This window comes from Lepidothrix coronata, unplaced genomic scaffold, assembly GCF_001604755.1.
Source record: "Lepidothrix coronata isolate B3197 unplaced genomic scaffold, Lepidothrix_coronata-1.0 Scaffold136, whole genome shotgun sequence".
In the NCBI taxonomy this organism is placed as follows: Eukaryota; Metazoa; Chordata; class Aves; order Passeriformes; family Pipridae; genus Lepidothrix; species Lepidothrix coronata.
The window spans coordinates 1,994,158-2,138,336 of record NW_016690316.1 but is presented as its reverse complement, the minus strand read 5'-3'; the positions used below and the strand labels follow the sequence as shown (position 1 = coordinate 2,138,336).

General features: G+C 38.6%; 1 protein-coding gene across 6 annotated transcripts; it reads left to right on the top strand.

Moving 5' to 3' along the window:
- Positions 1-71,057: 71,057 nt before the first annotated feature.
- PTBP2 (polypyrimidine tract binding protein 2) lies at positions 71,058-120,699 on the top strand. Of its 6 annotated transcripts, none has more exons than XM_017827242.1 (14): positions 71,058-71,208; positions 72,779-72,809; positions 85,300-85,375; positions 96,401-96,573; positions 96,990-97,133; positions 100,706-100,870; positions 100,947-101,057; positions 109,906-110,101; positions 116,049-116,188; positions 117,640-117,673; positions 118,117-118,209; positions 118,584-118,800; positions 118,903-118,980; positions 119,120-120,699. In XM_017827242.1, the coding sequence occupies exons 1-14, from the start codon at positions 71,201-71,203 to the stop codon at positions 119,247-119,249; spliced, it is 1,596 nt and encodes a 531-aa protein (XP_017682731.1). In that variant the 5' UTR covers positions 71,058-71,200; the 3' UTR covers positions 119,250-120,699. The 6 variants fall into 6 exon arrangements, with proteins under 6 accessions (XP_017682731.1, XP_017682729.1, XP_017682728.1 ...); XM_017827240.1 differs by having other exon boundaries at positions 119,117-120,699; XM_017827239.1 differs by having other exon boundaries at positions 116,034-116,188.
- The last annotated feature ends 23,480 nt before the right edge of the window (positions 120,700-144,179 follow it).

The window sequence follows — 144,179 nt, the reverse complement described above, 5'->3', positions numbered from 1 at the left end:
AAGACTTATTTGTTCCCACTGATAACTAAAAGTAATCATGTCAGTTTGGCTGTACACATAGGGAAGGGAAGTTTTGCAAAATCAGTAGAAATAAGTATGCATCCAGATTTTTAAAATATGGCTTTTCTAACGTGTGTTTTACGATGGTCAGTCTGGGGTGACTCCTTGGGCAGCCACATGTGAATTCTGGCACATCAGGAGCTTCCTTAACTCCTGTGAGTTTCCTTAACCAGAAACTGAGAGCTTAAAACTACTGCCTGCCTATGGCCATGCTGAGTCCTGTTCAGGGAAATAACCAAAATCAGCTATTGCTGGTACAACTGGGGTGAAAAAGCTGCAACTTGACAAAGATCTGGAGCTCCTAACCAGCAAGGCCACTGGTGGTGGCCGCAGAGCTGTAGCCCCATGGATGGGGCTGGTTCTCCAGGAGGTGTGCCCCACACCAGTGGCCATGCCGTACACTGCCATCAGCACCACACACCCAGAGCCAGCAGACACAGCGCTCTCTGTGGAGCTATAACAGGGAGCACATGTTGGTTGGTAGCTCTAGAAACCTGCCCTGATTTCTTAAGTTTAGCAAGATCTCACTAAGTGATTATTTGAGAGAAGCTGGGAAAGACATAATGCTGGAAACAAGGTAGACAGTTTTTATTTGCAGTTTATCTCTACTCCTTTTGTCCTCCCTTTTGATGCTGGTTTAGGGCACAGCTTTAGAAAGCTGGAGGAATGCTGCAGGGGTGCCATACATAGCCATTCTTACTCTGGAGTACACCCATCCCTCTGATGGAAAGTTGTAGCAGATTTCAATGTATGGACTCCTTGGAAAGAGGTGTTTGCTACAACACTGCCTCTGATTTCAAAGAATGAGTATCTGCTTTACTCTGGGAAAATAGTAGTCATGTTACAATCCAAGGTTGTTTGGAATTCATTATAAAGCTGCATGAAAGAGCATGTGGGTTAAACAGGTTCACTGCTAATTAATACCTTTACTCCTGACGAAGTAGCTCCTTGCTCCTGGGGTTAGGCAGAATGTGAGAAGAAAAACAAACAGAAAGTTGTCTGTAGGCTCTTTCAGGACTGAAACAGCATGTGAGTATGTGTAAAGTTTAGGGAGACAAGCACCAGCACCAGATGTAACTCACTGCCACCCAATAGCAGTCGAGCACCCGACTCACAACAGCACCAAGGCAGTGGGACTGAACTTGTATGATGAAAATAAGACCTCGTTTCTAAAACTCCAAAGTTCAGAAAACCAACAAGGGTTTTCTTTATGTAGTTTTCTGTGAGATTTGTTTAATGTGAGTAGTCATCCCCCGAGAGATTTTGGACAGCGCTATGTTGGGTTCAGGCTAGAAAACGCAGAATGAAAGTTATGAGAATTACGCATCTGTCTCTACTCTCTCTTCCTGGCAAAGATTCCTTTAATCTGCTCATTTATAAGGAACCTGGTGAATTTGGCTCATTGCTTTTGGATCACCCTTTTGCCAACAGTGCATCAAAGTCCATAAGCAGTAGAACCCTTCCAGAGTGTGGAGAGGAGGGTAGAAAGAGAGAGTAGAAAGCATGGTGTTCTGTGGTGCCCTGGCAAACATTCCCCTTCACATCCTGTTCATGAATCAACTGATCCATTACCTATGCATTTTATGTTACTAACTAATGTCTAATTATTTTTTTCACTGTTGAATTCCTTGCAGCTCTCTTTAAAGTTTAGTAGGTAAGAAGATTAAAACATAAATACCATTAAATATGCTTTAAATATCAGTCCTATTGAAATATTTCCAGGTTCTGTATCCTCTTAAAAAGTAATCCCCATTCAAAACAGAGAGGAAATGTCATCTGCATGAGCATCTTTTGAGTTTAAGATTGGATTATACAGGGAATTATGTAGAGTAGCTGTGGAAATCTGATAATTAAAAAAACTTTGGACTCTTTTATTTATGACATTTTAAACCCCTGTAACATCTGGGGAAGTTTTCTGTGTTGTACATGTGCTGTTAACCTCACGTGTAAAATTTGCTTGTGTAACTTCATATGAATCAGTGGCTGTAGCGCCTGAATTCAGATTCAGTCAAACTGGATTTGCTGGGATTTGAAGGTGATTCCTGGGCCTAAAGCTGGGGTGTGGGCAGATCAGGACGTTGCTCTCAGCCACCTCATGGGATGCACTCTGTCTTCGTAGGGCAGCCAGAGGTTAATGTTAGTTCTTATGAATGTCCTCCCACAATACCCCAAACAGAGATCCTCAACATTTCAGAGCCCATTTATTAACGAGCACAGTGAGTCTTGTGAGTCCCTCTGAAAAGGGCCAAGTAAAGTCCCATTCCAGTTCACACATTTGAGTGTTGCAGAAAAAGGCTTGCAAAGGGTCAGGATGGGATTTCTTGGCTGCCCCAAGCCTTGTAGCTTGTGTCCAGCACGGAATGCCAAAGAATCTGCAGGATGCTTTCCACAGGTGTGCTACCAGAGCAGGGTAATATTGGGGTCCTTGCATCAGTGTGATGTGCCAGGGAACAGTGTTCATTTCCAGGAAGAGCAGACAGGATTTCTCTCCAAGGTCAGTAGAAATTCTGCTTTGTGGGGCAGAGAGAGAAACCTTCACACTTTTTGCATCAATGCATACACAGCACAGGCTTTGGCAAAATGTCACAAGACACAGAGGAGAGTACTGAGATTGACCCTGGAGCCTGGGTGTAGGCTTACCATATAGCCCTTCCCAGCACAGACCAGACCTGGACCACAAAATGCATGATGACTCTTTCTCTGTGGTCACCTCCGTGGCTGATGTTCATCGGGGCTTGCTGAGGTGTGACTCCCCATGCCTTTCCCCTCACAGCAGCTGAGCTGGAAGACGTCTGCTTATGTAGAAATGCTCCTGAAAAATATTGACCAGAGAATTTAGCATAAATATGCAATGAATCTATGAGCTAGTGAGAAATGTTAAAGCAAACATGTTAAAGACACAGGCTTTCAAAACAGGCCAGGAAAATTCTTATTCCAGCAAGAGAGGACATGTGCCTATTCTTTCTTCAGCTGGCTAAGCAACAGCGGGAGTGTTTCCTACTAAACAGCCTCATTAGCATAAGAATAACTACAGGGTAAATTTTCAAGCTCATTCCAAGTGAATTCAAAGGGAGGGGGAAAATATTCTTTTAATATGTGCAACTCATGCAAACAATGATATGAAACTAATTCATTTCATCATATTATCACCATATCATATTAACTTAAAAGAAATAATAATGCAACATGGAAATGTTTGCATATTAGAGAGAACTCTCATTGTACCCTATTAGCACCATATCGTATTAGTATTAGTATTGCATTAGGCTATTATGCTTCAGTGCTAAAATGATGAAATCCCACTGTGAAAACTGATATTGAATTCTTGTAATGTTTCGGAACCATTTTTAGCACTGCATATAAATAATTCATGGGAGCAGATCTAATGAATTGATGAAAACCCCCCATCCCTTGACATTGTGAGAGTATTTATGAATGTAAAGTCATGAACAGCAATTTTTTTTTTTTTTTAACACAGAGGTGGGCTGGGACTGAAATATCGGGCTTATCACTAGACCCAGCTTGCCCATGTCACACAGAGCATGAGGTTGGGTAGCTACATTTCTCTGTTAACATGGCAAAGGTGGTGTCTAAGAAGTGGCCTGTTCCAGGATCAGAGGTGCACAGGAACTTTTGAAATGTGCTGTCTCAGGGAGCCCTCCATGATGTACTGAGACACCTGAGCAGTGAGACCCTGCCCAACACAGGGTCACTACACTAGTACCACTCTGGTCTGCCTGCATTGGCTTCCTGAGTTGGTAAGATCTAAGACTAATGACTAATTGCTAATGAGAAAATATGTATTTAACTTGAAGGCTTTTATGGAACTAGCCTTTCACTTACCCAGCATTTGGTGCTATGGTGTGATTGTAATGGTAGTTATTAACACAGGCTGTGCTGAACTTTGTTTTATATAGAGGTATTACTGGCAAACTGGATCCCTTGACTCTTTAGGAAAGCAGAGAGCTGTATGTTGAACTAGTGAGAATTAACTCAGCCTGTAAGGGCCCCATGACAAACAGCTGGAGCAGGCGGCATTGCCCATCCCTGTGCCTGGGAAAAGAGGGAGATGTGCTGGCACAGGGAGCAGGTGAATTGTTACCTGAGCTAGTCACTGATTTACGGTCTAAATTACCATCACCTCATTCCTTTCTTGCTGCTCTCCAGCATCTTTTGGCTTATACTGCAGGTATCTCCTGTCTCTCCTCTGTCAGCCTGCTTTTGTGTCTGTTCCCATGCAGCAACTAGGGACTCTTGATCCAAACCATGGTACTGCACAAGCTATAGGAGAAATGGTAACACAGGACCCCTTCACAAATCAGTTAGCTTCCTTCTCACTGAAATGTAAATTGAGAGTAGGAGATGCAGGGAAAGCAAAGTTGGATTATTGTTTCCTTTGCCTTCCAAAAGGACATGAGGATGCTGGCATGCGGCATACCCCGCCCGCCAGGCTCAGAGAGAGGAGCCCTTCTGAGCCTGTGTATGCCATGTCTTGGAATTTTATTGTGCTCTTCAGGCTTGTCCTTTCTTCATCAGTCTGGGATACATCTGCTATGCTTGCAGCAGGAAACATAAATTAGGTGGGGGGAATGACTCTGGTTTCAGTGCAAGAGGCAGTGATGTGGGGGAAGTTTCTCTAAAGGTCATCAGGAGTCATGCACTCTCAATACTTTCCCCTGCTCTGGGATTTCAAGGAAAAAAATACAACAGCAAGTTAGGGGATGGTTTTGGTTTGCAGGATACAAGGTCAGTATTATGACCTTGTCCAGAGCAGAGAAGGAGCTGATAGGGAGTGACATCCTAGGAACAGCATTATGCGGAGCAAGAGTAGGTGAAGAAATATGAACTGTATCTTATAACTCTTGAAAGACATGCTATACATACGGTTGTTTGCTTTACAATTGGGCTGAGAAATGGATCCATTCAAGAGAAGGTTGATAGTAGGGTAGTGGGGGAGTGTTTGTTTTCTCTCTGCTCATTTTTTTTCCCCATGCGCTGTTTTAGTTTTCCATCCTTTCCTCCAGAAAATACTACTGTGATCATTGCAGAGATGCTGAAAGAGTTTTGCTTAGCTCCCATTTTTTGTGTTCAAAACTTGAAAAATTACAAGTGCTTGGAGTTTATCCCAACCAGTTGAGCTGCTTCTATTTTCACTGGTGATATTAAATTACACATACGTTCCTAGTGAAAATTATTTCAGTTCTTCCTGTAGTCAGTATATAAAGTGGATAAATAACATGTTAGAGGGCTGCTTTTTTTTTTATGCTGTATTTTTCTGCTAAGTTGAATACCAGACTTCACATTTATTTGTAAGATAGGTAAAAGAAGGTAGGTAAAAGAGAATTTTCCTCTGGAAGCTGCAGAGTTGCAGAGATGGTTGTATATTCACCTAATTCATACTAAAAGTAATGGATTTTTTCATGTTGCTGTATGAACCACAGTAGCAGCACATGCCATCTCTACACCAGCAAATAAAAATATGTGCTTGTTTCAACAGAATATTTTTTAGACATATATAGATAAATAGATAGATAGGAAATGGATCCTAAGTTAACTAACCAGTCAGTATTTTTTTTCTGTGCTGCCAAAGTAGTATTTTAAATAGATTCAAGCAGCTTGTTGTGGCTTATGGAATTTGTTTATATGGGTCAATATGGTCTAATTTTTCCTGCGGGAGTTCTTCTCCAATTATAATCAAGAATCTTTTAGGTGAATGTGACAATTCATGAATTTTTCCATAGCTATAAATATCAGATATTTAGAAAATACACCTTAATCTCCAAACATTTACTGCTATAACTACCACCAAATGTTGTGGTAAGCTGGGAACAACTGTTGCTAGTGAAGAATGCCATATTTTATTGGAAAAGTGAGTCAGAATGTGGCGGAGATGCTCCCTGTGCCCTAGGAGGACCTTGGAAGAGATGAGATGAGGAAATGTAAATCTGTGCTTCTACACACACAGGAGAGGGACAGGGTTGTGCTCAGTGCTGGCAGCTCCTGGGCTTGGTGAACAAACAACCCCCAGGGATGGAGCCCAGGAGGTGGTTTGCAGTCACTGTCACTAGGGCTTGCTCTGAGCACTGCAGAGGCTACACCCCCAGCTTCTCTCCCACCTGTCCTTGATGGTGGCAGCTACCAGGCTGCAAAGGGGTGAGCTCCAGTTCTGGAAAAATGTGATGTCCTCTGCCCACGAGGTAAGCTGCCTCTTGTGAGCTGTTTGCCAGTCAGCAGTTATGGCGTATCCTAACTTTAAGAAATGCTTTTTACATTAGTAAATAAAAATTGCCATATGTTTTATTAAAATTCTGGATGTTGCAGTGAGATATCTAACAGGAAATACTATTGCAGATTGGACTGTTTCAGTGCTGGAATTATTTTTGACATGAACAGCTCTTTCAGTGGCATATTAGATTTCCCACAGAGAGACTGGTATTCGAGCAGCCTACTGTTTTCTGGGCACCAGTGTTTATGTCTATTTGCCACTCTAAAAACCTTCTTTAATCATGAGTTTGGAGCTTAGATTTTGTGTCTGCTCCTTGTGAATGAATAAGACTGGTGCGATTCTACTTTTGCACTTCCTTGGATTTGGCTGCTGTGGGGATGGTAATGGTTGCCGTGTAAGTTAGCAGCTCCAAGATGTGTTTGCTATTTCAGTATCTCCACAGCTCTATGCTTCCCATCATCCCCCATAAATGAGGACTGCAGAACTCCTCCCTGCTGCTGCAAGTTTTGGTCCCAATGCAGGTGAGGGATACACATCTGCATGGCACATTGCAGTACGGTATCAAGAATAGCCCAGTGAGGCTCTGAAAGAGCCATCAGATTTACAGATTCCCCTGCTTTTTGGGTAGCCTGAGTCTCTGTACATTTCCCTGAAGTGCAGACACACTCCAGTGATAACTGTGTTGTATTGCTCTAGGAAAAATTCTTCTTGTGTGTGCTGTACTCCTTCATCTTGCCAGGAATCACTGAGAGACCAGGGCAGGGGGCAGTGTCCCAGACTGTTCCCCTAGATATCTGTCCAACCTTTTTTCTTCCTTATCTCTGATACATCTCTCCCATACATCTCCTACAGTCTTTGTTTCCCTGCTCATTCATGTTTCTGATGCCAAAAATCTAAAGCCGGACCCCCAGTAGTATTGACCTCCTTGTGCCTGTCTCTGTTTCTAAATAGCAGGGGGGAGAATTTCTATCAGAATCAGAAAGTACACAGGTTGAAGACATCCGTAGCTGTGTGTGAGCTGGATTGAAAACAGCTCAGCTCCTTAAAAATTCAGTTGGGTTTATCATGGAGAACAGAGCAAACTTGTCTTGTTTTCCAGAGCATTTCTCAAACAAGTGTGCACTCAGCCATGAAGACAGGCCTCAATCTGCACTCTCAAGCTGGGCCTGTGAGCTGAGGTCCCCAGGAGCTGGGGAAGCCTGAATCCAGTGTGGCATTGGTGCTTCTGTCTGTCTGTCCAAGGCGCAGCAGGAGGGAGGTGGTGTAGCAGTGAGGTGGGAGACAACCTCTCTTCTCAGCACCTGGCAGGACCGTGGCAGTGAGCCCCGCCACCATGCACAGACAAATGTAAAAGTGCCATCGCTGTGTTCTGAGGGGTAAAAACAATGAGTCTGCACAAGCTGCCTTTGGTTTTCGGGAAACAAAAGGCACGATTTTAAGAGGCTCCAGGAATCTGAGCAGTTCTTCAGAGCATTTGCTTTAAAAGAGGAGGAGTCATCAGCATCATCTGTTTTTTGTTTTAAGTTTTACAAGTGCTTATCTGAAGAAATGCTAAATGAGCTATGCCATGTCAGTGCTGGAAAGATTTCATTACATGGAAGAATTTTAGGTGCTCATTTACTGCACATGAAAATGAAAAATTTCTCAGAACAGTGACTCTCTTCAGCATCTTTCTTATTTGAAAGAAACACCAAGAGTGGTGCTGTGATAGGGACAAGCATAAATTTGTCAACTGGTGGTGAATGTCAAGGCTATCCTGGGGAAGGGTAAGGAAAAGGGTGGCAATGAATTGAGTACAAGAGATGCTAGGAAGTGCTGTTTGTGAGGGTGGAAGCAGAAATGCCCTTTATCTGTGGCGTGTATTACGGGTTTCTCTTCCTTTAGGCGAGCAACAGTAATGGAAGTGATTGCGAGGGGACAAAATTGTGCATGTGAAATGGGTCTTAGGCAGGTGTTGAGGTGGATCTGAAAACAGAGTCGATAAGCTGAAAGGTTAGACTTTTAGAGGGATGGTATGATTATGTTGGTGCCCAGTTCATTAAGAGAAGAGCAAGGAGGAAGCTGCATCCATGGATCAGTGTGTGTATGGGTGGACTCCGTATTACTGCTGGATCTACATTCAATTGGGCCTGGACAGAATTTTCTGGCTCTGTGGAAGGAGGCTGATATGTGGAAAGAAAGCAATGGCTTGGGAAAGCAGACCCAAAATTGTCATTGGGAGCATAGCCCAAATCATGGCCTGGCCCTGCTTTTGGTGAATTCCCAGGAAAGGCTTACGCTGATTTGAGAGCAGGACTCACCTGGCAATGCAGAGGGACAGCCCAAGCCATAGAAGGATCCTGGCAAGCAGAAGATGCTCTACACCTTCTCCAGCACAAGCCTCTGCCAAGTAACACAGCAAAGCCAATGGTAGTACACCTATGGATTTCATATGGATTTCATGCAGCTTTAACAGGCTTCTGCACAGAGGAAACATCTTGCATTTGGCAGAACAATAGCTGAATTGCTCAAAGTCCAATTACAATCAAATCTTGCTAATTTGTGCCCATAACTGGAGATTCAGTGAGAATGACAAAACTTTTGCAATTTACGGAGTAATTGGTACACACCCTTTAAGAAGTGTGGCTAATGCATTACAGAATTCATTATCACTTTACAAACTTCTTCACACTCTGGAAAAGAATGAATGCTCTTAATTCATTTATTTTGACAAGGTTTGTTTCTTAAACATCTTTTGTTATAGCTGACAAGTTTGTACTGTTAAAAAAAAGAAGTAATGAATCGTAATGAAGGAGACATTATAATAGATCTTTTTAGCAAGCCTGTGCCATTTTTTCGGCTACAGCTTGTGGCAGGCATGGATAGAAGTGATCATGTGGCACTTCACCCTGCTCACAAAAGCTGCTGAGGTAGCTGGTGCCTGGGAAGTCCTTTCTGCAAAACAGCAATAGCAGTGACTCCATTTGTCTTTCTATTGGGGAACTGCTGCTTTAAAAAAAACAAAAACTCCACACCAACAGACAACAAAGTAGACAAACAAAATAGCTCTCATTTGGCATAATATCTTTGGGAGGAAAAAGAATAAGTTAAAAAGGGATCATTTCTATAATGAGGAGGGTATCTCTGCTGCTCTGAGAATGTGCACATGGAAGAAGTTATGTTACTACTCTTAAAATCCTAACATTTTGTTCACTGCTAACGTATCTCATTGAATAAGAAATAGAGTTTGGAGGAAAATAGATCAAATTTGCAGGTCAGAGGCTCTGCAAAAATGGGATTTGAACCTAAGCGCAGCAACCTTGAGGCAAGGCTGCCCTTCCTTGAATGCCAGATGTGCAGTGAGGGTAATTACCATGGCCCGCGCCAGCGCTCTGATTCGGGTGGTGAGCGAGGCAAAGGTCAGCTCCTGGCATGAATCTTCATGCGGATACCTGGGCTGCCCCGGGCTGCAGACTGGCGTCTGTCTTTCTTGCCAGCAGCACTGTGGTCTCAGGTACCTGTATCTGCCTGTGTACTGCTTGTAAATCTATAATTAATTACCGTAGGTTAAACAGACTGAGGAAATAACCAGAGCCTTTTTGAGGAAATGTAATTGTCAATATAGCAAGACCCCTGAATTACGGATTCAGCAATGATTGCTATTACAGAGATGGCATTAGATGAGTATCATTTTGTCAATTAACCTTTTACAATTCATAGTTTATTATAGCCTAGAACAATCCATTTTTAAATACTTTTTTTTTAAACATGACTCTTGCTGCTTTAAACACTTACTACCTGCTCTTTAGCCTTTGAACATAGACTGCTATACTTGCTCAGCATAATGTATAACCCTAGGTCACAAAGCTAAAGCAAACCCTTTTAATTTATAGAGGATTTCATTTTAGAAGAATATTTTTAAGAATTTCCTAACCTTCTGATGGCACATCAGGCTGGCCAAGGATACAAATGTATCTGTGTTCCTCAGTCTAAACACTTTACCCTACTATAATTTAAGCTTTTAATTTCATAACCTGCAGTGCCATGGCTACTTAGCAAAAGAAAAAAGCATTCTTAGTCTAGACTGTGTGTGTAATAGAGAATTCTGCTACAGCTGATAAAATGACAATGACAAAGTAATTATCATAAAAATTATTCTTTTCTAAAAATACTCTACTTTTAAAATAAAATTTTTATTGTAGGAAAGGGAACAGACAGTAGTTTTGATGAAAAACACTTGAAAAAATGGTGATATGGTTTCTTTGCTACATAAATACAATTATTTTTCTGATAGAAATAGTGCTGCTGTAGCTGCAATGGTAAAAGGATAGGAGAGAGGAAAGGTTTGCAGAGAGAGGTAATATTTTTTATTAGAACAATTGATATAGTTGAAAAAAAAAGCAGAAACGCTTTCAGAGAGCTTGTGTGTCTGAGAGCTTGTCTGTTGTTTTTTTTCCCCAGCTATATCAGCTGGTCTAATAAAAGATATTCTCTCTGCCTGCAAACCTTGCTATTTTTGTATATTGCTGTTTCTGTGCATGTGATTTGTCCACTCAGAGGACAAAGAATTCTACAGTTCTTAAAACTGGTATAATTCAGTAAAAATGGATTATGAAATACTAAAAAAATTAAAATGCTTCCTTCAAATGCGGAGAACTTGGGATTGGCTTTGTGTTTGAAAGAGAATAATTGCAACCCATGAAGGAACTACACACATACGATAAAATGTGGTCAACTCTTCCTTTCAGCAGCTTTGAAGCAGCAGTAATCTAACAAAGCACCTTGCTCTTGCTGTGCTGACAATGAGTCCAGTGTACAAAAAAAAGAAATTAAACAAAAAAAGACATTTTAATTTCAAGGTTCACTGGAAAAAACATGAAAAAAAATCAATGTTTGCCAAAGAGAAAGACAAACTCTGAAGGGAAATGAAAAAATGTATTTACAAGATTCAAAGAGAACTTTATAAATAATGGGACAATAAAAAAAAGGAAATAAAATATTTGTTCCTCTTAACTCTAAATATGCAGGTAATATTCTCAATAAATCTAGCACACAAAATGGATTTAAGGAATCATCCAATTATATTGTTATAAAGAAATTATTATGAAAAGCAAAATAACCTTCAAATCAAAGGAGTGTTTGGAGCAGTTACATCCCCACTGCATGGCTGTATCACCTCAGGTCTTGGAGGAGGCTTGGAAACGTCCTCAGGTTGCCTTCAGGACAGGCAGGGCTCCTGCACAGCTCCATGCCCCGGTTGCAGTGGCCCTGGACTCATGGAGCACGTGTGCACAGGTATGTGCTTCTGACTTTGGGACATGCTCAAGCTATTCTGCTTGGGGCTCCCAGGGCTTGTGCTGTGCCCTTGGCCATGTCTGAGCTCTGTGGTACCTCAAGTCTGGCTGTGGGGGCTGCAGCCGCCCCCGTTGCAGCAAGAATGAGGTCCTCCACAGTGGGCAGCCCCATGCATGCTCACCCACCTGCCCCCAGGTCCTGGCGTGGTGCCTGTGCACACCCAGCCATGGCACAGAGTGCTGCCTGATGGGTGCCTGCCCAGGGCAGGCTGTGCTGTCAGGCCGGGCTGGCTGCCACTACACAGCTACTGTACACGGAGCCTGTAGAGAGAGCTACAGCTTCGGCTATGCAGCAGCACAGCCCCACTGCTCCTCGGCTTCCAACTAACAACAGCTGGTAGAACTGAACGTTTTAGCATTTAATGTTTTATCTAAATTAACACCCTTGTTGCCATCGCGTGTTCCTGGAGCTGGGATGAGAGTCGTGAGAGGGCTGCAGCCGATGGAGAGGAGCAGAGGTGGGGCAGCAGCATCTCCTCACCACTATGGATGGAGGCATTTGGGGCTGGCTGTGAAACACCTGCATCCCTGATGCCGTACTGTGCCCCAACAATGCCTGTGAAAACAGGCCAGGCCTGCACGCTACACAGGACTGGCTGATTAACTGTAAATGGGTTTTGATTAGATCCCCCCAACATATGGCCTTCTCCAGTGGGTAATTCAGGAATGAGCAGGGTCAGCCTTGGGACTGTGGCAAGGGGCATCAGGGTAACACCTTCCCTGCCTGCATCTCCCAAGGCTGCTTTCCTCTGAGATTAAATTGATTTTCCACAAGCACTAGCAACCAGGATCAGACCCAATCTCTTTACCAGGTCTGTAATGTCTTTCTCCCTATTAGTTTTCTGATACTCAGCTATCAGAGCTCTCAGTAAGAATGTTTGTGTCTTATATATACTTTGTCTGATATACAAAATATTTTATAAACTTTATCCATTTAATTCTCCTGTGGTGTACAGTGTGCTGCAGTGGCATTATCTTCACTTCACTGATAAGAAGATTTACATTCACACAAAGTCAGACTGGAAGTGAGGTAAGGACTGATCTCAAAGCTCCAGATGTGATGATAACCAGCTGTCTGCTTATCGTGGTAGGTTGAACAGATCTGTGTTGCCCCAGAGTGACACTGCAGGTCAGGCTGTGGATTTCCTTCTTACAGGCACTTTTTTCTTTCAGCTTTGGCTAAACCTCACTGAATGTGTGGGGTTTTACTTACTCAATCACAGAATTTTCTGAGTTGCAAGGGACCCACAAGGATCATCAAAGTCCAGCTCTTAAATGAATGGCTCATAGAGGGATTGAAACCACAACCTTGGTGTTATTAGCACCAGGCTCAAGTATGGGCCCTTGCTAAAGGCTACCCTTCACTTCAGAAATTAGAGCAGGTAATCTTCTTCAGGAAACCAAAGGGGCTCCAAACTCAAAAGGAGGCACATATCACCAGCGGAAACAACTGCATCTGTAAAATTATTAAGAAATTAACTGCCAGGTACATGTACATAGTGATGCATCTGTATGTGAGACAGAGAAAGGACAGAGAAGGGGGAAGCACAAGGGCTCAGGGAGGGAACAGTGCAAAGTGCTGTCCAATAAATGTTCCCGTGGCTATGGCCCTGAGGAACGTGACAGGGACAGGATTTTTTGGCTAACTTCTGATTTGTGGTAAAGACCTGTAGGAAAGACCTCATCTTGGATGCTTAGGGACTGCCTGATCAGCATCAAAACAATTTACAAACTGGGGGTTCACCTAAGCACATCAACTATGCTGTGCTATCCTCAGCCCTCCAGAGCATGCATTGATGGTCTTGGGTTTGGAAATGGTGCCAGTGCTGCTTGGCTGGTTTGTGTCTTACTCCAAGAAGGTTTTAAAGAACTCAGCTTCTGAGATAGACAGAAGTTTAATGATTTAAATGAAGCAATGTCTTGTCAGCTGAAGAGCTGGTTCAGGGTCTGTAAATATGAATGCACTGAATACAGTTAAGGCTGGATTCACAACTCTGGGAGGAGAAATCTGCTCTTACTGGACAAGGGGATTTTATACCAAATAATTAGGCTAAATGAAGCTGTTACACAGAATGGTGGCAAAGAGCCTCATTTTGTTGGCATGATAGAATATCACATAATACATGAACGTGTAGCGATAGGTGCTGCTTTCTCCTTCCAAAATTTTTATTGCAGCTCTAACTACTGACACTTTATTCCCTGCCAATTCCTCTGCTCCCTTCTCTCATGCTGGCAAAAATATAGCAGGAGACCTAAAGCTGTAGGCCTTGGCAGGATCATGTGAATCTGCTGAACGCTACATGCTGATTAATTCACTGCCTTAGCAACTGGAAAGTCTCAGATTATTCTCCCTTGTTTATTGGCCCTTTCAGAGCTAATGTGAGCACTAAAGATCATGCATGGGTGAAATACAGCATCCACTAACTGACAGCACCTGCAAGGGCCAAAAAACTCCTTTAATCTCTAAAGGAGATTTACCTGTTTCACACAAGACAGACAGGTGTTCTTTGAAATGCCAGCCCAGCAGCCACACCTACACATACCAACTATTCATACCACCCAGCTAAATTTTCCATGGAGCACCAGTGTCAATGTACAACAGTTTGCCTTTGATTTGTGGGCACACAGATGACTGCTCAATGTGCAAGGGAGGAGGGAATCTGGCTTTTGGAAACCAGTGTGCAGATGAAGCCCTTGATCGTGCAATGTTACCTTGTTTTCTTCTCAGAAAGCTCATAGATCTATAGAAAAAGAGATGTTCAGGGTGTTACTGTAAGCAGGGTGCTTAGGTGCTTCTCTGGGTTTATTCAACATTAGCAGCAGCCTCACAAATCCCATACCATTTGTAACAGGGCAGCTGGAGCTCGGTGATGCACAGCTCTGTACAGCGTGAGCCCCGTGGCCGGCCAGCACATGGCACCTGTGCAGTCTTGGCTGGAGTGCTGCTGAGAGAAGGCTGTGCTGAGCAGCACTGTGCTCACGTGGAAGTGGCTACTGAGGAAGTGCAAATGGGCTCGCTGGGTATTGAGCAAAGAGCCCAAAAGGAGCTGGTTCAATGAATGGGGATGTTTTCTTCAAGAGAAAACATTGTGTTCATGTTTCATTCTTTTGATTTAGCTTTTGTAGTTCTTAAAAAAAAAATCCCTTGTTGGCTGAATCCTTGCTGCCCAGTGACTGTGTTCCTTGACTCAAAGTTTAAGAATTACAATCTCTCCAGCTCTGCCGTAATGGACCATGGCAGCTATAGACCACTTTTCGTAGTCTTTTGGAACTTCTGCATGATTTTCACTCTAGAATGACCCACTGTCCCTCATTCAGGTCCTTTTGTTCCCTGAGGGCGTCTAGGAGAAGAAACAGGACTGCCTGCTTCTCCAGTCTGTCCTCCATCTTGATCCAAAGGTTGTCACGCAAGCATCTACACATGCGTCAGTCCTAACAAAAGCCCTGTCTGTTTCTTCTGGAAGACTTTCCAGAAGGTCTCCTTTTCTCTTACAATCCACAGTCATGGGCTCCCCATGCAGCTGTCCTCGGACATTGCATAGTGCCTTAAGATCCTGAAAATGCACAGGAAAAAAAGCACCCCTTGCTTTTTGCTCCAGCATCTTTCAAAGTCTGCCAGCCCTGTTGAAAGTCCTGCAACCTTTTTAGGGGAGCCCACACGAACAAAGGGTCCTGTCTCTCCCAGAAAGGACAGGAAGGTCCCAGTGGTTATGTTGCTTTCTCTATGAGACCTATAACAATTTCATCACCTCTAAAGTAGCTGCTTTTCTATTTTTCTATTTCTGTGCAAACACAAGCTGCCCACTGGTAAACTCTGAGCTTAAACATCTTAGTGCTGTCAGGAGGAATCTACATTTGCTTGGAGGCAATTAGGTGACTCATCCATGTGTCCCTTTGGCTACATGGAGCAAAGTCAAATTCCCCCCATGGCTAGGATGAAGCCAATTCCCAGCCACCCTTCTATGAATAAGCCCTTCTGTGAATACAAACACCAATAGTTGTTTCACAGACTGAACTCAGAAATGTTCTCCTTGACACAGAGCCACTGTATTAAAGGTGTTGAAGTGCAAGTTGTGTAAGCCTGAGGGAATGTACAGAATTAATGAAAGGAATGCTGCATATTCCAGGCTTTTTAGACCACAACATGAAATAACATCTGGATTTCTTTACAGACATTTTTTTTTTCATGTCTGTGAAAACCCTGATTCCATGTATACTAATAAATAACTAAGGAACAGCCTTCTGACTCTGGTGAGACAATTCCATACTGGAAGATTTTCTTTAGATTTGCAGCTGTTGGCTATTAGAAATGGTTTGAGGGTATCAGCTTTGAAAGCAGGTATTTTTCCCTACATACTACTTCTACTTCCCTTCTAAAAAAACACACTGTTTCATGTGAGTTTTTGGGAAAAAAAAAAAAAGGAGAAAAAAAGAAAAAAACAAAGAATATTTGAGTTTTGAGCTATGGCTTTTTATGAAAAGACTGTAACGCAGCCTAAAGCTCAGGGACCACTGGGGTTGTATTAATTGATATCCAGAGATGAGCAAGTCTTAAATCAGTCCTTCTTCTGCAAGAAGCATGGAATTATAAGAGGAGCTGTCAGCAGAGTACCCGGTAAATGTTGCCATGGGCCAAAGCTGTCTCCCTTTCCCTAGAGCTCTTTTTGGAAACAAGCAAGTGACTATCAAATAAAAACATATTTACTTGATGCAAGCAGTAATGAAAAGACTGATATTTGTAAATGCCACAGTACGAACAACAAATTTTGCCTCCAATAGACTGGTTTCCACCAAATATATTTTAACCTTTTTCAATGGTTAGCTTATGGGGAGGGAAGAAAGCCAATGTTTTAGAAACTCTCCTCATCCAGAAAAAGGTGAAGAATTTACGCTACTTCAAGTCAATGCTCTTTAAATAGAACTCTGATAACAGTAGTTAGTTAATCTTTTTGTATCTGCATGTTTGTGGGAGGTCATGTTGGTTTTGTCTTTGGCCTGGTTTGCTTGAACAGTACAGAAAATCCAGCTGAAATACTTATTTTGGTCAAGCAGTACTTCAGAAAATTACCGATGCTGCCTTTAAAAGCCCTGCCTGTCTTACAAAAGGGGAAGAGGGTGGGTACTTAAAACTCAATGATATGAAACTAACTAGATATATTTGAAATATTGATTACATATATCTTCTGAAATAGGGTAATGGGATATTCCTGGATGCTATATGCATGTTTATACGTCTCTGAAATGTTTGATTAATGTACACCTAATCTTTCTTTCTGTTAATAGACCATCGTATTTCTTACTAAGAAATGAATTATTCGACCACTGGTACAAGTGGCTGAGAGAAGACCATTTATAATGCTGCATCTTCAGCTAGTGTTTCTTCAGCAAGTAATCCTTGACCTGGAAAGCTGTTTCACTGAAAATGACTAATTTTGCCAATTTTACTTTTTGCTTTGAATATGTTTTTCTGGTGGCAGTCTAATCTATCCTAAAAGACTTATTTTATACTTTGCAATATTGGTAAAACATAAGTAGAAAATAGACGAAGGAAAATCTTCATGAAGCAAAACTTCAATTCCATTTGTAGAGATGTTATTCCAGAACTTTGAATTTGGAAGTGCAAAGTGATGTATTGGTACGCAGAAAGGTAAAAAACCCCAAACAAACAAAAACAGCAATGAAACAAACAAACAAAAAACCCCAACAACCCAGAACTGACTAACCTGTGTGTTGCTCTGTTCATAAAATATATTGTCATTCTATGCTGTTTTTGAGTTTGCTTTCCATTTTTATTTTAAGATTATCTCACATTTGAGTACTTTCATCATTTTCTATACCACTTGTTACAAGCAACACCACTTTTCACATCTCTCAAAATTGCTTAGTTAAGAGATTCAACAAATCACAGGTACTGATAACAACAGTTTCTCTCTGCTAGCCTTGTCTATGTCAGCCTGTCTTGCCATTAAGACACTATAAGCAGCACTTCTATATATGCAGTAGTTTTCAAAATTACAGTGCTAAACTTTAGGAAACAGGGATGTTCATCACTTTTGCACACTCGGTCACAGGCTCAGCTGGGAAAACTGAGCATTACACAGGCAAACAAACCATGACAACCTACAGCTGGGGGACTTGGTGAATTTTGTGGAAAAGCTGCTGAAGGTTAGTTTGCTCCTTGACAACTTCTCTAAGAGGAACTGAGCATTTGCATTTGTATTTTTGTGAGCTAAATAAAGACCAATGGATAATGTAATCCTACATCACTAATGCAAAGGTCCAAGCACTGTGAGTGGTATTGTGAGGAGTAATAGACATCTTCCCACAGAGGCAAGTTTTATCTCCCTGGCAATAAATTTGCCACCATTTTTCTCTTCTACAGATTCTTGTTCTCTTGCATCCATATTGATCTGTTCCACTTGGTTTGGTTTTAGAAATACCTTCTTTATGCATGCAGCTTATCAGGTCCCTTATTGTCACTCCTCAACAGCCAAGGAAGGGCATGCCAGGGCAGCATCCTGGCCTGTTTGGTTACAAAGGCACCTCTTGCACTGATGCTGTTGGGAACACTCTACAGAGAGCAAACAAATAAAGCTTGTAAGGGGATAGTTATGTTTAGAATAGTGAATATCAGCTATTCCACAGGGACATTTAACCAGGTACTCAGGTACCTAGTCAGATATTTAAATGATCTTAATTTTCCTTAACTTCTGATACCTCCCCTTTTTCTCCAGTGGGCCTACTAGCAGAAAAGAGATGAGACCCTGTAAAGAACCCTACAGAAAGCCTCCTGTAAGGCCTTCACATGTCACAAATCAAGTTTTTTGTCCCACGCTCCCTCACGTAGAAGCTGTTTCAAATGACAGTGAAATATTAGAAACAGGGAAGGATAGGGTTTTTTTTCCTTCCTTACTGGTTTCTAAAAAGCGTGATTTCTAAGTGTCAGTCATTTCCAATGATCTCAGTCCACTGTTTATTCAAAAATCACGTTTGGTGTAGCTGAAATTGTTGTTACTAACTGATGAGCAAGTCTGAATGCTGAGAATGAGAAATGATTGACATTCTTTAAAGTAAAGGGGGAGACTCTTCATCCAGCAGAAGCTGCCACTGCAACAGATGCTGTTATAGCTTCTGACACTGATCGTGATGAGTGGTGTGTAATGTCAGTAAAAGATGAGAGGCTACAACAACAAAGTGAAAAAGAAGCCTCTGAACACGAATCCCATGGCACCCTAGTAGCAGTTAATAGCCATGACTTTCCTGGCTAGAAATATGAATTAAAAAGGTCAGACATATATTGGTTAACTTATCACCTATTCAGTAAATAAGCACAAGGGGTTGCTAATTAATGATCTATTATTATTTGACTCTACATTAATTTTTTTTTTTGTAATTTTTGTTCCATTTTCCCTATGGCTTTTGGCAAATATGTTGCCTGGTTCCTTTTTTTATTTCAGGTTCTCCTTTTGGTTAAATATAGCAGATATTTACAGAGAATAATTCATAGCAGAGCTGCACATGGTCCTGAATACTGTGATGTACTCAGGGGTAACGCTTCATTTTGGGCATCTTGCTAGCAATATCAAACAGCAAGTTTCTACATGCAGTTATAAACTTTCTCCCTAATCAGAAACAGTTTTAGGTTTCATACCCCCTACTCATTTACTCCAGAGAGTTCCTTGCCAGGTGTACTGGAGCAGCACGAGCCTGATAAATGCTCCCAGGGAGCAGTTTGGGAGCTGCGTGGAGTCAGACCATGACTCTGAGTATCAAGGAAATCTCTCTTGAGCAAGGGACTTGAGTTAACAAGGATGAGGGTCCTTTTGAGGAGCAGCCTTTCATTAAACCCCAAAATTATTGATAGAGTTCACTTAAGATGGGTGTGTTTTTTATTCTCTCTCTTCCTGGAGGGATGTTCAGCTTTAAGCCACAATCTAACTCTTGTCCTCCCAGTTTTATTCTTACAAGTGGAATTAAAGTCCTTAAATTGTTCTGTAAGTTGTACAAATATTTACACTGCTGCAATGTGTAAATCAGTCTCTTGTATGCATTACTAGTAAAATTGGATCTGGTTATATTCAGGTCTCTTGACATGTTTGCATGTGATAAGAGTGAAGCAAGTGGAGATCCAGGACGGAGAAGTGAAACCTCTTGACAGCCTACAATGCTGTGACCACATGTCTGTCCCTCAGTGGAGATGTGGTCCTGGCTCCTGTGACAGGGGATGTGTTGCTCTGTTTGCTATCTCCAGTGAGCTACCCCCATGGGTCCCCATCCTGTCTGCCTCAGAGGGACAGAGCTCACTGCCTCCAGTGCAACAGATGCTGGACTGGTGGCCGGGCACCCTGAGACAATTCCTGCACTTACCTCCGCTCCCAGCAGGGAAATGCTACAAGGCAGAACAGGGTCACCTCCACTTCTGCCCTTCATTTCTCATCTTCCCTATTTTGTTTCTTTGTGATTTAACTTCTTTAATTGCTGAACTCGCTGTTGGACTCTGGGGTATGATAATTCTGTTTTCTTTAAATGCAAGAACTATCCATGTTGCCCATTTGGGGATAGTGTGTTCAACAATGCAAATTTTCATCATAAAAGTGCTTTCTCTCATATGAAGAATTTCACATGTTTCTCCAGAAGCAACAGCAAATCCACTTTGAGGGTACACGTTTTCATATGTTCAGTTTTAAAAAACTTACTATCTTCTTCCTTATTTTCCTCTTTCCCCATTTTACTTGCTTTGGGCCTCTGTGAGATTTGTGCCTGTATCTATCTACACCCCAGGGGTGCTGGAGATCCAGACACCTTCTGAAGAGCTGTATTACTTATTCCCACTGTTATAGTGCCACGTGAAAATAGCTATGGAGCTGAGTGCTAGGATCTGGGTATGTTTTAAGTGCTTAATACCTATAATCAACAACACAATTTTCTTCTTCCAGTAGTGTGAAGGTTTGTTGCAGGGAGGATTTTTGAGAGGCTATATGTTGGCACAGACTCCTTGGATGCCCAGGAGTGAGCCAGGCAACCTAATTTATTTGCTTGCCCATCCATTTTGGGGTGTTTGCCTTATGGGGTAGGTAAGCTCAGCATTCTGCTCCCCAAGGACCATGCTGTGATTTGTAAAGCACCTTCACCTGGATGGTAAGAATTGGTGCAAAGAGGCTTTCACAAAGATGCCAGTCTGCTGGGGATGTGTTGGTCACCCTCATGTTTCACATGCCATTAGCTTTGAAAGCTGCCTGCTGCACAGTGCCTGGAGTTTACAGTTATTTTAGCCCATAAAAGCCAGAGTCCTTCCAGCCTTCTGCACTGAGGCTGATGTTCTACCTCCTCCTTCTCAGCAGGAGACAGGGAGGACTATGTTTTAGTTATTTGTTTGTGAAACACAGACAGATAAAATATTTTGGAAGGCCTCTTGCAACAGCCTGGTAAGGCATCGTTGCTCTCCTCGTACATGTGATCACTGCAAGGTGCTGTGTCTTTCTGGAGTTTCTGTTGCTCTCTGCACACCAAACAAGGCTTCCCTTCCTACTCCAGCCTTCCTCTCGGGAACTGTGCCTAGTTCAAAGACTTCTCTGTAGGACCATGGGCCTTCAAAGGAGACCTTTCCTTTGTATGGTGGCTTTGATACAAATGAACCTCGAAGTTTAACTGCTAGATAAAAGTGGAGTGCATTAACCCCCACAATTGCTCTAATGAAGCCAGGGTGAAGTTGTGAAGTCTGGGTCACAACTAATGGATGAGCCATTAACACCTCCCAGGCATAACAGCACTTAAAAATATCAAACAGAAATGCATTTAGTGACTTTCAGGTGCAGAGTTGGTCACGGTGTTTTGAGAGCAAGTTGTGATGAAAAGATTGCAATTTCATTGCCTCTCCCCTTCTTTGCTTCCTGCCCTCTGCGTATTTACATTTCAGGTCAGCTCTACTCAGGAAGGTTTTTGCCGTTATGAAGCTGCCAGATGGCAGGTAACTTTTTCTGTTTAAGTGTTTAACACTTCAAGAACTTGTGTTGATCCAGAAACTTTATTTCAAAACTTCAGCTCTGATCGGCAGTTCTGTAGAGGCAAGTATTTTTGCTGGTTTATTCACTGAAGTTATATCAGAAAGGTTTGAGGTCCTATTCTTTATCAGAAAGGATTTCCTGGTAGATAAAGTAATTTTTTCCTCTGACACCAACAGTCTGGATTAAGATAACTTGCTTTCTGACATGATGTTGAGTGCCTGGGTAAATGGGCATGGGGATCTTGTCCCAGCAGAGAGTAAGATTTGTAGCTGTTTTGCTGCAAAAGTTCTTGCTTGCCCTCAGTCTTCTTTCAGAGACACAGGAGCCTGTTTAAATAACATATGCTGTTGTTGAACAATGGAGAGTGTTTCAGAGGGCAGCAGGCTCTTGCTGGCAGGGGTTTGTTGCCTCGGACTGGGATGCAAGCACCAAACATGGTTTTGTGGAGGTGAAAACCTGAAAAAAAAGGCTCTTCAAAATTACTTGAGTCTGCTTCTTCTGACAGAAACTTTTACAGAAAGCTGAGTTATGTCATAGGCCTTGTCCTGGGCCTTTGGCACTGACTGCAGCCTGGATTATGTTCTCCATAAAACAAAGTGGTTTCACGGTTTGTTTTTTTTTTTTTTCTTTTCTGGCAAAAAGTTACTTGAGCTGCAGCTAGCCTGTATGCTGACCCTCTATGTTCCATGGCTGAGCCTCTCGGTGCTTGCACACCCCATGTGTGGGGAGAGGCTTGGCCGCACATGCGTGGGATCTCCTGACATCTCCTGAGCAGCTGCTGCTCGGTACACTGCTGAGGGGGTCCTCCGTGTAATCCTACACTCAACCCTTAAGGCTGCTGTTCCCTTGCTAGCTTCTGGGATGATTTTGTCCCAGGCACCCCTGAAAGGCATTTCTATTGCATTTGGCAAACACTTTCTACCTGAGGTTGAGTGCATGTCTTACACCCGTGGCCTTGTTGCAGCTCTGAGTTAATTTTACCCACCTGGGAGAGGATGTGGTTCATTGGGAAAGCTGAGGGGAGCAGAAAACTAAATGAGAGAAGTCTGGGAAACTGCATCCATCCATGCCAAATGCATCAGCCCCTGCCCCAAGAGCTGGATGATTGCATAACGCTGTAAATGAGGAGTTCCCTTCCAGCTCAGCATTGCTGTGTCACAAGTGGGTTTAAGCTTTCACCTGCATGTGAAGAACCTCCCTTCCCCAGCTGTGCATCTTTTGCTTCTGCCTGACAGCCTGATGCAAAGCCCTGTGAAACCTGGCTTTGCTGTGCTGGTGTCTCCTGGAGCTGCAGACAAAGGTATGTTTGCATAAAATTCTCACTGCTGCTCGCTCATAGTACTGGAGCGAACAGGTGGGATTATGGAGTTGTAAAGGAAGATGTATGTCTTAATTTCCTGCCAGCAGTTTGTTAGTCTATAAAATTGAAATACGGAATTGTTATTTAAGCCTTCTTTGTATGACTGTTTTTGTACTGAGCAAATACTGCGTACTAGAAGAACGAGGTGGGATAAGAACAGAGTCACTCACTAGCATTCCTGACAAAACCTCCCCCTGCCCACTGAGAAGGTGTATCTCCTGTGTAATTCTTCACTTGTATGTCAAACTTGTACCACTATCCACAAGCAGAAGGAACTGCTTCTGTAAAACTACAAAGCCTTTAGACTTCCTGATGAATCCTTAGGGCATAATTTAAGGAAACAGGGTCATGTGTTGGACACTGTGTCTTGCACGATGGTGTCATTATCTCTTATGTATTAGCAGGCTACTAATGCTGACATCTAATTAGCACCAAGAAACTGATTAACTCTCAATAGGGTCAAGAGAAAGAAGAAAAATAGATCTCAGGCAAGCAATTAGGTCATTTATTTAATAAATTAAAATACTTGTGGTTATAAGCTCACTTTGTCATTTTTTTTTTCTGTACTGCACAGCTGATGGCAGAAACCATGATAAAATAGAAATGTAACACCATGTTAATGGCAGCTTATTCAAAACACAGAATGAAAAAAAAACCACTTGATTTTTCTCTAATGGACAATTTATCATCCAAAACAGATGCATTTATTAGGGGAAAAGTTGCATTCAAATACCAGTAAAATAAATGGGGTCTGTTCAGATTTCTTATTCTTGTGATTGGGCTGTTCCATGCTGTGGAGGCCAAGTACACAAACGATGCTTTAATACACGCTTGTTACATGGCAGACATTTATGTTTATTGTATACATTTTACAAACCAATTTGAATGCTCAGAAATGCAAGTCAAATAAATATTGTGCAGGCAGCAGTCACCATCTTTTTATATGACACCCTTGCCAATTAATCTTAATTTTTTTAAATGAGGCAAGATTATTTTTTGTTTATTTGTTTGTTTCTGCGACAAGGAAGTAAAATGCATCTATCTGTGCTACCAGGCAGTGCATTCCTCCCACAGAATCTGCTGTTTACTGCCCTGGCTATAGTGTCCCAAAAGGGCTTGGCTTTTCATGCTGGAGTAGCACTAGAGAGCTTTCTAATAGACAAGTTGCCCATACTCCCTTCTTGCATACTCAGTTGAAAGCATTTCTTAATTGGGTTCATTTAAATGCTAATTTTATTGAATTCAGAGTCCTCTAAATCACTGAGGTGAGTTCTTGTCAGATTCCTCCAGTAATAATAATATTTCAAAAGGTTTGAAGTTCAGATTAAGTTTGGACAAGTGTTTGCATGTCCAATGTTGACTGCAAACCATGAGGTTTCTTGTGCCTTGGTTCCTGTGCAAGATTTCTTCTTGCCTGCTGCAGGTTCAGCTCCTTCATCTTCTGCTTTGAAACTCTGTTGCTTGCATTTAAGGACCACTTTGGGGTTTTTTTTAAATAAAATAAAATCTATATATCTGCCTGTATATAGTATAAGGAAACACATGAATTCTTGTTAATTGAGAACTTTGCAGCCCTTTTACAGTTTGATGACAAAAAGTTTTGTCATGAGAACTGCATTTTAGTGCACAGCTCATGGCACCATGCAGTTACCCAGTGCGTGTCACACAGCATTTAGCACGCTTGTGCAGATATTTGTGGAGGCTTTAGACTGTGCTGGAGACTTACAGAAATGTGGTTTTCTGTTCAACTTAGATAGTAAAGGCTGTGACGCCTGCAGTAAAAGTGTCCGCTGGAGGGAGCAGCTGATGGCACACTTTCTCCCCTTGCCTTTCCTTCCTGGGCTCTAGCCATGTGAAGTGCAGGTTCTGCTCTTGCTGGAAATGAGAGGTCCCCTACCTTGCTTTCAAAGGTACCTTTAGAGGGTCAAAAGGACAGTCAGACCTTTACCAAGGCTCAAGATCAAATTGGAGCTGATAGTGACAGGCTTGGAGAGAGCTTGCTGCTTCTTCCCAGCTTGCTTCAGTTGCAGTGGGGACAGTGGCTGGGGAGGATCCCTGTGGGGTCCTGCTCATGCCCTCATGCCCAGCCTCCAGCAGCTGCCCTCTTCCCACTACTGCCCCTGGATGAGCTCACCCGACTACCAGTGTCACTGCAGGCACAGCGGTGTTCTGGTGCTCAGAGGCAGGGGAAATGCCTGGGGTGAGTGAAGCTGAGTTACTGCTGTGCTCCCAGTAGTGTTGATCCTCCAAGAAATGAGTCCCTGGAAGGAGCAGCATGCTCTGAATGCCTCTGGCAGGTCCAGAGTTAATTCAGGGCTTACACAACTCATTCTAAATGTAAAAATCAACACAACAAAAGTCATTTAAGAGAAAGGAAAATAACCTCTCATAATGTTTTTCTTACCTTAATGTTTTTCTCTTGTTATTAAAACAAATACATGGAGCATGAAGTATAGTATGTAGCATCAAGCAGTGAGAAATTCATCAGTGGTACCTAGTCTTAAACAGTTGTGGGTTTTGAGGGTTTTTTGAGAATGTCTTGAAAAAGTTGTCATAAACACCAACGAATGCAAAACAGCTTTCAAGATGACTTTTTGTTATAGGCATATTCCTGAACTATTCATCTGTGTTAAATGCATTTTGCCTTGAATCATATGTCATGTTGCCAGAAAAGAGTTGTTTCCATGCCAACTCATTTGCAACATGGGGGAAAAAAAATCAAAGCTACTAACATCTGCAAGATGTCAGTACTGATATAAGCCACTTGCAATGAAAAATACAGAACTGCAGGAGGGTTTGCCAAATAGGCACTATATATAGGGTAGAATGTCATAAACTAATCGCCTAACAGTGCATTTCCATTCCTTTTTTGGCTGTATTCTTGATCTAATCCCTTCACCAGAGAAGGCTTGCAGCAAAAGGAGCATCAGTGTCTTCCACATGCATTTCTCTTGTAAAGAAGTAATTACTTGAATTTGTTTTTTTGACTCAAACCTCCACAAAAGCCACTTAATTTAAAACATATAAGAACTTGTACAAGAAACTACTGCTTCACTTTCCATACTATTTCCTTTCAATTCTCTCGGCTGCAGGGTCTCCTTTTATAAAGGTCCTATTCATCAGCAAGATTAATGAGACCTAGTGTCTGAAACTGTGGATTCCATTTCACAGCTACTATTTCCTCTGCATTCTTCCCCCCCAACACCCTTATTTTTTTTTTATAAAAGAAGATTGTTCATTTATTATCTAAGTATTATGAAATGCCAGAGGCTGAAGCTCTGAAGCCTGAGCAGTTCAAATATCAAGGTATATTTAATTTTGAGATGATCCAGGCATTGCTGTATTTGGAGAGACATTGGAGGTGGCATTGTCTTTTTTTTTTTCTTCCCCCCTTTCTGAAGGTATTAAAACAGTTCTAATTTTCAAAAATCATCTTTAATATGTTGCAAATCCATTCTTTTTGTATCTGGAGGGTATAGCAGGTGCCTAAGTCACCTGTTGCTCGTGTTACCGTGTCCATTGTCTACCTCTTCTGTGTCAGGGCATTTGCTTGTTGCAATCCCTGTGGTTTGGTTGGCAGGGCGGTGCATGTTGGGACAGGACTGAAGGCAGCCCACACCCACAGAAGGACCTCCCCAAACAGGTGGCCTGGGGGACACACTGAGTTGGGGTGCCCCATGCATCCTTGCTCCCGTTCTGTGCCCAACCTCCCTGTTAGTCTTGTGCATGAGCAAATGTGAAGATGGTTTCCTGACTGGACAGGCTGCTCGCTGGCACCCTCCGTGTGCGGGGAGGCCAGGCTGGAGCAGTGTGGCACGGCACGGCACGGTGCTTCCTAATGGCTGCTCGCAAAGCCCGTCCCCGTGGTGCGGTGCTGGTGATCGTATTCCACAAGCTTTCCAGTTACGTGTAATTGCTAAATTTCACAAAGGAATATTCATGCTTTCTGAGTATTGCTTACCCCATGAAAGCAATTACCGGAGTTGTCACGGCGCCGGTGAACAGAAAGGAGTTAATTTCATGGGAGTCATCTTTGCATAAGAGAGATTTGAAATATCAAATTGAAACATTTATGGCAAAACCTTTTGTAAAGAGAAGGTCCTGACTAGCTGTGCTTGCTAGTAAGGTAGAGGAGGATGAGAAATAACTTTCTGTATTTCAGATATTTCCATAATTTCACTTCTACTATTTTTAGAATGATAAAATTGTCATAGAGATAATTTTTATACTTCATAAAGGTCTCAGTCCAAATTAATACAACTTTACTTTATTAAAATGCTTCTGCTGAGGCTTTTTAATAGAAGATTATCACAGGCAAGCAAAATTGAGAGCAAATGTAGGAATTGATTCCTATAGAACATCATTTATTTTGCTGAGTTTTGAAAGTTAAACTTCAAGTAAAAGTACTTAAGGATATAAAAAATTTTTTACAATTTTTTTTAATGCAAATTAAATGCTGTGAGCTTTGCTATCAGCGAGCAGAAATTCAGGTTGTATCACCAAGAGCATGCAGCACACACCTCATAATGTTGTTTTTCTATGTAACTTTAGTGTTTGTGCATATTGATATGTATATATGTATCTTGCATATATGTTAATATGCATATTCATATATGTAATACGCTGCATAAACAATATGAAATTGGCTTCCTTCTGAAATACATTGTAGTTAAATTTCTAGGACAACTGTAATTGAAAAAGATTAGAAGGTATTAACTTCTGCTTCTTAAAATGTATGTGCTTTGTACAGTGACAATAGCATCCTTTTAACTAAGCATTTTCTTTTTTTGTGTGTGTGTGTACTAACTCAGCAGAGCAGGAAAACATCTTTAGAAGAGGAAAATGTGACTGTAAAATGATTTTTAAGAGTTCATTTGAAGTCAGTCAGGCACAACACCTAGAAATACTTTAAAATGGATTTTTTCTTAAATCGGATTTTCTCTTAAATCAGATTTGAGGTTGACAATGTCCTATACTGTTATGCCTAGAATTATAACCTGAAATTCTGTTGCACTTTGCCTATCACCACTCTCAAACAAGTGCTGCATCTCCTTCCCTTAGCACAAACATTAATGCAACAAGAATAGCTCAGTTTGAGTACACTGAGCCTTGAAGAATATTGAGTATATTTTTAAAAGGGTTTCAGCTTCTAGAAAATTACATGATGAGACAATCTTTATAAAGAAGGGCTGTGCAGTGTCTTGGTTCAAATGGAGGACTGGCTCAGGGGGTCTGTTGGAAGAGCCTGCAAACCCCTGCCTTGCTAGTTACCCCCCGAGCAGGAGGAAACCAGCCCTTCATCTTCTCACCTTTTTGCCCCCACTAATGATGGTGTGGGCGAGGTAAGGTCATGGTGCTACAAGAACAGCATTGGCCTTCCCGTGGCAGGGCTCAAAGTGCTCTTTGTGGGATAATTGATGCAGTTCTGTAATTATGGACACTTAGCATGAGGTTGGATGTGCTCTTGACCAAAGGGGTTGATCGTGTCATGCTGTACTCAAAATAAATATTCAGTACTGCTTAGCTTCACTTTTGAGAGGAAATGGCCAGCTATAGGAACCTGAAAACATATGTTTCCAGATTAGAGTCCTGTCTGGGCACAAAATATAGAAAAACACATGGTCCTGAGAGACCCCAGTCTGTGCTGTAGCTTATGATGCTTGCTACCATTCCTGCAGCACCCTCCATTCTTGTTCCAGGTTGGGCTACAAATGAACTTGACCCAAAACATAAATTACAGTATTAAGGCAAGTCATGCCCTAACAGACTATTCTGGTAGTTAAGATTTCTTAAGGTGAAACTCTTTATTTTTCAGAGAGATGAATAACGGCAGACGAAGCAAATCTGCTGCTGCCTGTCTCTAGCCTTTTGCTTCATCTGAACTCCTGTGGCTTCCCCTTTCTGAATGTCAGGCAGTGCCATTGCCCAGGTCCTGCTCTTACTTCGTGCTGAGCCTTTACCGACTATCTGATTCATCACAGTGATTTTTCATCTGAATTTGATGTGTGAGCTGCTGGCTCCACTGCTGTGTCACGGCTGTCGCTAATTTGGCGTGACTCGTATTGTGGTAGGTTATTCAGTCTCTATTTTTTCCTTTTAAGAGTTTTGAACCTGTGTCTGTCTCCTAGGCAGGGCATTGTCCTCACTTAACACAAGCACTTCACTGATTTTGCTGTGTTTTGATCACAGAGTTAGTTTTAAAATAACATTTGTGTCTACTACCTGCATTTTCTAAGGCAGTGGTTACTTGATGAAATCAAGGATTACTGCTAGGCTCTTCTACTGTAACTGCCTTCCTTGCTCTTGTCTCTAGCAGGGGAAAACTAAAAGGGCTCACTTCACTTCAAAAAAATAAATCCAAGATAACCTTGATAAAAATCAAGCTTTGTTTCTATGAATCAGTTGTTCTAAAGGTCTATCAGTAAGAGATGTTACTGAGTGTTTGAAGTTTCCTGTGTGATGAGAGCATGACAAGGGGGTCAGCAGGTGATGTATGCTGGTGGTCTTTTCTGTGAAGACCGGTTTGTTTTTCAGGACAGATCAAATACAAAACTATCCTGTTCTTAGGTGTAGTCCTTAAGCATTTTTTTTTTAACACATTACCGTGGTTAAATTTATCTTTGTTTCTGTAATCTTTTCTGGCTCCTCTTTGCAATAAGCAAGTTTAATTATGCTTTCACCTGATAATTCGATATTTTTTTTCAATTTTGGAAATCACCTTTGAAGTCTGAGCTTTTGGGCATGTTTTTTTGACTTGGATGAGCCTTCAGACATAGCCTTTGAGAAAATAATTTTTAGAGGGTTTCAAGGCAATCATATAATTGAGATCTTTACCAAATTGCTAACTCATCACTTGTTTGAAACTGGACTGGCTTTTACACCAGACCAACCATTTCAACACAACTGAGCCTGGGCTGAACATCTTATAATCGACCTCTTTAGTCTCCCAATTGACTGCACACTGTAGGTTTTTTGAGCTTATATTTCTGTATACACTTCCTATGATTCTGCTTCTTCTTTTTATCTTGCTTTGAGTGAAGATGTTACTCCTTTTCATTTAGAAAACATGCATCTTCCTCAATTTTCCATGTTGTGCTTCTTACTTTCTTTGCTAAACATACCAGCTACTGCTATCAGTACTGAACCTAAACTTCTTTACCATTTGAGGACCCAGGAAGTGAGGTATTATCCCAGGATGTCTTTACTCCTCCTGTCAGTACTTTTGGCTAGAAATTTTTCTGAGTAATTCTTAAAAAGAAAAAAAACCCCACAACCCCAAAAATGCATTCCAATCTTAGCCCTTTCTTCTTTATTCCTAGTAAATCCTGTTTCTTTAAGTCTTGCTTTGCTCCTGGTGGGCTTCAGTGGGAGAAGATTCCTGCTGAAGACTTTAGTGGGTTGCATAGGGCACTTGCTTAGGAAGCCATTAAGACCCTCTCTTCCTTATGTTCCAGTACTGATGTTAGCATTTAAAAAAAAGGCAGTAAGTCAGGTTGTCATTAGCAGTATACATTTCCAAAGAGACTGCAGTGAGGTTTCTGTACATGTAATTTTTCAATTAAAATTTATTTTAAGGATAAAATAATCAAGAAACCCGTTTTCTTGCAACTCTTTCTCACTGTCCTGGTAGTTTCGAATTTTGAATGAGCTCACCTACTATTTTGGTCTTTATATATATATATAACTTTGTAGAATAAGAGCCTTACAACTGTTTTTTGGACCAGCTTTTTTTCAAGTGCTCAGTTACATTTAAGCTACATGAGGTTCATGAGGAGATATGTAGTTTCAAAGAGAAAGTGAGCTTTGAAGCATTTCTTGTCTTTAGAAAGATTTGTATGTATGAATTTTGAACTCAATCTAGCCACTTTTGTTAGGGATAACAAAAAGTGCTTCTACAAATACATCAGTAGCAAAAGGAGGGGCAAGGACAACTTCCATTCTTTGTAGGACATGGAGGGGAAACATAGTCACCAAAGATGAGGAAAAGGCTCAGGTACTTAACACCTTCTTTGCCTCAGTTTTCAACAGTAAGACAGGCTGGACAGGCTGGAGAGATGGGCTGATTCCAGCGAGATGAGGTTCAACAAGGCCAAGTGCCAAATCCTCCACTTTGGCCACAACAACCCCCTGCAGCGCTACAGGCTGGGGACAGAGTGGCTGTAGAGCAGCCAGGCAGAAAGGGACCTGGGAGTTTGGATTGACAAGAAGCTGAACATGAGCCAGCAGTGTGCCCAGGTGGCCAAGAAGGTCAGTGGCATCCTGGCCTAGCTCAGGAACAGTGTGGCCAATGGGACCAGGGAAGTGATTCTTCCCCTGTACTCAGCACTGGTGAGGCCACCCCTGGAGTGCTGTGTCCAGCTCTGGGCCCCTCAGTTCAGTAAGGATATTGAGGTGCTAGAGCAGGTCCAGAGAAGAACAACGAGGCTGGTGAAGGGACTGGAGCACAAGGAGAAGCTGAGGGAGCTGGGGTTGTTTAGCCTAGAGAGGAGGAGGCTCAGGGGAGACGTCACCACTCTCTGCAACTACCTGACAGGAGGTTGTAGCCAAGTGGAAGTTGGTCTCTTCTCCCAGGCAACCAGCAGTAGGACAAGAGGGCATGATCTTAAGCTGTGCCAGGGGAGGTTTAGGTTGGATATTAGGAAGAAATTTTTTATAGGGAAAATAATTGGACATTGGAATGGGCTGCCCAGGGAAGTAGTGGATTCTCCGTCCCTGGAGGTTTTTAAGATGAGACTGGATGTGGCACTTAGTGCCATGGCAGTGTTGGATGAAGGGTTGGACTCGATAATCTCGGAATCTTTTCCAACCCATTTGATTCTATGATTCTAACTCTTTTTCTCCCTTATTATTATACTTACAATAATTCTCATTGCTACAGTAGCATTTAGACACTTATAACTTGTTTCAGTTCTAGCAGTGCTCACAATGGGGGTATAAGTATTTCCAAACACATAAGTGCAGACCTGAGGAGTTTATTATCATCCGTTTCCAGAAATCAACATCTGATGCTTGTTTTAAATGTCTTGCTGTCCACTGAGGGAAACATCCGTGTTGGAGAACCATGCAAGCTCTAAGGGTACCTGTCATCTCTAGTATCTCTCATGTGTCTGCTTAGGTGGGTTTACTTTATAAGAAAATATGGTTTGATCAAACTATATTTGCTTTCAGTTTTAGTCGGGTTCTTTGCCTGGTTAAACGGCAAAGTACAACACCTGCATTTCAAGCATTACTTTTGTATGGATTGCCCCTCAAAGACTTTTCTGAGATGCTAAGCCTCCAAGTACTCTGAGTTGAATAAGTGTTTGCTTTGTGCCTTGATGAAATCAGTCTCGCTTCCTGATGGAACTCTTTGTCACAACATAAACAGTGTTGCTCTGCAGAGATGCTAAAAGCACAGCTTTGCTTCCCGCAGGCAAAACCAGCCTATCTACTGCATGTAGGAGAACCTACATCATCAACAATAAATGTTATGCCACTTGCTGCTCACAAATAGAAATGCACTTGCTTTGATTTCTCTCTGTAAATGCTTTGTTCTGTATTTCAGCATATTTTAAGCTTTCTATCCTGTGTTAGCACTGGAGCACAGATATTACAGAGGAGGGCCAGAATTAATTCTGTGCTAAAAGAGCTGTTCTAAAGAGAAATAGTGCTGATGCACTTTCCTTTTCACCTTACAAGGGTAGAGTATATATTCATTACCTTGAATTTACTGTAGTCTGTGCAAATATCCCTCTTGCAACAACTTGAGGCTGTGTATGCCATATTTTAATACTACAAATATGCAGTTGTTACGAGCATGCTTTACTGACGTCAACTGCCTTCATCAAATGTTCGCTAGATATTGTGATTGAGCAGCACAGGAACACACAAAGCATTAGTTGATATTGCTAGTGAAAAACAAAACCAAACAAAGCCAATGTTATGTAGTACAGTCTAATCTGAAGATAGCATTCCTATTAAGAGTGTGGTTATTACATTTAAAAAGACCAAATACATATACTTCTTTTTAAAGTTTAATCTGGTCCTTGAGAACCTTATATGAGGCCATTAGCACTAAGAAGAAATCTACTGTCAAGAAATTGCAGTAAGGGACTAAATTGAAAGCAGAATGGGAGAGTCTCATTGTTCCACTGTGCCAATTATGTTGCCACTTTTGTTTCTGCACTGCAAGACTGATAGGGATCTACAAATGCTTAGATCCCAAGGGATTTGGGCATGTCTAGTGAAAATTGGAAATCTATAGGAGTCTATAATCGCAAGCAAAGTGCATCATTTTCATTGGGGTGAATGATGGCAGCCATCCAGAGATGCTATGGACGTGGATCCATCAAGCGTATTTGTTGGAGCCTTCTGCTCAACATGAGAAGTACAAGGTCTTGGTTTCTTGGCAAATTAAGCATATGACTTGCCTCTCAATTAGCAAGGGTAGAGGAAAATGTTCACTGACCTTTCCATTCAGATGAATATTTTGTAGCTAAAGAGAAGGATTCATTTTCTGGATGTGAATTTTAAATGTATTGGCAGTCCTGCTGAGGAGGCAAACATTTGGTTTTCATCCTGTCAGTAGACTGCAAATTCATCTCAGGTCTGGCTTGAAGCAAGCTTCATCTCCAAAGTTGTGAGATAATTTAGAGTCCAGTGTTATTCTGTCCTGGCTTTTGCTTAAGCAAAGGCTACCAATTTGATGTGACAATGAGAAGTGCTATCCACTAGGAGCCAAACTATGCCCACCAAAGGCTTGATTTCCTTTCTCAAGCACATTTCTTCCCCAGGAGTTGAAATTGCATGGGTTTTTTCTTGATTTTTTTTTTTTTTTAGCCCACTACTTGATGTATTTAATTCCAGACTGTCCTTGAGCTCTCCAAGTCTCAGTCTGAATCCACAAGATACAGTTCACCTGTTCAAGAGAAATGTGCAGCAATTATGAATATTATGACTGTATTTGTCTATAGGGCAGGCAGGCAAGATATAAAAGTCAGTCTATTGATGGAAAACATAAAAGAGATGTCAGTTTTCAGAGATGGGGGAAATTATGTCTATTGAAGGCTCAAATCCAATTTTTTCAATGTATGTAATAGCTGAAATGATCCTGCTCCCTGTGTTGAAGAAGGGATTGTGAAAGGGCTCAATGGGAGATGGCTCAGTAAAGGTTTGATTCAAAGCTCAGTGAAGCCACTGGGCAGTCCTTCAAGCTCGACATGCTCCTAGACCCCTTGTACACCTCTGTTCTTCCTTCAGTGTTTGAGAAAACTGACAAATGGAGGAAAGCACTACCGAGACAATCCAAAGCATATGTCTGTTTAAATGCTGATGTTCTTTGTGGTCATTGGCAAACAAAATCTAATGCTGCAGGCTGTTAACAGGAATTTGGCATAACCAGCATCCTGTATCTCTCCACAGACTCCAAAACCAAGAATTCTGAGGTTGTTCTTGAGCTTTTCTTTCTCCCACAAGGTACAAACAAATGAGCTATTGGATTAGTTACAGCTTTCATTAAAATGTAATTAAAAGATGTCATACTTTTATAGTCGGACTCAGCTGTAGCCAAACATATGGGCATAGTAAAACATTTCACAGAACTGAAAGATTTTGTGGTCCTGCTGAGAAAATGATAGCCTTACAGCTTCTCACTTAATTATTTTAAAATTAATAATAGCAATTGTTTAAGTTCCCCTCACTCTAACAGAGTAGCTTTTAATATTCCTGACTGAAATGCTCAGTGGTGAAGGTAGTTACTCTGCTGTGGATACAGAGAGCAGCTTGGGGTCCTCAGTCCTGCTTGGTAATTTACAAGAGACATTTTGCTACTTTGAGCACATGCATGAAACATTGCAGGTGCTCAGAGGAAGGGACCTGAACCCCTGCCACTCCTGTCTTGAGAGGACATCCTGGCTGCCAGGTCTGTTGTGCTTTGCTGCATTCTCTGTTGCTGGAGGTATGCTGTTGGTAAATTACTCTTGAGATGGAAACAGACTGGGATGTTACATATTTTGGTCACTTCCTTAGAATGGGAAAGTATGTCTGTGGCTTTATTCCAATAATTTGAAGTTAGTTGCACAAAGTCAATTAGCTGAAAGAGGAGGGAGATGTCTGCTAATAGCCTGGCCCCAGTGGAGTCAGGGCACAGGAGCTGCAGTTCAAGTCATTACTCAAGAGCAGGGATTTCAGCAGGGCTCCCCCATGCCATGTCAGTGGACACAATGCTGTAGGTCTGTACAGTTTTCCATGCTGGCTCTGTGCCTTGACTGTGGAGGCATGAGCACCATTGTCTGAGTGTTAGGAGGATGTTTCTGTGTTGGGAAGCATTACTCTGGGCACTTGCTGGCCACAGCTCAGCGTGGCTGCGTGGTCCAGCCCTACCCAACAGCTGACACACAGGGACCCATGGAGGCAGGCAGCAGCTTTGTGAGTCTTTGAAGGGGCTTAGCAAGCCCTGAACCCTAAGCAGTGGGGCCCACACATGTATAAGAAGTGGATAAGCACTGCTGCCCATCCAGCCTGCTCCTCTCCATGGAGCTGGCTGTAGGCATAAACAAATGGTGGAAAATTGCTAGGGGAAACCAAGGATCTGTGAGCCATGGGCCATAGAGGTGGTGAGACACTGGGCTCCCCTGCCTGGACAGCTGGAGATACGGAGCCAGGCTGTCCCTGTCCCAGGACAGGACTGCCAAGAGGGTGATGGCAGCAGCAGGGGGTGCTCTAGCTGCTCCCATCTTGGCTCCCCACAGCACCCCTGCTGTGCCCTCTCTTCCAAATCACCCTGAATACCAGCCTAGAAGGGACACCTGGGAGGGACATCTTGGGGATGCAGGCTTTGATCCCTTCATTTTTCAGAAGAAAATAATATTTCATCTCCTCTGAAGATGTTATCTATATGCAATGTCCTCTGTACCCCACTCTTGGATCCAGCTAAGGTGTTTTGAATTATAAATGCAGAGTTCATTCTCTGAAAGTAATCGGGGGTATGCTCATTTATTCTAAAAGCTTCACAAATTTTAACATGGATTCAAAAATTTAATTTAAATATGCATTACTTATTGTTATTCACTTTTTCCACTTGCTTGTAGAACTTGTTCAAAAATGAGAAATCACATTCTGTATCCATTTCAGGTGGGGAAAAAAAACCAAAACAACCTTACTGCAATCTTTTTGGATGGATTACCTGAACATTTATGAGTAACTAATCTGTTCGGAGGAATCAGAATCAGCCTGCATACATGAAAAATGCAGAAGTTGCAAAATATAATTTGAGAAAGAATTAACAACTCTCCAGTAGCATTACATATTGCTAATCCAAGGAAAAAAAGACTGTCACCTTGTAAGTAATATTGGGATATTGAAAGTACTTGCTCAGTGTGGGCACTGCAGTTGGTATGCATGCAGCACAGCAAGCCCTACTCTTATTGGTGTTAATATTAATTAATTATCATTAATATATGGGTCACAAAGCAATGGCAACAAGGTAGAAAGGGTTTCTCGGTGTCAGCAGTCCTGCACACATGCGTGTGCCCACACCAAAGTTCTGGGCCTCAGGTTGTCAGCTCAGCCAGATGTGAGCAGCTGGGTGCTCCCAGCCTGCACTCAGCTGCATCATGCAAGAGCGAGACTGTCACCATTGGGGGCCAAGATAAAGATTTCGGTGGGAGAGTAAAGATCAGTAACATTGCCAGGATTTGAAATAGTAAGAGAAAGAAGTACATTTCTGCACTCTTGTGACTGGTACATGGAAAATATTTCCACTTCACAAGAGCCACTTTCTCCCGGAGAAAGCTATCAAAGTATTACTTTAAACAAACTATCTCGTTCAAAGGACTGTACCAAACCTATTTCATCACATGTGTAGTTTCTGAAAGGCTGAACATGAGCCTGAGCCCTCCAAATGCTGTGAATCAGGGAATGCTAGAATGTAAAACTGGCTAAAATATGCAGAAGTTAGAAATGAAACAGGCTGTAGTAAAGTCAGTTTTATTTGGGGTACAAATTCCAAATAAATGATAGCGTGGTACTGACTACTCAGATATCATGGACATCTGTCTGGAGATTATTCCCTAACAAAAGAGTCTTAGAAATCATTCATATAGTTTGTATTCATGTCAGGTTTCGGTCACAGACAAATTCACACATTCAGCAATGTAGTTAATCTCCTAGATACCCACCACGGAAGAATAGGGATTAATACATTTATCTTGTAAAACAATGCAGTCCTCCTCTGAATTACAACCAGAAATTAGACTGTAGTTATCAAATATGCTCAGAGAGGTTATGACTCAAGTCACTGCATTGTTAAAATTCCCATCTCTTATTGCCTCCCATTTTGAAGGTTGAAGCATCAGCTGCCACCTGGGTTTGCTGGAGTCAGGGAAGTGCCTTCTCCAGCAGCAAATTTCTGCATGAGGGCAGAGAGAGGGCTTTGCCTTGCAAATGTTATCCACAAGTCCAGAAAAGGTATCAGGAGATGCCCCTGGACTCAGTGATCCATAAAACCTTCATGAAAGTCAATGCGTGTTCCGTCAGGAATTGAAGCCATCGTTTACATGGCATGCCAACAGTGATAAATCTGTCCCACAGATGTGTGCAGGACTAGTGAGTGTCATGCTGTTTGCCAGCTGAAGTCTCTGTTAAGCTCAGAAAAACTTATACTAATCTTAACTTCAGGAAAAAAAACCACAGAAAACCACCAACCCAAAACAGAAGTCAAAAAGCCGCTTCTATCTGTAAGGGAAGAAAATTTCCTACCTTGTAGTGTTGGCGAGGGGAGAGAGGAAAGGGTCTTTCATTTCCTATTTCTTCTGAATGTATGTGGCACATATATTTATAGGTTAATGGTACCTTTGAGAAAGTATAACTCTCACAGTGATTAACAGAATTTTTATTTTCTACAAGTCATGTTATAAAATCCACATAGTTCCTGCCTCCTAAATGATAATTAATCTGCTGGTGTGTGTTGCCCATCTCAAGACTTCCACAGTGCTACACTGGTGTTTCTCATTAAAATGAATCCTGGAGGCACTTTGTTATTGTTTAGACTGTGAAAACCACTGGCGGGGGATTTTTCCCCCTCTGTATGTTTTGTAAGTGCTAAACGCAGGAGGAATTTAGCACATTCTTTAAAGGACTGCACATTAATAATACATTCTCGACCACAAAAAGAAAGTCAAACTGCTAAATGGTAGTTGTATAAGTCAACAGCATTCAGGAAAAGGCACTCTCCCTTTAATCTTTGCTACAAAGGGATGCCCTTGTAGTCGAGACAGTATCATCTAGAAGTCGACCATTTCTTGCTTGATGCGTTGCTCTTGTGCTTTTCAACAGTGCTTTAGGGGGTTATTTCAACAGCATTGTAGATGACAAGGCTAGGATTATTGAAACTTTTCAATTCCATCTTTGTTTTTTAAAAGGCTGCCTGCTGTATAAGAGCACTTGTAAGGCCTTTTTATACATCTCTGTCTCTTGCCATAGGTAATTATTTATTAATGAAAACCCTGCAAGAAAGATTGACTGTGTCTAGAAGAGAGCAAGGAAATAATAATCTAATAAAATTCTACCCTGATGCCCTTGTCTGATCCCAGTATGAGAGTCAGTAGTTCTGGGTTTTTACCACATCACATCAGCTAATTCCCAAATTCAAAAGCAGTTTTGTTCAGTAGTGCTAAGACTGTACCAAAATATGTCCGCTACTAGGATCCTGTTCCTGCCAGCTGATCAGTGTTGATAACGATAGCGCTGCCTTGCATTGGCATGTGGCAATGCTGCAGTATTTACACAATACAGAGGATTAGGGTTAGTGGTAGTCTGAAATCAGCTGTCACATGCATAAAATGAACAGGGGAATACATGCTAGGAAAGTGGGTTTACTTTGGGTTTAGGTTTTGTTTTCTCTCCTAACCCCAACAACGCTGTACAATTCTCTCACAAGTTGCTTTGATTTCAACACTTTCTGCTCTGTGCTTGGACAGGCATCGCTGCCACTGCTGCGTGCTGGGGCCCTGGGCCATGCATACAGGTGCGTGAGCAACACCTTGATATAGTAAACCTTGGGGCTCAAAGGACAAGGTTGGAATGCTCATCACTCTATTTGGCAGTTAAGTTTCTGGTTATCTATATTCCCTGTGAGCTGCGATCTTCTGTCTTGGTTCTGACACAGCTGTTTATGGACCTTGTTGTCCATGAATTTGTTTGAACATTTTTTGCATTTGCTGACATCATTCTTCTCCAGCTTCCTGTGGCTGCAGTTCACTGAAGTTTTCTGCTTCTTGTGTAAGGAAGTGCTTGCTTTCACCTCTTGTGAATGAATCTGCTCCATGTTCCACCAGGTACCTCCTCATTCTCACGCCACAGGGATAAATTCTGACTAAAACCAAGATGCTGCTTTGCACCAGTTCCACCCACAAGCAGTTGAAAGGCTTTATTAAAAACTAAATTTAAATCTTAAAGCTCTGTGGAGAGTGCAGGTAGAGTGAGGTTTGCACAGGCTCCTGGCAGATGGGGAGATTTTGAGCTGTCAGGTTTTGAACTGTCAGAAGTTTTGCAAAGGCTCTTAAATTACATGTAAATGTTCAGTTTCAAATGGCTCTGAATATAGCTTATTTGGTCATTTTAGGGAGGGTTAGTCAGATCACACAAAGCATATGCTTCCTAGTTTTACTTTGTCTTAAAATAACTGTCAAGTCCACTATCTCCTCAGTTATGCTGTATGGCAGAGGGACAGTGTGGTTTCATCAGGTAAAGTTTCCCCTATACAGAAAAACTTTGGGTTAGTTACAAAGCAAAACTTCATGAATTCCTTCTTAGGCTTCTGATTTATTTTTTATTTTTTTCCCCAATGGCAAAATGCCCAGTGCAAATCAAATCTTTCAAATCAGTTTCCAAAAAAGAAGAAGCTATCCTATATGCCTGAAATATTAATTAAAAAGAAGCAAAAAGAGAAAGATTTGGACAGATCCCAAACCAGCTACTCAAATATAAATGTCTGCAACTGTCATATGAACTTCTCAGTAAATGAGACTATAATCCTTCCTTCTTAATGTGGAAATACTACCTGATTAGCCCAATTAAAAGTGGATTTCTGACAGAATAATACTTTGGGGTGTAGTTTCCTAAAGGATGAAAAGATGCCAATTTAGAAATAACTGTATGTTACTCACATTATTAAAAAATTGAAACAAGGAATGACATAGTAAATTAACCATTGGAATTACACATTGGCTTGAGTTGCCCTTCAAAGCAATATAAAACATGTAGAGGAATTAGGCAATTTTTACACAGAGTGAATTGGTAAATCAATATCTTCCATTAAAATTTTAATTTGCACAAGAAGAGCATGATTACTGATGTATTTTGGTTTGTTTGGTGGTGGATTGATTGGTTGGGTTGGTTTTTACTTTTTCATTTTAAGAGCTTCTCTTAGCACATTCTGCTTAGAGAGTGGATAAGTGACCCTTTCCTCCTGACACATCCTTCCCCAGCAGACTCTGGCATTCAGAGACCCCTTTTCCTCTGGTGGAATTTTTCAGGATGGTACAGAACAGCTCAAACCCACAGCCCTTTTCCCAGCACAGTAAAGAAACACACGATTTCTGATAGTAAGTTATCAGGCCAAGGGAAAACAGCTCACTCGAACAAAACCCCTAATTTGACCCTGGTAACCTCTATATTTTTTGGGAGGTTGCTATCATAGTGGTCTGTTTGTTGACAAGAGTTGTTTTAAGAGGTCTGTCTGTGTTTAATTTTGACAACCATGCATGTAAACATTTCTGAGCTGTCCATTTACGTAGTTATAACTGCATATGAAAGGCTGGGACCTTCACTGCTAGGAGCTGCCTGTGTTTTGATTTATTTTAAACACTCTACTTTGCTGCGCCATTACCAAGTTAGCCTGGAGTCTCTGTGAAAGAATTTGTGAATGCTGTGTACAGCACAGAGAAAACCTATGTGCAGGCCATGCCCATTTGAAATGCAGCGTACCAGCCCTGGGCAGTGCCACAGGGCTGTGAGGGCTCCCTTTGGGATGACACAGGAGGATGTGCCAGGTGGTGCCAGCAGCCCGGGAGCTGTGCTGGCGGGAGGCACCCTGCTCTGGGCATGGTGAAGTAAAATACTCCCCTTGGCATCTGCGATGCAGGGAGCCAATTTCAAAACCTTTATTGTTTTGTGCAGTATAGTGCAAATATTTAACAGGGTTGCTTAAAGTTCTTTGTGTTTGCTTAACTGCATCAAGGCAAGGAACATCAATTTTCTGGGAAGATTTCTGCTCTGCACGATCCATAGAATTTCATATTGAAAGATTGTCTATCCATGCAGTCACGCTTATTTTCCTGTTGCCCAAATTAAGACAATCTATAAAGAAATGTTCATTTATTAGCAACTGGTGTTTGACAGTTTATTTCATGTAAGCCTCCAGCTTTCCTTGGCAAGCTTATTTGCATAATGTGTTATTATGTCTAAATGGAAAACTAAATGCCTCCATGTGGTCTTTAAATGACAAGTGCTTGTCAGCTTCATGCAATATTCAGAAGTAATAGATCCAAATCACAACAGCACTCACTGTGATGTATAAGGAGAAAAAGAAAGCCCCGAAAACTTGTTGCGCATCCTTCCCTGACAAATTTACACTTTGGTACAGACTTGTCAATTAGAGTTTTCATTTGTTAAATAGTTGAGTTCAACTGTGAAGGAATTTACTCTGTAGCTTTATTCTGCATTGCTTTTGATTAATTACAATTCATGCTGCCTTTTTTTCCCCCCTGTGTTTTTTTCCCCCTCTCAAACAATGCATCTCAGGGAATAAGGTTCAGAGAACCTTGGCAAGGTTTTTGCTTTAATTACTTCTTAATTATTTCTGTAAACATGAATGCTCCCTGACAATAGTTACAATAGCTTTGGAAGATCCGTTGTGAAGTTCACATTTGAGATAGTCCTTGGGTCTAAAATTTGTACAGTTATGTATTGAATTCATGATTTTTTTCAAACAGAAAAGTGGTGTGTTTGTGTGTGGTTCCAGGTTATTAGAGGCTTCAGGGACAAAAGGTCTCTGAGACAATGCTCATGTAAACACCGTCTTTATGCACTTTTCTTGCATGTGTGCTGCTCTGTCCTTCATAGACTGTCCACCCAGAGCACAACCTGAAACATCAAAGTGGCTTCCACAAAAGAAGGAAAAGTCTAAACTCTGCTTTTACAGCAGGGTGGAATGTGACGTGCTGGCTCAACGAAGGGCTGGAATTCAGCCCAGGAGAAAACCTGCTAACAATTAATGCTTCAACATCATACAGTTAAGGGCAGTTTTGACCTTTAGCAATGCCACATCTCTTTTTTGATAAATGCTATTATTTCCATCCCATGTTAAAGGTTAGTAAAAGTACACACTATTTTACATATAAGATTAATTTTTACCTTTTAAAATAACTGGATATCTTGTTTCCTATTCATTGAGCTCCATAGAGTGTTTTCAGTTGGATTCAACATAAGCAAGTGCTTTTCAGGATGATATTAACTGAATGAAATGGTTTGGAGCAGAGATTTGGGGGGTTTTTTGTCATGTACAACATAAGTCCAGAATGAAGATAGGAAGAAAACAGAAAATATTAGAAGGAATATGCTGTCTCTCGCATAAATCTGGTGCAGGGATAGAAACAAAAAAGGCACACAATTTTAGCACTAGTCTAAACCACAGAAAAATTGTATTAGTGTTGGACTGTTGAGTTTCTTGCTTCTAACTGTCTTTCTGGTTGCTCAGTGTCACAGGGCAAGGAGACAAGGAGATGTAGCTATAAAGGACAGAAGGAAAAGAGAGGAGATCTGACAGAAGGAAAATATCATGAGGTGCAGGGCAAGTAGTAAGGATTCATGTCACATCTCCTAGGCTGACTTAGGGTCAGCCCAGTTTTGGGTACCATCAGTCACCAACATCTGGTCATTTTGCCCCTTAGTAGCTGAACAATGAAGGCTCAAAGAAATGCCTGATGGTGCATTTTTTAGGTTTTGGGAAACGATGGAGGTAGTAAGCAGGCAAGGAAAGAATAAAACTTGTGCTTCTCATGTGCTTCTCATCCCTTCTAGTCACCATTAAGCACTGTGGCCAAAGACGTTGTCATCAGCCACGCACCATTAACATTAGCTACTAAAAAGTTTTGAGGGTATTGTGCCTTACCTCTCTACACGTGTTAGGTTACCCTTGTGCATTGTGTTCAAGAAAAAGGGACCAAGTTCTGGTTTCAAAAGCCAAGAGAGCTGGAAACACTGTAGGTTCCTGCCTGATCTTGGATGTTTGGCGGTAGTGAGCTGCCAGGGGCTGGCAGGCTCCTGAGCAAGCCCTCATTAGGGGAGCAGCAAGAGGAGCTGCAGTTAATGAGGAGGTGGGAGCTCCTGGCTTGGCAGTGCATCCGCTGTGAAAGAAGGTGGTGTGCTGGTAATTCCCTTTGGGAAGTCAGGGTCAGACACAAAGTAAGGGAACAGTTCATCAGTGTTATTAAAAGATGTTTCAGTCCCAGGCCATGGCTCCCCTTGGTGATTTCACCAGCAGCTCTGATTGATGCAATTGGTGTAATTAAAGTGGTCTTATCACTCATAGCAGGCATGGTGTCAGAGGGACAAGAGGAGTTTCTAGCACTGGTGACCTGTGCCTTGTGCTGCCTTTGGCTGCCTGAGCTGAAGTGAGAGCAGGTGGAGAGCTGACGCAGCGCTGTACGACGGGTTTCAGTCATGAAGCCAGTTAACAGGCAGCATGTTGTGTTCCAGTGACCCACCTTGATGAGAACGCTCTATTTCCACTTCCTCGGGTTAAAACCTTCACTCACCCAGTGAAGGAAAAGCTCAAACCCCAGTTGCAAACAGCAGGAATGTTAAATGGGCTTTGACCTGTCCTCCACTTGGTTCTCTCATTAACCCCTGTCAGTACCTCCCCAGGACAGGTCCCAGAGGAGATGGAAGGCTCCTGGGACAGGCTTCCTGTGGGCTGGGGTTCCCCTAGCTGTGGCAGAGCTGGGCTGCCCCAAATGTGTCCCCTGTGGTGGGCAGGGAAAGCAGGCAGACAATCAGCTTTAACCAACAGGAACCATTAGGGGAATGCTCTGATATTCTGAACAGCACATGCATTAAATAGGAATGTCCAAAGACTTGCTCACACATAAGTAAAATAAAAGGTAGCCCAAAAGGTATTAAAAATTAATAATTTCACTTGCTGCATGACCATGCAAATAGCACTATTTGCTATAAAAATTAGAAATGGGTTGTACAGACTTTGACAGCAGGTGAGTTGCATGCTTGATCTCCAGTCGCCCTTTTAGATCTTTGACTCAAAATGCTCTGCAGCATCATGTCTTCTGCCACTTATAGCCCTGGGTACTTTCAAGAGTTCTTTTAAAAAGTAACATGAGAGTTATCATCTCATCTCAGAGTAAATGATATTCATAGGTGCATAAAAATGAGGATAAACTGCTACATCAGTATTTACTTTTTCCCTGCCAAAACAACAGGTAAAGGTATCTGAAGGAAATGGCAATCAAACTGGATCTCAGAGTAAAGTGTCCAACAGGGTGAACTTTTCAAAGTGCCACCTCTGATTTTACAGCTATTAAAACCCAAGGGCATTTCTTTAAAAATCCTCATCTTTTTTATGGTACTCTTATTTGAGATTAATTATGTATGTAAAATTCTCAATGAAGAATGAAGCATTCGAAGAAGTCATGTTGAGTTTCAGTAGTTAGTCCAGTGATATTAAAATGAAACAGGACCAACTTTGTAGGGGGCAATTATAACACATTACGGTGTGAATTGCACACTGTGATTAAACTCATAGGAGGTACTCAGCAGCAGCAGTTGCTTTGAAAGGGGCACTGATTACCATTTGTACTATGCATTTTGGTAATCAGAAATCATTATGGAAAATATTACATCAACTAAACAAATACCCCCTTAGCAGCAGGAAATATACAGACTTTTATTTTTTTTTAAGTAGCCTTATGCATGTAAATAAATACTTTTTTTCTGCATGGGACTGGCACTTGATCTGCACATCAAATCAATATGCTGTCAGGATACAGCAAGACAATGCACTGCAGAATGAATGGTTTAAAGTCAAAATACCTCCTGGGGTTGGATTTGTCTTCATGTCTTAACTTCAGGCTGGTTGCAATGACAGTTTAAACCATCATTTATTTGTGATTTATAAAAATCATCTTGTGAAAGAATTAAACTAGCAAGAGGTGTTAACATTTACTTTGGAAGTCCTGAGTTATTTCTATTAAATGGCTTTCCCTAGGATTTAAGATAGGGGAGTCTTAAGGTTCTTACTGCCTACAAAATACTAATGGGCCTGTGTTGCAAAGGTACTATATTTTTCTGGCATGTTTTGACACCTAATATTTTAAGGGATTTGAAGAGAGCTCTTGTATCGTGGCATTAATCAGTTTTATTAAGGCATTTTTGCCACCGCTTTCTGGGGGTGCTTCAAACATACCCACATAGTGGTACCGGGCTTTTGCATCACCATGTGACCCTCCTGACCCTGGGCCATGTCTTCCCAAATGTGGTGGGTTTCATTGCACAGCAGCAGAGAGGAGTCAGGCTGATAACAGGTCCCACTTGCGATGCCACAAAGCAAAAATTTGTCCCAAGCTAATAAGCCAAATATCTGCTTGCTCAGGGATTTCCTTCTTTCTTCTTTTCTTTGATAGGATGTCATATAGATAAAGAGTGATGCTAATCCTATAAAATTTCTGGCAGTTGGGGACTATATGACTGTTTTAAAGATGCAAACTCATCTTCACTGGATCTTCCTAATTTTTCCTACTTCTCATCCTGCCATACCATTTTGATTGCTTAACATAAGGTCTAATGTCAAGTAATAATAAAGCAATTACAAGAAATACAATTCATTCTAAAGTGCATTAAGCAAGAACTAAATTAAGGCACATAATTAACAACAACCAAAAAAAAAAAAAAAAGATACATTCAGGACAAAATGTTTTAACCTCTATATTTCTTCCAGCATTAACTACCTTGGCATTAACTCAAAACCGGCAAAACCGGTAGGGGAAAAAATATAGATTATATTCACAGACACAGTAGGGCTTTTACTGATTTATGTAGGGAGATTCACAGATCTGTCAGGCACGATCCTTTCTGTACAGTAATAGACTCAGTTTAAACTGGGATGCTAATAATTTTTTTTCCTTGTCCATCTGGTGCAATTATTAGAAAATTGTACTCAAGAAGGCTCCAATAACAAACATGAAACAGCTCAATATTTCAAGTTGCCAGTATTTTTCTCATATTTGTTCTTTTTAATTAGAGAGCATGCCAACTTCCAACTGCAGGACCCAGGCATTTATTAAGTGATAGAGAAGCAGCAATATTTTATTGACTAATTCCCCAGGCTTTTATTATGTTTCCTAGCAAAATGTGATTTATAGGAAAGTTAATAAAGGTATCCTCACCTACTGCACCTGGAGACAGGACATGTACAAGGGGCAGACATTCAGACTAATAAGTGAAATCACAAATCTGGAAGCTGAAGTTGGATTTTATTTCTGTCAGTGCAGCAAAGAACTGATGCAGTTTTGGGCATTAAACATCTCTATTCTTAACTGGCTTTATCTACTTTTTTTCTGGATTTTCAGGAACATTATGCTAACTAATTATAGCAGTTAATTTTTTTAAAGTTTTAATGCTGAAAAGCATCATTAAAGTTTTTTTCTTCTATAACACCTTCCATTTCTTCCCCACAAATGTCTGAGACTTTTTTTATTGACTTCATTCCTAAATTGAAAGTAACTACTTGAAAAGTGTGTTATTTCCAATTTCTTATCACACTTCGACTGATTTTTCTCCTTTGTATAGCATTTCCTTTATCATTTGTGCATGAAGGCAGCATTGTGCCATGGGGGCATTCTGTGGGCTCCACTGATGCCTGAAGGGTGGCACCAGGACAGAGGCACACTGGGAAGCTTGTCACCAGTAAATACATCAGTTCCAAACCCAGCTATAAAAAAAAAAATTCCTAGTACAACACAATTGGACAAAGGCGATTTAAAATAAATGCATTGATTCTTACTCTTAATAAGGTTAGGCATGCAATTGTGTGATGACTAATTTGTGTGCCTAATTACCATGATTGTATGTGCAAATCAAGTAATTATGGAAGTAAATAACCATAATCATTTATTTTCATGGGTAATTATTCAATTTTATGCACAATGGCAATAATTGGGTGTGCAAATTAAGCATGCAATTGTGCATGCATATTCAACACACACTTGTGTGTTGAATCTTTTCATAAGTCATTCTTTTTTTCTGAATATTTTTCTCATTTCCTATCCTTGACTCTGGTGTATCGTTACTACTGGGACATTATTGCTCAAGGTAAGGATTTGAAAACTCTTCTATTCCAAACCTACCTGACTTTTTAGTAGTTAATAATTTTTCATTGCAAATGGACTGCTTTCCTGAAAGATGGCTTTTCATTCTTGGTGTGCTTTTTTCTTAACTGGGCACGGAATTTCTAAACAGGAAACTGAAATAGATATGTTCCATAACTTCTTAAAATTTAAAATATGTAATTCTGTAACCCATTAAGGTAATTTCAAAAAAATTTCTTTTGCATACGTATACACAATTACCTTGGAGTTTTAGACATAATAGTGCCTTTGTCATGAAGAGGAACTTCATGCTGCACTGCACTGGAGGACATGTCCCTAAGCTGCCATTAAAGGCAAGGAAAACACTGTACCTCTGCTTACCACACAGGTCTGATTTACAAAAGCACTTTGGCACTGACCTAATTCAGTTCCCACTTAAGACACGTAGAAAGAAATCCCATTGACCTCAATACAAATGAAGTTTATCACTGCCGAGCGCTTCTAAAAATGTCACACCACTTTTCTGTCTTAAGACCTGAATTTGTGGCACATAATTATCTTTAAGCATATATGCTCAGATTCTTCCAGCTTCAGGAACCTGAGCAACATCGTTCTCTGCAATGTGCTAATCCCCAGACGCTGGATCAGTTATTCCCGTGTCGCTCCAGTGAAGCCTGTCCCAGGAGAAGCTGCTGGGCTGTTCCCAAGTCACACCTATGGTCAAGGTACAACTCATGCAGCTCAGCCCAGTCTCACCGGCTATTAAGGGGTCCTGTCTGTGAAATACCCCATGCCAAAGGGGCTGCAATTTGTCACTCTCTTTCCTCTGAGCTCTGCTCGAGCCAGGGAGGCAGAGGAAGCACCCTGGTTTCAGTCTGCCTCAGGAGGAGTGGCTCACTGCTCTGTTTAACCAAGGGATTTAATTTCCATTGTTTGTCTTTTGTGTCCCTTTTCATTCGATAGATTTCCCCAGCCTCATTGATGTTAATCTCATTGTCCAGGAATCAGCAAAGGGTAATTAGCCACAGTAATAATGATCTATCTGTCACAAGATCATGGCCTTTCATCACACACCATCTCAGATGTTTTCTAACTAAGCACAGGAATCGTTGTGGGAAAGGATCAGAACTGTTTCACGGTGTTCAGTGTCAGCTGCAGAGGTCCTGCATGGCCCATGGGAGCAGTTCCCACCACTGAGACTGGGGCATCCAGCCAGCACAGCCTTCTAGTCCCAGTCCCACTTGTCCTCAAAGCAGAAAGGATTTCCTAGTGGTCAGAACCTGACCTTCTTGGTGGGTAAAAAAAATTGACAACAAGAATAAAAAAATCCCCTCAACCTGTTTTGATATTTCAAAGGAAAAAAAATTTAATTTTATTTTTTGCTATGAAGTTACTTTTCTCAGTGTGGTATGATTTCCTATGGTAAGAGGCTAAAAAGGTCAAAACCAGAAGACATCTTGTTTTCATTGAAATGAAATGTCTTGTTCATATGCAAAGCATTCCTACCAGCTGTTGCATTTCATAGGGAATTTTTAAATTTTAGATTCTAAAGCATTCTGAAATGAAAAAATTGAAGACTGAAAAGCAGAGCTTTGTATAGAATAAAACTGGTTTGCTGAGTATTCTCCTGGCAGCAGTGTCACACCTTTGTCAGAACTGGGCTTCCCAGCTTGGGATGGAACCTCTGCCTTGCGCGGAGGTGTCGCGTGTTGCCCTCCTGTCTCTGAGGCTGAACCATCTCAGCTCTGCATGGTGTAACACTCTACCATGCTGATTTTTCCTGTCAACCACGAGCACTTTCTGAGCTCTTTCTCTCTGCAAAAGAGGCCCAGATGTTTCTTCGTGTGTCATCCTTAGTTGCCAGACAAACCTGGCCTTCTACTTGATGCGCCCATCAGAAGGTTGCATGCTTGGTTTTGCATTTCACACCATTGAGAAGCTATGTAATCTATTCTTTTAAAATATAAAGAACAAGAAACTTTCATTCCAGAAAATGTTTAGTTACACCTTTAGAGAAGGGATGTTATTTTTAAATTGTATGTGTCCTACCAATATTATTACCACCTTTAAATATACACATGCATACTCAAAACCATTTTGAATTATAATGTCTAGGAGAAGATAGTTTTCAAAATATCCATAAATGAGGATAATTGAGCTGGGTTTCTGCATAGTAACATGACCACTGAAGTTGAAGTGGAGAGATAAGTCACTAATTATAAACAATAAACACTGGATGTTGTAATTTTACAGTTCTGCTGACTTCACAGGGATGCAGCTGCCTTATGGCAAGTCTCACTAAATGTTCCTTTGTGTCAGAACAATTCTGCTTATGTACTCTATATTTTCTGTATTTCCTTATCCTTATTCTGAGTTACTGGAAGCATTTGCATTAAAAAAGTATCTTTGTTTCTTAAGAGTTCATCTGCTTTCTTGCTTATCATGCACATGCCAAGAAAATGAGCTCAGCAGCAACAGGAAATGTGTGTTTCCCCAGGTCAGGAAGCCTTCTGCCATAATGTCAGGAGTGACCTGGAGACCATACCTGACCTGGTGCCCTTCCTCCTGCTTTTTCAGACATAGTCAGAGATACTGCTTCAGCCTAACAGTATGTGACCTTTGAGAGCTCTGGAGAATACAGGACAAACTGGAATTCCAAGTTATTCATTTGGAGTTAAAATATTACTGGGTCCATTCATAGAAATATTCCTTCTGATGAGGTATTGATGTCCCATAATGGCAGAATAAGCAGTTGAACAAGAATCCTGGAAACCCAGTTGGTACTTGGTAGGGTCAGAACAGCAAAGAGCTTAAGGAGCATCTACACCTGAAAAGAGGATCAAAATAATGTGATTGCATGAGTTATTTCCCTGTTAAAGAACAAATACCTGAGCAGATGATTTTGTCGTGAGCAGAACAACAAAGGCAGGTGATTTCTCCTGGTGAGATTGGGACCTTTTTTTTCTCCATAGCTTAACCGAAAGAAAACAAGTGCTTGCTGGAAAAGCAAGGATGTTGCCCTGCAGAAATACAAACCAGAACATTCACTAGGAAACAAAACCGATATTAGTTTAGTAAAAATGTTTTAAATGCCTTTTTATGAGAGGCAGCTAAAACCACTGACAGTCATGTGTGTTGAAAATTACTACTAATCAAATCATGCCCTTCTTTTTCCAAGTAAAATGCTTTGTATCCTGCTGTTTGTCACACTTGACTTGTTACTCTTGATTATACCTGTTTGAGAATTATGCTTTGACTTAAACAGAACAATGCTGTTGTCTCAGTGAAGCTGTTACTTGGTTTTTAAGACCACTTAATGCCATCCTGTGGTGCAAGATCATTCTTTTGTTTGTACATTGCTCATCTTGGTTTATGTGGTACTGCAATTGAATAATAAGTGATGACTTGGGCATCCTGTTTCATTTACAGCCTTGTCCTGTCCTCCTGATAATGACAAGAGTATTCATGAAGTGGAAGTAGGGCTTGTTTGATAACAATGTCTTGGGCAGCAGAGAGGAGGGTGACCACTGAGAGAACCTGGCTGAGACCAGTTGTTACCAACAGTGGGTTTCTACTTCATGTGCTTTTGAAAACATCACCCCTGCCAGTAGCTAATTGTGCTACCTATTTCTTATTTTATGTAAATGCCCTCTTCATTTGCAGTGGCTGTATTTCACCTGAGTGTCTACTGCACATGTAGAATGACAGAGGGCTGTGGAGTAGGGGTCTGCAGGTCACCAGGAGATGCCACAAAGTGGGAACAAGTACAACAACACACAATCTAAGCAAGAAGTTAACCTAGAAAAGTGGAAACCCATGGACTGGTAGTTTGCCTGTGTTTATGGCACAAAATCTGAAACTGCTTAAGATATGAAACGGGAAGCTATGTAAAAGAAAAGTTGTAATCTTTGGCTTACCCCAGAAATCTTAATTTCAAGACAGTAGACTTAGCTTCCATGTATATACCTTATTTCACTTTTGTTGGAGAGAACTTTAAAAATATGGAAATGGGAAATTTTAAGTTACTTAAGACCAGAGATGCACTTGTAGCCACTAACATGGTGTCTGGTAATGCACACGGGGGGGGAAATCCTATGCTTCAGACTGTGGAGTTGCTGAGACAGGCCCCAACCTGTGTGCTGCCTGCTGGCGGTGCAGTAGAGGTTGCAGCTGCAGAACCTCTGCTTCCTGCTTTACTACACTCCTGTTTGCTTCTTCTGGGTGCCTCGGAGAAGATCCCAGCTCTTTAGTATTGAAAGCTAGAGCATCTTCCTCTTGTTCCTTATCTATAAAATAAATTCAGAGTACTGCTTGCATAGTAGTATTATGTTGGTAAGGCAATAAGGAGACTCTATGGCCATTTGCTTGTGGGTAAGATTTGTCTCTGTATTTGTCTTGCTATCATTTAGTTTTAAACACGGGAATAATCTTTTCCTATGTCATAGGCATGATATACGCAGCTCAATTAAAGTTTATGAAGCATGATCTGAGATTGCTGGAGTCAGAGCATTACAGATATGCAAAGAAAGACTTTAAGTTAATCATTACTGTTCATGATATTTTGCATCTTTTTTTTTTTTTCAAGCAGAACAGTACCTTAATCAGGAAATAGGCCTGATTTCAGGTGGAGAGAAATATGGTAATTAGTAATTACATATTGTGGCTTCCCTAGCACAGAATTTCGTCCAAATACATGGAATACACTATGTGGACTGGATGGTAGGACTCTATGCTAAGATTTCTGTTTCAAAAAATATGATGTTCATGTATGCTACTCTGTGGAAATATGCTTGAAAATATTTTGAGATGTAACATCTGATTTTTCTGTTGACAGTGATCTGCTTGTGGTCACATAAAATACCTCCTAGCTTAGATCTGACAGTGAACACTGAGGATTTGTTTGCAAATGGTTTAGAAAAGAAGATTTACTTTGCTTTGAGGGCAGCTGGGAAGACTCATTTTATTGGATTACAGAAAGTGAGAGTAGTAAATAAAACCTGATCCCCAATATTTAATATATGAGTGTCATAAAAGAAGTAAAGATTAACTGTCATGTCAAGATGCAGTAACTGTAAGTCCACTGGTTGGCTATTTAACTGATAGAATTAAAGGAGGAGCAAACAGAACCCATCTGCTCACCCTTTGCTTTTCAGAAAACCCAGAAACGGAAGCTTTGAATTTTGACAGGCAAAATATTTTCTGATTATTTGCCAGTTCTTTCTCATTTCACTGATTTGAGTGATCCTGCCAAGTTACATGAAAACAGTACCCTTAAACTGTCTCTAGGCACTGCTCTAGATCATTGTAGCTCCATTATTTCAAGAGAGGTATGTAATTTTGCATCATCAGAGCACTCTTCCTCTTTATTTATGCTCACCATCAAACAAGGAAATCCTTATGTAACTTATTTGCTTGCATAGCACTCATGACATTATTAGAAGCAGGTGAAGCATCTCCAGCCTAACTCATCCCCTGTATTGAATCTGAGTTTTCTGGTTCGTACTTTGTACAGATTTTAATTCTAATGCTCTTTTTCTAACTTCATTTGAGTCTCTGTCTATCAGTTGTGGAGTCCCTGTAGCAATGAATGAGGTAAATTATGTACATGAACTCAAAATAACAGGGTGATACACTATGACCTGCCCCAGATTCTTTCCGCATTTATATGAACCAAAATGCATTAGCAGTGAATAACATCCTGTTATGGAACTCTAAGAAGTGATATAAAACCAGGAGTTTTGGCACATCACAATAAGAACTGGGATCATGACAGCCTATTTGATAGCACAGCAGATACAGTGAAAAAGTTCAGCATTCTGCCTCAGAACCTGCTGTTGTTTTCCTGAGATAACCTAACATCTGTGGCTTGAAAAAAACCCAACATTTCAATCTGCCTTTGGCTTATATTAGTAAGTCCTGGTAATGAATGAATATTTGTTATTTTGCTTAAATATCAGGCATTTACAAAAAGCATGGGAGCATGGTCATAGTTACATCACAACTACATTTTTCTGTCATCTTTTCTTGGACTCTGTGTCAACAGTCTCCATAAAAAAGAACTGTTAAAGGCACTTTGGCTGTAGACTTAGTGCTGCCACTTCAGATTTCTGGCTTTTGAGCTAAGATTTAACCACAAAGCCTTGGCTGAACTTTGTGGCTATGTACTTAAAAGATGATCTGGCACCTTTAAATCAGTTCAGCCCATGGGCCCAGAAGAGAGAAAAGTCAGCTCCGGAGTGCACACAGATGCGCTGATGCTTTTTCATCCACATGTGGGCAAACTTTTATGCTGAAGCTATATTAAATTGCTAAAGGCAAACAAACCTACTTTGCTAGGTAGTCTTAAAGTTTATTTTTACCTGATGATGACATTTGCATTGGGAGTGAGGTACAGCAGCAGAAAGCCCACAAGGGCAGCATCAATGGAACGGATATTGAAAAGAACAAAAAAAACCTGTTTCTTTTTAAGTCCTCCATACTTGTAAATGTGAGACCTATTGCTGTGATAAATGAAAGGGTCATGAACAAATGCACTAGAGGATGATAAAATAGCACAGGTGTATGAAATGCAATACTGACTTTCCAAAGTTTGTTTAAAATCAGGGCAGTCTGTCCAGCCCAGTCTGCCTTTGCCCAGGGTTTACCAAGGGAAAGGGTGCACATCTCACTGCCCTGGGCACCTTTGCAGGTCTTGATGTCTGGGAGTATATTTTCATAATCAGCAGTGTATCACTAACTATATATCTTACAGCCTGCCCTACCCTGGGGCCTGAAGCCCTGGGTCCCCACCTCTCCCCATCCTTTCCCACCCTGTCCTGCTGCCATGGAAGATGGAGCAGGTATTCCTGCCCTCTCTCAGGCCACATGGCCTGTTTACAACTCAGTGTAAAACACCAAGGTGATTCCTGCTGCCCGGGGGCTGCCTGTGGCACCACTGCTCTCACAGGGGCACTGCTGGAGAGGAGTGCTTGAAAAAACAGGGAGCAGCAATGGAGGATTAGCTGCACCTACAGGTCTGCTGCCAAAGTATTTGAGAAGCTTGTTTTAAAAAACAATCTGATTGCATGTAGGAGTAATTTCAGTGGCCTGCACTTCTTAGCTCTTATTTTGTGTATTGCAGTATGTGTCAGTGAGCAGAACTTAATAATACTTCACCCGTATGAACCTTGGTGATTGCATGCAGCTTCAGCAGAATAACAAAATTAATTCTCTGATGACTTCACAGCAGATTTTGAGCATAATAAGCTGACCTTTTGCATTTATTTTGTACATAGAAAACACTACAAATTCATTAAAACAGGGATCTGCAGATTAATGTTTTAAGTGTTATTGAACGCAACAAATTTAGTTATTTATAAAGATTTAAAATTCTACCTACTTGAACCTGTTAGTGCACAAAATTTAAAACACAAGTATAAAAATGTCATATAAGATTCAAATATTATAGGCTTCTAAAATGCACATGCTAGGAATAGCAACTACAAATAATGTTAGTGAAGAATACAGGTGATGTAAACCTTTATTGGTTTCTATTCTGATGACAAATCATATATTAATCACTGTTACTCTATTGCCTCATTTAAAAATCAGTTATGTAGTTGAAACATGCTCACTTTTAGGTCATTCTTTTAATGAGTAATTTCACTGGTATATTACCACACAATGTCACAGTATGGTAATCAATTAAAATAATTAACCTCTAGATTATCTAGTAGCTAAACATAACAAATACTGTTCTACGTAGATCAAACCACCATTTCCACCAGAACTATAGTAGAGCCTTGTTTTAAGAGCCAATATAGTTACTCAGTTTCACTATTAAAAATTTTTATAGCTTGAGAGAGAAATTTATACAGATGTGAGTTCCCTCACTTGCTATAATCAACTGCACGTGCTTGTGATTGCCTGCTCTGGGATGTTTTGGTCCTCAGAGGGGGCATTATGGCCAATGCTTGCACTATTATCTCAAGTGCTTGAATTCTCTGGCCCACTCTTTCTATTAGAAAAAGGTCCAAATACACAAAAACATAGTCAATTTATAATTCAGACAAAGAAACTAGTCGGGAGGTTTGCTGACAGCAAATTTCATTTAGCTAGTTTTACTACAAGCAATTTACTCTACAGGTGCATTTTGCATTCAAATTGTTCTTTACCAAGATCTTTTCCTAATAATATGAAAATATGCTTATAAAGCCTGTAAGTGGTTTCTATAATAAGATTTTTAATGAGTTGGAATATTAAATTAAGTTTTGTAGAAGTGCTTGAGGTGTTGATATAACTAACTTACACACCATACACCATTAACTTTATCATAAAGAGAAATTTTAGCTTCTCTTCATGCAACAATATACAGCTCTGCAGCACTATCAGCTACTTTGCTCTGCAAATTGTGTTTTGTTGACTGTTTAGCAGTATTGTCTGTGGCTGTGATACCTGAGCCCTGGTGCCAGTCATCCAGCTGTCCAGTCAGCCCGGTGTGGTCACATTTTGCTTTACTTCATATACTCTTCATTTGCCTTCTCACATTTTCTTCTTCTGTCTGAGGTTTGTCATACCTCAAAGTGGCAGGCCACTGAAAAATCTCCCAGTGAATTGGAAGTATAACATGTTTTGTCTTGATTTTGATTTTGGCTCCAAGAAGCTTGAGATGGTATGAGAAAAGCTCTGTTTCTTCAGATCCCTTTGCTGGGCCAGTCACAGTAGCTTACCCTGTCTTAACTCCTTGAGCTATCAAATGATGTTAATGATATGTACCTCTCACAAGTGCTAGGAGAACAATAACATTATAAATAAAAACAAAGCTTTGCAATGATCTATTATGTAGATTTAGCACCTGGCATTAGTTGAAGGGAAGTTAGGAGCTGTTGGCTATGCAGGTTTGGAAGTGTAACACTATATCTACATCCTAACCAGAGAATACAATAGCTAGAAAGGATGCTTTGTGCCATAGGAATGGTAATGGTATTCTCACTTCAAACAAAAAAAGAAAATAAAAGAGTATTTTATTTACAACATTTGGTTAAGGTTATCTCCACTCACTCTTAATTAAAAGATATTAAATGCTGTCAGTGAACTGATAGTACTGAGAAACACAGAGCCGCTGCTCAGTATTCAGCAAGGTTAACTGCTGCTATTGAGCCATGCACCATTGTAGCAAATGGGCTGCAATATCAGATTTTAATATATAGGGGCAATGCTCTCAAACTGTGGTTTAGCTCAGCCGTACTGCTTCCCTTCGTGAGATTGATGGGGATTCTGCTGTGCTTGCCACACTCCACTGCAGAGCACTGGAGGGCATTCAGCATGTTGAGAAAGGTCAAAACAAGACTACATCATCTTCTGAACCTAAAAACTCTGAACTCTTTGCTACCTATTAGGATGAACGAACAAAAGCTGTGTTTTGATGTGTGACATCCCAAAGAATTGCTTGAGGCAGATGAGAAAGTTACTGCTACTTAAAGGAAAGGAGCAGTTGTCTGCAAGCTCCATCTCTAAAAGCAAGCACCACGGCACGGCTCCAGCAAGCTGCTGTTTCAAACAAAACTATGTCCTCAGTGTAGGCTGTAGGTTTGGTAATGAAGTGCTCATCTCAACATTCATTAAAATTTTGCCATCCTTTAATTTGGTTAAAGGGAAAAACCTCATTGTTTATTTTTATGTACTTAGGAAACTAGAATAAACAATATTTAAAGAAATACACCATGGCCTGGCATATGCTATTAATAAATCACACTTTCTGCACTTTCAAAGCTTGTAATACACACTGTTCCAGCCTGATGAGAGATACGAGAATCTCTCTTGCCAGAACATCAAAATAAACCTAAAATAAAGATGGCTCAGTATACAAAACCTCTCTCGCAGAGCAGGGGCAGCAGCCAGAGGGAAGGCAGTGTCTCCCACGCCTGGGTTGGGTCACACACCTGCTGCCTGGAGGTTCTCCACTGTTTGGGAGCATTCAGATACTAATTAAGTAGCTTGTTTACTCCTAGCCAGGGAACCTCTCTTCTCCTCAGAGCTGAGTGTCACCACAGCTGGCCTCCAGTCTCATCTGTGTTACCACTTGCTGGATGAGTCACTTTAACTCTCCAACCCTGACTGGTTCTTTCACATGCCAAGGACTCTGGAAGGAACCCCTCCTTGAACAAGAGCCTGGACTGGCCAGTACTGACACTGCAGTTTCAATTTCTATCTCTATGCAAAGATGAGTAATATACACTCTTGACCTACACTTATTTGTAAATATTTTAATTTTTTTGCACGTCACTAAATACCCTGTTTGACTTGGAAATAATATTTTTCTTTTATTTCTTTCTCACATAAAAATGATATTCTAGACTCTGGTTTCTAATATTCTGGCTATTAGGTTATCAGCACTAGTGGGTTTAAAAAGACATATTAAAAAACCAAAAAAAATGTTTATCTATTTGCTTATATCCTCATTCATGCACACTCATTCTCATAACTCTGATACAGTGTTTATACAAGCTATTTTCTTCTATTTATATCACATTAAATGAACGTTGCTCAGAGAAAAAGAAAGTCCTGTGCTGGTCTGGGAGGAATGTGATGCACAACGAGCAAGGGACTGACCCTCTTAATGTCATGCTGCTATTGATGATGTGCTTAAGTACTGCTTCTTTCTTTATAAGGATGTAGGCTGAGGCATGGCAGCCAGACTGCCATGGAGTGTGACTCAGGAAACAAGTATGTAACTAAAAGCTTGCTGCCTCACAGCTATGGTCAGCATTACACCCGCCAGGAATTTCTTCTGGCAGCTCTAGCAGGTTGTGAAAGAAATATTGTGGAAAGTTTCTGTTCCTCAGCTTTCCCTCTCATTGGATCAGAAATTCCATTGCATAAATATAACAGTTTCACAGTGGGGCTTCTGTAGTCACTTTATTTCTTGCTCTTTTCAGGAGTGCAGTTTTCTAGTTTTTGTTAGAATTTTAGTGAAGGGTAAATTAATACAGTGTATAATGTTTTTCAGTTACAAGGCATGTTAGAATTTCTCTTAATTCAATTACATTGACATTAAGTAAAAACCTGGACATAGGAGCAGCTCTCCCCACCTTCAAACTACATTCACTCTTGTGACATTTAATAATGAATATATATCCAGAATTAAGAACAACTTAAATTCTGCAGCCAGATCTGTGGAGTCAGTGCTGCTTTACTGGAACTTCTACACCACTTTCAGCTTAATTAAAATCTGCCTGCTTTTATTAATTGACAATTGCAAATGTAGAGACTAGACCAGAATGTAGTTATTTTCTGGCACTCTTCTCTCTTCTTTCTGCATGTTCTGCTGCCTGCATGGCTCATGCAGGTCATCCAAGGAACTTCTTGCCTCACCATTGCCTAAATTGTGCAGTTAATACAATACCAGATGCTTAATGCTTTCAATACTTAGAGAAATGGAGACTGGGCACTCCAAAAGGGTTCCAGTAAGCTGGATTTATGGATCATTACAGCTACAGAGATGGAGTGGTGTGAATTTATCCATTAACCTTGAAATCTTGTTCTTAATAGAAACTGTGTTAAAGTGAAGCATTTCTTTTCAAAATCCAAAACAGACTAAGTTACGATGGCAAATACAGAAAGAGAAGTACACCTATCTGAAAATAAAATTTAATAGCTTGTCCTTCTTACCCTCTCTTCTCTGTATGCAGCTGACGGGCTGTGGGTGGCTAACAATTCCATGTGGAATTCATGCACATGCCTTCCCTCAGATCCTGGGCTGCAGAGAGCCACCAGCTGATGCCTGCCAGCCAGCTTCCTTTTCTTCCCTCTCCCCTGTCTTGTGGACTGCACAGTGGATCTTTCAAAATAACATCTTCTCTCCCTCTGCTTTGCTCCATGTGTTATTGATTCTTAGCTAATTTAGGAGGCAATTTCAAAGTTGTTCTGGGTGATTAAGGGCCCCCACTTTTCCGCAGATGCTTATTTCCCTTTGGAAGACTGGGCACCAAAATCTCCTGTACTTAATGAGACCACTTAAAAATCATTGGCCATTGAGAAGTGATATACTTTCTTGGTAAGATAATGTCCAAATCTGCACTGAATCTGTAGATGTGTCATACTTTATAAAAACCTATGGAGATTAATGCTCTTGGCTTATTACTGGATCTTTATAGACCCCATGCATGATATGTTGATTTTAGGATCATTTTAGGATGATAATAGATTTGAGGTGTTTGACTACATGTCCTATGTTTTAGACATACTCTGATAGTCTCTAAACCAGTTAAAAATATTCATACTCGTATTGCAAAGTTGAAGTTTCAGCTTGGTTTAGAAAGGCAGCTCACACGCCTCAGCCAGCTTAATATGTCAGACTGGCTGTACCTCCAGAAGCGAAATGGTTTTAAAACTATCTTTCTAACTATGACCATTGGAATAATTATATTTTTCACTGAAAGCTGAGCATATAGAGTGTAATACCACCACAGAGGAGGGAGCCAGTAGCCAATCAGAATCTTCTTGAATCCTTGGGCATTCTTGATACTTGGGGAGTTCAAAATACAATTTTTGTATGTCCCATAAAATGTACATTTCAATTTGTTTCTTGAATGAAGTATTTTATTGTTGCAGATATGAAATTCAAAGGCATGACTGTCCTGTTACCAAAGAATCCATCTGTATGTATTACAGTTTTGAAGGTACCATTGCAATGAGAGTCTTGGACTCAACCCTAAAGCTCCTTTTCTTCTTCTGCTACTATGCTGCTGCTCTTGTGACTTGAAATGAATCAGTTCGTCCAACAATGAAAATATATAATAATAATAATAATTATATGTCTTACAGAGGACTTGTGAGACTTAATTTATACTGGTATAGCATTTGTGATCTTTGGATGAAAGGTGCTTATGTGTTATTAAAACTTAACATCTTATTGCAAACCTCTCCAGAACAGTGCTTCAGTCAAGCCTGCTTTGTTTTGCTTATGTTGTTAAGGAAAAAAATAAAGCAAAGCCAACTGAAAGTGAAGACAGAAGACTGTGGAAATTAGTCATGAAGTTTTGTTGGCTTTGCATTTTTGTTTCTCTCAACCTGCACAATGAATGCTTTGTCCGGATGAGTATGGTTTCAAGAGGGCACTGGACAGGCCATCGCATCTAATTCCAAAAGTGACAGACTGAGGAAGCATGCTGCAGGTAAGAAGCAAGCTGAGGAGCAGACATACCTTGGATACTATAATGATAGCCTGGTATTTTACTATACTCTTTACTGGTAATAAAAATATGTGGTGTCTGAATAAGAACATGTTTTGTACTAAAACTTTCTTTTTCAAAGGAGCGTGTAGGCCTGCTGTTTCTCTACCATTAAGAACATACCTTTAGCACTGATAGACAATCAAAATCCACAGTTTTGAAGGTTTAGGCCCTTAAGCTTAAGGTGGTCCTTAAGATGGTCCCTAAGCTTTAAGTGTGGGATGATCTCAGCAACATTTTGAAGGCAACGAAGAATGAAAATCAGTGCAGGGCAATTTCTGTCTGAACTAAAATAATAAGACTGAGCTGAAAAAAGGAGTCTAGAGATATGTAAACAGTCTCTACAGTTTTTAGGACAGTGTTTGTGCAGAGCCATATTTTGTTCAGCAGTGCATGCCTTTAATCGGAGCAAGCTGCATTGCCTCAGGTTGGGTTGGAGCCGGGAGATCTTTTGTGCCTCCAAATACCCCATTCACCCTGACAAGCACTTGGATGTGTCAGTGGCCTTGATCCTTTCTCACTTAGCCAGTGAGCTCCTGTGCCCCGAGGCCAAGGCTTAACTCTGCCTGCCCTTGTGCAGAAAACAGGAGGGATGTGACTACCCTGACTCCAATTCCTTTGAAAACCTGCGCTAGGACTGCAGCAATACAGTATTTTGATTACTTATTGCAAGATGATGACTTCTACTTTACATGCTCTGTGACTACAGTGGTTGTGAATTGTCAATTTTGCCCTTTTAAAATCATATTTTTCTTCTGCTAAGTACCACATTAGACAACAAGCACAATATTGGACTGATAGCTGAACTAAGAAATTAGTAAAGAAATACAGATATGTAAATTTGACATAAAGATGATTGCTATGGTCTAAGCCTTGAAGAGACAACATAGCACTGGACTGCATCTGATACTGCTGATGATATTTCTTAAAAGTTGCTGCTGTTCATAGGAGGAGTTGAGATGATAGCTGCTATTTATTCTGAAAATGCAGATATCTTTGTTGGATTCAGATATTGCAAAAGGTTAATAAGATATTATGTCACACATGGCCAGAAATTCTCTAAAGTTTGCAAACAGACAGTAATGCAGTGTGACAAGCTGCTCTTGTTCTCCAGCTACATCAGCACTGCTAAAGGACAGCAGACTACACAGAAGATTACTCTCAAAATTATAAAGTTAATTAATTTGGGGGATGGCAAACTGAAATTTAAAAAAGAATAACATCCATTCTAGATACATAATGAATTTAAGAACAGGGTTATTTCTGATTTCCATATCTAATCTTTAACTCTTCTACTCGGCACCCATTTTCAGATTTCCAGTGAGTTGATGTGCCTTTTACCACTTAATTCTTGTGAAACCGTTTATGCTACATAAGAATGGAAACTGTATCTGCTTTGTATGGTCGATAGAGCAAATTACAATTTTCAAATGGAAAATATCATTTAGTCTAGAGAGGAATATTTGCGACCTCAGAAACATTTGAATTGTTTTCTATCATTTCCAAATTAAAAAGACAAGAAGAGTTAGGTTTGACAAGGAAGATTACTGAGATGGCTCAATCTGTTGCCTGTACTTCACCATAAGTGATGTTTTTGTTTGCTGTAGCAGGTCAACTTTAAATTACAGCTAACATACCACGAAATTCCTGTGGAGCATGAAAAATAGAAAAAACCCACAAAACATTAGTTTATGGATTGCTTTCTGATGCTTTTTTAGCCTTGTAACCTAAGGCACAGCAGAAGTCACTAATTCTACTTGTGACAGTGAAGTCTCATTTTATTCAGGCATTCGTGCTGTGACACCACAGCTCCATGCTCACCAGAGTAGCTGTGCCATACCACAGCTGCAGGGGTACACACCCCTCCAAAAATATTGTTTAGAGGGTGGGAGTAAATTTACCAGTCTGGGCTTGAGCAAGAGCCTGGGAAAGGGGCTTTTTTATTTTCTCGTGGATTGATATGAGGCACTGGCTACAATGCTGAGAGTGTTTTAGATGCAGAAAAGCTCAATAGTGCCTGCAGTTAAGGTCCCAGCCTAAGGCAGCTCTGAGAGCTGCATGTTAGCTGCAGAGAGGTGGAGAATGTGTCCAGTGTCCACATTGTGGGCTGCTCTCTGCTTCAGTGGCCAGGAGGGCAGGGAAGGGAAGCCTGCAGCCAAGTTGGGGAGTTTTGGTGCTTTGAGAGGCAGCCCTACAGAAAGGTTTTTATGTGCAGTTATTTGGGCAGATTGTCTTCGAAGAGTCTCACAAGGTATTTGTAGCTTTTACTTTAATTCTCCAAGCGTTGCCAGCTGCACTGACTGCCTGCATTCAGTAACTGAAAAGACTGTACTAGCAACTGAGCACTGAAATTGGTCTTTGCAGTCTGGATTATTTTCCTGCTATTAGCAAAACCAGTATTCACAGTACCTTTTAGCATGCAAACAACTTCTACTGTTTGTAGTTGTCTTTTTTTTTTCTAAAATTCAAACCCACATCCCAGTTATAAGCTGTTATTAAAGAACTCTGTCATATAGGCTATGCCGATTGGGTCAAATTTGCCTCGTATGTATACGTATTGAACCTCCCAGTACTGCACACTACAGAAATCACAGTTCTGTGAAATTGATATGCTAAAAAGTATTTCAGCTGAGTAGATCTGAAAGAATAATTTTATCTGGAATATTTAATATAGAAAGATGCCTAAGTGATCCCAGTTAAATTTGCTGCTAGACAAACAGACCAGTGGGAAAAGTACGTACAGTAAAGCAATTAAAAACCAGAATGCCACAATGCATCACCTTAGCTACATTTTCCTAAGGGTCTTTATGATACCCAAATCCTGAAATGAGGAGTGTGTGAGGACAGCATGAAAAGATAACAAGGGAGAGTGGAGGAGACACTGTGTTGTTGAATATTTCTGAGTGTAGGAAGTGTGAGAGGGTGGTTGGTACCATTGTAGGTCCACACAGCCAGGAGTAGAAGACAAATAGAATGTTGCTTCCATGAGTCTTGTGAGTGAGAGAGAAAGTGGCTGCTCAGGCAAGCAAAAATGTATTTTATTTGTTAATTTCTGAATTTCTTAATTCAAAAAAGATTGTGTCTCTCCAGGATGCTTTAAACTCCAATGTCTTATCCTGCAAATAATTCTGGCTTACCCTTAGCTTTGGGTCAAATGCAGTTCACTCACAGTCCAATAGCTTGTCTAGTGCCACAGCAGTCAGCCTCTTTAAATAATACTATAGATCCATCTCCTTCCATTGCTCAAAGTAGTGCTTCAACTGCAGTCATCTTAAAGGCCATGATGTTTCAATATGGCAAAATGAACAAATTGCCTTTTCATTGTTTCCTTTCTAAGTTATATATATAGGCTATTTACTTTACTTTGTTGTCACATCCACGCTCCTACATCACTTCCCTGTAAAGCTTCCCCAGAAAGCACTCCATGGACTGTACCAACTGGAAAACACTGGGAAATGGATTTCAATCCTGGAAAAATAGTCCAGATTTCAAAAATTATACTATTCTGAACTAGAAAATTATACTGCAAAGCTGCCATTTTCTGTCTTACTTGAAAAAAAAAAAAAAGGTATTACTCCATAGCAATATAATTCACAGAAGTATTTCCAACAAGCTCCACTCCATGGACTTTCTTACTTATACCTTTAAAAATGAAGAAGCTATTTTTAAGTCAGCAACTGCCTGCCCAGTGATGAGAGTATGCTGCCACCAATACTTTTTATTGTTAAAAATGTTGTAAAAATTTATTTTAATAACTTTGTGATGATGTTAAGGATTTTAAATAATACTTATTCCTTCTTGTAGGAGAAGTAGGCATTGATTACTTCTATAGTTAATGATGGTGCAGTTCTCTTTAACAACACTCTATACTCTGCCAAAGAAAATATTGCTTTTGGGTTTAGGAATGGTTTATTGCTTTCAAAGTTTTCAGATCAATTAAGAGATTTCATTTTCAAAGATTCTCACTTTGGAGGAATGCCTCTTTGAGGATTTCCTCACAGAAAGAGGTGTCTGCTTTGAAGATTTTCATGTCCTAAAAAACAGTCACATTTCTGGGGTGTCCTCTTTGAAGACATTTTTCTGTAACACTTAAAAGGTTTCCATTTTAAATATCTTTTGCCACCATGGACAGCATCTGCTTGGAAATATTTTTTCCTCTATGATATTCTTTTTGATAATTTACACAGTCTTGTAGGAGCCCATAAAATAATCCCTATCAAAAAAGCCAAGGAACATAATGTGTTCTTACACAAGGTACAAAAGCATTTGGAAGAACTTCTGTAGGATGGGATATAGCAAGAGCCCAGTTTTGGAAAAACTGTAGAAAAAAAATTCCATTTTATAACATCAAAGAGTAAAGTGGAAAGGTGAGCTCATCTGTCACTTATATGGCCTTTTAAAAATTACTGTGAGACACTTTTTACTCCTTTTAAATCATTTGAGTTCAGAGTTCAAGTTCTGGTATTCCTGAAATCAATAGCAAAAGTCCCATTTCAGTCCAGCTGTGCAAAGAACATTCTTTGAAATTGCTATAAGTTTTCTTTATTTGTTTGAGAATGTATTGCTTTAATTTACTACTATGTTATTGGGGATTTGGAATCTTTTCCTTGCTGGTGTTGAGTTTTTTCAGAAGAGTTGTGTTGTCCATTACATTTTTTGTCACCTTTTTACTAATCATAATTATGTTTGTAAAACTAGACAACCTCAGATTTTGTTCAAGACTGGGCTCACTGTGTACGTTAAAAAGTATTCTGTCTGATGCTGGTCTGTGAGTTAGATAGAGAGCGGGTCACAATACACCTTAGTACACCCTTCAGTTTGCATGTAAGCCCATTTTTGGGATATTGACTTGGGCTGTGGCTGAAACCTCTGGCCTGTGCTTGCTCCTGTCTGCAGGGCATAGAGCAGGAAAGGCTGTCAGACTGCAAATGAGCAGCTGGAGGCAGGAGGGCTGGGGGGTTGAGATCGTTTTCCTGATAAAAATGACTGTCTAGATTGCTTCAGTGCAAAGTCAAACCAGATGAGTTCAGATCACCTGCAGCAGTGGATCTACATTGATTTTGCACTGGAACAGAAGAAAAGTCCCCCCTTCAAAAGCAGGCATATTGGATGAGCGGTTAATGTTTGCCACCTCTCAGCTACTAGTCACCACCTACTTGCTGAGACATCATGCCAGACTGGGCACCAATTTGCACAAACAGCTTGCCAGGGCATTGCTAGACTAAATGCTTGAGCTCGGTTAAGTTAGCCATGCCCTTACATGAGTATCATTAGCCAAAATTTAGGTAGCATCACTTCAGCTTAAAAATAGAAATCATCTTGAAGTCCCTAAATCTATACCTTGTCTGATCCTCAAGTGGAGAACCTTTGTTACCTGCAATACTGGTTGGTAAAAGCTATTGTAGTAAGGAAGGAGTCTCTAAGAATTAAACCTTTTCTGATTGTGGGTCTTTCATGTAACCCATACATGATTTTAAAAGTACAGTGCTTGGGGTTTTTTTTCAGTGGGTTTTGTGACAGCCTGGTAGGCAGGAAAGCTATGTCGTCTACAATGTAAAGATCCAGGCTGGTAAAAGCACCATCATTAGGGAGCAGCCCTCATCAGTACTGGTCAACCATACTGTGGCCAGGGGACAACTAGGTTCTCACTACCCATTAAATTACTTTACTAGGTACTTGGAGAGCAATCATGGCTTTGGTGTTGGAATATTTCACCTGTGTCTTGTAGAGCGCCAGGCCAGCACTTAGACATCTGTTTGTGACAACAGAAAGATCTTTACATTTTTTTAGGTCAAGAAGAAGAGAACTTCCACCTTTTGTTTTATAACCTCAACAAACACCTTTACATTCAGAAAAAAACCCCCAACAATTCATTTCACTTCTTTTCCCTAATGGAAAACAGCACTCTTCCCAGAGCTGCAGCCATGGCTGTACACGACCCACAACATGATCTTCAATCCACCACCAATCAGCTAAGACAAAAAACAAGAAAACCCTACGGAATGAAAGATGTTTGCAATCACCAGTGGCATATAATATTTGTAATAAAAAGTAAAACTGTTCTCCAGTCCTGAAGAAAGTAAATGTACATGTATTTAATCACAGTGATAGAAAAAGGTGAATTTGCTATGGAAAATAAATTTCCAGGTGGATATGGTACAAGCAAGAGAGGGAAAGTAGGCAGACAGATAATAATCTCGGAGTCAAATATAGGCCTCTGAACCTATACGAACATTCACTGACGTACAGTATGAGCTGTGTCACATGTTTCAGTGTTTGATACAGTAGAGAGCAGTTACACTCCCAGCCCGCCCAAGATAAGCTGTCTTTCTAGCAAGGACGCTAGAAATAAAATGCTGTAGAGCAGCCTGTGGGATTCAGACCAGCAGGATGAGTTCTGACTTGAACTTGAAAAAGAGACATTTATTGAGGGCACTGTGCTTGTAAGAACTACACAATAGCTTCAAAACCTTGATTAAGAAAACAAAGTAAATCAATGTAGACTGCTGAGAAGAAATGTTGATTAAGGACATTGTTTACAGGACCACAAAAAGATGAATAGCTGCTAATAAATGTTGGGACTTTGCTCAAAGGCATCTGGGGAATTTATGAAGATGATAAGGACTGGCTTAAGATAGATTAACGTGGCTTAATGTAACAAAGACTGGTACACCAAATGATCAACCTTTCCCATAATATCCAGAGGATCTGTTGTTCTAAGCAACACCATTTAATGACACTACTGTTAACAATATGGAGAAACTAAATAGACAGGGCTATTTAGTTTGGAGATAGGGAAAAATGGTTACTGTGCAAGTGCATCTAATAGTAAGAAGTATCATGTTCATCGAAGGAGTCACTAAGTTCGAGTTTTCACATAGTCTGATTGAAACAGTATGATATAATTTAAAAAAAAAGAGTTTGTTGAAATTCTCTGCCCAAGGTTCTCAAGAGAAACTAAGGTGATACAGTATTAACAGGTATATTATTTGATACATTAATAAATTTTTAATTATTAGTTATTAATACTACATTATTAAAAGATATTAAATGAAGGACAAGAAAAATGGTCTATTTTTTTCACAGTAGAGGGAGGTCAGTGGTAGAGTACCACAGGGACCTGTGCTGTTCAGCATATTCTTAAATGATCTGGAAAAAAGAGTGATTATTGAGGCGACCAAGTTTGCTGATGATGCTGAATTATTCATGGTAATAAAAACAAAAGCTGACCGTGAAGAATTGTGGAAAGCTCTCATGATACTGTGTGACTGAATGATGAAATGGCAAGTTGAATTCTGTGCTGAAAAATGGAAGTAATATTCAAGGGAGAAAAAAAGCCAAAATATATATGCAAAGTCCTGGAATCTAAATGAATGGCTTCCACACAGCAAAGAGTGCTTGAGTTGTGGGGGGTGTGAAAACAGCAGCTCATGGCTGTGTAGCATTCAAACATGCAAATGTGATTGGTATTATCAGAAAAGAAAAAGAATATAAAACCAGAAAGCACTCATTATGCACCTATATAAAGCCATTGGATTTGTAACTTGAATAATGATGACCATTATGTTCTTATAGAACAGAATTAGGAAAGGTGTATAAAAAGGCAAAACAAATTATTCAAAACATGGAATGACTTCTAATAGGGAAGACATTAAATTTACTAGGACATTAAATTTCCTAGGACTCTGGAAATAGAACTGAAGACAATATGACGAAGCTATATGCATTCATGAATGGCACGTTTAGGTGAATGGGGAAACTTATCTATTTTTTAAAAGAAAAGAACTAGTGGACATCAAAGGAAATTATTAGGCAGTGGGCCTGACACAAACGAAAGAAAATATTTTTCACACAGAGATTTCCAAAATTGCAGAATTTGTTGCCCTAGAATGCTGCAGGTGTCAAAAAGTACTCAGGCACGTTCTTGGACAAGATATTCTCTGAGAATGTGGATGCTGGGTTTTTTCCCCAGTAGCTCCAGAGATTCAGTTTGAGACAACATACAGCAGAAAATATCTTTGTGTGCTTTCTAGTTCCTAAAATCTTTCACTAAGCATTAACTACTCATAATGCTATTGAACTACACAGCTATTAGCTGTTCTTGAAATAAAAAGGCAACAACCAATCAAAGTGAAACATCTAAGTGTATCAGTCAAAGGAAACTATTTTGGAAAACAAAATATTATTACAGCAGTAGGATTACTAGGATTTCAAAAGAAAACTTTTGGAACTTTTGTACAGCCTATAGAAGTATCTACACTTAAACTTTTGTTAGAATAAAATGGATTGAGGATTTAAGCCCTCGTGTTTTGTAATGTAACAACTGAATGTGGAGGGTTTTGCTTGAGGTGTTTTACTGAATGATTGTCCCACTGGACATTTCAGCTGCCTTCTGAAATATCTGATGCAGGACTTCAGCAGAAAGTTGACAGGTCATAAGGACAAGGGGGTGGTTTTTTGCAGCAATCTTTTTCTGACCTTCTAAAACATTAGAAAAACAAAGCAAAGACATACTCTAGCAACAGAGAAAACAGATGACCAAGTCATTATTTGTGCTATCACAATGTCCCAAATATGGCAGACATTTCATCAGGCACTCAAAAGCATACTAAAAATGATCTAATAGTATAAAAAGGCAAAGCTACTTGAAGAGGAAAGTGGAATACCACATTGCACAAACACCTGAGCAAGAGAGTGTCATGGTATTTTATTAGTAACACACTGAATGTTGGTATCTTTTTTTCCCTTCTAAAATTAAATGCTCTAGGTTAGGGTTATGGTTAAGGTAAAATCCTGATTGATTAATTATCACTTTATTGATGGTTTGGGTGGGGAGGGGCAGATTTTTTCTCTATAAAGTCACATCCATTGTTTCAAACTCAAATTTGCAAACTCAGTTCCAGTGCCTTTTCTGCTATAAACACTCAACAGGAGCTCCTCAGTATCCCTTATAGGGAAGAGCATCTAACTCAGAGGATAAACTGAATGAGAATTAGCTCACTTAATTAGATAGATTCTGCTAGGTGTCATGAAAGAAGAAGAAAACAGGAATGTTACAGAAGAGAATATAAGGTTTGAAGATGGCATTACTATAAAGGCAAAGGAGGTAAGCAAGTCAGGCAGTGAGACAGAGAAGTCAAATGGAAAGACACCTTTTCTATTAATAACTAAGAAGTAGAAGGATTAGTACTTTTACAAATATAAAACTGAGCTATTTTCCACCTAGTAAACTGGTTGCTGCAGAGAACCAGAGTGACTTTTCCAGAACAGAACAACAAAAAGTCACAGAGTAGAATGAGGATTTGTATGTACTCCTACATACAAATGTTAAGTCAGTTATTAAGCTATTCATGAGGTCACTGTAGAGAAGAAGGATACAGGGGTATTAAAGCATACTGAAAATTTTCTAGTTATGGAGGTATGCATAGTTTTTTGGTTCCTAAATTCTTTATCATCTTCATTGTAATAGTTTCAGTGACAGACTCCAAGGCACTTACAGTAACCTGAAAAAAATAAAGTGCAATCAAGTAAGGGACTACTTCCTAAAAACATATTTTTGAAAATATAAAAATGACAGAACACGTTTTGAATACTTTTTAGTATTCTTCTGTGTTTGGGATCTTATAGGAACATTTGGATCACATTTTCAAGTTTTCTTTCATAGGTATAAAATCTTTAGTTCGACTTTTTGTTTGAATGCAATCCAGGACTGTCTCTCACACAGCTCTTTCTAGAAACTGTGTATCAAACATTTTGAGATTTGTGATGAAAGATTGAGACCTGCCAAAAAATAAGGGGGAAAAATAGTGTATTTCCTAATGGCCAGGCAGAGCAAATAGTTTGCACCCTGATGTGATAGTTTATAGAAAACCACGGTGACACGGATTTCTGTGAGGAAACAACCCAGCTCACTGCAATGGTTGATTTGTACGTTCATCTTAATTATTTTTTTAATAGTATTAGTGATCAGCCATATAGTCAACGTTGTTTCCCTGTCAGTGACTGCGCAGCCGAGGGCCCCAAGCGCTGGGGACAGGGCTCCCTGTAGGGGGACGGGGTGTACGGGGCTGCCCAGGCCATCTGAACATTTTCCGTGAGGACATGGGACCAGATCCCGGCGCTGGCAACAAGCGCGGGAACCCTCCACGCAACAAGTGGGGTCCGGCGGCTCAGCCGCGGGGCGGGCGGGAACGGCCAAGGCCTGAGGAACGCCCGGGGCGGGTCCGCCCCCGCCGCCCCCAGCGACCTGGGCGCTGTCGTGTGTCCCCCCACCCCGCAGTCCCGAAGCGGGGCGCCGGGGCGGGAGGAGCGGGAGCCGCCCCTCGGGACGCGCGTGACGGACCCGGGGTGCGGGTGCTGGACCCGCCGTGCGTGTGAAGGACTCCCCCGCCCCGTTCCCGCCCCGGGCGGGGCAGGCTCGCACCGCCTCACGAGCCGGCTCGGGCCGGGCGGCTGAGGGCAAAAAGCTTCGCCGGCGCGCAAGGCGCATGCGCGAGCGGCCGGCGCGTGCGCGGTAGCGGTGGCGGACGCGGAGCGGAGCCCGGCACTCGGCAACGCTCGGCGGTTCCCGTGCAGGCCAGGCCGCCATTTTCTCGCAGCCTCCCCGTGCGCGGCTCCTGTCCCGCTGCCCGCGCTCTGTCCTGCTCGGCAATGGACGGGTGAGTGGGGGCCGGGGCGTTGGGGGCGAGGGGCTGCCGCGCTGCTGCTGCCGGTCGGTGCTGGGACCTGTCCCGGTGCCTCGCTGGCTGACGGCGGGCGTCTCTGAGGGTGTGGGGAGCGGCGGGCTGCCCGCCGCGGGACGGCTGGAGCCTGAGATCTCCGTGCAGGCTGGGAGCGGGGCAAGACGGGGGTCAACGTCTCCGTAACCCCCCGGTAGGATCCCCCGCTCGAGTCGCCGGCGGATTTGGGCCACCCCCTGCTCAGTGCGGTGCCCGATACGGCGCGTCTCGACGTGAAGAGGCAGCGCGATCTACCCCCATCGGCCCCTCCAGAGCCTCTCTCTCCCTCTTGCTCTCCCGCCTATGCCTTGTCTCCCCCCGGGCGGGGGGTGACGAGGGGCACGCTGCGGGGCTCGGGTTTGTTTTGGAGCTGGCTGGAGGGGAGGAGCGATACCAGCGGGAGCCAGATGTCGAGCTCTTTTGTTTTCGGAAACTGCCTAATAAGCCCTTTGGCTTCTCCCCTCCCCAGGTAGAAAGATGTCTTTGTATATGCTGTGGACTGGCTGTAAGAGCCAAAGAAGGGAAGGTTGGAAGGAGTCGACCATGCGGGACAGCGAGGGCTGGGGTGGGCAGGCACCACACACAAGGCCTGCTTTTTGTTGGATTTGGAAAATGGGGCTGCTGGTTGTAGCCCTCGTCAGTGTAAATACAACAGCTTCTAGCTCACGCATTTCCTATTAAGTTGTTTACTCTACTTCAAACAGAGAAGCCATCTCTTTGGTATGCTTAAAGCATATAACCTTTCAACTGTGAGAGTTCTAAAGGCTTTTTATAGTTAATTGTGGTTATAATGTTAGGTTTTACAAATCCTGTCTGAGCAGTCTTGTCACTAATGAGTACTACATGGTGGAATGCTCTCATATATTCGTGTTTTCTTTTTTTTTTTTCTTCGTGTGGACTTACATTTCTGTTGGGATTGTGTTACACAGAGTGATGATGTCATAACCTCTAAGAAAAAGGTGGACCTTGACATACCTCTTGCAGAGTTTTGTATGGGTGTACCTCATTAAATTTCATATAAGTGTAACTGACAATGCATTCCTTTTTTTTCCAAGCTAATTTTAAAAAAAATGTTTTTGTTGTTTTCTGGTTTAAGAAGATCTCTAGGGCAGGCTGTGTTGCTGAATTAGCTGTCTAGTTAGCAGAGATGTTTGAGAAAAGTTCTGTGCTTGCTTTCAAATTATTTTACTTCCACCCTGTGGTCCACGTGTAGTCCGGAGACGAGAGTTTCCTAAAGAAATTTCCTGACAGTGCTGCACTGGAGTGACCTTTACTTGAAACTTTGTACTCTTTTGGAGAAGCCTGTAGTCTGGGGGAGCGCAGTGGCTTTTGTAGGTTTCTTTTGTACTTCCCCTCAGTCCTGCTGTGTTCTTGGAACACAGTTTCTTGATCAGGAAAGTTGTTGGCTATTTGTTTCCTCATTATTTTCTCATTGCAATACATTGAAAAGTTGAATTTGAAGATAAATTGGTTAACTTGTGTTCTTATTTGTTTTTTTTTTTTTTTACAGCATTGTCACTGATGTTGCAGTTGGTGTGAAGGTAGGATGTACACTTAACAAATAAGGGGGCAAACTGTTGATACAAAATTAACTACTTTGAGTATCAGTATTGCAAATTGGAAGATTTTAGCTAGTCATTGTGAGCTGATATCTAGTCAGCAGTATATGCTTTATTAACCAAAAATCCCCAGGGGTAAATCGAGGGCTCTACATAAAAGACCGTTCTAGGCACTGAACTGTAAACAGTGGTTCTAGATTAATGTAGTAGTGTCAGCTTCTTATTTTAAAGTTTAGTTTTGCGTATTTTTTCAAACAACACTTTCTCATTGTTGTGTGGTGCCTGTAAAAGTCGTGTTTTCTTCTCTCCCTCCTCCTCCTTATTTAAAAACAGTTACCACTGAAGTTAAAAAAGAAGTGACTGCCTGTAATAGGACTCAAGAAATATGGAAGGTAGAATTTGTTATGTAGACACAGAAGTGGGTGTTTGCTTTACTTTTTATTTCTCAAGTTTGGTTATGAACTTATCTTTTTTTAATAGCAAGGAAAAGGGTTGTTAATTTACTATTTATTTCAGGTTTTTTATTCAAATCTGTCTAAGGAATTAGATCTTTACTTCATAGTAGCAGACTAAGAAATAATGAGAAAGCAAAGATATATGAGACAAGGGAACTTTAATGAATGCTTGTGAGCAATTCTTTCAGTGGTAGGAACATAAAAGTTTAGTAGTGCATACAGTTAACTCTTCACATGTGGTCAGGGACTTTTTAGCTTGTGTTACTTACCTAACTTTTCACCTGAAGCTGATCTGTGTTAACTGCTTGCTAAGTCAGGCTTTGTCTAGTAAGGCTCAGGTGTGCAGATTCACTATCAGTCCTGCTGGATTTGGACTAGTTCCTACGTAATACAGCCAGCCTATAGATACAGCAGCTATTCTGTCAGATGTACCTGTATTATGTTCCTGAGCAGGCTTGCTTCTAGGAAGAGCTATAAGAAGTCAGTTATGTGGTCTCTGGACCCATCTGGCTCCATATGTTTATGCAGTGTTGGAGACAGGCTTAAAATCACTCTCTGAGTCGTGAGTCAAGTGTAGTTATTAAAGCACTTCTGTGGGAGCTAATCACAATAGAAATATGAACTGGCATGATTGTTTCTTTGTTGCCTGGGAGGACTGATTAAAGTTTAAGAATGTATTTAGTAGTTTGGAGGAATACCTAAGGAAGTTCCAAGAGTTCCAAGTTTTTCTGAAGTAAACTGATCATTTGCTTTGAGGCAAAAAAAAAAAAAAATCCATAAATTGCCCTCAGTCCTATCTAGTGAAGAAGCAGTTTCAGGTAAACCACGTATTACTTGAACCTTGGATTCTGACGTTCTCACTTCAGGAGAAGTAAATGGATTCAGTATCCCTTTCATTCTTTACTATGAGCAACTTTATGAGAATTTGAGCGTTATGAAATATGTTGCAATTTTGGAACCATTCTTTCAGATACTATCCAGACAGTGAAATGAAGACACTCCAGAGGACGTAACTGCTTCTTTCTGTTGATTATAGAAGTTATATTATGAGATTATGAGATTATAGAAGTTATATTATGAATATAAGAAAGAAAGCAAGCCAGGTGTATTGAAGGCAGTAATTAAAATAAATACAAGGAAAGGCACGGAAGTGTCAAAAAGTTGTGCTCTTTGCCTTGTAAAAATAGACTTGCTGTTCAGATTTTAAAAGAAAACAGTCTGTGCATGGAAGTAGTGTGAATAAATAAAGGTGATGATTTTCTGAAAAAGCTGTTAAATATAGGAGGAGTAAACTGGATTGTATTCTGGAGCTTCTCTAATTATCTCAAGATACTAATAATGGAAAATGGAATTTCTTTCTAATTGATATATACAGTGTAGGTAGCAGTCTTAATGCCAGCTTCAGTCATGTTTTGTGGAAGGCCATATGAAACATTTTTCCTTTTTGTTCTCTTCACTGCCCTTGATGCACTGAAGTTTTAAAGTTGAGGAATGCTTTACTGTAGGTGTATATAAATAACTGGGATCATTCATCCGGCCTTTCCTTGGCTGTTATCTTTTCTTTGGGATGCTATGGAAATGTGTAGACATTAAGTTTTGAATCTAAGCAATTGCATCAGCAGTTTTAATGCTATTCCAATGCTGCTTTTATTGTGACTGGATAGGCATTGGAGGTGAGCAGGGATTTACCTGTGTGAAATCAACTTATCCAGGATATTAGTTTCAACCAGTGCTTTCTTGAGATTTTTCGCCTACAGTATATATGCTGGTCAGTTATACAGCATGTTGTGATATATTCAGTTACACTTAGAGAAATGAATTGTGATATAAGACTCTTCTGTTTGGAAAATTTGCTTTATTTTATCATCAGTCATGTCAATACAAATTTGAAAATTTTATTAACTATTGTCTGGCTGGTTTCTCTCTTAAACAGAAAAGTGAGCATGTTACTTACATTTTTAAACCCATTTGTAAAAGAGTAACAGGAGTTAACTACTGTAGTGTGGGTATTGTTTTTCAATTAAAAGAGGGCTTTTGAGCTTTGAGGACTTCATATGGGCAAGGCAAGTATATAGTAGAAGGAATGCTTGCTTATAATGTTTTATTAAGAAATTTATAGTCTGAGTTACCTGCAAGTGAAGCTGATAAATTTGAAGCTACTGCCATTTATTTGTGCTGTACACTTGATTTAAGACATTTTTCTTCATCTGATGTTCAGTCTTCATTTTATTTACATGTTGAGTCACCAGAAAATAACACCAAAAGTGGATGAAAACATAAAACTTGGAATGGAGGTGGAAAAAATGACAAATACTATTTGAAAACTTGGTTTGCATACAGTAAATGTGGGGATTTGTGCAACTCAAAATATGTAATGGGAGCACACTTCCTAGCTAAAATCTGTCAGAGGAGCAGTGTGCTTTAATTTCTGAAAGCATTAGAACATGTTAAAACCCAGTCATCTTGTAAGTACATATGAAATAACTCTGATTTGGTCTGTAATGTCTTGTTTTGCTTACCTAGAATTCATGGAGGCAAAGAAGTGTCACTGCACACAGGTCACCCCTTACATTACTACTTACAAAGTAATGCAGAAAGAATGAACTTTAGTTCTGTCTGTTAGTTTGTGAACTCACATTGTGTGTAAGCAGTTTGTGTAAAGTGTACTTGAATAGAAGAGAGCTAAGAATTCCAGTAATGGTAGTATATTACATAGTTCAATTTTTTCAAAAATTTTCAGATTCTTGAAGAAGTTCTATACATGTTATGGATTTCTTCATGCACAGTTTTAAAAATTGCCATGTTATATAAAATGTTTGCATTTTTGTTTAAAAAAGGTACATCACAGTTGCTCTGCTCTTATTACATGAGATCCTTAGTTACTAAAAATAAAATGGCTTGCTAGTTAGCTACTAGTCTCAATCTTCTCATTGTTCACTGGCTGTATAGATTTGAGTATTTAATAATAAGCATCTAATAACTGTACTTTGAATTGCTCTCCTGTGTTCTCTTTGCAGTTACAATGCTTTAATCTTGTAAGTAAAGTGATTAGGTGCTTGGAGTGGTAGAGCCATGTATGAAGTATATAATGTATCTCTTCTCTGGAGTAATTAAAAGACTCTGGAGGGGTGTAAAACACGATGTAAAGAATATATGTCACACAGGTACAGGGAATAACTTAAGTGAATTTTGGGTGCATGTTGAGGATGATCTCTTCTACTGTATTTCAGTGTGTGCCACTTCAGTCTAATGTATCATCTTTCTCCTGGATGACGTGTAGCTGTGCAGTAAATGGGGCCTGAACAATTGAGTGACTCATTTTGTATATATGGAATGCATGTTTCAGAATGGCTGAGGTGTGCTTCTACCTGAGAGGAGAAAAGAAGCAGTCATTTCTTCATGGATGCATTGTTTGACTTCAGCATTTGGGAATTTTTGACATTGTTGAGAATATTTTGGGCTATACTAGCCAAAAACAGAGAGCTTCAGTTGCCAAGCATAGACAGCCCCAATTATAGCTAGGATGGAAAACTCATATTCCAATAAACATAATTTTGTAATGTTTAAAGATGTGGGGATGGCCTTTTTCTCCCAAAGTCAGGGCATTAGCCTTTGCAGTGCCCTTAAGAAAAGAGGGAATAATTAATGTGTATTTAGTTGGTTATGTTAGGGATGGGTAGAAGATGCTCAAAAGCACTGTTCTAGTATTTTTTAAGTTTTCCAGACAGTAAGGGATCACAAAGTCCCCCTATTTCCTGGTTGCTGAAACTTAACATGGAGGAATATAGTAGTATGGGGGAAGGACAGTAGCTAAAACCAGGAGAGATAGGAACTGATGGAGAGAAGAGAGAGAGAGCACAAAGTAGCAATCTGTAAAGTACTCTTGAAGCATTGTCCACTTTGGTTTTTTTAACTCAAGTTCTAAGGGGTAGTCTTCTCTTACAAAATTATAAAACACTGACCCTTTTTTGCTACTACTAACTGAGAGTTTCTTCATGGTGGAAACAAATACTGTGGGTACTTAGTGACTTATTTCATCTGTACACTGTATAATGAAAATTTGTATTGAAAAGTCAGAAATTCTAGCAAGTTGTCAGAAGACTAAATTTAAGAAGTGGAAAGATTTGTTTCAGTAGCTTGTTCCTTTCAGTTTTTTTCTGAAATCTTTTGCCTTCGCTGTTGTCATTTTGGCTACTTAAAATGAAGGAAGTGGTAGGATAAAAAATTAATTCATTCTTACAGACAAATGCCATGTGATTGTCTGTTTTATTGTATTTAAAATATTAGAATTATAGTTTCGAGCTATATTTTCATGTGTAATGTAATTACTAGTAGATTAGACAAAGGCAGTGATTTGAGAAAAATGGACTGTTTATGAATTGGAGAAACTGTTTTGTGTTAGCTAGGATAATGTTTCTAAACAACTTTTGTGTTGAATGATACTTAGTCGTGATAGTAGCAGTAGACAGTAAAAAAAGGTGTGGAACATTATAGCAGTGAAGTAAGAATGGTGTGACCATGTTCAGAAGTTTAGAACTGGCTTCTGGATTTGTCTCTTCAGCAGTGGCATGTCCTTGGTGACAAAAAATAACTTCCTACAGTGAAAGATATTTGCGCTCTTAGTAGCAGTAACTTTTATAAATTGACCCTGTTTGAAGTGGCTTTTGTATTTATTCTTAGAACAGTTTACTCCAATTCTTTTTTCTTTGTACCTTTTTTTTTTTTTTTAATGCTCATTCTACCACTGTAATATATGTGAAAAAATAAGGAGAGCTTAAAGTGGAAGGAAAGGAAGAATGCTGAAAATTAGTTTGTGCTCTGTAGTAAGTATGCATCAATGTAAGGAAGATTTACTATATCTATTTGATGTGTTTTAATGTCTGTCACTAATTGGAAATCACCTATTCTTTATTTGTAACAGAACACTTATATTTGCATCTTAATGGGGGAGTTGTACAAAGAGAAATGCTTTGGGATGGTCCTGTGCAGGGCCAGGAGTCAGAATCCGTGATCCTTGTGGGTCCCTTCCAGCTCGGCATATTCTATGGTTCTATGATCTGAAAAATATGAGCTAATACCAGCATGAAAATACCTTTCCCATTTCTTAAAGCTTTGAGCCATGTTTTCACAAGCAAATCAAGCTTCATTCCAGTTTTTTCTGTCACTGTAATACTTGAGCAACAGATGTTTAGGTAGCCAATTCACAGACCTCTCTTGGGAACTTAACCAGGATAAAGCTAAGCTGACAAAATAGTGAGTTACATCTTTTTACTCAGATTTGTACCAAAGCGTGCGGTTGCATAAGTGCTTGTAGCAATATAGAATTGGGAAGGACGGAATGCGAACAAGTGCTGGGGCCAGGGGGAAGGTAGGATTGCTGCATTTGATGGTAGTTGGTTCAAATGAGGCTGTGGTTTCACAAGCTGTTAATGGGACTGTGATGTTTGATTTAGAGGTTTGGGTATTTTTTTATAGCTGCACGTACATGCAGCTGTATTTAGCTTTTCATAAAATCAGTTCTATAAATGTTTAACATGAGTATTGAGTTACAGACAAACTAGCACTAGTGCTTTTAATTTATTATTGGAAATAGCAGATAATTTAGTAGGAAATACCTTCCATGTTGATCCCACCTTGAGGTGTAGAAACAGCTACTGAAGGACCAAATCTGTACATCTGGGGGCCATGATTCTCTATCTGGAAAGCAGAGAACATCCAGATCATAGCTGTAGTAAGTTGTTCTCACCTATTCTAATTTACTGCCAGTAATGTACAGCTGTTTGAGAGTAACACTTTCTTTCCTGGCAAAAGTGGAATAGAAAGTCTGAAACACTGGAATAAATGATCTTGTTAGCGTACTTTCTCCTTGATCTTTGAAGTGTTGATTCATTTGAAACAAGGTTCTTGCCTGGCGTCTTTCCTTACAATTGAAAGTTTGGAGGTTTCCAGATAGGGCTGTGTGACATGGTGCAAGTGGAGATTTAATTCTTTACTCTTTGACTTTTTGGTTTAATAGTCCATCTTGATCTTTTGGTGCTTTGAGAAATTTGGCTCTTTTCAGGGGAGTTGAGAATTGTCTCCTTTCCATCTTAAAGACTTTTCAAATTCCATTGATTGCTCTCAATTCCTACAAACTTTTAATGTTTTTATGGATGAGGTACATAGCATATACTATGTGAATAGTTGCAAGAATAAAAGCTTAATTTTCTCCTAGATCCTTTCTTACTGAAAAACTGAGAGTGTTAAAATGGCAAAGTTAGTTGTTTGGCTGTGTGAACAATATATACTTGGCTGAGAAGAGTATGGAAAAGAATTGAAGTAGGGTGAAAAAGTAAATATATGGAGAGCAGTAAGTATGGAAAGGTGGTCATATTGTATCCAGTTAACATTTGGATTTTCATTCAGTATTAAGTTACAAGTGAGTTATTAAGCACCCATGGAGTGCATGACCTTATTTGATAAGATTTCATGCTAATATATTTAAATAGTGTAACCTTTAAAAAAAATCAAGTAGGTGTACTCCTTTAATGTAAGCTTCTGGTGAAGTGATAACAAGCTGAAAGTTTAAACAGTGTGTAAAGTATTTATGAACCTGCATGGAGTTTCTTTTGGATTGTACATTTGGACTTGGCTTGTCTTGTCCTGAACGGGTCTTCTGTGATCCTGTACATATGAGAGGTGCAAGAAATTCATTAGGGTAATCTATATTAGTGCATGTAGTCGGAGCATAAGGCAGATCAGGTGTTTCTTCTTCACCAAAGAGTATGTGAGGATATATTTATGCAGGGATTCGTTAAAAATATATCATGTTAAAAATGAAGCATTCGTTGAATTCTGATCCGTCACACATGTAAACTCAATGAAGTTTATAAATGTTGTGTTGGGGGCTTTAAAATGTGTTGTTCTGTTGTTTCCAACGTCCAGTCCCTAAAGTTAATTCAGATACTAAAGTAGTGTGTTTGCAGGTGTGTATCTGTTAGAGGGGAATGCTTAATGTCTTGGTTGAAATTGTCATGTCCTTTTATTCCTCTCCCATACTATCAGGTTTCTGGCTCGCTCTTAAATTGTTCCCAGATATTGTTAGAAATGAACTATTTTACAGTGCTGTTGGATTTCCTTAAATCGTGAGATCTGTCTCCTGGCTTGTCATACCCCTTGGGAAATTTGTGCCTGTAGGCTGAGAATGACTGTGGTAAATGTGCAGTGCAACTAAAGTTTTCCTATTTTTCTTTCAGCTGGGGGAGAAGGGGGAGAGAGGGAAATGGGGAGGGCAGAAGCATCATGTTTTTTGAGAAAGGTTTTTAATATCAACAAATTCGAATGCCACAAATGAGAGGATTTATCAGAAAATGTATTTTTCAATATCTTTGAGTGTCGTCTTTATATTTTCCAGTGCAAATTTCAGAAGTTATTTTAGATGATACCGTTGACTTCTTAACAAAGTGCAGTTTTGTCACTTTTTTACTGTTTCTAATAGTATTGGTTTAGTGTTCTTGTAGTATTGTAGTGCTTCTACACACATTTGTAATATGCCTTCTGTAATACACTGCTGTGTTAGGTTCAGCCATAACTGCTGATCCGTCTCCATAGCCCTGAATTATTGGGAAAGTAGCTCATGTTTCTTGGTCATAAACAGTTTTCAAAAAGTACTTGCATGCATAAAAGGCTAAATCGCTTTAGTAACTCTCAAGCCAAAGTTGTTACTCTCTGGTTGTACCTTGGATGTAATAAAATCTGGGCAATGTCTGAAATATTTAAAGCCTTATCTGGCATGTGAGGACAATAGTTGGCAAAGACTTCTATATAGTATAATTTTGATTAGCCTGGAAGGATAGTATGCCTGTAATGACTTCCTGAAATTACATAGCTACTTAATATAACCTGTGATAGCATGAAGCTTTATAGTGGTCTCTTCGGGGGGGGCAAAATCTGAAATCCTTCTATGTAAATCCAGCTTGTGTAGTGAGGGATTTTGGGTTAGCTATGACTATTAAAGCAAGGAGCTAGGAGAATAATTTGCTAAGCTAGGGGCTTCTTTTTCTTTGTATACTTGATTTTGTAAATTCTAGAAGTGACAGCATATACAATAACTATTCATTTACCGAAGTGGTATCTTTAATTTACAGTATATAAAATAATTTTTGTATATGTAATTTTGCATTTTAATTATGTATTAAAAGTGTGAGCTGGTGTATTTTTTATCTTTTTTTGAAAGTGAGTCCTACATGTCAGTTTTACATAATTCCATTGATTGAAGCTATACATTAACATGATGTTTTCACACCATGGATGGAAATGCCCTCATGGGGGCAAGGGTGTGATAACATGAGCTTTGTTGAAAGGACAGTATTGACTGCAATAAAGTCAAGGTTCACTCACTGCAAGATGTTAGTTTGGCAATTCCCTTGAGATTTTTTTTTTGTACTAGTATTTTTGCAGATGCTGGTTTCATAAAGAAATGTTCTAAATATCTCTGATATGAGTAGTTAGTGGTTAGCTTTTATGGAAGATTAATGTAGATTAATCTTCTTAACATTCGTAGGAATAGAAACAAGGCAGTGAAAACTTGTACTGTTGAGGACTGCATGTCAGAAGATGACCTATTAATAGTATAATAGCAGTTTGTACTTCTTATTTTGTCCTTTATAATCTCCTTGCCTCATGCTATAATGGATATTCAATTAGTCTCTATCATGTTGCTATTACAGTAACATTTCTTTGCAGTCTGTGATGAAATAAAATCATTGTGGTGGTTTTTGTTTGTTTGTTATTTTAACTTGTATGTGAATGTTTCTGCCATCTATGTGTTCATGATCTTCAGTATTGTTACACAATCTCGAGCTTGCTTTGATTCTTTAAACTCAGCAGTTTGCACAGATGGGGGGAAAAATGAAGTGAACATTGCTCTTGGATCTTCCATTCTTCTTGAATCTGATTCACTATGCTCTTCGAAGATCTGACTTTAGTTTCCTTAACCTCTGAAACACTCAATACAATTACCTAATTTAGTTTAAAGGGTTCTTTGTTTTGCATGATTTAACTAGCAGAACCGCTGTGCTTGAAAATAAGACTAATTAAATATTCAGGATGCTTGGAAAATTAGTTATAGTTCTTGAAATTTGTAGCAGAGTTATGTCTGTGACATAGCAGAGTTATGAAAAGCTTTGCTCTTGGAGCAAGATGTCAGTCCTTTGTGTCTTAGCACCCTCTGAGAGAAGATGCACATAAAACCAAATCCAGGCACCCCAAAGAACAAATTGAATAAAATCTCATCTCTGCTGAATAAATGTAAGTAAAATAAGTATTTATGTCTGTGTAATTCAGGAAATGCTTGTGTCACGTAGTAGTGCCCGTCTAAGAGCACACATTGGCTTACTTGGGATACTTATATTAAATTGCTTTATTAGAAACCCAGCATCTTCAGATAACCCTTTTGAAGTAAATCACAATTACCAGGCAGTTACTGGTTTTGATTTTGTAATTTAGTCATTCTGTGTCCAAGTACATCATGTGTCTTTTGTTGCATAGCTGGTTTTAAAGTTACACATTGAATGAAGTATAGAGCTGACTAGGCTGCTTAAGAAGCAATTAGGAAAAACAGGCATGTATATCTAGTAAAGATGATTACTCACACGGTAAGAGAGATCTTTGACCAAAAGGTTGACAAGTATGTATGGGAGTGAGTTAGCAGAGGGTTGCTGTACATTTGTGATTTCATGGGGGGCTGGAAAAACATTCCACATATGAATCTGTTCATTTGTGAATCAGACTTTTGAACACTAATTTATGCGGATAAGACAAGTGTAGAATTATGATACAGGCCAATGTAAGAACTTCATATTTATTTATTTGTTCTTCTGAAGCAAAAATGTTAAAACTTTCAAGTGCAATGCTAAAATCTTGTGATTGACTATGAAGGTATTCATGAAATGTAAAATGATATGTTTCAAAATGAAGAGAGAACTGTTCATGAAACACAAATACAGTAACTGAATATCCACTCTATTGGGTAATTTGTGCTTTTTGAAAGCCTGATTTACTAGGAGCCAGAAGTGTATGCAGTCACACTTGCGTTCTTTCATTCAGCAGTTGCTCTTGTAAGAAACTTTCTGAAGCTGAAGACAACTCAAATTTGAGATATTTCAGAATTGTAAAGTTCTGCATGTTCTGGGAAGAGCATTCATTTGGTACTGGGGTTACTTCAGCTGTTTATGTAGTAACTGCTGTACCATTGCAAATTAATGTCTGTCATATTGAGGGGAAAAACATGCTGCTGAATTATGTTAAGCAGCTTGACTGTGAACGGATTCAGTCTCTGCTGCTACTTCTGCCTCTTGAGTTGAGCTGTCCAGGCTGCAGACAGGGGCTCGCAGGCAAGGCTAGGTGGGTAGCTGCAAGCAGAAAAAACTGCTGTTACCACTCAGTAAGCTAGTGCTGCTAGTAATCTTGAACATTACGTTAGAAAATAGAACATTAAAGAGAAAGAAGGAATATCTATGTTTCAGCTCACAGTGGGTGCCCCTGTTAGTGTATTGTATTTATAGTAGAAAGCAATGTGGTTTGAATAACAGAGAGTTTCTATAACTTCTCTATTTTGCTTCTCAGCTTTGTCTAGCTAAATTTTTCCTTGGTTATATCTGATTAAAAATGCATCCTTATATTGAAAAGGACAAGACTTAGTCCTTCTCATGGTCCTACCTAATCTTGGTATTAGGTACGATGCAATTTTAAAGGAACTCTGTTGCTGATCTGATAGGCACGGCTTTGTTACTTGCTACGTACCCTTAAGAGCTTAGAGCATTCAATAAATTGTATAAAGATTCTGATGTTGAAAACTACATAAACTTTAATGGCTCTATGTGTGCATATACCTATTTAAATTTAACATACTGTTCTGTGTGTGGACACAGTGCAATATGATAAAATGGTAAAGGTTTGGTTTTTATACGTCTTTCAGTTGTACTGTCTAGAAAGGTGATAGCCTCAGATTAATTTATTATGCATTATTGAGGTGCTCTGTAAAACATATTCACTAACTAGTCATGATTCTGTTGTAGTATCCACAACAGAGGTGAAAATATTTATTTTTATAAAGATGGGTAGTAACTTGTTTTCTTTCATCATTTCCATTTTAGCTGTGATCTGGATTAGTCTTAAGGGTGCTGTGGAAATACTTTTTAAGTGGGGATAGAACCTACAAGAAATTAAAGATAATATTCAAAGGATGCTTTAAATTTTTTTTTTATTGAAAGATCATGTAAATATTTTGTAGGCTTTTTGGGAGGTTAAGTCTTGAGGGATGAAGGGGGCTGGGTGGTAAAAGAAAAAAAAAAGGAAAGAAAAAGGTGTGAAAAGCTTAAGTCTCTTCAGTTACATCAAATGCCCATCTTACAAATAATTTGAGAAGAAAGGCTTATCTTGTGTGTTTTCAGTATAAACCCTCCTGATTTTTGCAGCCCACTTTCAAGTAATTCATTAATTGATATTTGTCATGTTTTAAGAATTACAATGAAGATGTAATTCTCTGCCCTAAATTGTGTTTTGCAGAACAAATGGATGTCCCCAGAATGAAAATTGATCATTTCCTGTGAAGACAAATCTTTTTTTTTTTTTAAATAGGGGTGTCAGAATTGAGCTAAACTCCATATTTCGATTTGTATAGATTTCCTTTGTAGTTTCAGTTAGATATAATAATTTAATATATATGTGTACTAAAGTATAAAATTATGAGTTAATTTAAATGTTATTGAAATAGACTATATTTAATCATAATAATATTTTAGTTTGAAATGCTGGACAAAATTATTGTTCAGCAGTTCTCATTGTGTCTAGAGATGGCTTCATTTCAGTGGTGGGTTAAACAACTGTGCTTAAGCTGCTCTCATTTCAGATTGCCATGTAAATATACCGTTTTACTTAGATTTCAAGTTGTTGCACTTATCTGAAAAGAGGAAGTATCATCTTTAAAAATCACAAAATAGAGGAAAAAAAATCTCTTACTGTCTCTTTCTTTTTAGAGAGGATCTGACGAACTTCTTTCAGGCAGTGTACTCAATAGCCCGAACTCTAACATGAGCAGCATGGTAGTTACTGGTAAGTGATGCCCTTTCAAAGGAGAAATCTATAATTTATACTTGGACTCATTTCCTTTTTACAAGGGGAGAACACTGAAACAAGAATCTGTCGTGCTATAGAGGGATGAACTGTTGGCATGTATTAGACTGTAGTGACCTTATATATACACAAACCTTGGGTATCTGAGAAGAATAATCCCATAAAACAGTAGGCAACTTTGAGATGTCTGCACACTAAATTGTTGGTGAGTGATGGGATGAAAAATTACACTTGTCTTGTACAGCTGCTTTTAAAATAAGGAATCCCAAGTGCCAAGCAAAGGTAAACAGCTTAACTCCTCTGTGGCATCAACTTTTTCACACTTAGACACCTGCAAGTCTGGGCATTACAGGGAAGAGCACTGTGCCAGTTTCGTACTACAGTATGGATTCAGGAGAGCAGAGTTTTCCTCTGTTCTGATTGACTGCTAAAGCAGGAAGCTTCGCTTTGCTCCTACAGTTTGAGATTGCAGTGGTGAATGTCAGTGCAAAGTGAGTGGTTATTCTTTAATCAAATTTCTGGTGATGCAAGATAGGTTTTTGGCACTTATTAAAATGTCTTCTTTTGCAGTTGATGCTCCTGTATGTTGAATGTGCATTGAATTCCCTTGGAAAGCTTATTTTAGAGGTCTTGCCTTTTTTTTTTTTTCATCTTGTCAGTTGTTTTGTGTTTGGTTTGTTGGGTTTTTTTTTCCTTAGAGATGTGGAGGAATTGATTCATGGTATCAGAGGGTTGCTGGGCTTTCCAATTAGTTGCCTGGTTCACTGCTTTACTGTGCCTTATTTTCTGTATTTATGTGCTGAGCACTATAATCACTGATTTTAGTAGCAGACTCTTTCCATTTAATCTATTAGTAAGAGATTGGGATTCAGGATGCAATTTCCTGTTATATTTAGGGTGCTGTGGTAGCAGCTGTTGCCAGAATGGGTAGCTCTATGCTTTCTCATCCTACATCCTTAGCACAAGCAGAAAAAAACCTCACCCAACTTCACATGTTTCTGCTATACTCTCTTCTGTTGGAGTGCTAATAAACTTGCAGAATAAGCTAATCCAGCATTTAACTATACTAACAAAATGATGTTTTCCCTTGGAGCAGTCATGTGCTTGCACATGGATCAGTCATGTGTTTGCACAGTTGATAAACATAGTGCAGTGTTGGGAGGAGGAAGAGAACCACTTCCATTGGCAGTTCTGTAACCAGAGGTGAAAAGGTGATGATACTTTGGAATAGATCAAAAGTGCAGTGTAGTGCATTCATAGCCATTTTGAATTCTGGTTCTGGAAGAGGTCCCTCTTGTTTCGTTTTCTTGATGTCCTCTGCAGTCCTGGATATTAATTAGTGCTTCAGCAGTTTTCTTAACTTAAATGAGAAGCTAGAATGAAAAGGAGTTCAAGTTGTATGTGTAAGAGTTTGGATTTGGGCAGTGGGAGGGGGAGGGAGAGCACTGTTATGAGGACAAAGTTCTAAATATTACATAATTTTCCACATATATTTTCAGAAAAACTTTTAGTTCAGGAAAACTAAATGCAACTTAATTTATCAGAGGAAAAAAAGGCTAAAGGAAAAGAATTGAATTATTATAATTTTGAGTTTTCAGAAGAAAAAGTGCAGAAGCTTGTCTAAGCAGCCTTTACATAGAAATTCTTCTCTTTGTGAAAAGTTCTTAAAATGGAAAAGGCTGTTTTGATCTCATGAGGTTAATTTGGGAGTTTGATGTATTTAACAAATACAGATGTTCATTCCCATCTTGTTTTTATTTCCACCCATTTTAAGCTGATTTAGGGTTTGGGTTTTATTCTTGTGAGTTTCTTTGTTGTATGGGTGTTTTGGGTTTTTGTGTGTGTGTTCCTTTTTTTGTGTGTGTGTTTTGTTTGGGGTTTTTTTGTTGTTTTTGCATCCAGAACCATGAGTGACTTCTCAAGAAACGATCTCATTAGCAAGCAGCAGCGGCCAGAGCAGTGACCTGGCTCCTGTAGTAGCAGTTGACTGTTGTAAAAGGTTTCGTATAAGTTGTGTAGTACATAAAGGAGGTTGGTTGGTGGAAAAATAATCACAAACAAACAAAAACCCACACTCTGAATACAGTCCTGTAATTCAAATAATTCTCCACAGAGGTCAGTGGAAAGGGGGCTAGTTTGTTTGGAGATTTTTTTTTTTAAAACAGTTTCTTGTTATTGTATTCAAATTTAACTTCTGCCTGCCTTTTTTAAATAGCATAAAAAACCCTGTAGAGTAGGATAAATCCAGTATTAAGTTCAGTATTATTTCTGAATATATCCTCCTGTAGCTGTCTGACTTATTGTGGACCTGGAAGTATTTTTCCAGACTTGCACAGTTTACAAGTTCAGATTGTAAACTCAGAATTAATTAGATCTGAAATGGAAACTTGTGTGTTAATTTTTCTGTCACCACCTCCTGAAACCCAATGAGTTCAAATGTTCTTTGTGTCTGAATTGATGTCCTCCTTTTGCTTCAGTTCTGCTATTACTGTTCTCTTTAGAAGAATTTAAAACTTCTGTGAATAGAGTTTATTTTGCTGTAGCCAAGGCATAGTAGTGAGGAATCTTTCTCAGATTTTCTAGGGCTTAAGAGATCTGTGATCACTTATTAAGTTCTTTGTAAATGAGACACATTGTAGAAATCGGCCTATTCTGTAACTCTTGAAACTGATATGCCTTTTAGGGCTAATGCCCTTTCATTCTTAGAGTTGGGAAGTGTCATGATTTTATCAGACCTGGCCATTGTTTTCTGATGTATCTAGAAACCTATTCTGGTTTTGACCTTGATATTTCCAGTATCTGATCCCATGATATTTTTTCAAGCAGATACAGAGATCAACAGAAGAAAGAGACAGTTTGTAATCCTCTGAGCCTCATTGGTAAAAGTATGCACAATCAAAAAACCAGTTGTTGCTAGTAGTGCCCTAGCAGGGCAGAACTTAGAGCAAAACCTTGTCAATCACAGCCTCATTTCTTTCTAAATCTGTGCTATAGAAACATTAACCTAAACCCAAATGCTTAAGTTATAAAACAAATGTAACTTTTTATGGAAGTGTGTGTTTTTGGTAGAACTGAGGGCTGTGTCATTATGGGTGAGGCTGAAGATGAGTTTTTAAAAACCAACTTCCTACCCTTTTATCATGGTAACTGTTCCATTAGTGGTTTTTTGTATTCAGCTGCCATTCCGTCAGAATACTGTAGTACTTTAATGCTTTTATGAATACTCTTACTCTAATTTTTTCTTAGTGAAAGGCATGAGAGGAATGGTTTCTCTGCCCTATAGAGAGTATTACATATGAATCCTGTCATATTTTTTTGTGAAAGAGATATGTGAAATTGGTGTGCAAACATTTCATTTGTGTTCTTATTGATTATTTGAACCACTCATAATTTTATAAACAATATGAAATAAGGAAATGCCTACTGTGTTGGACATGGCTCAAAATCCAAGGCTCGATCCTTGGGCATTTCCTAAGCATTTGTGTCATCAGTATCCACCTTCAAGACCGTACAGGTAAGAGGAGATTGACAATATGTTGTATTAACATTCACTACAAGTGAAGTTACTGTCTTAGGTACCTTCTGTGTCTTTTGCGTAGAGAAACCTTAAAAGAAAGACTGCGATGAGCGTGACTCCTGTGTGAGTTCTTTTATCACTTAATTCAGAACCGTTGTATCTCCTGAACATGATTTGATTCGTGTCATTGTGGAATTGTGGAATTTCAGATAAGCATTTGTATTTAAATATACAAGATTTATTTTTTTTCCTAAACTAGTTTGAATAGTATGGCAGAACAGTAGTCTGTAAACATTGAGGGAAGAATCCCATCTACTAGATTAGAATTTGTAGCAAGGGAAGACAGCCTGTAAAGTTCCAGGTCAGCAAATATCTAAGCTTTTCTAAGAAGTTCTTTTTTTATGTTAGATGTTTAAGTTTCTGACCTTTTTGACACCAGCTGACACTAATATGTTGAAGTTGTACTGTCGGAACTACAGACCTTCTGCTACTGCTTGAACTACTACTAGTGTTTTCCTTTAGCTTTTCTGAAAAATATTTTTAAAGTTTATTTGTATTTTCTATCTTAATCTTGTTTGATTCTGATCTCTTTGTAGAGCATAACCTTATCATAAAGATCTGTGAGTTAATTTTTTTCATGTTGGTGCACAATGACTGGAAAGGCTGTTTGGGTAAACTAAAATGATTTGGTAACAAGATTCTGAGAAACCAGAGCTGAAACCAGGATATTTAAAAAATATTTTTGACTCTGGGTGTTTATGAAGACATTAGTAATGCACATTGTAAATGATTGTACATAAATAACTTTTTTACCTTTCAGTGCTTATGTTCAGTAAATACATAACTGCAGTTGTTTATTCTGCAGCTTTTAAATTGAAGAAAAAAGTCTCTTTAAGAACTACGAAAGGTGTTTCCTCTGTAATGGGTTGCTTTTATGCTGAACTTGTGAGGCTTTTGCTGTTCAGATGGAGTAGTACTTAATGGAAGTTCTAGGAATAGTTACCTGTATGAGGCTGCTCATGCCATGAACTGTAAATGTTACATTTTTAAGGGATGTAGATAAAAAGTAAAAGATGTTAATGACAGTTCTGTGAAAATTGGCTTGTCAAAGACAAGGGATTGAAACAGAGAAATTGTCAGATTTTCTTGTTACAGCTGCCACCAATTTCATTGTTCACGTTTGTGTGTTTAAGGTAAATCAGTAGAAACATTCCAAAAATCCTTTTGTAACTGAGCTCACCAAACTCCTGGAGCTTTAAATGATACTATTAATCTAGATCTTGTTTTTACTTAATTAGCAGGGAATGTTAGCAGTGACTTTGGTAGGTAATTCATTGTATTAACAGAGTACTTAGCACTGAGGCATACAAGCTAATAATATTTCAAGTGCTGTGTTTAACTTGGGGAATAAACATAGATGTGCCATTTTTTGATAGCACATTAAGAAAAATTGGTTATTAGTTAACATTAATGATGCCTAAACATAGATAATTTACTTCTGAAGTTTGTAAATTGATTACAGTTAATAATAATTGGAAAGATTTGAAGAAGTACATCACATGTGATTGGAAAGTATAATAATTTAATAATATAGTATAATTTACATTTTTCTACAGATATGCACGTAGATGAGCTACATTTTAATGCTCTGAATGTCTGAACAATATAATCTTTTTGTAAATTAAGAAACAAAAATAAAAAAAACCTCAGGATGAGAGAAATTAAATGTGGCTATTATTATTAATTTAGGTAGTTTCTGTCTGCATCACTATGCCATGGTAATTCATTGTTGTTCCACTTCAGTTGGATTTTACTCTAGCTGTAGTATTTTTATATATTTTTAAGTGCTAAATTGAAGTGTATTAGTTTTAGGCTGTGCAACACTGAAAAGCCACTATATCATATTGTGAATGTGTTATCATCGTTACTTAGAAAACATAATGCTCAGTGGATTTTGAAATAGGGGTGCAGCCTATGTGCAGATGTGCCAGATAAAAGCTGTGTAGTAGTTAAATTTCTTAATTGTTTCACCTTGTTTACTTCTTTAAGCTCATACTCCTGTTAAGCAATATTCTTTGTACTAAAAGCTAGTTGATTGGTCAAGATTTTCATTTGCACATGACCCACGTCCGTGGTAAACAACAAAAAACCCCCACCAACCAAAGCATAATTAACAGTGACCATGTAATCTCTAATTTTAAGATTAACAAATGCATACTTCAGACAAGTTCATATTCTATGTGTCTCTACCTTATTTTTGGGCATAGTATCTCCTTTTTTGTTCTTTCAAGCATTTTAAATTCCAGATTTTATCTTTAATTTGAGCTTTTGAAGATTTGTGTATTAAAACAAAGATCCTATTTTTTTGGTTTTGGGAACCTGTTAGCACTTGTGGAGAAGTTTGTCACTGGATCAGACAACAGGTCTCCTTTTCCTACATTCTGTCACTTCATCAGGGCCGGGTACATATATTTAAGGAAAGAACCTTCCAGAAATGAAACCACATGATCTCTGTTATACCCTCTCAATTTGTAATTATCTACAGTTTCCATAGCTGGTTGTTTGAGGCAGATGATTGTGTTCAGTAGCCAGTGCAACATTTACTATTTCTGTGTGGTCATAATCCACAACTGTAAACTAGATCTCTTCATAATTCCACTGCCTTTCTCTTAGTTACTTATTTCCTATCTTAATATGTGTCCTGTGTTGTTCCACTTGCTGATAACATTAAATTTCGTATATTTAGCCAGGGTGAAACAAGAAGTACTTTCTACATTAGCATCAGTAATGAATACTGCTGTTAGTAAGCTTCTTTACTACATACAAACTCATTGTACTGGACAACAAAATAAGTGTTCCAGGAAGGCCTAAAATAAAGTACCTAAAATAAAGATCTCAGAACTCTTAGATGTTATTTGTGTATTTCTCAACAAATAAAAAAAATTTGTGCAGAGAAAGTCCTCTAGGATGAAATTTTATGAAAAATATTTTTTCAAAAATAGTTGTAATCAGGAAGTAAACTGTTCGGTCTTTGCTAGCAGCGATGCTGAACTTGAAGATCAGTTTTTCTGCAAAAACTGCTTGGGAGCATTGAATCTTCATAGCTTGAATGAATGACTTGGACTTAAAATATGCCTTGTGTATATTGCAGTTCATTCTGTTGCTTTTTTATATAGGTTTTTCTGTGTTTATTAAAATAGAAGTTTCTAACTGAAAATTAGGACCCAAGTTGCTCAGATTGTAGCCATTTATAGGCTTTGTCAGCTCGTAAGCGTTCAATTTCAACGAGCTGATTTATGCTGAATTGAAAGAACTGTGCAGCAGGGATGTGGCTTATATATCAATTATATTTAAACTGTAGTATCCTATTTATATGGGAAAATAATGCTTTGAATGCCGTTAGTAGAGATAAGATTTTGTGTAGAAGTACACATCTGATGTCATCTGAAAACTAATTTTTCTTCTCCTTAGTGGAGAGGTGAAGAGGACTTGATCAGTACAAAGGTTGTTACAGAACACGGGGGATTTTGGTAGTCTGAATTGAATATAACCATCCCTGAAGGTATTTAAAAGATATGTAGATATGGTGCTTGGGGACATGGTTCAATGCAACTTGGCAGTGCAGGATTAGTGGTTGGACTTGATCTTAAAGGTCTTCTCTAACCAAAATGTTTCTATGATTCAGGGTTATGGTTGTGATTTTTTGATTATATTTTTTTAACTATATATTTAAGGCTGTAACTTGATAAGTAAATGAACTAATACTAACACTGTGTTTTAGCCATTCCCACTGTGATTTTTTTAAAACTTTTTTCCCCCAAATGTTGTAGCATGGTCCTTTTCAGTGCATCTTTATATTTGTTAAAATGTTAGCACAAGATGCTTGATTTGCATCAGGGTATTCAAGTCTGATGAAAGCCAAACTACATGATGAAATAACTACTTGCCAGTAAGCTTCCAGTTTAATAGCAGTTTCTCAGCTGTAGTTATTAGTCAGCTTTTGAGGTTTCCCCTAACAATATCCCTTGACCTCCCCATAGTTTTCAGCAATTTTGTTTTAACTGCTGTATAGGGAAGGATCTTTTGGGTTGCTTGCTTAGCCATAGACTCCATTTCTACCAAAAGACCATGTTATTCCTCGAGTACCTTGTTCCTCTTGACTTACTTTTTGACCTTTATGGATGCTGTTTATGCCAATACAGCTGTTAGAGAATGAAATTTTTGTTTCAACAGTAGTTGAGTTCACCTTTCAGTGGCTCTATACAAGTTGAGTTCCCATGTTGGAAACTTGGTTTTCTGTTCCCAAGTGCAGTTTAATGATGTGTCTTCAGCTGAGAATTACCATTTATAATGATAAATCAGAGACTACAGTTAAGGAGAAAGGTTTCATACAGTGCCAGAAACTCTCAATAACTCTTCTAAAAACTAAATTTAATTTGTTCCACGAATGTTTTGAAAAATTCACTTGTGTATGTGCATGTGTATTTAGTATATGACACTTTATTACTGCCATTACCGAAACAGTAAATTAGTGTTAGGCTATGCTGCATGATCAAAAGTAGAAAAAGTACACGTTCTCTTTGCTTTCAACAACTGATGTGTTAATTTCTTCCGACTTCCAAAATCCACTGTTAAATTTGGCATAAATTTTACTTTAAGATGGTGGGCTTCATTTTTTCCCCACATGTTCAGCTTTCATTGTACAAGATATGCCTCTGTCAAAAAGTAATAACGAGCTTTTGTCATGGTTACTTGCCCAACTGCTGAAAATTTTCTTTGGGCAATTCCATGGCACAGAGAATGCTTATTGCCAGTCCCCCCATCCTTTCCCTTCCACACCCCATTTATCTCATTGCCATACATTCCTTAGTGCCTAATTCTGTATCTTTTTGTATATAATACTTTAATATATTTATGTACTTTTTCATATAGATGCTTTTGTGTAGGCACTTCTCTACATAGCTTTTTTTTTTTACAGTAAGTAAAAAAAGTTTAAAGAATAGTTTAGTAGATGTTTAAGACAGTTTAAAAGATAAAATTATGTGAGATTTGTATACATGAGTTAAATTAAAGTTGTTAACTGCTCTTTAGGAAAAAAATATATATTTAGTACAACAAAATATTTATTTTAAACTTTAAACCTACTGCAAAAAAAGTTGAATAACTGTGTAAAATGCCAATATTGGATAGCAGTGCTAATAGATGGAAAATCAATCTATTTGGATAATACAATAATTATTAAACCATTGTGTTAAATAATTCTTAAAGGAACATTTCATATACATATATATGAGTCTTTTTATACTGGCCAGTGATACTTTTACTAAAAATGCTGGGACTACCTAAAACCTAATTCAAATAAAAGCTTTCATTTAAAAAATAATTCTTGGAATTATTCTTGCTGTGGAAAAGTTAATATGTTAAAGTTGTATGTTTAAAACCACACAAAATACAAAACAGCTCTCTAAGCAGTGATCTGAGCGTTCATGGTGTATATTTTTCTGGTGGTGTAATAAAACCAGAGGTTTCTTAATCAGTTTCAGAAAATGCTTTCACTTAAAAAACTTTATTTTCATTTTCTCATTTCTCATTGTTAATGTTTCATATTTAATTTTTGAAACTTGTAATGAATTGAAATTATGAGAAAGCTTAAGTATGAAGGGCATTGGACATGCAGTTTTAGTATCACTGTAATTCTTTTACTTTTTGCAAGTTTGTTGGCAGTGCATTGTCCAGCCTATCCCACTTCACCTTGTTTCTTCCTTTTTTCTTTTTTTCATAGAAATTTAAATTGATGACTAGGGAGGACTGTTGCATGATGAGCCTCAGGTGAAAAAATAGAAGTAATTTTCATAAACTTTGACTGCCTGTCCCTTTGAGACAAAGCATTGTATTGTGTAATTCTGAAGAGTTAAAATCTGGCTACTTGGAAGCTCAATCTCACCATGTTTTCCAAAATTATACAAGTTAGAGCATTATGCAGACTAAGGATAGACTTGAGATCCTAGTTCAGTGTGTATTTTTTAAATTTTACTCTCCTATGTTCCATCAAATTTGTCTTTCTGTGCAGCAGACCAAAACAAAATACATACTATTGCATGGATTTGAGCCCTTCTAGCACTGTCAGTTGGAGATACCTATAGCTGAATTTCGACCAGTTTCAAATGTCGCTGGGTTTTTGTTGGTTTTTTCTGCTGTAGTAAGTTGGAAAATGCTTAGTGTTCTGTAGTGCAAGAACTTTTTAGAAAGCTCAGTTGTGGAAATTTTTTTGAGGGGGGGAAGGAGGTAGTGATACAGAGTGGGGGTGTGGAATTAAAGCATGACCTTGCCTCTAAGGCATAATATTTTTAACTAAGAGAGTATCTTGACTTTTATATTTAGATAAATCTAAATATATTGCATTTTTTATGTCCAAAAGTAGAGAAAGGGAAGTCTTTGCACTTGCTTTGCTCATATCTAAATGTGGCTGATTTTTAGCATTGATTAATTCATTAATATCTGTATATCTTATGACACTGATCTTCTTTACCTCTTGCCTCTCTGATGCTTGCTCCACTAGCATGGTTTTTAACCAAAGCAAATAATTTTTTTCTGGCCTGCATTCAAAAGCAAGACTTCTTCCATCCAGCTGGCTAGCTAGGTATTAGATATGTTCAAGAAAAAGGAACTCAAGGTGGAATTTTGCTGGAATTCTATGCAAGAATTCTGGACAGTATTCCAAATAATGTCTGTCTGGTGCTTTGTACACTGGTATTAATACTTCCCTGATTCTGGTAGGAAAATCTTGTCTGTCTCTTCCTCTACCCCCATCTGTGATGGCAGCATCAGGTTCATTGGTTTTTCTTTTTTCTATGAGTAAGCTAGTAGTTCTTAATGGGCATTTTTCTAGTTTGTCCTTAAATTGTGGATTTCATCAGATTTTGGGATGTCAGTCCTCTGGGTCATCACCTTTCTCCAGTGTGATCCTTCCCAGTGTTAATAATGGCTTACTGTCTTGCTTTGATACTTTTCTACTTTTTCTATCCAGGTCCTTAGTGCAAGCATTCTTAAAAAAACTTCACTTTAGCCTATCTTCTGTCAGCTATTCACCACCATTTTTTGTCTTTCAAAAAAATTCTGGGTAAACCACTAATTGGTCTTTTTTTAGTGTACTTTAGAGTTCTTATGTGAACCCTTTTGAGTCATGATTAATATTCTTACATGGTGTTATATGAGTTGCTTCAGTTAAAGTGAAGGTTTTGCTGTGGTTTTTGTCTTATTTGGAAAATGAGTTATTACAGAGAGCTACTAAGTTAGTCTCACACAGTCCACCTTTCATGAAACTAATGTTTATCTCTGCAGAATTTGTTCTGACCCCTTGAATTTTATTTAGACCAAATAAAGAGCTGGCTTACTTATAACTTCATGTTTATGATTGAAAGCATTTTTTAATAAATAACTAAAAATATCAGTAAACTTTTCAAATACAGTCTGAATATGTCTTTCAGCTAATGGTAATGACAACAAGAAATTCAAAGGTGATGATAAAATGGATGGGGCTCCTTCTCGTGTTCTTCATATCAGGAAATTGCCTGGGGAAGTGACAGAAACAGAAGTTATTGCTTTAGGTTTACCCTTTGGTAAAGTAACCAACATCCTGATGCTGAAAGGGAAAAATCAGGTAATTTGTTGCTTTCTATTTTTTAATATGTCTGATTTCAAAATGTATTGTTAAAATGTTGTTGAAATAAGTCATATAACAGTAAACAGTACAGGAAAAAAAAGAGCTTTTGTTCCTTTCAGTTTTTTAATGAACTTACACCACCTTTTAGTAAATTTTGGGGTGAATCAGGAAATGGTTGGCAGCTAACTAAAGCAGAAAGTTAGCTGTAAGATAAGGACTTATTCCTGTGTCTTCACAGATGAATTTTTGGAGATCAAGTAGCTTAGGAAATAACATTAGTATATAGAGAATAACATTTTCTGAAGACTGATATTTGTTAAAATGTGTTATCAAACCCAGTGTTTTTTTAATATGCTGCTAATATGAAGATTATCTGATTTGTAAATACTGAAAGTTAACTGTTTTCATTACAGGCATTTTTGGAACTTGCTACAGAAGAGGCAGCTATCACTATGGTTAATTACTACTCTGCTGTGACACCTCATCTTCGTAACCAACCTATTTATATCCAATATTCCAATCATAAAGAACTAAAGACTGATAACACACTTAACCAGGTACATTTACTGTTCAGTAGTATTAGAAAAAAATGCACACCGTGGAGGATGAGGCATGGCATGTGTTCTTGGCTCATGTGACATATGTTTAAATTGTTTGGTTTTGCTGACATTCTAACACTGCTGTAGTCTTTACTATGATCATTCCATTTTGTGACACTTGAAGGGGTTCTGCTTTCTCTGTGATCTTTCCATTATGATGAATTTTCTTAATTTTCCCTTGAAGTAAAAATATTCTGAGGGTTGTTTTACCTTTAAATAACTTTAAAGTTATTGTCTTAGTTTAGAGACTGTAGGATAATAAAATTAACTTTTTAATTCTGACACCTGAGATTCCAATGCTGATTTGAGTTTTCCCAGTGGTAATGGCTAATGCCAATGCCTACATTCCAGTGCTTTTAATGATCACTCCAGTAGCACTGGTAACCTCAGCTCATGTGATCTGCTGTTCCTGGAGAAGAATACCATAATGATTGCTCTAGAGACATATGTACTTAATAACAAAAACCAGTTTGCTCTTGCCTCTACAGGACCTACTTCACAATAAATATAGATACATATGTCTGTTTTTAGTAGAACATAAGAATTAGAAAAAGTAACATAGTGACCATTTCGTACAAACTATAGAGGGATAAAAGGCACTCAACTTACCACAAATCAGATAGTTATTTTAAGACTAATTTTTTGTGTTGCCTTTTTGATGATACAAAAACAGTGTAAGTGCCAAGTTACAGTTTCAGTTAATTGTGTCTTCTCTTAGGACACATAAATAGTACAGTTATCGCTGTTGCCTCTGAAAACAATTTCAGGGTAATCTGTTGAAAGACCTTTTGTTTCACATCAAGTACAGTGTTGATTTTCCTGTTGATCTTTCTAAACATTCTTGTTCCTTAGAATCTTTTGATTATCTGCTAAAAGTGCTTTTTAAAAATCGAGACTCCACAACCCAGAAATTGTCAGTTAAAAAGAAAAATAAATACTTTCATTTACTTTTGAAAAAGTGGAGTAGAGGATGAATTCTGTCTGCACATACAGTGGATGGACATATTCCCTAAGCAGCGTTCTTACGTTGTCTTCTGGTTTCTCTCCTGACACTGGTTTCGTACTTCACATATTCACCTTTCCAACCTATAGGATGTGCTGACTGTTCAGCGGCTTTTATGCCACCATACATACTAATACCCAGTCTTAACATATATTCCAAGTCTTTGGGAACTTAAAACTAAGTTTAATTTAGAACTAAATGATATAAATAGGTACTTGGCAGTAAGTATTCTAGTATCTCATGAGGCATTCTATAAAGTATAAGATGGTTGGATATTCTTTTTTCTGTAAGAAAAAATAAAGATAGTGCAGGTATTACTTGTGTAATCTGGTGTTCTTTTGGATACTCAAAACTTTAAATTTTTAATCTGTATTTGAAGGCTTTCTCATCAGCTCAGATTCATTTTGAAGTTATCTTTTTCTGGATGTTCAAGCAGGAAGATGTGAAGAAGTCAGAATCTTAGTATGTGTAACTGGAAAGATAGGATAAAAAAACTGGAGGAAGGTGCAAGTATGTTGTTTATAAAGAAAATAGAAAAAAAACCTGTTTAACCAAGGGGTACTTTAGACAGCCAAGCCTTGACTGGAGAGGTTCCATTGAACTGAGCTTTTCTGAACTTCTCAGTGATAGTAGCTTTGGAGATTATTTTTACTTATATGCTCAGAATGAGTTGGTTCTGAATAAACAGATTCAAAGGAGACCATTGAAGTTTTCATTTCAGTTTGTAATTCTATGAAAATCCTTTTCCTGTGAGACATCAAAACACCAAGAGGAGCATTTAAACTCAGATATAAAACAAGTATCTCTTACTTTATTTTGTGCAGTTTCTAAACTCAGGAGAATTGAAAATAGAATGACCTCTCTAACTGTAGATCTCTTTAATCATCCTCCTGTCATAAATGCATGGGTTTAGTCCTTCTGCATAGACATTGCAACATTTAGAAATAAATGTTATACTTTCAGTGGTATATCTGATCTTTGAAAATTAATTTAAGTTTTGCAAAAATAAAAAAAAAAACTTTGCATGCTACTTGTATGTTTTCAAATCGACTATTTATATATAATGTTATTTTTGTTGTTATTTTTAACTTGTTTGACAAAATACTCATCATTTACCACTACTAAGTCCTCTCTTCCTTCATGTATTCACATTGATTCTAGTGGAATGAAATGTAGTGTATAAGCATAGACAGTGCTGACAAGTTAGTCTTATGTTAAATTTGACTTCACAAGTTTTAGTTCCTTGGGTTATACAGTCTAAACTTTTCTAGTCATTTTAAGAGTGTGTTTTATCTCATATGTGCTTCTGTGCTTATAGGAAGAATAGGAAGTAATTATGCAACTCAGCCAAATATCTGGCCAGCTCGAAAGTTGTGTGTTTCATATGTTAGGGAAAAGAAGTGTTGTTATCAAAAGATGTTTTCGCAGAGTTACAGTAATTAATGTTAAATGTAGAGGTAAAGTTTGTTTTCCCAACTGGTGTTCACTAGGTCTTCTTTTTTTCCTTCCCCCCCACTTTCCTTATTCATTGATTCGTTTCAGTATGAGGAGTATCATGTAAGTTGTGAGACATGAAAATGTGTAGTAGCTCTAATACCTTTAAAATATGCAGTATGCGTTAATATGGTGGTTATTATTTTTACCTGGCATGCTCACTTGTCTCTCTTGTTTTGTATTGTTTTGCTTCATAAGGCTACTGTAATGAAAGTATTAAATGGAACCCTTTTTTCTGCACTTTTTCTTTCTCAGAAAAAGACATCTAATCTTTCTGATACTGTCAGCTGTGGCAGTGGAAGTAGTTACATAGATGTGTGTTCATGTGATATCATCCTGTGGTTACCTTTGAATTTCTAAAATCCTGCTTGTGTTTAAAAACCAAAAAATCCCCACACATGGAGAGGATTTTGTTTTTCTTTTTACAAAAGAGAGTGGATAACAGACACCAGTTTGTTTACCTCTTGGATACTACTTTCTGACATTTGTCAGTCTTGTTATTATTTCATTGTGTTAAAACTGAGAAGTTTGGAAGTTTAGTTTAGCATTTTTCTTTTCTATCAGAGCCTTCTACATAATTAAAATGGCAGTAAAATGTTAACTGTGATACAGTCTTTTGAAAAATAAGATACTTCTGGTTTTTGTAGGGTTGGGTTTTTTTGTTTGTTGGTTTGTGGGTTTATTTAGTTTTATTTCCTTTAAAGGAAATAAAGAGTCTTGAAACCTACAAAATCCTCACTTCCTTTATCCTCACTAGTAGAACAATAAGCTTGCTACTAGAAAGACTGATATTGGTGCCATTTGAAGCCCCTCCTTACTGTGACATAAGGATTAATTGATGTTTTCATTTTTGTTGTCTCTTCTCACAGAGTCAGACTGCATTGCACTTACGTTGTGTTATGTCTGTAGCTCTGAGTTTTAAATAAGTGGAGTATTTTATGTTTCTGGAGTTAACTATATTAATATTACTAATTAATTTCAAGCTATTATCTTGAAATATTAATATCTCTTCTGTCTTTTTTTTTTTTTAAAGCGGGCCCAAGCTGTTCTTCAAGCAGTGACGGCTGTGCAGGCAACAAACGCTCCCATTAGTGGGACCACTGTTAGTGAGAGTGCAGTGACTCCAGCGCAGAGTCCAGTACTTAGAATAATTATTGACAATATGTACTATCCAGTAACCCTGGATGTTCTTCATCAGGTAAGTCAAATTTCATTTTAACTTAAGCTATGATTGAGAGGAACGCATGTGTAAAACTCTGTGATGTTTTTGGCAGATATTCTCTAAATTTGGTGCTGTATTGAAGATAATCACATTCACAAAGAATAACCAGTTTCAAGCTTTACTGCAGTTTGGTGATCCAGTAAACGCACAGCAAGCAAAACAAGTAAGTATAGTTGTCTTTTAAGTCTGGAGATAGTCCTGTACTCTAAGCTTCTGTAAAATGTTAATCTAACAGAACCTCCACCAATTGGATCAATTTTTTGAGATTAAAAAATAATTGGGAGTTATTATATAATGTTGTTACATTGTGTGAAATCAGTTTTCACAAAATAGTTTATTTACAGATACTGTGTCTAAAGTATTTTATACATCTATATGAACAAATATTATAATAAGACTGCACAGAGATGAAATAACATGCAAGACTGCAATTGTGAAAATGTCAGCTGGAAGTAAAAATGTGGGATTTAACGGTGATGCATAATTAATTCACTCTAAGCAGCAAATATAGTAAGCCCACTGGGTTGTTGTTAGATACCTTCTAAGCATCAAAACAAAGATGTACTTTGTGTATTAGTTATAGGTTTGTGAAAGTATTTAGTTATAGTATCCTAAAAAAATAATCTAGACTCCGTTATAACCGTAAATACCCAGAAGAGTGAGTGCAGTTTTGCCTGTGACCAGACTGTGAAGAAGCTTTGCAGCAGTGACGGATGAGCAGGATCTTGCTTTTGTTTTATAGGAAATTCTCCTGTCCTGTAGGAGAGGTAGGAACAGGTAACTGGTTTTACTCATTATGGCAGGAGAGAGCCTATGGATAAATTATGACAAAAATCAACAACATGTCATCTAGACCAGATGTTTTTAATTAATTGAATGGGATATGTTCACATTTGTGGCAATAGGAAAGTCAAACCAAAGGTGAAGGCTAGATTTTTATTATTATGATAACTTTCAAGAGATAAGTGGAATTAATTTATATTTTCAAACCTTCACATGCAGTCTGGGTTTGAGGAGGGCTGATTAAAATTGATGTGCTGGTTAAGTTTTGCTTGGCAGCAATAGGAAGTGCTTATTGCCCATAGATGACAGAATAGCTGAGAATTTCACAAAAGCGAAAAGCTCACACCTCAGGCTAAGTTAGCAATTAATATCTCTTAGTAGAGGAAAGACAAAAATGGACTTAATTTTCTGTTGTAAAGAATAAGGACTGTATTGAAATAAAGACTTCATTAAGTGGTGGAGGATGGTAATTTTTGTCCTTATCACCAAATGAAATACTGGGCATTGAGTAAAAAACTGTGAGCTGGTCAGAACAGGGAATCTCAAAAAATGAGACATTTTCAAAAAACAGAGTGTAAGTTTTCGTGCTATTGAGGAAAACAAAGAGAGGAGAGACAAGATGATTTGCAGCTTGATTATAGTGATCTATTTTAGCATAATCTACTCCTGAAAAGCAGTCTGGAAATACTTGTAGATCTGGAGCACAATTTAAATTAGGGATGTCCTTTTCAGAATTGAAGTAATATCAAATATTAGATTGTGCCTCAGAGTAGAAGGAGATGCAGATATGTCACTGTGCTACGTAAGAATTTGTATGGGTGGAGTACACCTTGCAGGTTTTAAGTAGGTTTAGAATAGTAGTACAGAAGCTAGATGTAGTATTACAGAACCTACAAATGCTGCAGAAATCAATTCTAGACATTTAGATTCATATTTGAAATATTCAATAAACAGTTGGCTGCTAAATGTGTTTGTTGCAGAAGGTTATAATTCAATTTTGATTCATGTTTGGAAAGATAATTTTCAGTCGTAGATGTTATTGCTGCTTTTAAAGTGCATTTTTGATGCAAAATGTGACATCAAATGATAAGTCTTTTGACTTCGTTTTTTGAGTCTTACATATATTATCAGAAGACTTAATGGAAACATGACATCTGTGGAATGGACTGTATTGATTTGAAAATTATCAGTATAATTCTAGGAATATATTGTTAAAAAGTGACAAATAACTAAAGAGTGAGGTATGTAAAAGTATGAAAGGAGCCTAAGAATCTCTTGCTGTTGTTGACTTCTGGCAAACTGATACTAGCTCGTGGGATACTGTATTGGTCATAATTAAAAAAGAAAAAGCATGTATTTGTTTCTCCAGTTTTGTGTGTTTTGATTAGGGTACCTGTTGACTAGTGGTAGCTCACGTGTGAATGACTAAACTTCATTGAATAAGTAACTTCTGCATGTACGGTCATTGTCAGAGTGATCTTAGAGCCTTAGTGACAAATTGAAACGGTCTTGCGTTTATAGTTTCATATTTTAACCAATCTGTACATAAATAGACAAAATGCTAAGAGTGATACCAACTGCAGTTTTTGAAGGAAGCTAAATTTGAAGGACGGTTTGATTTCCCCACTGCCCTCACCCTTGAGTAAAATAAATACAGTTCTTATGTTTGAGCTACTGTGATAAAATGTGAAGTGCCACCAGAACAAAAATACGTAAAGGAAAGAAGCAGCCAGAGGATAGGACTTCAGTTTAAATATGTCTGGAAATACAGTAAAAGTAAAAGTGAGAGGATATGGCAGCTACACCTAAGTTGCATGGAATTCAAAAGTAAAAGCATGGTATAAGAGTAAAAAAGTTTTCAATTTGTTTTCCATCCATTTTGACTATAGAAGATAATGGGGAAATTTAATTTTCCACTGGCACTCTTCACAGGAAATCAGAATGTGGCCTTAATAGAAATTGAAGACTTATTAAGGAAGTTAAAGAGCAATTTGAAAAACTCAAGTGATGTAAGTACCAAGGAGAGATGCTATGCATTTGAAGGTTCTGAGAAGATAGTGACACTGACAAGAATGTACAGTACGAAACCTCTAGCCTTGTGGGATGTCTTTTGCTATTTGAATGAGCAACTAGTGAAAAATTGCATTCCTGCTCCACTTGTTTTGTGAGAAACTCATTTCCTGTAAAAGTAGATAGTGCCTACACTGATGATGTTTCATCATCACCCTCAGATTGGATCATTATAGGTTCGTTATACTGGCAAGTGAGGGTGAAGACTGCAAACTTCAGGTGTAATGCAGCAGTTTAGCCAGGGGTGGAGAAGGAACTCATAACATGCAACAGTAGAGCACATTGAACTGCTGTTTCTCCTAATGAAGAAGGTTTTGTCCTGGAGATGTCTGTATGTGTAAGGAGATATTGTAGCATTAAAAATAGCTCATTTTCATTGTAAATGGTGAGTAGTCTCAGGATAAGCAGCAAACTTAAATATTTGAATATCAGTAGTTTGATATACCGTGGAAAGATTAGAGTGCTGGTGTTTGTCTGAAAAGCTGGCTAATTCAGAGTGATGCCTTTGTGTAAGTGTACTGAAAGTATTCTTGCCAAATCATGGATATTAACAGTTATTAATGCTTTGTCTGCAGATGATTAACTGAGACTCATACATAGTGCATGATAGTCATCTTAACACAGGTAAAAAATATCACTAGTCTAATTGAGAGTTTCTGTAATAGTTAGCCAGTTGAACCTTACTTGGCCAATAGGTGATTGAGTACCTCTGCAGAGATTCCACTGAGGTTTGACTCTACATTCAAGATGTCATCTTTCCAGTTGTTTTGACTTACAGCTTCAGAGTAGCTCTGCACTGATATGCAAAAGATCTCTGCTAGGCTACATTGCCCTAAAATCTATGCAGAATGGAAGAATGGACACCTCTAGATCAGGTACTTAACTTCAGGGCTATTATCCGCTATTATTGTATTAAGGATTTTTGGACATCTTTAATCCTGAGGAGCACAATTTGTGCTCAAAAATGATAAGTAGCATTCAGGTAAACAGAAGAGTGCTGGAGTGCTGTATCAGAAAGCCCAGGAAGTGCAGCAACAGGTCCTTCAGTCAAAGAACTGCACATAATTTTTGAGAATGGAATGATTTTACATAGACTTTTTAGCCACAGAAACTTCTTGTATTCAAGACACTTGTCTCAAAAGAAATTAATTTCATTCAGATATGTATCTGTAGGATGCACTTGGGACACATTTCTCCCAAGAAATATTTACCACATGACCTTCAGTTACTTGGAGATACTTATTTGAGCTGGAATATATTTTGTAAGTATTGCTTCCTATTTTTTTTATGCCTTAAGCTGTTACGTCCTTCTAAAGATCTTGTCATTAGTTTTTTCTGCTTTGGGAAGAGAGAGAGTAGGGACTAAATTTTCCCTTTATTTCATGATTATGGAGAGAAGGCAGTAGTTTCGTTGTGTTGCTCTTCTCTGCCATGGGTTTTTTTTTTCCCCACTCTAATTAGATTTTTCTTTATTGGACCTTGGTAAATGCTTTCCAGCTACCCTCATCCTGAAAGAGATATATTTCTGGTCTTGAATGATACCTACAGTGCTTGACAGAGTGAGGGGCAGATACAATATTTGTTGTGGCTTGAAGTCTTGTGTTTCCAAAAGTACCTTCTTAGTCTCTGGGCTCAGTTTCTGAACTGGGAAATGAGAATATTAAAATGTCAAATCATTTTCTGTTTTCCAGACTATGTTCTTGTCAGTCTTATGGGTACCATGTGTGAATTAGCTAAAGAGTATGTTTTCCTGATTTTTAGAGGGCTGCTTTGACCATCTCCTGTGGGGGAGTTTCATTCCACAGATTGATGGTCTATAAGACCTTAGGAGAAGCTCATCAAAGCATAGTTCCTATCAATATAGCACTTTTCAAGGGACTCTTCTTTCACAAGGATTTTCTGGCATCTTGAACCCTGAACATGTGAAGAGCAGCAGTGAATTCCATTGATTGCATCAGAAACCCCTTCATTTAGGTGAGGAAAGCCTGAGGAAAGTAATGATTCTAGGAACGTTCTTCAACTCTGAAGCCTACTGATAAATCTGAGTCTTACCTGCATAAAGCTGCATCACTCATTCAGGGTGTTACAACACTTAGTAATTTTGTAGAGTGCTTTTGCCCTCTGAGATCACCTTTGCTGCCATTACCACTTCTTTCAACATCCACAGTCATGTTGTGAAATGAGAGATCCTAATGTCATATGCCCAGGTTGGCTAGATAGAATTCATTACTGTCCTTTTGCAGAAAAGCTCTGTTGTGGTTGATTGTGTCATCAGCATCAGAAAATTCTGTAATATTAGTTATTGAACTCCTTTAACTTTTTTTCCCATTGGAATAGTCTCTTGTCTCACCTCTTAGTCTGCAGTTCTTTTCTCAGCAGTTTTCATCTCTTCATCCTTCTGATTGCTATGAGCAAAAAGAGAGGATGATTTGACATTATTTTCAAGAAATTGGGAGAGTATTGTGTTTTGTGGTGCAGACCTCCATTTAATTGACGTTTCCTGTACAATCTTTTTTACTGTCTGTGACAGGCAGTCATAGCACACTATTGTGGATCCTTAAGACTTCCACAGGCTATTTCTGCTATTTTCTGTATTAGGCCTTGTTTGCCTATCCTTGCCTTCAGTAAAAAGTGCTGCCTTGAGACCTGAGCAGATTATAGATTCTCTGTGAGTATAACCCCGGTTGTTGAGACCCTTTCTGAATATTTTGAACGTTTCTATTATAGTAGTTGTCTAGGAATACTAGGAATATTCCACTGTTTTGGAACTCTCACTAGTATTGGATAACGTGAGTTTCATTATTTCTGATTGGCTCATTTTTTTAATTTCTATGGCTAATGTAGAACCATGGGGCATATTTGATTATTAGGAGTTGTCTTTGGTGTGGGGTTTTTATTGGTTTTTTGGGGGTTGGTTTTTTTTGGGGGGGGTTGGGTTTTTGTATTGGTGGTTTTTTTCCCCTTCCCCAAAATACAATCTTAAGTGACCATAGAGAAACTTGTATGGATGACTGTGTTTGCACTATGGAGTTGAGGTCATTGTGTCAGTTCAGGCCTGTGCCTTTCTCTTTGGATTATGTGTCAGTCTGATTGAGAAAGGGATTTTTGTTTGTTCTTAAATTGCTGTTTTCTATTTGTTTTCTGCATGTGCTTACTAGCCTTCTAGTTTGTGTGCTCCTAAATACTACAGCTCCTAAATGAATCTGTCCATTGTCTGCTGACAAGCTGTTGGCAATTCTTGATTGATTCTTGATGAGCAACTCATCAGAATCATTTTCCCCTTTGTGAAAGTCCAAGAGGAGTGTACTTTTTAATAAAAACAGAGAGGGAGGAACGGCAGGGGCCTAGAAATTATTTGGTATCATTACACTCCTAATGTTGTATGATTACGGAAGTTTTGATACTTCCGTTGTTCAGGCTTTGGTTTTGGGTTTGCTGGCACAGGCAAGATAAAGAATGACACTCAGATTTGTAGAAGGGTCTCATGATACTTGATCTCCTTGATTTGGCATGTGTGTGGTGTGGCATGGTGTCCCATGTGAATGTATGTATAAATACTGAAAGAAAGAATTTCCTTAGCATAAATAGAGATCTTTGAGATAATGTCTGTATGTACATTCACTAACAGTATGGCTGGGCTTCTCATGTTTTTCAGGATGTCTGCCTGAGAGGAACAGGGTTTGAGGGTTTGTTGCACATTGTTTTATTGTTATACAAGAAGGAGCTCAGGTTACACATTCATAGTTGCGAATTTACATGTGAACAGTTAATCTTGAAAAAAATGCTGGATGGTAGCAATGTTGTTAGAGGTTTGTGATGCTGTTGGTAGAGGTGGGTGGGGTGAGGTTTTTTTGGTTTTGATCTGGTGCTTGGAGCCTTTGCTGGAGTGTGAGTACAGTGCTCATTAAGAGTGCATCTCCTTCCTTTCTGGTTCAGGATGTTCTTTCAGGCTATATGTGTCTCAACTACAAGGCATTTCTCTTCTGCAGTACCTTTTGTATGTACTTAGGTCTCTTTGTATTTATCAGAAAGAGGAGTTTGTGCTGTTTCAGTAGAAGTTTTAGCTACTTACGGAGCTCCTTTTAAACACTGACTACTCTGGAAACTACTAACACAGGGATATCTTGGTTTGCTACTTTTTAAGTCTAAAATATTTTCATCGATTTAATAGTCTTCTGCCAACTATAAGTCAGCAGACTCCACTCAGAGGTATAGTATGAATCTTGATTGTGTTTTAAAGACTTGCAGCTTTCTGTCACGGTCCTGTTATTTGGACAAAGCTAAAGGATACTCCTTTTCGGTCTCATATGTACCTGTTTTCTTCATTATGTGAAATGGGTATTTCCTCGATGGCAATGGCATTGTCTTTGACAGTATATAAACTCTGGCTGTGTAAACTGAACTAATCCATATCTTAGTGGATTTTAGAAGATAACAAGTCTTCTAATAGTGATGACTGATTCTCAGTATATACTTTTTTAGGTGTAAGTGTTAAGGTGAGATTCTTTTCCAAAATACCAGCATTTGGAGGCTTGGATTCTGTATAAAGGAGCTAGCAAATTCTCTGTGCTGTAATGGTGGTACCCACCACCACCCCAACAATGCAGCTTGTATTCTATAAAAGGGACAGTAGATTTTCCTTTTCCAATACTTTATAAAGCATTTTTTAAGCTGAGTTTCAAGCAATTAAATTTCAAGCAATTAAATTTCAATTAAAGGAGTTTCTCTTTAATTGCTAAGTATTTGTTGAAATGAAGTGTACATTGTCCAGTTTCTATACTTTTTTCTGTATGATTTTATTTTCCCATAAGTTGGAAGTTCTTATTATGTGGACTTACATATTTTTTTCCATTGACTGCTAATAGAGGTAATTCTTTTAAGTGATTTCATGAGCCCTGGAGATGTCAGCTGTGATAATACATTTTGTAGGGACAGCCTTGCTGGCCCAGACATAGCAGAGGGTTGTCTTCAAGATGTTCAGTTTCCAGATGTATCACTGTATGAAAACAGCTATGTTGCTTCCATAGCCAGCAGGCACACTAGGTTTGTGCAGTGCTTAGCTCAAAATAGTAAGTCTTACCATAACTTGAACATATTGGAAAGTACATTGCAGGTGTAACCAAGCTTGGGTCCAGAAGGGATATATTTCAGTCCATCATTAATGTAGAGAAATAAAAGATCTGATTTTTGTATTTGAAAATGTGGTTTATTTGGTTTTTTCACCATGTGTATATATATAAGGTTGTCTTATAGCTAACATAATTACTTGATTGAATGCTAGTTCTTAAGGTGAGTTGTATCTTCACGTTCTAGCATTTTTTAAGAATTAAACTGACTTTGTTACAAAAGTTTCCAATTTTTTAAATCTCCCAATATTTAATGTTAGTGCTTCAGCTGAAAGGAAGGTATGCCCAAAATGTAAATGGACTAAAATCCAGGTATATCAATTTGCATGATATATAGTGAAGATGGAGAAAACGTTTGTATTGGCTTTTTTAGAGACCGTTTTCATAGAGTTCTAAGTGGTGGTGTGTTCAGAGTTCATGTGAATTTCACTGTTCATAGGCATTTCAGAAGTACTCATCAATTGTGAAAATGGGATTTTTTTAAAAAAGTTAGTAACATCAGGTTAGCAGTTAAAGCTTGTCATTCCATTTTGGCACTAATTACCTTTAGTAGGAGAAGGAAAGCATGCAAGAACAGTGTATATATTGTGTTTTAACAGATAGCTGTCTAACATGGTAGTTGAGTCTAGATTTTATTTTTTTTCCTCAGGTCAACTTTCCATATTGAGTACTTATGAGATTCTTGATTTTTTTTTTATTTTTTTTTTTATCCCCCCCTTTGAGAAATCTGTTTGGCCTTTTGTCTGAATTTAAGCTGCACTGGTTAATTAGCTGTATTCAACAAACAAAATTTAAGTTCCACAGCATTAAAATGTTTGTTTTTGTGGTGCATAATCAGTTTCTAGGTAAAAGAGGTAAACATCGACCTTCCTGGAATCATTTTGAGAGGTTAATGCGTTTTAATCTTAATCGGTCTTAAACTAGACAGCAAGATGGATAAACATCTATACACTCACCCTGTTTAAAAAAAAAAATGTTTTGCAACCAACCTGTATTGTGTGTCTTTTAAATAAATTGTGATCCTTTTTACAGGCCTTAGATGGTCAAAATATTTATAATGCTTGCTGTACCCTACGGATTGATTTTTCCAAACTGGTGAATTTGAATGTCAAGTACAACAACGACAAAAGCAGGGACTACACTCGTCCTGACCTTCCATCTGGTGATGGACAGCCAACACTGGACCCAGCTATTGCTGCAGCATTTGCAAAGGAGACCTCTCTTCTAGGTACGATGCTGACATTCATTGTTCTGTATTGCAAAGCCACTTGATGAAAATGTTTATTAATCCTTCTAACAACTAAAGATCTTAAATTGCAATAGTATCCAAAGGCCCACTCAGGGTTCAGTCTATATTGCAGTCTGAATTATAGTAACAAATTATATTGTCTTAGAAGTACTGCAAAAATGAATGGGAGAATGCATGACAAAATTAGAAATGCAAAAAGTATTAGGAAAATTCAAAGTAGTACAACTTTAGTCCCAAATCTGTCCGTCCTTCTTTCATATGTTCCTGTCAGTTGCTACTGACCACCTTGCTCACTCTCCCACCAACTTTGTTAGAGAGACTTAACATGATTTGTGTGATTCCTTCATGCAAATGTTTGTAATATCAGATTATGAAAATAAGATTTTGTTGGTTACCTTCAATAAGGAAAGATTATGCTCTTTGGTTAAAAAACCCAAACACTATGGTGCTAAATCTGTGGATTTTGTGAATAAAAGGAAAAAATCTGTAGTTGCACTTCTAGTGCTATGGTACTTGAGTTCTAATATTCTGTAAGCCTTTGAGTTCATCATAACTTGGTGAAATGATCTGGGAAAAATACAGATGTATCTTATCTTCTGACTATTACCAAAATAATCAATGCATACTCCTACTTCTGTCAAATTGCTGTTTTTTGGTGAGAACACCTTTCACTTTTTAAAAATGTAATAGTACTCAGATAAAGAATCATTACTTCCATAAAAGCTGATTGAGTGTGTTGTGATCATTGTTCTTCCCACTTAGTCTTTTTCTTTTTTTTTCTTTTGTAATTTCCCGGTTTTGTTCTGAAGAAAACATCAGAATAACATAGATTTCATAGTTTTTTGTACAGGCTGGGCCAAATTCAAGTAAGTCTGTGTTAATGTAGAAAAGAGGGGCCTCTGTTCTCGGTATGTTGCAAAAGGTAGAAGACGCTTAGTGAATGATGTAAGCCCAGGAAGAGGATGAATATTATAGTTAGGGCTACTGAATGCTGTGCTGTATTTTCCCCTTTTCTGAAATCAGATTACCTGAAGGATACTTTTCATATCTAGTTGTAAAGTACCTACAAACCCACTTCCCACAAAGTGCTTGAGTTCACATCTCCAGTATGACTTGCAAAATGTATCACTTGCAGCTACAGCAAAAGTTCTGGAAAGTAAAAAAATATCATAGCAATCCAAAGTCTCAGAAAAACATGTAGCTAAAGTTTATTTTCTTTTTTTTCTCTTTTAACTTCCCATAGTTTAAATATTAAAATCTCTCATTTCGTGGTTCAATAGGGAAAGCGGATGAGTGTTTGTGAGGAAGTTTGACACTATAGAGATGAGTGCTGTAGAAAAACCCTTGAGGCAGTTAGTAATTCTTTTGTCAGCGCATAATGACTAGAATGTAGGCATGGGGCTGCAGTATGAGTAGTAAAAGGACAAAAGCAAAATAAAGATGCTTATTAAATGAGACCTGTAATACTAGGTGTTGTAAGGCAAGGATTTAGGAGAGGAGAGAGTAAAGATTCGTGAGTTATAAAACAGTGCCAAATGCAGCACTACTTATGTAACTCTAATTCTGACATTTTCCTGAATCCCGAGAAGTTGCTTTCTAGCCTCAGGCTTACTTACATGTTTCTTTGTATATAATACTTACAGTATGCATCAAATTAACAGGTTTAATTTGCTTGGCATAGTGAAATCACACTCAGAGGATGCTCGGATCATTGCATTACTCTAGATATGTTTAACTGGGCTTATTGTACTTTCTCCAATTATCCAAGTGACTTTAGCAGATTTTATTTTTTAGTGGTTTAGGCCTGAAAGTCACCTAGATGCTTTTGTGATTGTCTGCAAAACTACACAAGTTCTCTAACCTTTTGATTTTAATCACTCATTCTTTTGTGTATATTAAAGGTAGTTTCTAGTAAAATTATGAAGATGACAGTCATAATAACTAATTAAATATTTTATTTCTTACTCTCTGGATGCATCTCTTTAAACGTACTGTTTTTCCAAGCAGCAGGAAAATAAAAGGTACATGACATGAGTAACTTTCACTGCAGCTGTGAAACATTTTCAGAGCATCAGTGAAGTCAGTCATATTTATTTTGATGGGTAGTGGAGATTATATATCATGGTTGACTTTTTCTTCTATAAAAGCATTCATTGTTTTGAAAGAGACTTAAGGGAGCTGGGTACATTTTCTAACTGCTCGTTGCCAGTTGGCTGAGCTTGGTGTATTAACTCTTCATCCTCTGTCAAATGGGGATAGCTATTAGAGCAATTTTTTTAGATGGCTTTTTTTGCTGGTTTTACAGAATTTGAGCTCTGCAGCTGAAAAACTTCACAAAAAGACTCCACAATACTGTTGGTGCCTTAGTAATTTAGGGTAGTTGTTAGAATGGGAATGGCCTAGTTTGAATATGGAAGAACAGGGTTCTCATTCTGGGCTGCTCACTGTGTAAAAAGGCACAAAATGTAAGTAATGTAAATAAGAGGACAAAGGATAGAAAAACTCAAAACCTGAAAATATATGCTTGTGTGTAGAAATTATAGCTGCATTTTTGTTCAGATCTCGAAAGGAGAAGGGTGGGAAGACTTAAAGAGTCATAAAAGATGGAGGTTGGCAAACTATGATACGTGAAATGTGGCATCTTTTTTTATCTTAATGTCGAATTTCTTTCTATAATGCTGATAAAGATGCGTTCAGTGTATACTCAGTGTCTGCCATGCCCTATTCATATGTGATTCCTGGAGGGCGTGTTCCCCCATGAGAGAGCCAAGCTCTGCTTTGAGTTTAATGTGATGCTCTTCGGGTTCTTTTGCATGCTCAAAATGAATAACATGAGTTGAACCTGTGGCATTCTTGTAAAAATGCTTGCTGTAGCTGTTCTATGTATATAATGAGATCACTAACAGTAAATGTGGTAAGGACTCACTTCTGCCTTTTGCTTGTAATAAGCTAATATATGCTGGAGACTAGTACAAAACTTGGGTGCCTTTTTGTTTTTGGCTTTTTAACAGTATACTGTAATTCACGTGTCAAAAGTGAGATTTAGGTTTAACATAATTTTGTGAGTTGAGTTTTAGTGACAGGATGTGAATCTTGTTACTCTTGATGTTTAAATCTGCATTAATACTAAACCATTACATATCTCAATTTCCTTCTGGATAGAATTAACTCTCCTCTTCAGTAAACGTAACTTTAGGACGTAGTGTAGTAACACTTGCAGCTTCGTAAGCTGTTATGCAGAGATTTTAAAAGAACCTGTTATCTTCCTCAAAGCCACTCAGGCTAGGTATGAGAATCAGGTCAATATCTGTTACAAAAAGATGGTAGTTACTTGACATAGAGCCACGAAAAGGGTTCATAACAGGACCAGGGACTAAATCCAGTTCTCAGTCACAGTTGTGCTTACCTGCATTGATATGACTACCACTTCCTGTGGTTTTCACATCATCATCATGGCTAGGCTTCGCAAACGAAGATTTGGGAAGGCTCTATCCATATTTGCTACAGGCGCACTGGTGGCTTATGAGGCCAATACGTGACAGACATATCCGATTGCAAAAGGCACAGCAGAAAGACTCCTTAGATGGTGTATTCTGCAATACACGGTTCTTTCTGCGTTGCCACTTCCTGTGGTTTTCACATAAGTTCATACTATATCTTTAGTTTAGCTTTAATTTGCCTACTATTAAAATACCATTGCTAATTTGCATTTCATAAGTAATGCAGAAGGGTAAACTGAGGGAAGATAAATAATGTGACATGTATTTCAACTTCGTTGAGGAAAAAGATGTATAATATTTGTATGTTTTCATTAATATCTTGAAAAAACAAAAACCTGTAATCTATAGTTGTTGGAAGCTAAAATAAAGCTAGGGACAAAGATGTCTAATATTGGTTGATCATGTTGACAAAGTAGCTAACATTTCTAAGTAGTTTCAGATAAGTCCTCAAATCTTAAACAGTGTGTTACATTGTGACTAATAATCATAATAGAAGCTGTTCTTATTTATTAAAAATTTTTGACTTGCTTAAATCAAATGGCAAATCAGAGTGCAGTGGAGTCTACAGAACAAGAATTGTTTGCTGTGGCTTTGTAATTTGTCTGACCTTTCTGAGAAATGAGATCTATGTGTGCTATGTAATCAGTTAGAAACATATCAATCAAATAGATGATCCTAACCCACACGCATCATTACTCATTCATCTACTACATCCTTGGCTGTGATGAAATAAGGTGTCAGAAATCTTTGAGACTGTAAATTGGACATCTTTTCAATGAGTCTTATTATCTTTTGAAAGAAGGAGAGAATTACTAGTGGACAAAATGAGCTGGTTGCAAGTGAATTATCAGAAGCGATGTTTTTTTCGTTTTCTGTTTTTGTACCTCACATACGAAAATGTATCTATACTCTCCCTCCTCATTCCCTCCAAAAAAGTTACAGATGTTACATAAAAAAACCTTCGGATAAACAACAGCTGTATTATACTGAACCATGACAAAATATTTTATGTAAGAACTACTTATCACAAATACTGATAAGAAATAATACTTTACCCCCAGTTTATATATGTTTAATATTACAGCTGGAAATGTGTTGTTGTGCTTAGGGTTCATCTTTATCCCTTGCTGTCATCTCTGGCTTTCCTTGTTAACACTTTCTGCTAGTGCCCCTTTTAAGATTCTTACTAATCATTTTGAAGGATAATAATTCAAAAGATTTTTGTAGGAATAGTGTTAAATTAATCTTTGATTTTAACTGAAAATTAAGAATTTGAATTCCATGAAGAATTTTGCCTTTTAAAGTATGAATTACTCAACTATGCTGTGCCCAGCCAGGGAAAGAACCATTAAAACTTTACTAGTCGTCTCTAGATTCCTTTATTTCTAAAAATATTGGACTGGCTTAAAGCTTCCTAAGGCTAGGGAGAGGTGCCTAGACGTACTGGAAGATTTGATATGCTCTAGTAAGACATAGTAGCTTGACGTTTTCTAAAACTTACGTGACTGCTATTGACCTAGTATAAAATCAGTTGTTTTCCTTCAGGTGGACAATGTCGTACCTTACTGTCCTGGAAACATATTTTGCTAAATTAGTGCCCCTTTACTGGACTGTATATGATGTGCAAATACAGTGTTGATCAAATATGATAAAGCTGTTCCTATATAACTATGTATAGTGCATATTTATCACAAGAACCTTTCATGAATCCTGGGAGTGACACACTTGTCTGGTACTCCAGGGACTTGACCAGACAAAACCAACATGTGTCTACAGGGTCTGAGTTTCCTTGAAAGAATAAAAAATGAAAGCACAACTGAAGGTTCAGCTAATAGTTATGTGCTTCTTCAGAGAATTGGATCACAAAAGCCGTGGAGCATCTTGAATCTTGAATTTAGAAGGTTTCTTCCTCACCTTTATGCTGAGGCTGTGAGAGATACATACACCTTTTTATGTGGCCACCTGCGGTGTTGCATATTTAGTCAAGCATCAAATGGAATTGAGGAATGTCTCTCAAAGGGTGACGGAAAAGAAAGATGTCATGATGCAGAGAGCACAATTAGTGTTTATTCTCACAGATTTAATCAACGCTTACTTTAGACCACTTTGATAAACTAGGCTCTTGAAGCATTTTGGAGTGCAATGGAAACTGTTTTGGTACGCAATAATGTTGATTTGAAAAGAAAGTATTTTTACACCTCATAACTTTGTGGACTTGATCTGAATTAAAAAAATGCCACATTTCTCTTTCTCATGTTAATTTAGCAACCCATTTTACAACCATTTGAATTACTTTAAGAGTGGAATCGTCTGCTGTGTAGAGTGTTGTATGCAACACTTGTGTGTATATAGGATCTTCTTTTTAAACGACTTGTGTGTGTTTCGTAAAATACGCTTTATTTTAAAATTAGGGCTTCCTGTTGCAGCTGTTCCAGGGGCTCTGAGTCCTTTGGCTATTCCAAATGCTGCTGCTGCAGCTGCAGCTGCTGCTGCTGGTCGTGTAGGAATGCCTGGAGTTGCAGCTGGTGGCAATACAGTCCTCCTGGTTAGCAATTTAAATGAAGAGGTCAGTAAAACAATTTTACTTTTCTTTTCCACTCTTTAGTCACACTTCATTTGTCAGTATTTTATAATTTCTTTGCATTTGTCCTCTTACATTTGGATTTTAAGCTCGAAGTATTTTTTGTTCTTTTTTTTTTAATAATCCCCAAAGTTACTTTTAAAGCCATTATTGTTAAATACATTTGTTTTCCTAGGTAGCTAACAACTTAAAATATCCTTTCATAGTCAGCTACCTCTTTTTTCCTAAGAAAAATGTGGTAACTCCACTGCATGTTTGACATTTGAATTGAAAGCTTTATTTTTACAAAATAGCAACTGTGATTTCTGTTGCAATTGTAATCATGTAAACTAGAATTTCTGTTTTGTTTCTAATTGTTTGCTGTTTCATTTCATGCTTTTATCTCACATTTTGAGGTCTTAATTTATGTAAACTACTCTAACACATTTTTCTTTGAAGGTTCTCCCAAAGATCTTGACGAGGCACTCTTCCAGTCTCTCTTAGTAATTTTTTTTTCTTTGCAGTTACTCATTTGTCTTTAAAAAAAAAATGTGGTAGCAAAGCATTTTCACCTTAACTATATCTTTCTTGCTAACTCTGAAATCTAAAGGGATTAATTTAGTTTTGCATTTTTACTGTCCTTTACATTTATTTTGATGGCTGTGAAAGCTGGTCTGAAATGTGGGAAGTTTGTATCAGTCTAGCTGTTCCATTTTTAACTGGCCTCTGTCACTGTAAATCATGAAGCTTTATTTATCATCTGATACTATTTTGTCATCCACAGTCTTGCATGTTAAAATGTTTTAGATCAGAGTGCCATTTTGAAAAATTTTTTGCCTGCATTTCATAACCAGCCATGCTTACGCAGTTAAAGTTTAAATTTTAAAATTTCTATTGCATGCTTTTTTTAATTTATTTTCATGTTGAGATGAAATGCTGTAGTTTACTCTTAATATGAATGTACTTTACCCATATTTGTCTTGGGTGACTACATTTTACTCAGTTTTTCTTGTACAGTACATAAACCAACCATTTTCTGACCAAATTCCTGCATTTCCTATGTACTGACCTATATTTTATTTTTTTTTGTTCCCCACTTCCTTATTTTTTTTTTCTTCTGCATTGCTGTATTCCCTCCCCCATTTCATCCTTTTCCCTTTGTGTTCAACTTCCCGTTCCTTGTCTTTACCCAAATCCCTGTGCCCTTCCCTGTCTTGCCCTTCTCCTCGTCTTTGTCTGTGTTCCCTGTCTTCATTCCCTATGTTCATGCTTCTGTGCTTGAACAAAATGTTCCTCGGACCAACTTGCCCCAATTAACCGCCTTGAAACCATGATCCATGACCACCTCACCATTCTGCGGGAACCACCCTTCGTTATGGATGATCTGTTCATCTCCGCTCTTCCTCGACTCTTCTCTCTTCTTGTCTTACGCTGCTTGCTCTTCTCTCCTTCTAAAGATGGTTACGCCCCAAAGTCTGTTTACCCTCTTCGGTATGTTATTGTTAGCACTATACTTTTATTATTGATTTGATTTTGATTTTTATGGTTTTTGTTTGGTTGGTTTTTTGTTTCACCTTAATTCTTATTTGTAGCTAGCACTTTGGCTTAAAGTTGAATAGTAAATCTTTTGCTATTTTTCTTTTGCTGTTTAAAACTCTCCATAGACACAGTTTTTCTTTTAATGCATGCTAATATATTTTGCATGATCTTTAATTTAATATCATTCACATAGCTTTGAGGGTTTTTCAGAAATTATTCTTTTCAAAATTCACTATTCGAAATCTTTATCTCCTTTATTCATTTGTGAGTGTGTTGAGTTTGAGTGAGTGATCTTGTTGCTGTCTGAATGTTCCATTGATATGTCAAAATATATTACTTAGGTGACTGGCTTTAAAATGAACTTTTTCTTTTGGGTTACTTTTGACTTTGAAAAGGTGTTTATGGTGATGTGCAGCGCGTGAAGATTTTATACAATAAGAAAGATAGTGCTCTTATACAGATGGCTGATGGAAACCAGTCACAGCTGGGTAAGATTAGTTTTCTGTTTATTTTCTCTTTAGTCTAAGTATTTGGAAACTAGGCTGTTTAAGATCAGGTGAACTAAGTGTGTTTATATTTGTCAGTTTGTCTTTTATCCTGGTTACCCACCAGATCCAAAATCTTATTGCATGCACTTGTGTTCCAGAAGGTCTGCACGATATCCTAAATGAATTCAACAGCTGAATCACATTATTATCTTTAAATAAAATTGAATATTCTTGAAGCGTCTGCAGACCTAATTTTTGATTTCAGTCTTTTAGCATAATAGACCTTTTGATTTGCTTGGGTGTTTTTCTTGCTTGTGTGATGTACCACAAGCTATCGGAAGTAACACTCAATTGAGTAAACTTGTCTTTTTCAGCCATGAGCCATCTTAATGGACAAAAAATGTATGGAAAGATTATTCGGGTTACCCTTTCTAAACATCACACAGTACAACTACCTCGAGAGGGACTCGATGACCAAGGGCTGACTAAAGATTTTGGTAATTCACCTTTGCATCGCTTCAAGAAACCTGGTTCAAAGAACTTTCAAAATATATTCCCTCCTTCTGCAACACTTCATCTGTCCAATATTCCGTAAGTGTCCACTGTCAGTAAGCCAGTAATATTAATGTGCTTCACAACACACTGAATTGACTAATGATTCCCTGCTTATGCTTATTTTCCTTCTGTCTGTAGACCATCAGTAGCGGAAGAGGATCTACGCACATTGTTTGCTAACACTGGAGGCACTGTGAAAGCATTTAAATTTTTTCAGTAAGTAGCTTTTCTGCACATAGCTCTAACAGAAGAGTTTTTGCAGCACATCTTAAGAAAAAGCACATATCAGATAGCAAACATTAGAAGCAACCGCTGTGGTGTTCAAGTTCCTAATTCCGTTATTTTGTTTCAGAAGAGATCACAAGATGGCACTTCTTCAGATGTCAACAGTAGAAGAAGCTATTCAGGCTTTGATTGATCTTCACAATTACAATTTGGGAGAAAGTCACCATCTGAGAGTTTCTTTCTCTAAGTCAACTATTTAAAAAAGGCAGATTGAGAATGAAGGTGTATTGCATTGTTTGGTGTTGTCACCTATTGACTGTTCAGGAAAGTGGGGACCAGAGTTTGTCTTCTGTTTTTTATTTTTTTTCATGCTGTTATCATTCCTTGATTGTTTTCAAAAATAAAAAATTTAAAAAAATAAAAAGCAGTGATATTAACTGCTGTAGTCAACTGTTGTTTAGATAAACCATTGTTTTGTTTAAAAGATTTCAAGATAATACCACATTTTTTCAACTTAGTTGACGTACGTGCCTTAAAAAGGAAAACTAGTACTGCTGGAATTGCATAACTAGTAAAAAGCAAATTTGGTTGTCTGGGGCACATTGTTACATGATAATTTAAATATGTTTAGGCAGGGGTGTGTAAAAAGGTTAAGTTTTTGTTTCTCCTGCTTGATTTCTTTATCTGCTGGCTTGTCACTTATTTTTCTTTTTAATTGGATTAGATGCATTATGCTGACAGAGTAAAATTACATTATTTGATTTTTTGCTACTTTTTGCTTTGTGTTTTTTTTTAAAAGGCCTTTTGTATTACATTGTTCTGGTCTAGATTCAGTTATGAATGTAGGCATTAGTTAAAATTAACAAGGTACAGAATATTAATTTCTCAAAGGACAAAAAGTGACTTCTGTGACTTTGAGCCCTACGTGAAAAGCATTGTGGAATCTTAACCTTTTTGTACACACTCTTGTGGGATGTATCATATAAATGTCAGCACTAAGTAATGTCTTGTTTGTGGCTGAATATTTTTCGTAGATGTTTTTGAAGTTGACATGACTTATGTGCATTTCAATATATATTGCCATCTTTAGTTTGTAATTAAGATATGGAATATGGTTGTGGATTTCTGAGCATGTACAGACTGGTCAAGCTAGTTCAGGAAATGGTGCATGTATTTTTCAATGATGAAGAAAGTTTGCTGCAAATGCTTGCAGGAAATTTTGTGGCAGTTTCCTAAAACTGACAACCAGGTGGGACCAAAGTTTATGTGCCTTTAGTCTTAATTTACCTTGCATTGTAATATTCAGTTTTAATAAATATCTTCAAAATATTTTGTATTTAGAAATTGATCTGACTTTACTATAAACATGGCTCAGAATCTGCAGATCCACTTAATTTGAAAGCAGTTCTCTGTCAGTCTGAACTGTTACCTTGATTCTGTTTAAATGACCAATACTTTTTGAAATTGATGTACTTAGTTTCAAGATTCATAGATTCTGTTACCTATGTAGAGAAAAAAAGGTCATGTATATTTTCTATTAGTTGAGTTTTTACATCTTTAGAATTGTAAAATTCAGTATAGTTTGGAAGTGGCACAATTAAAAATTAATTTTCTAACAAAGTTGGGAGGTTTGATGGTTGTTTAATTTCATTTTGTGTGTACTCTGCTTACCTCTGTAGCATGCTCAATAAACACTTCTGTAGCTCTGTATTCACCTTTTCTGTCTTTCTCTGCTGCTTTCTATCTCTCTTCTTCTTTGTTTTTCACTTCTACTGTGCTTCTAAATTCATGTTTATTCTCTGCCAGGGTGGGAAAAGCATAATATTAAAAACTGCTCTTTATGGCTTTTTACCATAAATCTGATGCTGTGACAAATATCAGCTCTTTATTTTCAGAAAGATAGTGACCCCTTTGCAGGTATATGTGCATATTAAACATTTCCCACCCTGTTATAACCTACTGCTTTAAAGACATAACTTTTATTGTAGTTTGTTAGCTCTCTCTTTCTATCTTTTTAGTTTTTAAGCAAATTTATGCACTAATAGATCTCTCAGGTTTGCCATGCTCTCTTGCTGCAAGTTTCATCTTTCATTTTTTTTGTGTCTGCTAAAGATTTTCTACTAATCATATGGTATATTCATGGGTGAAAGTAACAAAATTTAACATGAGATTAGTGGACCATACATATTTGAGACCAGGATATTTCACCTTTTCAGAGCCATGCATTCAAATTAATGTGAAAACAGTTTGGACACTTCAATAGTGTTTCTTTATATTACTTTGAACTGATTGTTGTGGGTTTTTTTCTCTTCGATTAGAAGTAGGATTTTACACAGTCTCCATTAAAGAGTAGCTGTGTGATCCTGGAGCATTTGGTAAAAGCTGTCAATGTTCAAATCAAAGCATTTTTCTGTCACTTCTCCAGTACAACCACTGTAGATATACTGATGTTGGAATACCTTGTGAACTGCTGTCTGTTCTCTGGGTTGACTTTCAAATCAGTAAATAGCTATCGGCTTTTTAAAGGTCATGGTATAATGTAGGGCTTGCAGTAGTCTTAATATGTTAAATAAAATGCACAGGATTCTTCCTGTTTTATCAGAATTACACCCAATATATGAGTTAAGTTCTACTCCAGGTATTGCAGTGATCACCCAGTCTGAAATGCTGTTAGAATCAGATTCATCCATACACAAAGACTGTGAATCAGCATCCTTTTACAACTCAAGCACTCAAGTCCATAGATGTGACTAGATCCCAGTCGATTTAAGCAGTAGTTAAGGGTCTGACTGAGCTGATCTTGTAGATTTTTTGTCTATGCAATATGATGGCCCATAGTTTTTTTAAAGTGTGTGAGATTTCCTTTTGTGGCTCAGAATGTGCTTGCGTGTTTCAAATAGAAGTGTGAATTGAAATTTACCATTCCATGGGTTCAGCTTGTGCTGAACCATTTCCACTCTAAAACATCTGTGTCAGCATACAGTGATTGCCATATGTATCATTTTGAAATAACTGTAAACATCTGCAGTGAGTGTGTACAGATACAGAGGTTTTGTAAAACTGTAACTTACTAATTTCTTGCCAAGCTTATTTCCTTAAAAAGAAGTTTCTGTACTTTTCTTGTGAAAATTTCTGTGGCAAAAGCCTCAAGGGAAAGAATATATATTGGCTTTGACTTGTTATAAATTCAGCAGCTTTTATTATGAGTTATATTTGTATCAGCCAAAATTAAAAGTACTGATAGTCATAATTGTCATGAAAGCATTTTTTTATTAACCTGAAGAAAATTACTGTTCAGTTATTGATACTTAGTCTTTTCTCTTCAGAAAATACAGGCTTAATAATCTCCTTACTGCTAGAACTTTCAAAAACTTGTTTTTAATGAGATGGTACTGCATTTTGTATAGTAATTTGTACATTTTTGTTGTTATAAAATGTAAATAAGTTTCTGTATTTTTAGCTCGTCAGAATGTGAAAATGGAAAGCATCATTTTTATTAAAATTTTACTAAAAATAAGGTTTATGAATAACTTCTTACACTCAATGGAATGCGAGTTTTCAGATTATGTTAGTAGAACTTTACTGTAGACGTGGTGATTTTCCTCAGTTTCAGATTTTTAAAATAATTTGGGTAGTTGACAGAAGATAGTTGCTGATTTTTTTTTTTCTTTGTGAGCTGTTTAATGGAGCAATAAAATTGGTTGGTGAAGTCCAAAAATGATGCTTTGATCAGGTAATGTCCACTGACAAATACAGCACATAAATGAAGTAAAACCAAAACCTGATAGCATTCTGATTAAAAATTGTGGCAAAACTTAAAAGTTAAATGAATTCACTTAGAAGTATTTCTGTATATTGTGATTTAACATGTTATATGAAAGACACCTTTTCCCCTGCAGAAGTAACAGCTCATATGATTATTTGTAGATTGCTGTTTTTAAGGTTTTACATTAATATTCAACTTTATAAGCCATTTTACAAAAGCAATTCCTTTGATTCCTTATAAGTTTCCTTATGTTTTATAGTATGTTACAGCGTGGCAGGAATAATCAGATAGCTATTTGCAGGATTTAAGGCACTGCAATTTCAAACTTTAGTCTACTTCAGATAATTTGTCCAATTCTCTACTTTGTGAATATGTACTTCTGTTGAAACATTAGAAAAAAAATTATGTTTTTCTCTGCAAACCAGCATATAAATTCACTAGTGCATCTCAAGAAATGGTTGTCCTGGTATTAAATGTTTTACAGTAAGCAAGGCTTCTGCAGAAGGTTTGCGTAAGGTGGGGACGAGGCTGAAGTCCTTATTCTGTTCCAGACACTGAGGCAACATGAACTTTAGAGTTTTGCTAAGGTGAACAACAAATTTTCTGTTAAATAATTAGGTAGAATGTCCCATCTCTTTTAGTTCTGGTGTATGTAAAAAGGCTAATATGTATGGCAACATCTGCAATATTTCTTACCTTCTTGGTTTCTTGGGGAGCTGAGCCTGCTAGTGTGGTTCTTGTCCACACAAAGGATAAGGAGAAAGAACGATTTTTCCGAAATGATGGGATTTGGCATGCTGTTTTGTACTTAATGGGCCTTGGTAAAGTTAATCAGTAGACTGCAGTAATTTAAGTGTAGAGAATGATAATCCATTATGAATTATTCTGTTAGTCCACCATTGGCTTGCTAGAACCAGTGTCTTGCTGAGGAATTATATTCCACAGTAGTGAAGCTTTAGAGTATTTTTTTAACTTGATTTTTTCCTTTAATGTAAGAATTTATTTAGAATACTTTAATTCTGAGTATTTTGAGCTTTGAAATTCTCTCCAGTGCATCTGTGCATATGTGTGCATGTGTTTGGTCTCTTCTCGATGGTTAACGAAATGAGATTGGTGAGTTTCTGCTTCACCTTAAAATTTTTACAGCTGGCTGTACCTTTTTTACTTTCTGAATTTACTGAATTTTCCTCCGATCAAGAAACTAAATTTGGAAGAGAATTATGTTGCTTTGTTTTTTCCCTTTCAAACTTTACAGCATGTAATGTTTAAAATCTATATTTTTCTTCATTAGTTCTGCATGCAGGCAGCAAAGGAAAAGCAAAGAACTTTTCTTCCTTGGGAAAATGTGAATTAAATGCAGATTGACTTAAATGTCTCAAAAAAATTAGCTCAAAATAGCACTCCTATTATTGAAGAGTTCTGCATGTTTTATGAGTTTTATCCCAGTTTCATAAGGAAATGAGGCATGTGTAATTGCACTGTCTCTGTGTGAATGTACTGTTCCCGAGATAACCCCTGTCTCCTCCTTGTCATTCCTGCTGCCTTTGGCTGGTTTTCTGTCAGAGGGGATGAAGGTCTCCCTTACTAAGGTGTTACTGTTTCTGTCCTTATGATTAGTTGTCTTGCTAGGTCAAAGTCCTGACTTTCAGTGGTATGGGCAAGGGAAGGAAAAAATCCGCTGCCTTGTCTTTTGCCAGGAATTATCAAGCAGGCATGGACATAGTTCTTTCCCTCTCTAACAAGCGGCAGCTTGTGAGGTAGCAAACATGGCAGGGCCTGAGAATACGGGGTACAGGACATGGGAAATTGAAGGGAAGGGATGTTCTGCAGCAGGATCAGTAGTGGACAGAGGAGCACCGAGGAAGTTTCAAGAGCTTTCTTTCAGTTGTTTTCACGCATAAATAGGCATTAAAATGTTGACAAGGTGAGAGGTATTGGTTGAATTATTTTGTAGGATTATTTTACAAGCAAGTCTGGTCAAAATTGGTCCAGGTTGTGAGGTAAATGTAATGTATTTTCACTTCAATTCAACAGGTACAGAGGTGTCAAAACTTAGCAATTGCATGCAGATTACTGTGGAAGCTGGTTTTCCTGGGGATGAGTACTGATCATTCCTGGAAGCCAGGGAGACTGAAAGCCTGAAGCCTCTAGCCCTAGGATAGGCTACATGTCAGGGTAGTTTAGGATGATTGACACTGATGGCTTGCCAAAGAGCTAGATAAAGTGAGCTAGTGGGATCTAGAAAGAGATTTGTTAGAAGAGTCATCAAGTGACACTGGCATTTTTTGATAAAAAATGTATACTGTAAAATTTCTAACCATCTGTATTCCATGGAAGGGTACACCAGTATCCTTTGGGCTAACCCTATCCCCTCTGGTTCCTTAATGCCTTGGGCTTACCTCTGACAGCATCAACACCCTTTGAAGATTTCAGCTGAAATAATGCTAGACTAGTCTGTTCTTTTCTGAAGCAAGGAAGGTTTCTTGGCAGTTCTGTCTGACAAACACCAGTGATTTGCAGTGTATGGTGGGGCACCGGCCTTGCTGCTGCTTTAAAACATTGACAGTTCTCAGCTAGTAAATAGTCATGGTGCTGTGTCAACAAAGTACACTTTTCAGTGTGCTGTACTTTGATGCCTAAACGTTAAATTACCTTGAATTCAATATTCAATTCAAAGGTTAAGTAAATTTTTTGTGAACAAGGGTTGTCTTTCAAGGTGTGGGGCATTTTTCTTTCTTTTTTCCTCTTTTTAGAGATAGATTTTCCTGATGATGTTTGTAGAAAATAAACTAGAGGTCACCTTAATTTTCGAGTTCTTAAGCAAATTCTGGTAAACCTTAACCATTTTGATCAGAAGTGCGTCTGACTTGTTTAAGCTGATGACAGAAGCTGCATGACTTCTTTAGTCAGTCTGTATCACTGCATTGCCATGCTTACTAATAGAACTTAGAAGAAAAAAAGACTCTTGACCTGAATCTTTGGCTGCAATTTAAATCCGCTTTGGTTTTTAGAAAGCAGTTATCTTCAAATTCCTTTGTTAGATGTATCTAACCCTCATCTTCTTTCAAGGGTAGTTACTTCAGAATATATGGTTAATGGTGGATGACCTTATGGCTCTTCACTCAAAATGGTTCTTAAAAACAGAAGTGTTTGTGATGCCGTCTTGTTACACAGAGATGTGTGTACTTTGATTAAATTGTTCTTTTGATTAGAGAATGATAATACCAAACACTTGTGCATTGCTGTGGATCAACTCTAAATAGCTTTTTCCCCTCCATGTGGCACACCTTGTTTAGGTGTGCAGCATGTTTGGCCCACCAAGGGATGTCCTCTCAGTTGTGGCGATGCAAGAATTGCCACATCACCACCCATTATCATTAGCAAGTGACTGGAGTTGCTCAGTAAAACTGAAGTCTATAGAATGTAAGTATTGTTACTAACAGATCAGTATTAACTTTTATTTACAGTTTCTTACAGATACCTGGAAATAGTTGAAGTACTTCCCTTATCAAAGCAAACATGTTAAAGAGAACTTTTTTCACATGAACGCAGACTGTTGGTTTGTATAGGCTATGATCTATAAGCTTTACATAGGCCTCCTGAATAGGTTCTCCTAAGGAAGGGGATTCCACGTTTCATTTCATTTCTAATTCCAGCTTTTGCAAGTTTTGAGCCAATTGAAAACTTGGATTTTTGCTGATCAGAAGTGGTACACCCCTCAATACCCGTCCTTTGTCAGTCCATAGCAGCTTCCTCAGTTTCTGAAGATGGGAATTGTGTAAAACAGATCTTTTTCATGATTTGAAACAACATACCTGACATATTGCTTCATAGCTAAAGAAAGGTACAGAGATCCTCCTTCTTATGTTGGGAACAGTTACCCAGCTACCTTCTACACTTAGAACTGCTTGGTAAGCTTCCAGAGAGATTTACTGGAAAATAAATATAATGTGGTTGGTATACTTGGACAATATTTTATATGCTAATCTTGGTTCAGAGAGACATCACATTTGAAGCCAGACCTGGTTATATGCTGCAGCTGCGAGGTTTTTAGGAATTCAAGACTTGCAGATTCAGTGGCCTGTAGGACTCTTCAGCACCTTTGAGACCCTTCAATGACCATAGCAAATTGCATTCATGATTTTGGAACTTTTAGGGTATATGCTGTATAGTGAAATTAGGGCTATATGCACTTCAGGCTCTTGGATTAAGAGTAGCCCTAGAAAAATCTAGGAGCCCTCCAGTCTGTTTTGAGACAGTTCCATCATCAGAAATCCTTGGATCTTACAAGTTATATTCATTTCAGCTTCACTTAATATTTAGCAACCTGCTTGAATCCTAAATAACATCATTGTTACACTAAGACAGAAGCTCTTCAAATGCTTCTTGTTTTTAGAAGTGTTTGAGGAAGTGAATGCTATTCTCTGAATAATTCTTTAGTAATTAAAGCAAGAATGTTATACTTGTCTGTCCCCTACTTTGTAATTTTTTTCAGTGTTGTCTGTCAGGAAGTCAGTAATTTACATTTATGTTAGTAGAACTTAATAATAGTCAATGTAGAACTTGGTGAACTTGCAGTAGGATTACCACTTGGAACAGTAGGCATTATTTTTTTGTGCTGGAAAAACTTAGTCTAGGCTTTTGGCATTTAGTTGGTGGTATCTAGGCAACCACTACTGAATGCAGAGATTCTCTCTTTTGCAGACATCTGCCCTGCCAAAACCATGTTCCTAGGGAAAAGAAAAAGTTCATCCAGATGTAGTGACTGAGTACACAAAGAAAAGGAAACTGAAAAAATGTTATGTAAATAGTGAATTGCTATACAAGAACTTCAGCGCTCTAGAGATGAGACAGTAGCTGAGAGCTTCCTCTGAACACACTGGGTGAAAGGTGGCAGGGCGTGTGGTCCTGGAGTTGTACACTTTCTCAGCTGTTTTCAGCCTATGTCCCTGCACCCCTTTTTGGAAGAATTATTATTATTCCTTTTTCAATTTCAAAATGAATTTGCTAATCTTTAAGTTGCAGTGTTTTGAGATGTTTTAAATTTGTCAAGCAGCACTGTGGAGGTGAGCTGTATGTCACTGAGGCCAGGTGTGATTCACTTGAAACTGGAAATAATCTAAGACACTGAGTTTAGCTGAAACTTCACAGACTGTTGATTTTATTAAAGTCTTTGACAGAGTAGTAATTGTCACAAATAGAACCCTGATCTTTGGGCTGCCGTAATCTATTGTGCAAAATCCCGTATTGAGTAAGAACTTGTACATCAACAGTACTTAGAACAGCATGCCTATTTACTATCATTCTGTTGTTCAGAGACATTAACTACTCCTTCCACTGATAAAGAGCTGATGTTTTAAAGTGCTTGGTTTGTATGAGTTACCAGGTTTGTTACCAACTTATTCTTCCCCTCTGTTTGGCAATTTTAGAAGTGTCAAAATGTCTTACACTTGTAAATGTTTAAGCACCTCCTTTTTCAGTCATTTCAAGCAGTAATGAAGATGGAATAGTTACAAGTTTCAAATATTTTGGATATCATCTTTGTTCTAAATTTCATTTTTGCTGCTTGCACTTAGAATATAGTTCCTAACACTGCCACACTTCTTTGTGCTGGACATTAGATTAATCAAATTTAACTTTATTATCACTGGAAATGAATCATTGATAAAATTGCCAGGAGATATGTAACAGTCTTGCAGTGTTATATCCACATTCTGAGTATTTAGAGGCTGGTGTTAGGTTATCAGTAACTAAAACATCAGTGGCTCCTCGTGCATGTATGTAGTATATTATGTCTGATCTTTAGGACGAGTGATCCAGTGAAGTAGTACTTGTTTTCTCCCTTAGTTATCTATATGAAGGTGACAGACTGCTATCACCTGAAACTTCTAAACATTTTTCTCATAAGTGCTGATTCAGTAATGTTGAAAAATGGCCAGTTTGTGCATCTTGTACTAGTGAAACTGATGGGATTATAGGAGCTGATAAGTAGAAGTCAGAAGTAAACTACTTAATGCTTGTAAAATTGTAACTAGATTTTAAAGTCTACCATGTACAACTGCCTGATTCCTTGTACAAGATGCAATGTTATATGAAAGACTCAGCTATACACAATAGACACATAACTTTAAATATATTGGTACTAACAATGTAACCTGTTTTTCTCTCCTATCCCTTTGTTAATGTGGCTTTCAAGGAGAGGAAGGTGTTCCAAATGCTCCTCTTGCACTGCAGGAAGTAGCCAGGAATCATTCAGCAGGTGCTTTCAAATTACAGTTGGGCTGTTCTTAAGGCTTGCTGCTATTAAAGGGATTAGTTCTGCTCCTGCCATTCTTGGCTGGGATCTTCTGCCAGCTCTCATGCCTGCTATCTTCTTGCCCTTAATTTGCATGATTCAACCTGCTAAACTGACAACATCCTTACCAAAAAAGTCAGACTTATCACTTGTTTTCTACCCTCTCCCCTTTTTGGTATTAGGTTTTTTTTGTCCTCTAGTGGACTGAACCTAGTCATTGAATGGTTAGAGAAATGCTGCAGTGGATGGAGCATACTCCTGGGAGGAGCGGGAAAACAACACTGCCTGCTTCAGCTATCAGCTAAAGTCAAATATCAGCTAAAATGTAATGAAATCTCATCTTGAAAACCCTTGATGCTGATATAATTGTTCCAGCCTTAAAGGCTTGGACTGGCATGTATTTGAGATACAGGTGGAAATTTTAAGTAGCTCTAGGACTTAAGCTAATACACACCGTGATGTTTTGGCCTAAGTGCCCATATCAATCTGTTTAGTTTCTAGATATTAATAATTAATAAAATACTGTATATTATACAGAGATGTAACATAACATAATAAACACATCACTTTACAAGAACATCTAATGAAATGGTTTGCCTCACGCTGCCAAAGCAGTGGATTGCATCAGCTTCATGGACTATGTGGAATGTTTTGCTTAAGTAATGTTATTTAAATTCTTAATGTGTTTTTCCTTCAGCGAGACAGGAAAAAATACTTGTAATTGTGGATTAATGAGGATGATCTGTGGGATGCTGTTTATTTTGCATGGGTTGTTTTGGGGGATTGTGTTTTTCTCCCCTACCTTTAGCCTATCATGCCACTTTTGTTGTGTTTCTGTTAACTGCTGCTCTGGGTCCGAGCAGGATTCTCCAGGCACAGCTCTTTTCAAGTCAAGGTTATTATCTCAGTGGGAACTTTCTGTTCTTTTTCCAGACATGCTTTCTTGAAACAGTGTGTTAGTTCCTTGTTAATCATGCTGAGAATGATGTTTGCTTTTATTTTATGGAGTTGGGCTGACATTTACACCTTAAGTTTCTTAAAGCAAAGGGTTCTCTTTTACTTTGAGGTGTCAGACAAGACCATAAGAATTCTCAAAGAAACACTTCTGATTTTTGACTCATCACTGTAGTGTAAGAGGAGAAAGGCAGAAAAATGGTGTTTCATGAGCCAGGCTTTTACTGTTTTATGGTGACAGATATTGGTAATATTTACTAGTTACGAGCCATGCACATAAATCTACATATTTATGTAGTAATGAATAAAGTAAAATATTGTGGCATTTCTACTTAGAACATAATTGCCATGTATATTAACATAGATCTGGATGTCATAGAAAATGAGCCAAAAATAAAGCTGTTTTACCAAATTGATTCAGTACTAAGGGAATATTTTAAGAAGCTGTAATAAGGGAGGTTCTTGAGATATAGACAATATTTCTGTTTATAGCCAATGACAAAGTAAAGGTGATGTGTCATACTTACAGCTGATTACATGCTGCAAAGGTAGCTGTAGACTAGTTTTTGCACTAAATTTCTGAAGTGTATTAATAGCTCTGTTCTTTAGACTTGAAGCAGACTGAACATTAAGTTTAAAAAAAAGAGTTCTGCTAGACTCAGTTTACATCTTTTCAAAACTTTGCACACCTCTTTCTCCCTTGTTCTATCATGTCTTCTATTCTCTTTTCCCATCGAGCTCATCCAGCTAGATGCACCAAACTTTAAATAAAATCATTTTTTTCTTTATCTTAGCATCTGCCTGTCATTGTCCTACCTGCCCCAAGTTTGGAGTATTTACACTTTTTACATTCTGTTTGGTTTTGACAGCTGCTCTCCTGATCTGTTCTCCATCCAACATTGCATCCCTGTACCTTATTCTCCTGATTTTGCTGCGTCCTTGTCCTCTGTGCATCATCTTTCCCCTGTGAATGATCCCCGTGAACTTGCTTGTGTCAACACGCTGGGAACTCAGGGGGTTTAAAGCAGCTTCAGAAACTGCTTGTCTTCTGCAGCCAAAACTGAATCTGGGAGGACTGCATGGATCTAAAGCTGAATGCAGAGAATGCTGCCTTGCGATGTACCATCTTCATCCTTCCCATCCTGTTTATGGAGTACTGGCCTCAGGAGACCTTACCTAGAAGTACATCAGAAATTGTGCAATGGGGGACTTGAGCAAAACCTGGTGTCTGTTCAGAACATTGCAGGATCTACCAGCAAGGAGTCCAGGTAATGGGGACCATCTTCATGTTGAAATGAGGGGTGGGAATGTTTGAGGATGTGGTTTTGTACGGATGTATATACAGGATGAAATGAGACCTTAAATCTTGCTGGATAGTGTTATAATGCTGGTAGCAACACTTCAAAAAACACACTCCAGAGCTTTCCATTTTATTGATGTCCAAAGCAAAATAGGGCCTTTTGTGGGGTTCTGATCCTCTCCCTTCCCATCTGTCTGGGCCTGTTCCTGTTTTTCAGGCAAGGTACTGATGGGATATGGCAGAATTGCTAGTTAGGTTGGGTTTTTCAGATCACAAAATCTACTGATATACTAAAGGAAGGGCTAGTAATGAGAAAGGATCAATTGACAGGAGAGAGGGTTGCTAGTGTTGAGCAGAGATGTACGTGCCGCTCCACGGGTTTTCTTAAAACAGTTTCTTTCAGCATGTTCTCTAATGACCTTGAAGGTGAGGTTAATTTGATATTGATCAGATTAACAGATGTAAAATCTGGTAAATAAAAGCAATTAATTGAAAATAGTGAGGAGGTTGAATAAAAGTAAGGAGAGCTTTAACATAAGGAAGAACAAAAGGCTACAGAACTGCTGATGATCCTGAAGTTACACACAAAGTTGTGACTCCTTGTTACTTGCTAGAGAACTTCGATTCCTCCTGGAGGGCCTCTGTGCTTCAGCATTTGATGCCGTTCACACTGAACTAACGACTGAAGCTTAGCAGAAAACAAGGTCTTGTCTCCCAGGATTTCTAGTTGGATTGCAAGTACCCAGACTTTCTGTACAGGCTTGTATTTAATTAGTCCTAACATGGCCCAGGAAAGCAGAGGAGATTTTGAGCTCACTGTGTCCATGTTACGTTAAAGTACTGTAATATTGTGTCATGCTTTAGGTTATTGAAAGAGGTAGAAAGGATGTTAGGATTTAACAGATCTGTTTCTGAGCCTTGGCTGAAAACTTGGGGGTCAGACACATGAATATCCTTATGTTTAATATTAGTGTTAGTCCTTCTCCCTGACCTTCACAGCACATATTCTGCTTTCTTGCTGAAGATCCTCAGTGTGAGGGCAGCATATGGGACACTTACACATTCTCATTTCCTTGACTCTTGCAAATTCTGATTCGTTCCTAATGAACACATCTCTCCAGAGATGCTGACAGGTCATGAGAGTAAACCTAGCAGCACACCCAATGTGCTCAGAGTTCATGACCCTCTTCTTTTCCAAAGCAGACCCTGTAGTCTGTTCTTTAAAGCACACTATGTTCTGGGAGGTGCTGAGGTTTATGGGAAGTTTCACAATCCTAACAGGAGGAAGCTCCAGTTTGCACTGTGCCCTAACATCTTGAGTGGAGGCTTTAGGCAGATGCTTTCTTCTGCTGTCGCTGCTTTTTGTGTCCTTTACATATAAACGAGAAGATGTGAGAAAATCAGCAAGGGATCCAGGCTGTTTGCTTTCATGCAGTGAGAAGAGAGAGAAAATGAAGTATTGTTAACTGCCTACCTCACTGTCTCCCTCAGTCCATTCTCACCCCATGACTCCACTGAAAGGCCTTTCACATTTCTGTATTAGAAATAACATTAGCAGGGGAAAAAAAAACAACAACCACGCTCCACTCCATACATTGCAGCTGTATCATCCTTTCCCAGATGCCTGTGTTGCTTTTAAGAAAAATGATAATAGAAACACTAGCTGGGAAAGACAGAGCACAAACAATTCCCACTCTTCCCTTTGAAGTGAGCAGTTTAAAAATGGGCTTATTTTGTTAGAATTCAGAGTAAATGCTTTTCAATAGATGAGAGATACTTTTGCTCAGTTCCAATGGACTCCACAAAATCAACCTCCCCCTCAATTCAATTAATTCCCTCCCTCCTGTGTGTGAGGACCGAGGTTTGGTTATAAAAACACTGAATGTAAGATTAAAATGTCTACAGAGATGATCAGAAGGGAGTCTGTTTTAATAACGCTCTCAGATTGCTGTGCATGAGATGTGGAAGTAGGAGGTTTAATCTCAGTGCAGTGCCTTTACAATTATAATCAGAATTGAGCTGAGTATTGGTCAATAGGAAATTTGCTCCTCAGGGTAGGGAGAGGACTGTAACAAGAATTAAGTCTCAGGATGTTAGTGAAGGAAACCGTCTGAAAAGAATAATCAACTGCAGTGGTATGGATCTCAGGTTCAGAGAAAGAATTGTTGAAAATTAAACAAAAACGCAGAGCAAGAAACAGGAGAAAATTCACAGAGGCTCAGATGATTGTTGTGTGAGCAGGAGAGAAACACAAGTTCCAAGTGCCTGATGCTTTCATTTGGGATTTTTTTTTTGCTTTGAGATATTTACAGCTGGTGTCAGGGTAAAAGGAAGAAGTTATTCACTCTTTCCTTACGGCCAAGATTCCTATAAATCAGCACATGGTACATGAAAGTTGTCATTACTTTTGGGCAGGTCATTGGCTGGGAAACATAAAAGGTGCTAATTAAAAATACCATTCTGCAGACCTTTTTCCTTCTTAATCTCCCCAGCTAAAAGTTTGCTGAGTTTTTCCTCCTTTGTCACATAAGGCATGTCTAGTGTCTTTTAAATTAACATTGGGCTGCTGGTGACTGGGTTATTTCATAGAAGCCAAGCTTAAGACCTGTTGATTGCTTGCCCTATTTTCCTGCTCACATCTGTTCTGTACATTATTTGGAATAAGAGGTTAAATGTGATTAGCATGAGTTCACTACTCCTATGTAATACAATTGTGTTTTGTGATGAGAAACTTATATCTTTTAAAACCCTTGTAAGATTGAGGTAAGGTATAACTACATAAGGTGCTATAATTCTCTTCTCTACAAATGGCACTGGTTTAAGACACTCAAATTCAAACTGAATTACCATTTCTGAAGTCATCAGGGAGTACTGGAAAATTCTGCAGTGGAAGAGGAGTATTTGCAATTTTATATCTTTTATTTAATTGTGTAGGATTAAAACAGAAACCAAATATTAAGATAAGGAATAAAATCTCTATGTATGCTTAACCTTATAATGAAGGAGTATAGGCTCTGCAGTTATGGTCTTGTTGGAGCCCTTGAACATCCTAAATATCTGATGAAGGGCATAGGTATACAAGGTGTGAAAAAGAGGAAAAACCGTGGGTGCCCACCTCTTTATTTGTGAGTTCCTGCTAAGACATGAATTCCATTTCTTGTCTCTTTTGCTATCCTCAGCAGGAAACTCATACTCAAAGGAAAGATATAAATGATACACTTATGAGTTTTGACAAAAGGCACTTGTATTTATTCTTCATACTCAGAAGAGGAAATGGTTTTAGCAAAAGTCACTTGACAAACCAAAATTTTCTGGAACCACCCATATTTATGAAAAGTTTGCGTTTCTGTAGGTTTTGACCATGTATGGTATTTAGCCCTTCAAACTTTCACATCCATGTATAAATATTAACAAGTCAGGATGCTTTTTATACCAAGGTAATTTTCTGTGGGGGTAAGCTATTGCCTTAATGCCTTTTTAATGCTGAAGGTTTTCTAATATCAGTCATTAATTGAGGACTACGTTGTTAGTCCTCAATGATTTCAATTGTGCAGTAGAGATGACCATTTCTTATGCAGAAGAAGCAAATGTAGAGTGTGGTGTTTAGTCAGTGTTTCCTTGAGTCAAACCTTAGTCACATGATATGATACTTGAAATTACCACTTCAGTTTTAAAGTGAATCTTGTTTCAAAGAGCTGACAGTTATCATGTCTTTTCAATATATTTATCACTGCTTCTGAATAATGAAATTAGTCACTGGATGCAAGGAAGTGGGATCAGGCCCTGTCTTTGAAAACTGTCTCTGCTGGGGAACAGTCTGGCAAGGCCAACAGCAGCTAGGTAACCCTGTCAATCATACCATGTCAGGCTGGGATTGCCTAGAAAAATATGTCAGAAAACCAGCCTAGGGCACAGAAATCAGAAAAACTGGCACCAATGAAGGGAAAAGTCATTGGAGGCAGGTTGTTTATCTTGTGGGAGGGTGAGACAGAGAAAACAGGGTCAAATAATGGGAAAGAGGTATGGTAAGGTATGCAAAACTCTCCATTTTACTGCAGGCTACAGGAATCGCCTCCAAATATAAGAGCTGCAAGATGTAGCAAAAAAACTTGGGAAGCTGAACACAGTATGAATATTCTAGAGTGAAAGTAATCTAATTATTTGAGAGTTCAGATGTAGGTGATACTAATTCTGCTTAAAAATAGCACTGATGCTCTGGAAATCTTGAACAAGCTATTAAGAAATTACCATATTATAGGCAAATATTTTTTTAAATTTGCTTTCAGTGCAAAGGCATATGGTGCCGCTATGTCTCAAGCAATAAGTAAGCAGATGTCAGAAATGTAGCCTGTGCTTGACATTGCTTGAGCTGCTTCTGCTTCCCCAGAGCCTGAAGCTGCAGAAAGTATCGGAGTGCCTACCAGAGTCAAAGCACCAGCTTGGAATACCAGTGAGAGACTGTAGAGTGACAGAGGGGGAGAAGTGCCATAGGTCTCACCCACGTGCCCACCAGAACTAATCTACCCTCTTGGTAATGAAGGTTTCCATTCTTCAGACAAGAGATCAGACCTGGGCAGTGCTCCTGAGAGGGATGAAGGGCCTGAGCTATACTTTCAGTCATTCTGACTATCCCTGGTGGATTATTAGGATGATTGCAGGATCATTTGGTGGCTCTCTCTCATAAGGCACCTTTGAACCTAGACTGGCTTAATCTAGTCCTGAATGGAAGTTAATTTAGAACTATTCAGAAGCTAATTTAGAGAGGTTTACTGAGCTCTCTTCAAAGGAGCAATTTTTTAGGGTTCCATTTCTAAATCTTGATTTTTCTTTTCACTGTGGTTTCTAGGCTCTGCTTCAGGGAAAAATATCTTGGTTACTATTGTAGGACATGAGATGGTGGTTACTTTATCTTTTAAGCAGTGCTCAATTCTTCTGGAAACACTGACGGTACCTTTATACAGCACGGGGACAGTCTACATGGGGCACATCTGTCTGACTCTTAACCCCACTAGTACAGGCAGAGATACCAACAGCAGCTTGTGGTGGACTCGTGGATTGCAGCAAACACCATCTTCTACATTTTTCCCCAGGAATCTCACTATCATCATTCTTGTTACATATATCCTACCAACTGTTTGTCATCTTGCCACCAAACAAGTTCCTGAGGCGCAGTGGTGCTGTTTCAATGAACCCCTGATCTGACGAATACCTGGGTTATGAACAGCATGTTCTAGGAGGATAAGAAGAGAGGGTTTACCTAGGCAGGTAGCCAGATACTGTTTAAAAACCCCCATTTTAATTGCCAGCTGTCTGAAGACACTGGATGAACCTCATTCTAACTGTAGGCTCTTGTGTCTTGAGGTCATCAGATGCACCAGATGCTGAAGGCTGAGCAGCAAACACATTTGAGGCCATGCAAGCACTGTGGGATGGACAGGTGGTCTGTACGTTATTCATGGCCTATGATTTCTTTTGTGAGGGTAAGGCCTGGGGCAAATTATTGTATCTTTGCCGAATTCAGAACAAGGACTATACTGCATGACTTGTGGGGCAGTGTAGGAACAGAGATGAGTGTCCCCTGTGTTGCTAACTGATTACAAAAAAAACCCTTTGGAGCATTGAGAGGGCTACTCTGGAGGATTAATATATTTTCGTGCTGATGCGTCGGTGCTTTCTGACTGAAATGACTCTAAACCAATAATTCTTTAAGTAATGCAGGGTGAGAACAGAAATTATGCAGGTGGTGAACCTGGAGGAGGCGAGCTTCAGGGCTTTCCCCCTGCAGTCTGAAGTGTGGCACCAAGACACCCAGGTGAGCACTCACCAGGCTGCTTCAGCTGCAAGAGCAACATGCAGCTAAGCCCAGGGCAATTACCTTGCTCAGAGCTCTTGTCCACTGCAACTGAATTGTATCTACCACCTGATCCCACCTGTGCAAATGTGGCATGACGTAGTGGTGGCACGGTCTGCACTGACCTTAAACTATTTTAATTCATATTTAGTACGAGAAAGAAGCAAGACCTTCATTGTTCACATGGCACACCTTCCTGTGCCCGGGTAACCTGGTCTGACCCAGCTGAACACAACATGTGCTGCTGAGACCAACAAAAGAGGAGCACTTGCAGTCTTTTCTCAGCTCTTGCAGGAGGGTAGGAGCAAGCAGGCCCAAGAGAACACAACAATACTCTCAGATACATCAGGTTGGTGGGTCTCCACTTTGGGGAGCATGGTGAAGGCTGTGGGATGGCATATATCTACTTAAGTTTGTGTAGAGGCTTGAACACTGAGTTTCTGACTGTAAAAAGGGTCTAGTTGCACTTGATAGGAGAGCATGCAGAAACACAGTATTTAGGCCTTTTTAAAAGCTGGTACAAACCTGTAGTGCAAGCAGGGTATATAGATGGCTCTGGACTAGAAATTGCATTGGAAGGAAGAAAATTAAGTGGTTAATTCCCCATGATGTTTTTAACTCCTTCCTCACTTGCAGCCGTGTCCAGTGGATGTCAAATTCTGTGTCTGGATCTGAATCTGGCAGCATTTCACAGTGAGTGGTTCAGTTGCAAATATTGTGCAGAATGTGAGGCTGAGGTTATCCTGACCCAATGCACTTGGTCATGCTTTCTTGCAGGAGTTCAGTATTCTCCTGGAGTGTCCGGTGGGAGCTTGAATCTTGTTTCAGAGAGAACTTCCGAAAAATTTTGGTTGGTGGAGAAGTTAACTCGGGCTGAGATGTTTTCTTTTTCTGTTACTATTTTCAGTCAGATAACTAAATTGATTAAAAAGCTGTTTTTAAAACACAGGATTACTCAGTCTTTTGTAGTTCCTTCTACAAGAAAAACGTGCTCAATAAAAAGGAGCTTAAGGTTTCCAGTAGTGAGATAGGCCTGTAATCTTTGTGTCTATGTGTGGGAAGTACTTGAAAATTGCCTCCTACGGACAGATTAGTGAATTGTTGGTAGAGGGAAGTTTCTAAAAAATTATGCTTTGCATAAACTTTAAATTGCAGAAAACATCTACTTTTCTGTTATCTTCATTATTTAGGTACTATCTGAAACAAATGTCAGGCTGACACCTCACAAATTGTTTGCTACTGATTCTCCTATTACTTTACAGATTTTCCAAAAGTTTTCACTCCAGCTCCTCAGAAAATACCTAAAGATGAGGGCAGGTTTCATTCTGTAGCATCATTGTTTTGGCAGGTATGCAGAAAGATGAGTGGGCTGATCATGTGCTTCCCATCTGTCAGCTCATCACTGTTAATAGGTGCTTGAAGGAAAATTGCAGTTATTTCACACAGCACTGGATGCTGAAAGTTCATATGTCAAGAAAAGATGGACATGGAAATAACAGACTTTTTAATCTACAAAAGACATCCCTGTGCTGCCCTGCTGGGGGTAGTTATCTTTCGTGCACCTGTGATCTTGGCTTAATTTAGACTTGCTGATGCTCACTGAAAAGGACATTACACTCAGTCTGGGCCTGTCTTCCTTGAGACATTGAAATGCAGAGCAGGATTTTTTTCCAGCAGTGTTGAAGTCCACCTAAAGGCTGGCAGAGTACTACAGTGGACAGCTTTTCCTGATTTCCTGGAACTACAGCTCATTCCTGAATGCAGCCATTGGCAACTCTCTCTCAAACACTGTGGATATTGCTGATTTTTGGCCACAGAGTTGTGGTGTTAAGGTACCCCAGTTTCACAGGAATAGGTCCATATATCATGGATAAAGGTTCCTCCAAATGCAGGTTGGACTCTACAGCTTTAGTGATTTTGATGACTAAACATAAGCTTTCCTTGTTTTACTTGTCTGAGACACATTCTAACAACCCAGTGAAACTGCCCACATTGGTGGTTTTCTGGGCTGCAATTTATACCAGATGATAAATACAGAAAGCTGTGCTTAACCCAGATTAGAGGCATCTTGCAGTGTTTCAAAGAGCTCAGTACTTAGGGGTTTTGGTATGGCGTGTTACAGCATGACAGTAGCATGACTGCGTTGTTAAAATGGCTAGTTTGCCGTTCGTAGTGCGCTGCTCAAATAAAACTTATCTTGCTATTGATTTTTAACAGCAGCTCTTTTGTCTGATTCATCTCCCCTAAATTTAGCTGCCTAAATATTAGACATCTCATCTGAACCAGTCATCTAGCATAGTCTCTAAATTAGTCATCAGAGATAAGCAGCTTAACGGTACCTGTGTCAAGAGAGGTTTCTAACAGAGATAAGGGGTTAAGTCATCTCTGGAGGTGACTGTTTTTCTTCACTGTTTCTGACTTAATTTTGTGACTTTTGACAGCAAGGCAAGGGAGGCTCTATCCTTTGCTCTGTTTTCCAAAAGTATCTTTTCAATTTCAGCTATCAATACCCTTCCTTTTAATTATGAAGAAATGTCTTTGTTTGAAGCACCAAACTGTATTTGCTGCCATAATGTTGAATCAGTTCCTCTTATTTTTATTGTTTCTCTTGATTGTGAATTGGAATAATTTCCAAGCTTGGGTGAAGAAGAGATGTTCTTTATTCTTTATTTAAGCATGTTTTTTCCACTAATCAATAGAATAACTGGAGCTCTGGGTTTCAATGTTTTCTCCTTAAAAACATAGATCAGAGAGTATTGTGAAGCCATACATCTTCCCTGTCAAACATTTAATTTATTGTGCTGTTCATTTATAGCTTGAGACTAGGGAACTATTGGTTGACAAAAGAGGATGGATGATTCTTTTATTGAGTCCTTACACAGCTGGCAGAAGATAGCAAATGGAGGAAGGAGATGTGCAACCAGTCATTTCCAAACTTCTAATAAATCATGGATGATCTCAAGGGATTTATGCTAACTTAAATAACTTTCCAAAGGATTGGGATTTGACAATCATTTGTCTCATTCACTGTGGTTAAACTTGAGCATCAAAAAGCAGGTTAAGAAGAAACTTTTTTAGTGGTACACAATAGCAAATGTTGTAGATATACACAAATAAACAGCATGATCCATTTCTAACTCAGTTATGGATATCGCTTAATCCATCTGAAGTTAAAGCAATATTAGCATTTCCAATAGTTCTTGTTTTAGTATTATCTATCCCATGATACACCAGAGCTTCTTTCAAGTTAGTAGTTTATGGTAATGGGAAAGTCATTTCAGTAGCTTCCTTCTGTGAGAGCTTGGTTTGTTAAGTTTGTGCACAGGATGGTTGTGCTGTGGGCAGTGCTTTGAAGTTCTGATGCTGCTGCTTCTGCATCAGGAGTTCTTGATTGTGAGGCAGTGGGCATCCCTCAGTTTCCACTCCTGAAATTCTCTTCCTCTGATAATTTTAACCTACATAAAAATCTTACCATGGTAGAAAAATACAGAAGCTTATTGGTTTCAACTAATAATTTCCCAATTTCAGTATTTTTCTGTGTTTTTTGCAGTATCAGATTGTAGGTTTTGTCTTCAGCTTTGGGGACCTTTGTGACTCTGATCCTCTGCTTTTGCCTCACCATATCGAAACCCATCTTTTTCTATGTCCATATAGACGTTCCAGGTGAATTGTTTATTAATTCACAACTATGATACTTTCTCCTTGGGGGAAGTTCTGCTATAACGTTTAAAATACATAATTTTTTAAAATTATCTCTTGACTACATGTCATCAGTGGGTATGAGCCGTGCAATCTGAACTTCAATCCACTTTGTTATCTAGTAGCAGTAGAAGTCTTATATCCTCTCTCTCAATCACTAGAGGGGAATGAATCCTATTTAGCCTTAGCAATTAAAGAGGTTGTGATTGGTTTCAAGTTAGACATCCTGATGAACTGGTTTGAATAAAGAGCTGCATTCTACAGTTTTCTAACATTCCTGAGTTCCTTGTGTTTCCCTTTTGTTCAATTAATCTTTTAGGTGTGTTAAAGCTAATATTACAGTTTATGCATATGTGCAAACAGTATGTAAACAACTGGATAACTACTAGCAAAGAGAGTTGCAGAAGCCATTATGCTGATAGAAGTGTTTCTGCTAAACAGAAGGTAAATGAATGCATTATATAATAATTCTCTTCAGAATTTCAAACTGTATATATGAAGCAAATGCAAGGAAACTGTTATCTGAGCTTTTTAAAATGAAGAGAAATTTCTGCTTGCAACATCTTAATAAACAGGCTAGGACACATTTCTTTTTTATCTGCGCAAAAATGAATGGCATTTCAATCAATAAACACAATAGTGAAGAGTAAGTGGTTTTAAGTATGTAGCTGCAAATGTCAAATACAGTAAGTGTTTAGAAATACATTGACAACACTGGGATTAGTACATTTGTTTATTTTTAGTAGAATATACTTGCATAGTTATCACCACTGACCATCAAATTAACATGCAGAATTAATAATGTGTGTTTGATTTTTGAAATGAAGAATGCTTTTATATCACAACCTCATTATGAAGGAGTCAGCCTGGTAAAATCTTACAAAAAGGCTCATAAGTGGAACAGCACCAATCAAAATAATTACTTTTACTCATATTATAATCAGAAAGATTTCTGTGTAGAATAGGTAGAAGAAAAGAAAAACAATGTGTGGATGTGATGTGATGTAACAGAATTCCCCTGGTCTTGCCTTCTACCTGCACATCTGTCTGCCTTGCAGAAAAAGCACTGGGCTAGACTTTACTATATGAAAGCTTTTAAATACCTTATTTTAAAAACCTTATAAACAAAGGGAGAAGCCTTTTAAGAATTAGCACCTAAAAATATCTGCCTGTGTACATCCTTATGTGGAACACTTGGGCCACCTTGTCTTAAGAAGCTATTTTACAGAAACAACATTCTCCAGCACAGGTTTTCTGTCTTCTACACTTCATAAAACCATACATATAAATACATTTGTAGAAACAGAGCTCCAGTATATCATACAGAGATAACCTGTGAGTTTGTGGAGATGCTGTCTGAAAATATTTTCACCCTTATTCCCCAAAGTCAGAAAAATTTGCCCAGCTAATCCCTTCTCCATAGCTTTCTCAACGGAACAGCTTATGAAGCTCTTTTCATCCACTGGTAATTCTGACCCAAACTAGCAGCTTTTCAGTTTCCAGTGAAGCAAAGTTTGAGGTGTGAAATCAAAGTAGCCTGTTCTGGGGCTGTGCTTGTTTGTCCACCACATTTACTGCGGTGCTAACTGAATTTGTCTATGAGGACTTTGTTAGTGTAGCCCAAGGGGAAGCCTGGCAGCACTGGGTCAGACCAGAGCAGTGTGTTAGCAGTATTATGTTCCCATTCCTGCATTTCAACAACCCTAGTAGTACTCTGTGATGGGCCAAAGAGTTTAATTGTAAAATATGGCCTCTCTTGACCAAGTGCAGAAAAGAAGTTATACCTTGCATTCGTCACCAGACCTCTTTGGCCCACCCACAGTGCTGTTGGCAGCACTTACCACAGTGTTAAAGAGCAGTCTCGGTAAATGATATACTCCTACAAATTAGTCCTGCAGTTCAAAAGTCTCCAGTTAAGTCTATAAAGGGGCATGACGGTCTGCCCTAACTCCTTCTGAGGATTGTGTTTACAGACTCTAACTTACTGATAGGCAACATTGTAATAGCCTTAGGTACCCTTGACCAACTATCACATTCTGAAGCTTGTACTGTTCTGCATTTTATGAGACTTGGTGCATTCAACATCTTCACAAAAAAATTAAAAAAAAAAAAGGAAAGAAAGCGCAGCCGTTACTTCATACAGGCACGTTTCCTTTTTTTTCATTTTATTTGAAAAACTGTGTTGAGATAAAAATATATGGTTGAGAAAAGATCTGTTAGAATTAAACTGCAATCATTGTAAACAACTGTAAAACTTCCAGTATTTCTACTTTCTCTTTTCTGTTCCTTTTATTTTCTCAATAAATAATGGACTTGTTCAATAAGTGAAATAGACTGCTTCAGTAATCCATCATGGATTTTATTTTGGCTAAACTTTTCGTTGTATTTTATCATGCCACTTAAAAAAATCCATTTTGTCTGACTTTTTTTCATTTAAGCTTATTGCAAATTATTGGTTTGTCCCAAGTACAACTTGGATTTAGTGCAATAGATACCACTGAGTCCTTGATGGCATGAGGAGATAAAACATAGGATGGCTAGGTACTCAACACTAGTTTCTGAAATTCTTGGTATATCCTTCCTCACACTGCCTCCCTTTTACACAGGTTTACATGCATTCCCATGTTTTTTTCACAAGGTAATATAAAAACACTTCCTCACTTAAATATCCAAGATACACATCAGGGAAAACAGAGGAGGGAGTTTTGTTAAAAATATCCTCAGCAACATTAGGCAACTGATGTTTTATTATGTTGCCAGGTGAACTCACTATTTTTCAAATGTATCCTAACTGCAGAAACATGCCTAAAAGAATAAGTCCTCAATGATTTACACAGAGAAAATTTATAAAGTGATGGTTATCTATTAGTAAAGTTTCATTGCTTGTCGTGTGTGTGAGCCAAAAAAACCACCTTCGTGTTTCTACTTCAATATTTTATAGGCTCTCCTGTATACCCTTGCTGGTTTGATTTCCAATCTCCAGTTAGCACTTAGAGCCAGATTTTTATGAGGTTCAAGAACTTACATGTTGCACTGGTGTCACAGCCATCTCCCTGTGTAGGTGATAAAGCAAGTCTGTGTCCATACACCAGATATTGCACCCACCATTTAAATTTTACCACATTGTTGTACAGAGTCTCAAGCACAACAGTCAGAATAACACCCCTTTGAGACATTTTATAGCTGAGGCTTAATCACACAAAACTATCTTTTCATTATTATATCTTTTTCATTATTAATATCTTACTTTCCTATCATATATCCACTGTGATCTTTTTTGGTATGTCAGCATATTACTCCCTCCACAAGCAACACAGAATAGTAA

What these genes read in the sequence shown, in the direction of transcription:
- PTBP2 (XM_017827238.1), top strand. An exon ending in CCCTGGATGTTCTTCATCAG is followed by an intron (nt 100,871 to 100,946) that starts GTAAGTCAAATT and finishes TGTTTTTGGCAG; the next exon opens with ATATTCTCTAAATTTGGTGC. An exon ending in AAAGGAGACCTCTCTTCTAG is followed by an intron (nt 110,102 to 116,033) that starts GTACGATGCTGA and finishes TTTTAAAATTAG; the next exon opens with GGCTTCCTGTTGCAGCTGTT.